The sequence below is a fragment of the Macaca mulatta genome, chromosome 14 (genome assembly GCF_049350105.2).
Source record: "Macaca mulatta isolate MMU2019108-1 chromosome 14, T2T-MMU8v2.0, whole genome shotgun sequence".
Classification (NCBI taxonomy): domain Eukaryota; kingdom Metazoa; phylum Chordata; class Mammalia; order Primates; family Cercopithecidae; genus Macaca; species Macaca mulatta.
The window spans coordinates 120,340,343-120,481,522 of NC_133419.1; the positions used below are offsets into that span (position 1 = coordinate 120,340,343).

General features: G+C 53.1%; 1 protein-coding gene, 2 long non-coding RNA genes and 1 other non-coding gene across 4 annotated transcripts; 2 read left to right on the plus strand and 2 right to left on the minus strand.

Annotated features, from left to right (window-relative positions):
* Window positions 1–872: 872 nt before the first annotated feature.
* On the plus strand, window positions 873–974 carry LOC114672481 (U6 spliceosomal RNA). Its single transcript, XR_003722896.1, has one exon. It is a non-coding gene; the product is annotated as a U6 spliceosomal RNA (small nuclear RNA).
* Window positions 975–5,555: 4,581 nt separating this feature from the next.
* Window positions 5,556–74,093, minus strand: NECTIN1 (nectin cell adhesion molecule 1). The gene is made up of 6 exons (XM_015115962.3): window positions 73,398–74,093; window positions 23,340–23,699; window positions 22,480–22,782; window positions 22,027–22,144; window positions 20,050–20,201; window positions 5,556–9,902 (listed from the first exon to the last, which is right to left on the minus strand). The coding sequence occupies exons 1-6, from the start codon at window positions 73,474–73,476 to the stop codon at window positions 9,355–9,357; spliced, it is 1,560 nt and encodes a 519-aa protein (XP_014971448.1). The 5' UTR covers window positions 73,477–74,093; the 3' UTR covers window positions 5,556–9,354.
* A 17,685-nt stretch (window positions 74,094–91,778) lies between these two features.
* On the minus strand, window positions 91,779–98,433 carry LOC114672423 (uncharacterized). The gene is made up of 2 exons (XR_013404342.1): window positions 98,178–98,433; window positions 91,779–92,292 (listed from the first exon to the last, which is right to left on the minus strand). It is a non-coding gene; the product is annotated as an uncharacterized LOC114672423 (long non-coding RNA).
* A 7,284-nt stretch (window positions 98,434–105,717) lies between these two features.
* On the plus strand, window positions 105,718–109,370 carry LOC144334476 (uncharacterized). The gene is made up of 2 exons (XR_013404343.1): window positions 105,718–108,275; window positions 108,871–109,370. It is a non-coding gene; the product is annotated as an uncharacterized LOC144334476 (long non-coding RNA).
* The last annotated feature ends 31,810 nt before the right edge of the window (window positions 109,371–141,180 follow it).

Sequence of the window (141,180 nt, forward strand, 5' to 3'; positions counted from 1 at the left end):
TCGATGTTGGTGTGAGGGCTTGCTCTGAGCTGGCCATTGTGACAATGCTTTCCCACAGCTACTGATCAATGGAGTCAAGACTTGAACCCAGGTTTGCCTGACTCTGAAGCCCAGGCTCCTAACAGCTGTGTTGCTAAGTGGCCTGATGACGATAGCATAGGTTTAAATATCTGAAAAAGTGGTTTGGTGAGGAGTAGCCGTCTTCCGGTATTTGAAGGACTATCCCAAGAAGGCTAGATGGAGTTATTCTGTGTAGCTTCCCAGGGAAATATCTAGATGACCAACGGGTGAAGCTTAGGGGAGGGAAATTTTGTCCGCATAGAAGGGTAGCCCTGTGGCATCAGGGCTTACTTTGAGAGGCAATGACTTGCCCAGCACCAGAGGCTGGGCACATTTGGAGGGAAACCCCTGTCTTGGGGAAGGTTGGGCTTCACCACCTGAAAGGTCTCTTTTATTTTGATTTATTTATTTTAAGCACAAGATCTCACTCTGTCGCTTATCCTGGGGTGCAATGGTACAATTAGAGCTCACTGCAGCCTCCAACTTCTGGGCTCAAGCGATCCTCCCACCTCAGCCTCCTAAGCAGCTGGGACCACAGGTGTGCGCCACACCTGTCTAATTTTTTAATTCTTTGTAGAGATGCAAGTCTTGCTGTGTCACTCAGGCTAGTTTCAAACTCCCGGCCTTAAGCGATCCTCCCACCTCAGGTCCCCAAAGGGTTGGGATTACAGGTAGGAGCCACCATGCCCAGCTAAAAGGCCTCTTTTGACTCTCATTTTGATCAGTTCAATTTGGTTCAGCCTCTGTTGAGCACCCACTCTGTGCTCGCTCTGGGCTGGGTACTGGGGATGAGTAAGCCATGATCCCAATGCTTGCTTTGGCAGCACATGTATTAAAATTGGAACGATACAGAGACAATTAGCATGGCCTTGTGCAAAGATGACATGCAAATTTGTGAAGCATCACATTAAAAAAGAAAAAGACAAGATCCCAGCCCTCAAGGGGCTGCCAGCCTACGTTGGAAGGCAGCTTGTGCCGTTCTGTTACTTGCTGTCCCTTTTTGCCCTGGAAGCCATAGGGGCTCTCAGAGATGAGGGTCCCAGGAGTGTTGCAAAATGAAAAGGAGCTGGCTACTGAGGGGATGGTGGGCATGAGCAGGATATCAGGCTGGGGAACCCTGGCCAGCTGGTCTCTGGTTCAGTCATCCCCAAGGAGGTCTTTACTCACTGTGGAATAGAAGAGGCCTTTGTTAGGGATCTTCGGGCCCGTCCTCAGGCAGAGAGCGGAGGACTCTTAAGAGCACAGGCCCTGCCACCCTCCCCTTCCGCCTCTCTCAGAGGGTCCTCCCTCATCTGCCTAAAAGGGATATGGGGGAACCGTCACCTTCCTTCATGAAGCACATTCACTTCTCCTAGGTTGACAGCATCATGGAGCAAGGAGCTCCATTCAGAGAGGGCCTATGGGACCTCCTGCCTGGGCTCTTTCATAATCCCTCTTCCCCTTCTGGAAGATGCCCAGGGACCAAGCGCCCATAGGTGATCTAAATCCCAAAAACCTGCTTCGTGAGGATTATGGGTGTGGCTCCACCCTGCCCCCTACTTGCCTCAGGTGGTGACCTCCATTACAGTCACTGTCATCTGGGATCCCAAGTCTCACAGGTGACGATAATGATGAACATGAAAGTGATGGATGACAACTAATGATGACAACAGTAAATAGCATTATTCAGCACTCAAACCCTATGTGTGCTAATTCACGGAATCACCCAACTCCCCACCCCTTCAGTCCCATTTTCCTATCTCAAGACCCACCTCTTCCTCAGGACTGACACCTGGGGCGGCCTCTGCCTCCACGCTGGCTATCCATTCGAATCTCCTGGGTAGCTTATTAAAAATATGCCTGTTAGGGCTGGGTGCAGTGGAGCACTTTGGGAGGCCGAAGCGGGTGGATCACAAGGTCAGGAGATGGAGACCATCCTGGCCAACATGGTGAAACCCTGTCTCTACTAAAAATACAAAAATTAGCTGGGTATGGTGGCGCATGCTTGTAGTCCCAGCTACTGGGGAGCCTGAGGCAGGAGAATCGCTTGAACCAGGGAGTCGGAGGTTGCAGTGAGATGAGATCCCACCACTGCACTCCAGCCTGGTGATAGAGCGAGACTCTGTCTAAAAAAAAAAAAAAAAAGCCTGTTACCAGGCACAGTGGCTCACGCCTATAATACCAGCACTTTGGGAGGATTGCTTGAGGCCAGGAGTTTGAGACTAGCCTGGGTAACATAGGGAGACCCCTGTCTCTACACAATAACAATAATTATAATAATAAAAATAAGACTAGCTGGGCATGGTGGCAAGTGCCTGTAGCCTACTTGGGAGGCTGAGGCAAGAGGATTGCTTGAGCCCAGGAGGTCGAGGCTGCAGTGAGTTGTGATTGTGCCACTGCACTCCAGCCTGGGTGACAAACCAAGACCCCATTTCAAAAAAAAAAAAAAAAAAAAGTCTGTCTAGGCCCCAATCCCAATCCCAGAGGCTTTGACCCTATTGGCGTGGGGCGAGGCCTGATTTTTAAAAATCCCCAGATGATTCTGGAGTGTAGCCTGAGTCAAGTTCTCTGCGCTCAATGGGGCCTGTGATGTATGTTGATGATTGATGCCCTACAGCTGGTTCTCAAGCCAGGCAGCCAGCCCTGTGCTTTTCTCCATGGAGCTCAAGATGAGCTTGGATGCCAAGTTGCCAGAAGGGCCAGATTAGATGAGGCCCCAGCTCCTGGAGTGTCTGTGTGTGCTATGTGTGTGCTGTGGGAGGCATGGTTGGCAGAGGGGAGGCTGGGGTGAGGACATTGCCTGCAGCGCCTCATCTGGGAGTTGTTCTGGGGATGGGGAGTGGAAACGCAGTCCCCCATAGAGAGAGACTTGGTCTGGCTCTGCCATCAAGCCTGTAAACCAGGGGAGAAAATAGGATCTGGGGTCCAAGAAGCCAACATCTGGGTAGAACCCAAGGACTGCTCTGCATAGTGCTGCTCTGCATGGTGTCTGGAGGATGTGGGGAAAGAGCCTCCAGCTGTGGGAACTGGTACAGAGTGCCGGTTTCAGAAGCAGGTCTAGCTGGAGCTCCCCTAGAGCGTTCAGAGGGCTTTCCTCCTCCAACTTTCTCACCCAATCCATGTCCTTCTCATTCTTCAAACCATGTCAGATAGAACCTTTTCCAGGAAGTCTTCCCTGATGAGCCCATCTGACTCTGACAGCTCCACTTAACACCAATAGGGATCCTGCAAACTCAGTTTATATCCCACTGGGGGTTCTTGCTGCTTTGTGAGGGAACAGAAGCTTATACTAGATCTCGCATCCTCCCAGGAGTCAGGCTGGTGCCATCCCTTCCCCTGGGTTCCTCCCCTCCTGCTGCTCTTGGGATGTGGCTGTGCCCTTGAGCATATTTGGCACACACTTGGGCCAAATCATAGTTTCCTCTCTAGATTTTAGTTCTCCATGTGCAGAATGAGTGTGTTGGAGTAGATGATCTCTTTTAGAACAACTAATGTAAGATGGTAAATTCTCAAGGCTGCCGGAAATACTCTTAACAGATCTCTGTCTGGAGAACTCCTACACATCCTTCAAGGTCCAGGTGAAATGTCACTCCAGACCCTCCCAAACACAATGACCCACTCCTGTCCTGTGCTACCCCAGCACTTTACACACAAGTCTGCGACAGCCTGTGGCAAGGATGGCACTGGCCATTTTGGAATCGGGGATACCCAGGGTTCTGAATTCTTTAGAGCCGGGATGCTGGGTGTGGCTCTCACAGGATTGCAGTCCCGGAGTGGCCAAAAACGTGTTGTAAATGAATAAATGAATTCCTGAATTCATCAAGTTTATCTCCTTAACCGTCTGCAACCAGGAGTGGGTAGGATAGGGGAATGGAGAGAAAGGCCTCTACGGTCTCCAGAGAGGAGCTTAGTCCTGGGCCCACCAGCCAAGATAGGGATATGGTGGACACATCCCAGGGGGACCTTAGACACTCAGACAGGTGCTGCTTCCGGGCCTTTGGTCCTCTGCTCTGCTGAGGGTGGTGGTGGAGGGATGGAGGCAAGGGTTGTGGTTTGGGCAGAAGGAGCCACAGCCTAGCAGAAAGTTCTTCCAAAGCCCAACTGGACTAGAAGACTAAGAGTATGGCCCTGGACTCCCAGTATCCTTTGGGCCGGGATGTCTGTAAGGGGACATCCTGGCACCGAGGCCTGGGGAAGGGACTGAGTCTGGCTTCTCCAGCCCAAAGCTCTGTCCACAGGGGTTGTGCCTGAGACTAACCGACTTGCCCTCCTTCCGCTGCTGGAGAGTCTTGGCTAATTTGCCAGAACACTCTAGTTAAATGCCAATTAGGACGTTCTGTCCGCTGCTCTCTTCCAATATATTAATAATGTAATTAAGCATTTATTGCCTGCACAAATTAAAAATTAACTTAAACGGACAGCCTGGAAAACTGAGGAAGTGACCGCTTAAACAACCAATTTGCATCTCATTCGAATATCAACATCTAAACACAGCCCCTTCTAGGATGCTGGGTTTGGCCTTCCAGAGGAGGCTCAGCCAGCTGCCAACAGCTGCTGGCTTCTCCTTCTGCACGCCTACTTCTGCCTGTCCAGCCCCAGTCCTGGGTGTGGAGGATGTGACCTTGCCCACAACGGGCAGGAGGGTTTTCTGCTAAGCAGCCATCTTGGCTCTATCATTCCTACCCCCTCCCTTTCCCAGGAGTCGTTGGTATGGATTTCAGTGAAAGAAGATGCTACTGGGTGCGGGGGGTGACGGAGGGATGGCTGGGAGGGGGCAGTCTCTGAAGCCCCTGCCACTTCCACCCCCAGGATCAATTTGTCCTGCATTCCAGCCCAGGAGATGGGAAGCAGATGGTGCTGGTGGGGAGAGTAGGGAGGTAACCAAGGAACAAGAAAATCTCTCCAAACAACCAGCCCCCTGGAGAGAAATGGGGGACACAGGAGGGGTGGGTCACAGGGAGAGCTTGCAGGGGCTGGGGCTGGGCAGTATCTTCGAAATAGAAGATGAAAGGATAAAGCTCTCAGCTCTTCTCCATCCCCAGGGACCTAACACAGCAGGTGTGACACTGCTGGTTTTCGTCTCCAAACAGCCACAGGAGGGGACATGGCAGGAACAGGACAGCAGGAGTGGGTGACAGGGGAACTGGAGTCTGGGGCAGGAGGCACCCATACCCCCAGGAAGGCGCCAGCCGGTGCAGGGCTCTCCCTCTCTGCTGTGTGCACCCCCAGCCCTCTTAGGCCTTACTTTCTTAAAGGCCTTCCTCTGTCTGTGGACGCCCACCCCTCCGTCTACGATGCTGCCGTCAAAGTCCACAGTCTTCTCACTTGCATGGAAGATGGTTCTGGGGCAGCCTGTGAGCAGTCTCCCTCAGGGCCCCTGCTCCTCTGGAACCCTGGAACCTGGGCACGGGGTGGGGGTCCCTTCCCCTCACCATCCCTCTGCACCACCCCGTCCAGCTCCACCCCTTCCCCGTCCCCACTGCCATCGAACAGGGCAGTGATGGGATGCAAACCAGTTTGTTTTAAACACTTTATTTATAAAAAAGTACATTTTTTTTCCTCAATACATTTTCAACCCATCATTTTTTTTTAATACAAGTAAAAGGGGGTGATGCAAACACCCCCAGGTCAGAACCAGGAGGATCTGCTGGGCTGTCCCTGGACCAAAGGCGGAAAGGGCGACAAGACGCCAAAGCAAGGTAGCGCATCACGCTTGGAGGGGAGGGTGGCAGCTTCTCCTGGATTCTTTTCATTTATACAAAAAAGGAAAACCAATTTTTTTCGACCAAGAATCCCATTCCTCACAGCAGGGGTCAGAAGAGCAGCAGCACCAAGTGGGACAGGGGCTCCTCCTGGCCTTGCAAGCTGGGCAGTGTTGGCAGCGGTGGCAGCAGCAGAGGCCTGGGCACCCTCACCACCTGGGCCGCAGCAGAGGGGCCTGCCTCCTGGCATCCCCGGCACTAGGCGGTGTGTGAAGCCTCCCTGTGGGTGTGGGGACCTGGGGTGCCCCCACCTGCCCCTCACTAGGAGAGGGTTTCTGTTGGCAGTCAGGCTTTGGCGGTCTCTGTCTGGACCCGAGGCCTGGGAGCACTCCCCTCCTCCCAGAGGAGGGGACACCCGTGTCTGCTTGGCTCAGCAGAGCTGCCTACACCCACCTAACACAATTCCCAATTTCTCTGCTCTGACGAAGGCAGTAAAGTTATTGCACCAGTGACTTGGGCACGTGGGGGTTGGCTGGCAGAGGGGGCACATGCCCAGGAAACAGGGCCCCTATGAGGCTCTCTTATAGCTCGGGCACTGGGAAATCTTTTTTTCTCCTTAAGGGCTTTCAGCAGGATCAGACCATTCCCTCTGCCACATCTGTGCTGAGTGGCCATCTGGCTGTGCACGCATGCGTGTGTACGTGTGTGTACACACACCTGTGCGTGGGTATGTTGGAGGTGTGAGTGTGTCCTCTGTGGGCACATGTGCTAGGTCCGAGGTGGTCGCACTTGCAGGCCTGTGTTCACCTACTCTATGCTGCTGCTTTTCAGACCCTTCTGATAAAAGGGGACTTGGATGGTTGTTACACATTAGAACAATATCAAAATCTGTAAGGAAACAGGGGCGTGGGTGTGGGGCGGGGGCAAGGACAGGGAGGGCAACAAGAGGCAGGATGACAACTTAGGAGGCCTTGGCACAATTAATACCAAGTTTATTTCATTTCCAGCAAAGCAGAAGCTCAGCTCATGCTGTGGGCATGAAGGAGAAGCCAAACGTCCTCATCTCTCTGCTGGGGTAGACCTCCCTTTTGCCAGCTGACTGTGTCTGTGGGTCCAGCAGCAGTGCCCACCTTCCCACAAACTTGGTGCACAGAAAACCTCACATCCCTAGGCCCAAGTGCTGACCCCTGCCTCATGCCCACGCTCAGCCCAGGCTGGCAGCTGCTCGGTGGGTATGATGAGGCTGGGCCCCTGGCAAGTCAGGAGCCTCCTACGTGGCCCATGCTACATGGACCCCCAAATTTGTGCTTTGCTTGTAGGGAGGGTGTGGAGGTGTCTTAAGGGGGAACTCAGTGCTTTGGCTGGGCTTGGGGCCTTCAAAGTCCATCACAGAATGGGGAATAGGGTGTGGCAGTGCAGGATAAAGGAGATGCAGGAGGAGACAGGGACAGGAAATGCCTCTATCAGGCAGGCCCCTGGGATTGCCTCTTGCCTGGGGGAAAAGGGGACCAAGCAGAGGGGCCAGAGTGGTGTAAGGTGGGATGGGGCAGTGATGTAATGTGGAAAAGGTCCCCTGCCCTGGGGGACACTAATACTGCAGGGAGAAGCAGCCCAGCTCCTCCACCTCCCTCTGCCCTGTGGCTGGAAAGACCCCATAATTTTCTCCCCTAACTTCGCCCCATCCAGTACCCCAAATGTGAGGAGGGGAGAGCCGCACCAGGGCTGGCATGGCTTCAGACTTCTGCTACGTGGCTACTGGGCAGCCTGGGCTGGGGCCAGGGCAGTGAGGGCCAGACAACGATGGCCCACCTGCTGGGCCCAGGGTTGCCAGGGCAGAAACGGAGCTGGCTGGGGGTTCAATAGCAGCACCAGGGAGGGGAGGGAGGGCCTGGGGGGCTCCCTCAGGAAGCCTATGGCAGGGTGGGTCAGTGCCCGTGGGGCAGAGTGGTCTGCCTCCCTCCTCCCCAACACTTGCCATCCTGCAGAGCCCCTGACACCCTGGGGTGAGTTAACTGGGATCCCAGTGGGCAGGCATGAAGGGCCGCGAAGCCTGCCTCTCCATCCCAGGGTCCTTCCCATGGGCATGCCTGTCTAAAGTCTAGAGTGCCGGGGAATCTGGGAGCAGATGGAGGAACTGAGGCACTTCGAGCTGGGGGACTGAGAGAGGGCTGGGAGGGGTCTTCCTCCATTACATACATGGGAAGACCCAGTCTGGGGTGGCTGATAGGAACTCAATGTCCCATTCAAAAAGGGAATCTGCACTCAAAGGGAGGGCTTTTCCCAGGCCCTCCCCTCATCCCAGAATGGGGACCAGGGTATGGCTGCGCAGGAGGTGGCCTAGCGGCCCCACCCCCCTCACTTTCTGCCAGGCCCCAGGCTTTGACAATGGCCTTTGTGTGTGAGGCATCCTATGGACTCCTCAGTCCCTCAGACTGTTTGCAGAGCTTCTGCCACGTGGGCTTCCTTCTCCACTGCCCTCCGTGTGGACGTTGCTTCACTTCTGACTCCTGCAGGTGGTTCCCCCCGGGATCCCAGCCCTGACTAGCCAACAGAACCAAGTGTTGCTAGATAAGGGAGAAATCAGAGAAACCTCCATGCTGTAAGAAGCAGTTTGGGGTGGGCCTGAGATCCTAGGGTGGAGGCACCGAGGGCCCAGTCTCAGCCGTCTCTGGAAGCTTCTATAGGCTGCCCCCATTCTCAGCTTAAAGGGGGAACCAGGTGGAAATAGATGGGTGGGCCTTGGGCAGTGTCAGGATGGGGCAGGGCATGGGACCCCAGGGGAGAGCAGGCAGAGAGGAGCAGTGTGTGCATGTGTGTGTGTGTGTGTGTGCATGTGTCAGCAGAGGCAGGAGCAAGTGTGGGCCAGAGCCCATCTGGAGCCCCTAATGGAGGGGGCACATTGGGGATAAAGACGGAACGCATCAGAGCTAGGCCAACTCCACTCTCTGTGGGCCAATGAGGAAAAAAAATGCAAAACCACCCTCAGCAGGAAAACACTGCCCAAGGCCCCGCTTCACAAACAAGACTCCCTGGGAACTGGGGAGAAGCCGCACCCCTCCCCCTACCTTTTGGGTACACCGGCTGTCCAGACCCAAGGTCCAAACTCCCGGATGCATCGGCTTTCACTGGTGGGTGTTGGGTTCCCTCTCCCCGGGAGGAGGAGCAGCATCTGGGGGTGTGGGGGGCTTTTCCCTCTTAGAGCCCCCTGAGCCCTCCACCCCCAGTGAAGAAACACAAATGAATTCCAGTGTTGGGGGGCGGGGGAGGCTGGCTCCCCAAACCCTGGAGGGATGCCCAGGTACACAAGACGAGAACAGGGCTCCCTACACAGAGGGCAGGCGGGTGGGGCCCGTGGGTGGGGCCCCTAAAAGGGAAGATACAGTAACACTAAAGCCACAGTCGAACACAACACCATGGGGAAGGGCGGAGGAGAGGGAGGAAATAAAACACAAAGCCAAGTCGTGGCTGCCCTGGGCTCCCCTGGCCCCCCAGGAGTTCGGGGCTGGTTTTGGGCAGCTGGGCAAGTCTCTGTTTAGCTCCTGGAGTGGGAGGTGGGGGGCGTGCGGGGAGGGCCTGGGAGGAGCGGGCACAGACAGAGGCTCTGGAAGGGGGGCTACACGTACCACTCCTTCTTGGAAATGAAAGACCCGTCATTCTGAGAAACCATGTTCTCAGCCAAGTCCAGCTGCTCAGGGTCGTACTGGTAGCCCAGAGTCCGGTCCCCGTAGCCGTCCTGACGGGCCTCGGCCTCATCCACGGTGAAGTAGGGCCGCTTGGCGTCCTCGTCATATTTGGGGTGGGGGCCGCCCACCTTGCGCTCGCCCCCTCCACCGCCCTCCTCCTCTTCCTCCTCCTCATAGCTGCTTCCACCCAGCGGGCCGGCCTTCTTCTCGTCGTCCGAGTCGTCGGGGTACTGCAGGTTCTGCGCCATCGGCGGGTGGTGCTGAGGGATGCCTGCCTTGCTGTAGCCGTTGCCATACACGTGCTTCTTGGTGCTGTAGTCACCCTTGAAGGTGTGCCGGCGCCGCCGCAGGGCGACCACGATCCCGCCGACCACAATCAGCACCAGCAGGACGCTCCCCGCCACGCCCCCAATGATGGCCGTGGGCACCGGCCCGGCGCGCCGCCCATGTTCGGGAGGAGACGGGGTGTAGGGGAATTCTGGGTGAGGAAAAGAGATGGAGGGGACAGCATCAGCGTGTGCTCCTGGGGTGTCGAAGGGGTGGGAGGGAGGCGGGGAGGCAGGGAAAGGAGAGGCCAGGAAGGACAGGCTGTCTGCACCCCAGGTTTGAGCAGCTCCAGTTCGAGGCCCCGCAGCACCCCACCCTTCCTGGAGCCCTAACATGCCGCAGCGTTGGTAGCTGGAGTGAGACAGGCAAGAGGAGAGGCAGAAGGCAGTACCCACAGCACCAGGGCCTTCCATCCCCACTGTCCTTGGTGTGGTGCTGGCCCAGCTGAATCCCCACTCATGGTGCAGTGAGACACATGTGCCACTGCCAGCTTCAGCACACTGTCCACTCGATGCCATTCACTGCCACAACCCTGAGGAGGTATGCCATTCATTCTCATTGGATATCCGAGGAGCAGAGGCTTGCAGAGGTTAAATAACTTGCCTGACGTCACCCAGCAATAATGCAACGTTGCTTTTCCTGCACATAGAACGTGTGCAAATGTCACCGATACCCCTCTGCCAGACACCTGGCAGTCACTGTGTCCCAACCCCATCGCCTTGGCTTCCAAGACCCAGAACCAGGAGCCACCTAGGTGTTCTGCACCTGATTTTGTCTGCCTGCAGGGCACAGGGAAAACAGGTTCCCAGGCACTGGCTCAGGAGATGCCCCGTGAGTGCCAATCAGCTGCCAAGGTGCCAGAAACCAGGGCTGTGGTTCTTGGCTGTGGTCTGGGCCTGCAGGGCAAGGTGGGGGCCTGGTAGTGCTGCCAGCCTGGGTTATAAGTGTAAGACACCGGCATGGCGGGGGACGAGCACAGCGCAAGGACGGCAGAAATGGGGGCGAAAGCACGTGCGTGTATGCGTGTGTAGCAATGTCGAGTACACGCAAGTGGGCACATGCACAGGCACACACCCTTGCCATCATAGCAAGCCTGTCACTCAGGGAGCACATGCCGGGAGGGCCCGCACACCTATGCTGACATGAACGTGAATGGGCAAATCTGTATGCTCAGTGGACACAGCCGAAACAAGGAGGCAGGAAAGGTGAAAAGAAGAGAAAGGAAGCAGGTGGGACGGGAGAGAAGGCTGGATGGGTGGCTTTCTGTGCCAGTGGGGCCGGGCCACAGTACCGTTATTTGGCTAACGCTGCCCCTTCCCTTGCCTTACAGGGCCTGGGAAGGTGGTTGAAACCAGGGCCATGCCACAGGCCAAAGAGGCCCTGAGGTGAGGCTAAGGGAAACGGTTCCTGGCACCACCACAGGGTGGCACCGGAGACCATAGCTGGCCTCAGTCAGAGGCACTAGGCTGCGGGTCTAGGGCAAGCCCAGAAGGCTGACCTCAGCCGCTCAGACCCTGCTCGCTCCAGGCCCACGTAAAGGGCCAGTTTGCTGGTATACTGCTGCCTGCTCACTCTCTGATTCAGTATCTCTCACTCCATGGGAATCATGCTCCTCCCGGGGCATGTGTGGGGTGCTGTCCCACTCGGCAGGCTGCAGCAGGGTGGAGATTCTAGGAAAGAGGAAAGGCCTTCCAGGAATTTGGGCTGGAAGGGCTGACGAAAACACAGGGCCCAAGGAAGGGAGGCCACTCACTCATCCAAGGTCACGCGGCTGAGCTGGGACTGCCCAGGGGCTCCTGTACATGTGAGCGCTGGCAAAGGAACACCGCCGTGGAGGACCCCACTCCCCACCCGCTACCACCATCCTTGGTGCAGGTAAGCCAGCAGCTGCCCAGTACATATTAATGGGATCTTTGTCCTGACCGCCTGTCTCTGCAGCAGCCTCCCTGGAACCTCAGGCGTCTCCCTGCTCACTAGGTCCCATCTGTTTACCACTCTCAAAAGGGCCCCACAACTGCTCCCCACAAGGTGGGAGCAGCCTCCACCAGGGGTACCCCAGAGGCAGCTGGGAAGAACCTAGCCTCCTCCGTACTCAGCCTGCCTGCCCCTCCTCAGTTCTCACTCAGATCTGAATGATCTCCCCTGTCTACACCTGCCTTCCTCTCTTCAACCATCCCTCCAATCAGCAAACATATTGAGCATCTATCCTGCTGGTCATGGGAGACGAGAAACTCACAGCCTTGCCGGGGAAGCAAAGGACACTCAGAGACAGCACGTGCAGATGATAAGGGAAGTGGCAGGGAAGTGCAGGGTGCAGGGGAACGAGGTGGTGTGTCTTGGCATTAGAGAAGGCTTCTTGGAGGAGGCCGGACTTGGAGAGGCCAGGAGGCTAAGGAAGCATCCAGATGGAGGGAGCTGCCATTTTTCTGAAACATGTCCCTTTCCTTCCAATACAAGATTCCGTGGTCCTCGGCTTTCCTCTCTGAGTGCTATCTCCGGCTGTGTTGCTCCTTCTCTCTGCTCCAGCTGTCTCGCTGGATGCTTTGTCCTGGGACCCTCAGCCCTGACTCTCTGCTTTCTTTCCTAGTGACAGACTAGTATCAGCTTCTGGAGTCACCCTTATCCTGCTGGCTCTCCAAATTATTTAGGGTACATAGTTCTCGCCCAATTCTGGGACTGTATCGCCATAGCATCTCCCGAACTGTGGCCCATGGAACCTCAAACCATTGGCTCAAAGGGTCAGCAAAAATACGGGGGTCGAAATGTTGGCTTAGACAAAGCATCAGAGCCTGTTACCTTCTCATGCACACTGTGAACTATTAGAGGGACACGTCAGATGCCATGTTTCCCAACATACTGGAGCATGAACCCCATACCTCCTGCCTCCAAGACAGTCTCACATCACTGACATCTAGGCAGACACATTAGAAAACTGACCTCTAGCACATCCTCGTTTGCAATTCTCAGCACCACGTCAAAACCCATCTGTACCAACCCGGTTTGCCGTCTTCCTTCCAAACCCTCTCCATTCGACACAACTCCCCGTCACCACTGCCACCACCATGCAACTTATGCCAGGTTTTACTGCCGTGGTCAATTCCTAAATCTCCCACTTTTGTTTTGCCTCTGCCTGCCTTGAGTCACCCCACCCACAGTCACCAGGTTAATCTTCACTGTGTAGACACAACCACTCCCTTTCTCAAAGATCAGCAATGGCTCCCCAGCTGCCTGTTGGGCTGTGCAGTCTGGCCTTCAAAGCTTCCATCATGCAACCTTACCTTGGGTTTGGTCAACTCACCTTCCTTGCTGTCCTTGTTATCCAAGTTGATTCCTTACTACAAGCCTTTATACATGCAGTCTGCCCCGCCAGGAATGCCTTTCCTCATCCTCGCTCCCTGCCTATTGCACTTCTCCAGCCCCTTCTTCAGGAGCCTTCTCTTCTCCAGTTTACCATGATCTTTTTCTCTTTCGAATTTGTATGTAGTAATGGTCTGCACCTCTCATTCTGGTTGCAACAATTGCTAAGGTCATTCCATTAATCACATACTGACATAGCATAGTAAAGCCTGTATAAATTGCAAATAAATGCAAATTAGAATTTACCATGCCTGCCTGTGGTCCTTCTGCCAGTTTTCAAATGGTTAAAGTTCTTCTCTTCTGCAGGAATGAGGACAGGGTTTGAGGAAGTGGCAGCCTCATGATCATTTGGGATTGACTCATTTCAGTGTGTTGCAGTAGTTTATAAGTTCACTATTGTTACTTTTGTGCTTTCTTCAACAGCAGAGACCCAATAAAAAATAAAGCTCTCCTACATTTTCCTCAACTAGTTTGAATTTTCTGGACCTCTCAAGTCACATCATTGCAGTATGGTAGAGTGTACGGTCTTATCTGTTTCACAAGAATGACTGGTATCCCAAGTAGTTTGTAAGTTATAATTGAAAATGCAGGCTGGGCACAGTGGCTCATGCCTGTAATTCCAGCACTTTGGGAGGCCTAGGTGGATGGATCACCTAAGGTCAGGAGTTCAAGACTAGCCTGATCAACATGGTGAAACCTCGTCTCTACTAAAAATACAAAAATTAGCCGGGTGTAGTGATGGGTGCCTGTAATCCCAGCTACTTGGGAGGCTGAGACAGGAGAATTGCTTGAGCCTGGGAGGTGGAGGTTGCAGTAAGCCCAGTTTGTGCCACTGCACTCCCGCCTGGACAACAGTGCAAGACTCTATCTCAAAAAAAAAAAAAAAAATGCACCTTGAACCTGACCTCTTCTCACCATCTCCATCACTACCACCCTGATCCAAGATACCCTCATCTCTCATCTGGATTATTGACTGCAATGGCTGCCTAACTGCTTTCCTGATTCCACCCTTTCCCTCTGTGGACTGTTTTCCACACAGCAGCCAGACAAATCCTGTTAAAGTGTAAGTCACATCTGCTCAGAGCCCTCCAATGAGTCTCCCTAGAGCCTTAACATGCTCTGCGTGCCCTACGCCCCGCCCCACCTCTGAAGTCATCTGTTCCTGCTTTCCTGCAGGCTTGCCCCACTCCTGGCACACACTGCATAGGCTGCCCTGCCCCCGGGAAGCCACTTCCCCAGGGGCCCCAGGTTCTCTCCTTTACCTCCTTTGGGACCCAGCTCAAACAGCCCCTTCTCATCAAGACCTTCCCCAACTACCCTATTTAAAACTGCAGCTCATAAGCCCATTCCACCTCTGTGGTCCACAGCACTTGGGATCCCCTTACCCTGCTCTTTTTTTTTCCTCCTCAATTTCACCTTCAAAATTACTACTTTTTTTTTTTTTTTTTTTTTGAGATGGAGTCTCACTCTGTCGCCCAGGCTGGAGTGCAGTGGCGCCATCTTGGCTCACTGCAACCTCCGCCTCCCGGGTTCAAGCGATTCTCCTGCCTCAGCCTCCCAAGTAGCTGGGATGACAGGCACGTGCCACACACCTGGCTAATGTTTGTATTTTTAGTAGAGACGGGGTTTCACCATGTTGGCCAGGCTGGTCTCAAACTCCTGACCTCAGATGATCTACCCGCCTCAGCCTCCCAAAGTGCTGGGATTACAGGCATGAGCCACCGCGCCCAGGCTACGTATTTTTTATTTTTTATTTATTTTTTATTTATTTATTTATTTTTTTTGAGACGGAGTCTTGCTCTGTCGCCCAAGCTGGAGTGCAGTGGCGCGATCCTGGCTCACTGCAAGCTCCGCCTCCTGGGTTCAGGCCATTCTCCTGCCCCAGCCTCCCGAGTAGCTGGGACTACAGGCGCCCGCCACCTCGCCCGGCTCATTTTTTGTATTTTTAGTAGAGACAGGGTTTCACCGTGGTCTCGATCTCCTGACCTTGTGATTCGCCCGCCTCGGCCTCCCAAAGTGCTGGGATTACAGGTGTGAGCCACCGCGCCCGGCCGTATTTTTTAAAAATGTATTTTATCTATTGTCTTTCCTCCTATGCAAAAACATAAGCTCCACCAGGATAGGGACTTCTTGTCTGTTTTGCTCATGGATTTATACCAAGCACCTAGATTGCCTGTCACGTGGCCGGTGTTCAAGAAATATTTGTTGAACGACAGAATGAATTCTACAATGGCAAGATTATGTCTTAGAGATGAGCCTTGTTCTAGGTGGAGCAAGTATTCAGGAGAGACTCAGATAAACCTGCACAGGGCCCACTAGGACCTTGTTTCTCTGGAGTGGGTGACAGGAGGAGTGGTGTGGTGGCTTGGGACCAGATTATACAAGGTTTTTTTCTCCTCCAGGACTTCTGCTTAATTTTTTTTCCTAAGTCCTTTTCTTCTTCTTTTTTTTTTTTTTTTTTGAGACAGAGTCTCGTTCCATCGCCTGGGCTGGAGTGCAGTAGAGCGATCTCGGCTCACTTCAACCTCTGCCTCCCAGGCTCAAGCAATTCTTGTGCCTCAGCCTCCTGAGTAGCTGGGACTACAGGCATGCACTGCCACACCCGGCTAATATTTTGTAGAGACGGGGCTTCACAATGTTGGCCAAGCTGGTCTCGAACTCCTGATCTCAAGTGATCTGCCCACCGCGGCCTCCCGAAGTGCTGGGATTACAGGTGTGAGCCACCGCACCTGGCCAGCTTTTTTCCCCAAGTTCTAAGGAGGTTTACTCTTTCCTGGGGATCTTTTGGGATCAAATAGAACCCTAGTTATTTTGGCTACTTTAGGGCTGGGCCTGTGTAGCAGCAGCAGAATGGCTGGGATGACCTTCTAGCATCAAAGACTTTTGAGTGAGGATACTGAGCGAGGGAGAGAAGAAAGGAGAAGCGTGGGGACCTAACTCATTTGCAAGCAGAAGGGGCTGTCTGGGGTGGAGTGGAGCGTCCTCCCCTCCCCCTCCACCTCTCCAGCTGTTACACTCAGCCAGTAGCTCCTGTCTCTGTGCCAGGAGCAGAGCTGCAAGGGCCGCAGCTGGGAGAAGAGAGAAGAGCCAGGCCGCGGGGTCATTTATGTTTGCTGGCAGGGGCCCAGCCAGCCTCCCTCACATCCTCTTACAAAGGGAGCAGCTTGTCCCCATTCCCGAAAGGTTGTAGCTTCTCTTCTGGGGTCCCTGGCTGGTCAGGACAGTGGGGAAGTGGGGGCTCTGCATGCCTTTGGGGTCCTGGTTCTCTGAGGTGGGTAGGCTGGTGCTGGGGGCTTTGGATAGATCTGAGGTACAGTGACGTGTTAGGGCTTACAGTCTGGATCTAGGATCTGGAGGTTTGGGGTCAAAGAGAATGTTTGGGTTTGCCTCCAAAACCAATGCCTGGTGCTTCCTCAGGCAGGAAATGCTCTGGCATCAGATTAGGCCCGGAAGCTGCAAGAACTACACTCCCAGCATGCAGTGCAGCCAGCCACAGGGAGAGTGGGGAGGCCTGGGGTCCACCTCTGGGAAGCCCTTTTGTCCATCTGCAGCTGCAGCAGCTGTGCCTCGTGTCAGACCATCAGGCAGAGCCTCAGCAAGCTGGGGGAGAACCGAATCCTCCCAGAGGCACGGATGCAGCTGCCTTCTCAGACCTCCCAACACACTGCCATTCGCCGGCTCAGAGAATGGCACGTTGCCACGGCACAGCCACAGGCTCCCATGTGCACACTCAGCATGCAGACGGAGCCTGCTCACACTGGTTCACATTTACACGCCCAGAGACACATGTCCATACCATGGCTGGACAAGCACACTTGCAGGCTCATACCTGCCTCCCTTCCAGGACACTGGCCTTCAAGGCCCACAACTCTGGGTCTGAAGAACTCCAGGCCTGACGGGCAGACTGTGATCCTCACCCGCAAGGGCTGAGCCCGGGGTTTCAGTGGAAATGTGAGTTGGGACAGACGCCCCGCACCCCGGGATGGGAGTAGGGACGGACATCCTACACCCTGGCAGCCTCCCTGCCCTGCTCTTGGGAGTGGCAAGAGGCTGGGTCCCAGCTGGAGAGGCCTGGCCCGTCTCCTCCTGACACACACAGGGATAGAGCCTGCCTCATTTGCTTTTTTCAGTCTGGTCGAGGCTGCACCCTGGGCCTCTCCCCATCTTGTCATTACCCCAGAGGGAGAAGGAAGGGAGCTTCATTTTGTCACCACTGGGCCCACCCTATGAAACTGCTCCTCTGTGTAAGAGCCGCTAAAAGGGGCTTCTCTGGGGCCTGAGCCCACAGAAGCACACACAGATTCTGTTGGGTCCATCTCCTCAGTGCCCCCATCACCACAGCCACAGCCTGGGCCTGTTGTTTCCCACTAGGGACTCACTCATGGTGGCAGCTCCTAACGGGTGTCCTGGTGCCATCCACGCAACCCCCTGAATGCTCAGTCTAACCCACACACCTCACCATGGTGCTTCCTGGCTGAGAGCCCTTCAGACTCCCTGTGGCCAACAGAGAGAAGGCCTTGCTTCTTCCTCCCTGCCCACTCTGCTCCAGCCATTTTCCTTCCCATGCTTCCCTGGCCTGGGCGCCCCGCCCTCCAGCCCAGCCTACTCACTCATCTCCCAGCAACCACTCAGTGCTCCCTCCGTGGGGGCCCAGGGCCCCAAGAAGCTGTGCCAAAGCGAGTCTGCGCAGGTGTGCAGTGGCCCAGCACACACGTGTTCTGCACACGCATGACCCTTCAGCACACCCCCTGCTGCCCACCTTCTGCCCTGCCCCAGTCACTCCTCATTTCCCTTTCCAGATGCGCCCAGGGCAAAGTTATTACCCGAACGAATGGCCAGAATGAAAAATTAAATTTCCACTTATCCGTCTCGCTCATGCATCCCCTCTGGACCAGTGGGGCTTAGAGCAAGGGCATGGCTGTGCCCTGCAGGGTGGGCTCCCCAGAGAATGTGGCAGGCACTGGCCGACGTGGGATGGAGGGTGGTGAGGTCAGCTGCTGCTTGGAAATTGCCTGAGAGCACAAGAACACACAGCCCTGAGAAGGCTCAGGCCACCTCCCTGAGTCCTCCGGAGGGGGCTGAGAGTCCCGTCCGAGGGAGGCCAGCCGCTCAGCTCCTGGGCCTATCAATGATTCAGTGAGTGCCATGCGTTCCTTGCTCCTGCCTAAAGGGGCTGTCAGCAAGAGCCATGTTGTGTCCCTCTTCCAGCTGGGACCCTAGGTGGCCCGGCCCCCCTGCCCCCAGCCCACACCCCTCACGTGTTGATAGCCCACCATCAGGGGAAGGTATCGCCGCGCAGTGAGTACTGCGTGATCGTAAGAGGCCTGAGACAAGTGTGAGTATCTCCGCATTAGAGGTTAGGAAGCCGAGGCTCAGAGAGGTGAAGAACTTGCTCAAGGCCACACAGCTAGGAAGAGCCAGTGTGTGAACACTCAGGCGAGGTCTGTGCTGTCCCCCGTGTGACAGTGCCTCCCTGAGGGGTGGTCATGTTCTCTATGGCCACTCCACATGGAACACAGGCCCTGCCCTTCCCACCTCCCCCTTGACTCCCCCAGTATTTCAGGGCTGGAGCTTGGGTAACCCTGAGGCTCCTCTACTCAGACTTTCCCCGCTGGGGAGAAGTGTGTGACACCAGCCCCTTCTGCCTGCCAACCCATGGGAACCCCCCAGCTTTCCCCAGGCTCCAACCCTGATGCTCCTCCTCATATGACCAGTCTCAGGGCCGAGGCCAGGGATTGCAGACAACAGCAAGTGGCTCCACATTGCCGCCCCTGGGTGAGAGGTGACAGAACAGCACTGAGGACAGGTAGGCGCAGACCCTGGACAACTTCACATGGCTCTTTCTGCAACTGTGCCCTAAATGTACCCACAAATGAGGTCTCCCACTCCAGAGACACTGGCTCAGAGCTCACGAATTGTCATGGCTTGCCCAAGCTTTGTGGCTGGAGCCCAGGAACTGCCGACCAGTCTTCTGTGTCCCTGAGCACGTTACTTCCTATATCTCAGTCACAGTGGGACACCACTTACTCTTTTAGACCCTCTGTCCCTTTGTCACCCTGCAGCTAGCTCAGGTCCACTGTAAAAGACACTCCCCATGTGAAGTTGTGCTGGCAGTTTACCCCTGTGTGGACCTGTTTTGATGCTTCCATTAATAATAATGCTAATGATGGAGGTCAGGGTAATAATCATGGAGCATTGGCCATTTATTGACAGACTGATCTGTGCTAGGTACTTGACCTACATCACGTAGAATTCTGACAACAGCCCTTCGAGGCACATCATACTGTCCCCGTTTTACAGATGAGGGTCTGTCCAGGGTCACAGCTGTCTGACATCAAGCCCAAGCTCCTTTCATGTCCCAGGTGAAGTCTCTCCTCAGAACATCCTAGCCCTTGTCCTCCCTTTGCCCGGATGGGTAAGTTGACAGAAAGCTGCAGGGAGAGCTCAGTTGCAGGGCACACAAAGCACTATGGCTTTGGGCTACATCTTCGCTTTCTCTCCAGTCTCCCTGCTTGAGGTAAGCCTCACTTTCTGGCTCACGAAGAGGTCCTCGACCACAGGTGCAGACCTTGGAGGAGATGAGCTCCACCTGCAAACCTATCCCCACCACGCCAGCATCCCACCGTGTGTGGTGCTGGCAGATCCACGGGCAGGCTCTGCTGGCCCCCAAAACAGCATTGCTGTAAACAGCGCTTCCTTCTTCCCTCCCGGAGCCTTCCTCCTGCCCCTCTCTGATTGGCGGTCACCGTGACTGTCTCATTTACGCCCTTAAATGAAAGAAAGAGAAAAGCAAAGCAAAACCAATGGCCAGAGCTCAAGGGAGAACTAGAGAAGCCGGAAAAGGAGATAATCTTCCTACAGTGGCACTGCCCAAAGTTGAGGGATGCAGGTGGCGAAGGAACCGTGGGTGCGGAGAGGCTGGGGAGGATGCAGCTTCCTACCTGTGATATTGACCTCCACCTGGCCTGAGCGTGTGCCGATGGGGTTGGTGGCCTCACAGATGTAGGTCCCTGCCAGGCTATAGCTGATGGGTCCCTTGAAGAAGAGGGTTCTGTTCTGGGCCTCCACACCCTTGGGGAGGGAGCCATTCAGCCTGTGGGAATTGGGAGACACGCGTAGGGTTATGACTCTCCAGCCTCAAGAAGAAGCTGTTCCTGGGTCACCCACTTAGCTCCAGGCCCTCTAGACCTTTTGCTGAGCTTGTGTGGTAGGATCTGTCTTGGAAGGAAGAAAAATAATACTAATAATCTCTTTCACTTAGTAGTTTTATATTATTCAGCTTTTCATATTTGATCATAATATGGGAATAGAGGCAGGCTAGGTAGGTGCTGGTCCCACTTAACAGATGAAACCTGAGGTTCAAGGCCAGGCAACCACAGCTGGCAGGCAGCAGCATGGGAGCTGCAGGCAGCAGCATGGGAGCTCCAGCCAAATCTCGGGACTCCTGGTAAAGTGCTCTTTCTAGCTTCCTATTCACGTCTCATGGTTGTTGGTCCTTGGTTTCCTGGGCAGCTGGTTAATAATACAGATGCCAGCCCGGCGTGGTGGTTCACGTCTGTAATCCCAGCACTTTGGAAGGCCGAGATGGTGGGTGGATCATGCGGTCAGGAGTTCGAGACCAGCCTGGCCAATATGGTGAAACCCCGTCTCTACTAAAAGTACAAAAATTAGCTGGGCGTGGTGGTGCACACCTGTAGTCCCAGCTACTTGGGAGGGTGAGGCAGAAGAATTGCTTGAACCTGGGAGGTGGAGGTTGCAGTGAGCCAAGATTGTGCCACCATATTCCAGCCTGGGTGACAGAGTGAAACTCCATCTCAAAATAATAATAATAATAATAATAATAATAATAATAATAATAATACAGATGCCTTGGTTCTAACCCCAGATCTCCTAAAGTAGAACCACTGGGGCAAAAGGCCTGGGCAGGCCACTTGGGTAATGAGATAGGAAGTATGTTCCATTCCACTACTTTGTGTTTTTGTTGGGAATGTCACAGGACTTTTTCACGGGGGAAGTGACTTGCAAATTTGCCAAAGACAAGGGATCTTCTTCCTTCCTCCTGACCCCTGTGGCCACAAAGCTATTCTGTTGAACCTACCAGTTCCTGGGTCCTCAGAGCTGAACCTGGCCAGCAGGCTCTGCCCACTCACACCTTCAGAAGCACTATTTACTCCAGGAAGTGGAGGATCACAGGTGGGGCATACCAGTGCCCTCTGCTCCCCAGAAAAAGGGGACAGGCTCCTTCTGGGCAGCTGTCTCCTGGCCACCCATATCAACCTTCTCCTTGGTTCCCCACGTTCCTGTCTTTGTGTGTGTTCCATCCAGCTCTTCTCTGGGAAGAGCCTTGGCCCCAGCTGTCTGAGCCGGCTGGAGGGGAGACAGGACCCTTCAAGGTCAAGGCGAAGACCGTGAGGCCAAGAAGGGGATGGCGGGCTGCAGGGCACGTGCTCCATGAGCACAGGCGTTCTGGGCTGGCTGCTGCCTCCTCCCCAAGAATCTGAGGGTGCCAGAGAGAAGGCATAGGAACAAAGAAAGAGCTGAGATGCTCCAGAACACCGGCCTCCCGAGGGACACCTCGATAAAAATAAATACTGGGGGGTTGGGGTTGGAGTGACTCAGGCTGAATCACCAAAGGAAAATGACAGAACTCTTTATTAGGAAGAGGGAGGGAAGCAGATCACAAGGGAAACCCCTCTGGCAGAATGGCTTGTTCCACTGACCCTGACACTGTCACACACGGACGTAATGTATATGTGTGTGTTGGCGGTGGGGGTTTCTCTCATGGCCCCGCTTCTCACTGAGCCCAGACCCTAATTTCTTCCCTGTCTAAGGCTCCTGGAGGTAGGGTGGTTGCCCCCCATCACCCGCGGTCCAGCCAGCCGTCTTCCAAGGTGACTGGCCAGCCCTGCAGCACTTACGTGGTCCAGTGGTACTCAGTGGCTGGGGGGTTAGCGTCAGCTTTGCAGGTGAGCTTCACATCCATCCGCTGCAGGTACCAGTTGCCATCAAACCCCTCAATGGTTACCTCGGGCTCATCTGTGGGGCAAGGGATGTTTGAAGAGGGTGAGGTCAGGAGAGGGGGACTTACAACAAGGGAGCTTCAGCCAGGAAGGGATGGAAGGAGCAGTGGCATGGAAACAGCCAGGAGAGAGGGAAGTGTGGGAGGGAGGGTGGCGATCAGAGAGCCCTGGAGTGGAAACAGGAAGGGGACACGGAAGGAGGAGAGAAAATGAACAAAGGGAGGAGATGGGGGAGACAGGAGGGGAGAAGAAAGTACTCCCAGAAAGAGAAAGGGAGGAGAAAGGAGAGGAAGAGGGAGGAGGGACAGTGGCGCCCACCCCAGGAGGCCCCTGGCAGCCAGCCCTGCTCACACTGCACATTGAGAGTGAGGCTTTCCTTGAAGCGGTCCATGTGGTAGTTGACGATGCAGGCCAAGGACTGCTGGTGGGCTTCCCTGCTGGGCACCAGGCGGTAGCGGCTAATGACCGTCACCGTGCCGTTGGGGTTCCGGATCTCTTGATACTCTGCCTCGCCTTTTAGCCGAGTTTCCCAAGATACCACACTGGGAGGCTTCCCATTGGCTGAGGTGCAGGTGGCCACCAGGACCTTGTCATCCTGCCCCTTCTTGGCTCGAAGCACTGCCTGGGTACCCTCTATCCAGTTGGTGGGTTTGGCTGTGAGGAAGCAGAGAGAGTGATGGGACTAGCTCTGTTGACTCGTCCAAGATGCACTGGCCAAAAGTGTGTGGTGTCCATCAGGCCTTGTCTTCAGGTCCCCTTGGCCATCCCTGCCTCTCAGCTGTGCTGCATCAAAGCCTGTCCCAGAACCTCTTGCAGGAAGTTCATCTTGTCTAATGTTATGTCCTCTCTGTCCTACTAGTCATATCCTCGTCATCGAGCTTAGGTCTCCTGGAGTCCCGGCATGTCTAAGGCAAGCAGTGCAGGTGGCTCCTTTCCTTACTGTGGTGTCTGATGGTGCTGCCTGCACAGTGCCTCGTGGGCTTCAACCTGAAGAACGACGTTCCCCACTGTCTAGAGCTAAGCCCCTGCCCCTAATCCCTAGTGAATCATGGGGTGGCCTGGCTAGAAGGGACTGGAAGCCTCATGCCTGGAATGATGGGAGCATGCCCACCCAAGGGGGATGTCTGGGGTCACTGAGGCATCCTGAGGATGGCCATGCCCCAAGGTAACAGGCCTCTGGATGAACAGCGAGGGGGCCCAGGGCAGCTTACCCATCACCGTGAGATTGAGCTGGCTTTCCCGATTGCCCGTAGGGAAGGTAGCAAACTCGCAGATGTAGACACCCTCATCCTCCAGCTCCAGGCGGGAGAGGCGGATGGTGCCATCGGTGAAGGAGGGCCGCAGGAATTCCACGCGCTCGCGGTAGGGAGCCAGCACGGACACGCCCATGGATGGGTTGTAGATGGCCACGTTCTGCTTGGAGCCGTTGGTGGCTTGGGTGATCTTCTGCCACGTGACCTGGGTGATCTTCACGCTTGGCAGCGGGTTGGCAAAGCTGCAGTGCAGAACCACGTCTGTGCCGATGAAGCCATACATGGAGTCGTTCACCTGGACCACCTGGGAGTGGGCGCCTGGCCAGGAGGACGGCAGAAAGTGGTCAGTGTCAGGCGTAGCCTCCCCCCACCCACACAGTTCCCTGTGCTCTGGTCTTGTCTTTTATAGCAGTCATTATTGTTTTTATTCTGATTGTAAAAATATTAATTACTTGTTATAAAAACACTCTAGGCAACACTGAAAAATCATGAGAAGAAAGTGACAACATCCCATGATCCTTCTGCTCAGGATAATCTTGAAGGATCTATCTTCTTTTACTTTATATTTGTGTATATCCACATAACCATCTATCTATTTTAAAAAGTCAGAATCATGCTGTACATATTATCCCATAAGCTGCTTTTTCCCTTAGTGATAGATTATAAACATCACTCTGTGTTAGTAAACATATGTCTGCACCTTCATTTTTGGTTGCTTTTCGAGCAGAGCCCCAGCCTGGGAGCCATGCACCGACTGCTTTGCCTTCCTGGGCCTTGGTCTCCTCCTCTGTTAAGTGGGGCGGAGAATCCAGTCCTCTCTACCTCACAAGGTTACTGGGGGAACCAAATGGCGTGATGGATGAGAAGGTGCGTCAGAAGCAGGAGGCTCTGGGTGAGCTTGAAGGCCCACGGTGACTGTCATCATGGCCACCCTGCTGTCTTCTCCCACACAGCTGAATCCTCATGCCCTGGTGTACTGGCTGGGCCCCCTTACCCAGCTCGGCAGAGGGAAGTGAGCACTGCATAAGGCAGCCTCCACTAGCTCCCCATGGCCTTCAGAGTGAAGTCTAAATGCCTTCTCCTAGCAAGACCTCCTTGCACATGCCTCTTGTCCACCTCTCTCCATCAGCCACACTTTCCCACCGTATCAGACTGGGCCCATCCTCAGAACATGCCACATTCCTGGTTTCCTTCCCTCTTCCTCCCATTTATTCAGCCGCGATTTGCCGAGTGACATATTCCAGGATCTAGTGTGAGCATTTGGGTCATATCAAGGAGCAATTCAGTCCCGGCCTCCATGGAGCACAGAGCCTATCCACTCAATACTCCTAGACTTTTACCCAGGCAGCTCCCTCCACCTAGACGGCCCTTCCCCTTCTCCACCTGTGGACTGCCCCCTGAGGCCACCTCAGGAGCTTCCCTGATCTTCCCCACCAGAGCTAACCTGGCCACCTCTAGCTCGGCTCTTTCCTGCCTTGGAAGGTGGTGGTTACACATCTGACTTCTCTACCAGACTGTGAACTCCTCCAAGGGCAGGGTCTGTCCTTTCCATCTCTGTATCCCCAGTGCCCAGCGCAGCACCTGGCACATGGTAGATGCTAGTAAATATTTGTTACTACACAAATCGCAATGGAAGTAAAAAGAGCAGACATTTGCAAGAAGGAGGGAGTGAAATTCCCTCCACTCTCCACATGGGTTATGTTATCCCCTTTAGAATGTCCTTTGTTTGGGCTTCCTTACCCCTGAACTTGGCTCAGCTCCATTAACGTGGGGCAGCTGTCCCCAGCACTAGGCTGTACCCTCCAGCTCTCTCCTGAGTCCTGCCAACTCCCCACAAGCCGTGTCCTTGCTGTCATTTGTATCCCTCATGTTTTTGTATCCTTACTTCACTCACTTTATTGAGCGTCATCAATAGCATCAATAACACCAGGCCCTGTACTAACCCAAGGCAGGGGGAGGGCCTAAATGACCAAAGGAGTCTGGGATCCAAGAGTGGAAATTTGGGGCTTATGCTCACTCGCCTCCTCGGCATGACGGGGACATTGTTGCAGCACAGGCTCCTCTGAGGGCCCCAAAACCCATGGTCAGTGCAGTAAGTTGCTCCCCTCTCTTCTGCTCGAGAGGCCACGGGCCAGGTCTCTAGGTCACTGCAATATCCCTGGTGCTCAGCATAGAGTAGCTACTCAAGAAATACTTGCTGCATAAGTCTATCTTTGGCTTCACCAAGTCAGGCCCTGCCATGTTCTGAAAGTTTCCCTGAGGTTCCCCCTTCTCTGTGCTGATGCACATCCACGCAGCCCTTCAAGGCCCATCAGGCCTATCCCCAGCCTCGCCCCTCCAGCTGTCCCCTCTGCCAGCCTGTGGGGTGCTTCAGAGCTGATGTTCCCTGGCAGAGGCCCCATGGGCTGGGAATACAATGGGAGAAGCATCCAGCCACGAGTTGGGAGGGCTAGGCTGTAGCCTGCCTCTGCCTTTAGCAGGCAGTGGGACCGTGGCCAGTCACTTCCCCTTTCTGAGCCCTATCTTCCTCCTCTGTAAGGCAGTAGGCTGGCCTCCCAAGTCCCAGTGGTCCTCCTGGCCTTAACTGTCTGATGGCAGCCCAGTGCAGCTGTGGCCCCACTCCAGAAACAGTCCCATGGTGAGGTCAGTGGGCCAGACGGCCCAGCACTCTTGCTGACGGGCTAGCTGGCAAGCAGCTAAGCCCTAGGCCCTCTCCAGCAGGATAATTGGGTGCTCCCCACCCCTCCCCCAGCCTGCTGGAGGCTGCCCAGCGGCTGAGATAATGTGGGCATAATTGGGGAACTTGCGCCACACAAAGCCAGGAACAGGAAAAGCCAGCTGGGAGGGCTTGGGCCCCAGGTGAGAGCACAGGGAAGGGGTGTGGGTTCCAGGAGCCATTTCAGGGTTGGTGCCATGCATGGTGGACCCACAAGGGGAAACAGCCCTCTGAGCCCCTGCAATCCTGTCTCCTCTCGTCCCCTGAAGGTGTGGAGGCAGGCAGGGCACAGTCCCTGGGGCACAGGCTGACATTCATTGGCTACATCTTCAGTGGTGACCTCACCGTCAGAGCTGTGTCAATGCCAGGAGTGGAGATGGCTGATAGCGGCCAGGCATGGGGTGGGGAGGGTGCTGAGAGGTGGCCGGGCACCCCAGAGGCCCCCTTACATCTACCAATCCCTCACCAGGCAGGGGCGGCCCTCCCCAAGCCCATGTCTATGTTGGGGTGGAGGTTGCTTTTTTCCCTCCACTGTGGCACTCCCAGAAGCAACCACATGGTGGGGAAGTAAAGGATGTCCCTAGCCTCTCTCTTACTGGGCACCAAGTAGGTGCCCCTAGCCCTGACCCTTTATGCCCTGGTGATGGGCAGGGTGGGGTGGAGAGGGGAGGATCTTTAAGGAGCAGGTACAGACTCACTTTGGCGTTTGCCTCTTTGCCACATCTGACTGTTAACAAGGCCAGGGGAGCGGGGGTGGTGAGCATAAGGCAGCTCTTGGAGTAAGGGGCTTGGGGTCATTAAGGGTGGGGATTGGATCCCAGAGTTCTGGAATTGGGAGGTGCTGGAAGATTTGAAAGGCCTAAAAACTCCACTTCCCCGCTCCAGACTTAGGGTCCGGGAACCTAAGCCTCTTATTAGGGGCTGCCTGCCTTGGTCCAAGGACTCAGGGTTGGGGAGAAGGACTCTCGTTCTTTAGATTGGGAGGTTTTCAGAGGGGAGCAGAGTCCAGGTGTCTCTAACAGGCGGGGTTAGAATGTCAGAGTCAACAGAGGAGCAGGGATCACCACCAGAAAGAAAGAGAAAGAGCTGGATGGGAGCAAGAATCCCGGAACAGGTGGGCCATGAGAAGGCAGGATTGATTAAAGGCAGCCTGCTCCAGGGACAGGCAGAAGAAACAGGGGGTTAAAGACTGCACAGCCCCTCTTCTTGCCTGTCCAAGCTTCTCCAGACACTGCAGCCCTGACAATCTGAAAGCTGAGCTGACGTCTCCCACCTTCTGAAGGCTGTTCCGTCACCACCCTTTCAGGCAGCATGGCGGGGCTGTTAAGAGCCAGGCAGTAGGGGTTTGCATCCACCTCTGCCATTGATGAACTGTGCAACCTTGGCCAAATGACTTAACCTCTCTGTAGCTCAGTTTGTACCAACGTTGCACATCTGCAAAATGGGGATTATAATAGTTAATACCTGCCCTATAAAACGGCTGTAAGGATTAAAAGAGGGAGTCCATGGGAAACTCAGAAAGCAGCACTTAGGACAAATGAAAGGCTCATTAGATGCTAGCTTCCATCATCATCATCACCATCATCTTTCATCTATGAAGCAATAGGGCCTCCCTCCCTGGAACTTCATTCAACAAATATTTGCTGAGCGCCTACTCCATGCTGGACACTGTAGGGAGTGCTACTAGGCACCCTCTTCCAGGACGCCCTTGTGACTGTCATCTCTTCCTACTCAGCTGACAGCTCTATTAATACCCCAATAACATGTAACACTGACCTGTACCCCTTTATCTTCTACTTCCTGGCATATGTGTCTAGCCTGTCTACTGTCTCCCAACCAATTGTAAGCCCCTGCAGGAGATGAAAGGAGCAGGCCTGGCCTTGGGTTGAGCTGACCATGTCACGCCTGACACTGGCAGGGTCAAGGGCTTGGGGAGTTCCCTGCTGACTTTCTCTGATTCCCTAAGCAGTCAGGACTGGTCCACAGAACACATCCTCTTTTCTTCCTTGCAGGTTCCCTCTTACATGAGAAGCAGAGGCTGGCCCAGATGCGGGAACTGGGACCACTAAAATGGTAGCATATTGGAGCTTAATGGACCATGCAATCCATCATTTACAACGATTGGAGGGATTAGGTCACCTGCCCAGGGACACAGAACAGTAGCACCCAGCCCAGTGCTTTCCCACCCTGCCACAAAAACAGACTCTGGCTCAATCTAACTCCCTGGGGCCTCTTTCTGGGTGGTGTCCCTCCTAGAATATAACCTCAGTGACTCCTTTGCCCCTTGTGAGAAATGGCACAAACACCAGCTACAATACTGGTATGGCCACTGCATCTGCAGGTCACCTGACTGGGTGTCAGGTGATAGATCAGAAACAGGGGCTTTGGGGATCCCAGGTGTGTGTGTGTGTGTGTGGTGGGGGGCACCTGCAGGAGGCTACAATGTGCTGAGCAATAAGAGCCAGAGAGGTGGGGAGTGAAGGGCAGAGGCATCCATAGAACCTGTGCCCTCAGTAGAGGGGCTCTTGTATCCCACAGATATCAAAAGAATCAGTCTTGTTTTTTTTTTTTTTTTTTTCTGACTTCAAGCACTGCCTATATTGTCCCTGACCACCCTATGAGCTCCAGGATCTGGGACCCATGCCCCTGGGGCTTGTTCTCAAGTGCCTCAGTTTCCCCACTAGAGCTCAGGTTGGGCAGTTCAGGCTGCCTCGCTTCCCAGAAGTGCTGAGCCAGCATGACGGGCCTCAGGCCGGCCCCCTGAGACGTCACAGACCTGCAAACGCCTGAGCTCAGCAACAAAACACAAAGGCTCCTCAGTTGTGGTGGACAAACCTGCTCCCCAAGGCCCTGCCTGCCGTGGAGCTCATCCGCAGGCCAGGGCCACAGGTTCCCACGCAGTGGGGTGTGGCGCACTCCGCTCCCCACATACCCGCTTCCAGCAGTTTCTCTTCCTGCCCTTTTAAATCCCAGACCCCTCTCTTCCTAGCAAAGCAGGCTGGAACTGGGCTCAGGGGTAGGTGAAAGTGGGTACCTAGGTGAGGCGAGGGGGATTCGGGGCTTCCTGGCATGAACCGCTTCTTTTGTACTGGCTGTGCCAGCCCACCCCAGCCCCTCCTTTCCTGAGACTCTGCCTGGGGGCCTTGAAGTGGCTGGGCAGAGGCGGCCGACCTGGCCTGGAGTAAAGTGGCGGCACATTGCAGAGAGGGAGTGGGTCTGTGTGCACGTGTGTGTCTAAGGTGGGTGCTGAGCTCCCCCATAAGGGCCTCTATGAAATCGATATTCTTCGGGATGCATTTCTAGGGCTTTCCAGGAATGCTCCCACCGCAGCCCAGGAACTGGCAGAAGGGGACAGGATGTCCGGTGAGAAACCGGCTAAGTGGTAAGTGGGAGTGACTCACCCACTGGGAGGGGCAGGGCCTCCATCTGAAACCCTGCTGAGGCAGCACAGTGACCTAAAGGGTATAGGCCCCCTCCTCCCCATGCAGCCGCTTCCCCGAATGTCAACTCCCAGGGCTGGCCAGCTCCATACCTTCTGAAGTCAAGGCCAGCTCCACCTCGGAGAGAGGCCGACGTGGAGGAGCGTGCGATCAGGACACCCACCCCCTTTCTGGGGTCCCCTCCTTTCACAGGTTTGCCAATCAGTGTCACCTAGACCCCGATCATTCTGTCAGCAAAACCCAGAAGGCAGAGCTCTCACTGAGCTTGTCCTGTCTCACTTCCCCATTAGTCCAGGAGATTCACGGGTGCCCAGTCCTGCCTCCAGACTCCCCTCTACACTCAGGATGGGGAGGAGGGCTCAGCAAGGAAGCAGAAGCAGACCCAGCAGACCCAGTTCTTGTCCTGGTGCTCTAGCCACCTTTCTCTGGGGCTGGGCACAGTCTGGACTTGAGTCCGGCCTGGCCTTGCACTGCTGTTAGTCTAGCATCTCTGTGTCCCCTGCCGCCTGCAGTGCAGAGACTTTGGCTGGTGGGAGGTGCTGATAACATCCCATGAGCCCACAGTCAGGGGCTAACTGCTACCATCCAAGTCAGTGCCTCCGCCTCTCCTTTGGGGTCACAAAAACTGCCGATGTTTTCCTCTTGCCTGATGATCCCCCAACTCCCCACATTGAGCTGTTTAATGATGGGCTGTGGGGCTGGAGCCCGGCACCTTGGGAGGGAGAGCACAGTGTGTGGGAGAGGAGGGGGCGCGGCAACCTGGGAAAAGCCCTGAGAGAAGGAGCCAGCGCAGGAGCCCAGGATCTTCCAGACAGGCCAAGCTGGCCAGGCTCTGCTTCCCTGGCAGTACAGAAGCCCGGGACGGCAGCAGTGATGGCGGTGCTCTGGCAAGTTCCGCCTCCCTCCAGCAGGACAGGCTGGGGGACAGAGATGAGTCAGGGAGCTGAGTTTTGCCTTCTCCCACCAGGTGGCTGAGGACACTCGGACTCTGTCCTGCAGGCCTGTTTCATGCTGGCTGCCCCATCCCCACCGCCCATCGTGGGGCTGGTCCTGAGCCAGCCTCTGACTCCATTGTGGCACCCCAGGAACACAGAGCCTCTCTCGGCCCTGCCCGCCTCTAGTCTTCAAGGCGTCCTCTTGGACCATTCTCCTGTACCTGCCACCTTTGCTCTGCTCACCTGGACGTTGGGAGAGGCGGGCTCTGGTCCCCACTACTTGGTCACTGTTTTTCTATATGGCCTTGCATAGGGTAGTTTCCTTTGCTGTAAAATGGGAGTATTGGCTCTGATTACCTTGGGGGACTGCACTTTGGACATGACCTGTCCAGCTCTCTTTGACCCAGCTGTGCCTTTGCCTTGGATCAACTTCTGGAGACCTATCTACCAAGTGGCTGCTCTGCCTCTGTACACTGCCCAGCTCTTTCAGGAAGACCTCCCAGGTTAAGTGGAATGCCAGGAAAATCCAGGCCACAGCGTGGCAAAGCTGGAGCACACAGGAGCTCTCCAACAGTCAAGTAATCACCAAGTCTTACTGATGCCAGCTCCTCAACAGCTTTTGAATTCTTCTTGATTTTCCAGGCCCACTGGTCTCAATTCAGACTTCCTAAGCCCCCTCCCGCTAGTGCATACCTCCCTCCACCTCACCTCCGGCAGTCTCCCTTTCTTATTTTTTCAATATTCCTGGGCTGAGTCTTTGCACTAGCCCTTCCCTTTGAACCTTAGCACCTGCCATCTCATGCCTCCCTCCATTTCCCCAAGGCTTGCCCCTTGTCCAGGCCAACATCATCCCTTCCCTAGTCCACTCTGCATCACGCTAAGTCTACAGTCTCCTGCCTCCAGCTGTGCCCTGTAAGTCCTTCACTCAGCTGCCAGAGCGATCTCTGTAAAATGCAAATCAGTTACTACTTCAGACCCTCCCATGGTATCCTGCAGCCCTCAGGATGAAGGTTTTCCGGGCTCTAGACCCTATCATGGGCATCCCCATCCTCCAGCCACTTCCTCTCCCAACTTTCTCTCTCTTCCTTGCCACACTGAACAATCCTGTTGGTTTAGGTTGCTGCCTCGGCTAAAACTGCACCACTCCCCCGTTACCTGCGCAAGTCCTTTTCATTCCTCCCTGAATCACCTTAGAGTTGACTTTCAAGGGGGAGGCTTCCCAGAGCCCTCCTCTTCCTACCATCATGGATTGGGTGTTCCTGCACCCCCAGGGTCCCAGTATCTCAGCGTGCACCTGTCACAGTGTTTCTCCTACTGAGTTTGGAAAAGGCCAGGACTTCAATCAACCCAGTGCCTGGCACATGGGAAATGCAGGGGGCTCAAGTGGCAGGTGGGAAAGGCTGTGAGCAGCTGGGGGCCCGAGCCAGGGTTAGCCATTTCTCAGGTCTGACTGCAGCTTCCTGGAAACTGTACATTATGCAAAAGGCAGGAATGGAGAGTGAAGCCTCACACCTGCATGGAAGGGAAGCAGGTCAGGGTCTGAATCTTCTCCTTCCTTGACTGAAAGCAGAAAGCCATGTCCCAACAGGGGGAAGGTTGGCCCGATCCCTTGCCCACCTCCAATCCCATGTCTTCTGCTTGCTTCCCTGAGACATTTCTCAATTCCTTTCCTCTCTCCTCTGCCCCAGTTCCCAGCACCTAGGCCCTCTTCCTTCCTCATGCCAGACCATAAGGTGACAAACATTTTTCTCACCCAAGCAAACTGCATCCCTGAAGCCCTGCTCTGGAGATCTTAGCCTTGTTTGTGTCTGCACTCCCCGGTTCATCGCCCCTCCCACCACTGCTGGGGCTTCTGCTGTCCCAGCCTTTCATGGTCTGGCCAACCTGGAACCCCCTGGCTCTGAGGCCAAGATTCAGGCAGGTTCCATTGTCTGTCGCGGATGCCAACCCTCTCCACCCCAGCTGCAGCAAACGACACTGTCTCGTAGCAGACACGGCAGCCTGGATTTCCCTCGGCAAGTGTGCATTTTTAATGACACATTTTGGGGAGTGTAGGCAGCAGCCTCTTTGGAAGGCTAGTGTGGGGGTGGGAAAGGCGGGGGGCTGCCGAGAAAGCAGAGGGAGAATTCCCTAGGCTTCCCCGGAGAATCTCTTAAAAGCTCAGTATTGACATCTGCATTGTCTCAGCCCTGCAGGCTTCATGCTGATGTTCAACACCTGTTTGGAAGCAGAGGGTTCTCGATCTGCCTCATCCCAGGAAGGGCCTGTGGAGCCACCCCAGTGCCCAACCCTCTCGATGCCCTGTCCAGCTATGGGCAGCTGCCTGCTCGGATGTCTGTGGGGGTGAGTGGAAGGCAGTGGGGGAAGGTATACAATGCCTACCTGCAGGGAACGTTCATTCTAATAGGGATGGGGTGGGAGCTCTAGGGATTGTGTAGAAGGCCCAACAGAGGAGAGATTAAGAGGAACACGGGTGGGGGTGTAGAAAGTAATCTGTGAGCTCTGACTTTGAATTCAGATAGACCTGGGTTTGTGTCTGCTGCATTTTAGCTGGTTGACTTCGAGAAAGGTGCATTAATCTCTCCATGCCTCAGTTTCCTCATGTATAAAATGGGGCCAATAATAGCACTATCTCCTAGGGCTGATTTGAGGATCCAATGAAATAATTCAGTTATGCTCTTGGCATAGTGCTTGGCCCATGCTACACAAGCAGTTGTATTATTCGCTAGGAGAAAGAACCTACCTAGAAATCACATGCACTGGTTCCCTGATTCCCATCCCAGCTCTAAGCCCACCCTGTGATCCTGAGCAGGCCCCTGCAGTGATGAGGCTACTCCCCCAGGGCACGAATGACCTCTGCACTAATGACATTTTGCAGGGGAGACTGTCCTGTTGTGGAGACTGTCCTGTGTGTTGCAGAAGCTTAGCAAGATCCCTGGCCTCTACCCAAGTGCACCCCCTCCACTTGTGATGACAAAATAACCACAGACACCGCATCTCCCATGGCAGGCAAAATCATCCCCAGGTAAGACCACTGGCCTAGAGGAAGGGAGTAAAGCTCAGGCAGGGATGGTGGAGCTCACGATGAACATGCAGGGCTGGCTGTGGCAAGCTGGTGCAGAGAGGAGTGGGAAACATAGTTGGGGGGCACTCTGGTGGGGAATTGCCTTTGTTTGTCCAGGGACAGAGGGTCCAGAGGTGGCTGAGAACAGGGGTGTAGGTCTTCCTGTCTGGAGAGCCTGGACTGTGTAGGAGGGGCAGCGAGTTGTGTTTGGGGGAGACAGGTAGAGAGAACAGGGCCCTCTGGGGAGCTGGCTGTCAGAATATGGGTTATAGAGTGGAATGCGTGTTCTCAGAGGATGCAAGAGGGTAGACAGGGGCAGCGAGGGGAGGGACACAGGGGACACGCAGTGGGTGTTGTGAGCACCTTTAGACGGGGAGGAGAGGGAGGCTACCAAGGTAGGGGCTGGGCTGGGTTTCTAAGAGCTGAAACAAAGTCAGGCAGCGTCTTCCTTCGGCTGGTAAAATGCTATCATTTTGGAAGGATTTTCACCTCATTTGGTTCCTGCTTAAGTGAAATCCACAACATGTGTTCTGTGCATTAGTGGAGTGTTTGTGCTTAATTAGTGGCAAATTCTTTCATATTAAAGTCATTAAGTTTTGCCGTTTGCGCTCCTCACCCTGGGCCTGGTTCTCCTGGCTTTTCTTTGAACACAGGAGGGCCTGATTGCAGACTTGCATGTGGTTCCAGCCTCGCAGCCTCAGGAGCAGCACACACATGTGCACGCACACCTTCCCTGTGGCATTCGGACCCTACAGCACCAGCCCTTGAGCCCGTCCCACCCAGGGCTGGCATCTGGCACTCCCAGCACTTCCATCCATGCCCCAGGCACCTCCTGCTCCCAGGCCAGGCTTTGGAGTCAGAATTCTGCCTGCCCAGAGGCACTCTGCTGTGGGAGGGAGCTGCAAAGTGAGGGACTACTGGTTCAGGCTTCAGGGTGTGGGGGGGCCCTGCTGCTGAAGGGGCAATGAGAAGGCAACCTGACTGTTCAGAAGGTTGGCCCCGCACATTCCAACCAGGCAGCAGGACTAGGAGCTCTGTGCACACTGCCAGAGCAGCAGGTGGGGGGCCACTGGAGTGACATTGGGACGGAGGGCTCTCGACCCCATCCCCTCAAGAAGGCCTTGGTCTCACCAATCCCCACTGCAGTGACCCCTGAGATAATACTTTGTAGCCACAGCACAGTGGTGACCTTGAACTCTTGGACAGTGAGTGGGGAATCAGTGACCAGAGCCCCAGAGCAATCTCTTCCCTCCACCTGCTTCCAAAGCCGCTTGAGAAGAAGGAAGGATCTGCATAGGCACCAAACCTGCTGTTTCATTTCTGGGCAGAACTCACCGGTCTGGACCCAATGAGGGATACTGTGCTCAGATTGCACACGAGGTCTGGGTTAGACGTAACATTCCCAGGTGGGGCTGGGCCTTCTGCTGAACCTTCCCTGTACGGATGATCCGAGAACTGCACCAGGCCTTGGCACAAGGTGCTCAGGGCCTCTTCTGTACCTGGACTTAGGCGGTGCCAGGAAAGGGAGCTGTGATGCTGGAGGAGACAGCGGGAGCTCCTCTCCTCACAGCCCCTCCTTGGTGAAACTTCACCCTGTAGGGTCTCAGGTGGCACAACCATGGACTGAGACCCCAGCAGGCCAGCCTCTCTTTCCATGTCTCCCAGCTCAGGGGTGTCTCCATCCAAAAAAAACCCAAAAAAACCCAACAAACCCTTCCTTGCTTCCTTGCCGCCCCACGAGCTCTGCTCCTGGATCAGGGATCTCAGAGCTAGGGGGTAGCAGTCTTTATCTGATGCACTTCAATGACCAGGGTCTGGGGCCAGAAAAAAAGGGGGGATGGGAAACAGAACTGAAAGGCTTAAAAAGTCGAGTTTTCTCTTGACTTCTTCAGCTAGTGTGTCCCCAGGAACCCCCACCAAAGGGTCTCCGGCAGGACTACTGGAGGTGGGCCAGAGGGCGGGTCCCCCAGGCACCAGCAGATCAGGGCCTCAGGACTGCTGGGGTAAAAGGAGGTAAAACTGCTGGCCCTGTGTTCCCTCGGCGGATGAGAGGACCCAAACCCCACAGAGGGGAGACCAGCCCACGCCCAGATGTTCAGGCTTATGTCTGAGTAGCATCTGGGTGGGGCCTGGGGTGGGGAGGGTCCACATCACAGGATGCAACAGAGGTGGGGGAACTCGGGGACCGGGGCAGGGACTCTGAGTGGCCCTTCCATCATTGCAGAAGCCACTCACTTTTCACGCCACTCCCCACCTCAACCTACGTTCCGGCTCAGCTACCACCCCAACCCCGATTCTCTCTCCTGGCCAAGGGTCCTGTGAAAATGAGCAGTTATCCTCCAAACATAAGCAATGACCTTTTGTTCAACTAGCACTGGGCCTCCCAAACTCATCCACCCTCTCTGAGGACACCAGCCTGAGCTGGAATACCCCAACTCAACGTACTTGCCCCAGTGTTAACCACTGAAAGCATTCCCCCCAACCACCGACAGAAATCCCAAGAGTAGCCCCCGCCCAGGTCTCAACATCAGTGCCAACCTAGACCACAACACAAACCCGGGTCATGACCCCAACCCGAGTGTTAACCTCTTCCCGGTTTAACCACGGAACGAAGCAAACTCCAAGCATGGCCCGCAGTGCAGCAGCCGGCCTGAGCGCAGCTCCTCTGGAGCTCCAGGTCTAAACTCAGCCCCAGCTTGGGGTCACCCCGGAGGGCAGGCAGCCACGGCCCACAGTTTTCTTTCCACCTGAGAGTCCCCCATCTTGGGTGGGCAGAGAAAGTGGGGTCTTCAAAAAGTCATGACATGGGGTTTTTGGGAGAGGCCAGCCGAGCTGAAGGCTGCCCTGTGGGTGTTCTGCCTGCAGGGGGCACGGTGCTGTCTGCTCTCTGCCTTGCTCTCACCCCGCCACAGCAGGGCCTGTGGGCACGTCCAGATCCCTGGGCTGTCCCTTTCCCCAGTGCCCAGAAGGCTGAATGGGCGGTGGGAAGGCAGAGGCTTCCTCGTTTTTCTTGGTGCTAATGTCAGCCTTGGCACTTAACTAGCAGTAGAAGCTATGAACAAGCCTCCTAACTTTCCCGAAACCCAGCCTTTGCACCTGTAAATGGCCCGAAGCACATCCACCCCATTCGGTTGGAGGGAGAACTCCTGTATAAAATGACCTCCCCAGTCCCAGGAGTCTTCTGGGAGCCCTCCTGCCTGGCCTGCCCCGCTCCCAGCTCCCGGCTGTCATCCTCCCTTCCTCCCTCTTTCTCGGCAGCACTGAAATCATCACTTGGCAAAATGCTGAGGGGAGCACATCCCTCTGCCGCCGCGGCCTGTCTTCTTCCTGCCCTGCCAGGCAGGGGCATGTGGGGTGAGGGGCCTGAGAGGCAGAAGGTAGAAGCTCTGAGCTTGGCCACATGTCCCCAGCTCCACCTGCTCCCTCCCAGCATCCCCCATGGTGTCAGAGTTTCGAGAGTGGGGTCTTTCCCATCCTTCCCCCGCCCGACCATCCCTCTGCCCAACACGAATCTATCAGGAGCCTCGCCCAGCCCCGCTTCCAGCTCAGACTTGTCGGGGTTTCAGGAGTCACTGGGTAGGGGCTGGCGTGCCAGGGCCTGCTCCGCATCCTGCCTCACGGAGGAGCCAGCACGTAGGCTTGGGGCTCGCGCCCAGCTGCAGATGCAGCTCAGCCTCGGTGGCCACCTGCTTCCCTTCCCTTCCCTCCTTCCATTCCCATGCCCTCTTGGCTCTGCGCAGAGAGGCCCCTGAAAGCCCAGGAGTGGCTTGTGGCAGTGATGTGTGTGTGTGTGTGTGTGTGTGTGTGTGTGTGGGGGTGACAGGGGTGGGAAGTGGACCCCATGTTTGCCACATCTGGGAAGAGTGCTGCCTGCCTCCTTCGGCCACCCCAAGGTTGGGCCCATCCCCCTTAGCAGCAGCAGAAGCTGGGGCTCAAGTGCTCCCCTTCTTCCCTCCCTGGGAGAAAAAGTACGAAAGGGTCAGGTTGCCTGCCAGGACCCTCCCAAAGGATGGCAAAAACAGTTAACACGTGCACTGCTGATCTGTGCCAGGCCGGGGGCTGGGTATTTACATACATTAATTCACTTACTCCTTACAACACCCCAGGAGCGAGATTGTCCCCGTCTTAGAGATGAGGAAACTCAGGGAGGTCAAGTCATCTGCCCACGGTCACGCAGTCTGCAAGGCTGATTCTGATCAGGGCAGTCTGTCTCCACAGGTGATGTTCTTCACCACACTCGTGGCTCCATGGCCTCCCTTTCTCCCCTTCCTGGGGAAAAGAGTGGCCAGCACCCTCTGAACCAGACCTGGGTGAGCAGCCCCTGTCTGCTGGCAGTGCTGGCCTAAGGCTGACGATGGGGCTGCTGGGAGCTCCTTGTAGAGAGGGCAGGCACCATCCCCCCGCCCCTGCCTGTCCTCCTTCACTCTGGGGGAGGCTGAGCTGACACCTCCACCTCCCCCAGGACTACAGGGGCTAGCAATCCCGGCAGCCCAGCACAAGGATATGACTGAAGACTCCAGACATGAAAAGCCCCCATTCTTCCCCTGTTCCCCTTCCCTCCTCGTCCCAGAGCTCAGACACTTGACTTCCAGTCCAAACCCTGCCACTCTCGGGGTGTGTGTCTCTCTGTCTGCCCCTCAGCTCCTCCACCTGTGAAACCTGGAGGTGGCACCTGTACCCATTGCCTCCTGGGGCTGTGGGGTGGTGAGGGCCAAGTGAAAAAGGAATGCTGAGCGCCTCTGAAAACTAAAGGGTGAACGACAGTCTGCAGGTATCAAGTACCTGTGATGTCATCCATTTACATGTAAAATCTCATTTAATCTTCACAACTACCCCAGGTGGGGAGTCCCCTCAGCCTCAGGCCAAGAGAGGAGAGTGACTGCCAAGCTCTGTCCTTTCCCAAGGCCCAGGAATGGAAGGTGCTGTTATTCTTTTCCTCGTTTTTTCACTCAGCCCCTCCCACTCTGGGCCATGACCACCATGAAGCCCAGGAAGTGGCAGCAGGTGCTTGTGAAGAGTCAGCAGAGGCTCCTCACACCCCTCCCTGAGTTGGGGCACTGGGGTCCTGGGAGGCCCAGCTCAGCCTCCAAGACAAGTGGGGGGCTCTGACACACCTCTAATGTTGGATGGTGAAGCCGGGTTTCCTCAGCCAAGGCTGCTGGGATAGCACACCAAATTAGCTTAATGAGTGAGGCCCAGCTTTAATAGGGGCCCTCCGTGTTGCAGCGCCGACTCCTGCTTTCATTTTTAATGCTGGGAAAGGGTGGGTTTTCTTTTTCTCTCTGCCCCGTGCATTTTCACCCTGGCTAATGACACTCAGAAAGGCCCCTACCACTGCTAATTAGATTTAATTACTGGGGTAATTAATGATCTGATTGGAAAACTAAAACATTGTGGGTGAATTTTGTGTATAAATAGGAAAGTCAAAGGGACAGGGAACTCAGGCTGAGACCAGTCTGGGGCGGGAGGAAAGACCAGGCTGAGCATCGGTCAGCTGGCAGCTCTGAGACAGGGACCGTCTGCTCTCGGCTCCCCATTCACAGAGGGGAAAATGGAGGAGCAGAGAAGGGGAACTCTTCCAAGGCTGCCAAGAAGTTGGTGGGAATCAGGGGAAGCAGGAGCTGGCAGGGTCAGACCCAGGGAGAAGAGGGGCGGGAAGGGGTGACTTGAGCCTGGATGGCTTGGCGCCATGGTTCGGCTGGCTCAGTAGTGTGATCATGGCCCAGGAGCACCTGGGCAAGAGTTATCAACCGAACACTAGCCCATAGAAATGTACTGTGGTGGCCTCTCTTGTTGTGGTTACAAAGACCCAGTCTCTGGGTCACCAGATAAGCAAATAGCTCAAGCCAGGAGGCAGCCAGGTTTGGCGAGAAAGAGCAGTTGGGAGGCCTGGGTCCCCTGGAAGCTCACTGCCTCTCACTGCAGAAGGTTCTGTCTCTTTCCTGCTTGGCTCACAGCCGCCTGCCTTGGCCTGAAGTGATGTGGGCTGGGGAGGGCAGGGTGGGCAAACACATTTGCTGATGGTGACACACCAGTTTTGTATTACTCTGGGGAGGGGAACCCTGGAGGAAGAAATAGCGGGGAGAAGGGGATGGGGATGCTGGTTTGGTCCATGGTCCACTCCAGGGCAGGCCCACAATGATACCTCTGTGCTGAGGGCCTGAACCCCGGTGTCCTGCTGCCCCCCAGGCATCTTGCCCTCCATGTGCACTGAACTCCTCTCTCCAGCTGCTCCTTCAGCCCTCCCCCTCCCAGGGCCCAACCATAGTCGCATCAATATAGCCCCTTGACTCTCCTTCTGAAGGTCCAGAATACAGCCCTTCAGCTCCCTCGGCTTCCTGCAACTCCACAGGGAGGTGAGGCTCCTACTGTTTCTTATCTGGAATCACAGTACTGAAAATATCACACCTTTACTGAGCACTCACTGTCTAATGGGTATTACGTTAGGTAATCCGTCTCCCTAGCATGCTGAGAAACTGAGGCTCAGGCTCCTGAAGGGATCTGTCCAAGCCACACTGCTAATAAGTGGATTTAAATACAAATCAGATCTTGTTACACAAGTCCCCAGTCGCTCTCCACTGCCTTGGGGTAAATCTAAACTACTTATCAGGCCTTCACAATCTGTCCCTGCCCATATTCCCATCTCCCTCTCCCACCCCTCCCAGTTCCCTACCCTCCCTACCAGTCCCCGCTGCCAGTGGAAAACTCCTACCCACCCTTCAACACTCAGGTCCCACGCTGCCACCAGCTCTGACCTCAGGTTCCCACAGCACCTGGCTCCTTGCTCAAACAGCTCTCCCTGGCACACAGTGTTGGCTGTGCCATGAAGACAGATGTGCTCACCCCCGACGTCCCAGCACACAGCCTGACGCCCTGGATCCAGGTCTGCTCGATGAACTGCGAGTCAGAGTCAAATCCCAGAGAACATACTCAGGGATGGGGGTGCCTGGTGGCTTCTCAGGTCACTGCAATCTTTTAATCAAGACTTCTTAGGAAGCTGAGTGATCAAAGAAGGACCAGAATCCCTGGTGAGGGCCATGCTTATTTACCAAAATGAGAGTCTCTGTAAGAGAAAGGCTGATGGGCTGCATATGTGGGGGCTGCATTCAATTCATACCTCCAGTGGGAAGTGGGAGAACCCTCCTTTACTTCCCAGGTCGGTTTGTAAGTGCTGATCCCATCACTCTCCTCCAGCCCCCTTTACCAGGAGGCTCCTGGATCCTGGAATAACCAAGAGGGAAGGCGCTACCCATTTTGTAGATGTTGAAATTAAGACCCAGAAAAGTGGGTGTCTTACATGAGGTTATATAATAAACTAATTGAAAAGCCAAAAAGAATCCAAGTCTCTTGACCCTTCTTCTACATTCTTGGTGCCAAAGGGGTGAGGAAGAGGCAACAAAGCAGAGGCAGCCTCACAGCCCTGGTGGGTGAAGGCATCTGAGTAAGTCTAGATATAGATTTTATTTTTTTAATTTTTGGTAGAGTTGGGGTCTTGCCTAGGCTGGTCTTGAACTCCTGGCCTCAAGTGATAACCACCTGCTTCAGTTTCCCAAAGTTGTTAGGATTACAGGCATGAGCCACTGCACCCAGCCCAAAGGTAAGGGTCTGTCTTTGGAGGGCAGGTTGGTGCCCCCTGCGCAGTGCTCAGCGACCCAGGCTGCCTAGAGTAAGGTGAAGATGGGCAGCACCCCACCCCCCAGCTAGACTTCAGCATAACAGAGAGGAGCGAGCCTCTTGTCAGTGCAATCAGAAGGTGTTCTGGAGTTCAACCCGCCCCTCCCCGCCCCGGGGTGGGGTTGGAGGAGGGAGGGAAGCTGAAGAAGCAGGTCAAAGCAAATCCTCCCCATCTGCCCCACCCCCACTGAGAACGGGCAGAGCCTGAGCCTGTAGGACCAGAACCAGGTGCCCTGTCCTGACATGTCTCAGAGACACAGCTTGAGTGGGAAGTGAGGGAGGTGAGTCAGGGCTGGGTGTTGGGGGCGAGAGAGAGGGGCATGAGGTCTGTCCCATTTCTGAGGACACAGGGACCAGGGCTGGCAGGAACCAGGCAAGGGTGGGTTCCCCTGGATGGGAGTTGCACAGGGTTGGCTCAGTGGGTCTTTGGTCCAAGGCCTCCGCCTCTCCTGGGTTACAGGCTCAGGCAGGCCCCGGAAAGCAGGACTGCTGGCGGCATAGGGGCGGGGCTGGAAGGCATCTTGCCACATTGTCTAGGGAAGAACCGGTGCTGAGGCCTGAGAATAGTGAGATAGCCATGCCATGTCACCCGCGCAATGCACACTAAGATCAACAGGAGGCCTGGCAGGGGAGGAAGGAGGGCATCCTGTCTCTCCAGCCCCCTCCCCACCTATCAGGCCTGCCCACTCTGTGTGCTGCCCACTGCAGCGGGCAGAAGCCGGGCCTGGGAGGGGCAGCGCTTGAGCAGTTCAGGGAAAGGCCCTCTCACCCACAATAGATGTGGGGGGCGGGGAGGTCGCGGTGAGGATTAGGGCGGGGAGACGCTTTGAACCCCAGAAAGACTGGTGGGAACTGGTTCTTGACTCACAGCCGAGAGAGGGGGGTAGGGAATGGCAAGGGCTTGCACTTTATTATTTTTTCTTTTATGAGATGTAAACTCAAGCAATTAAAAAATATGCATTTTATGTTTACACAATTGGCCCTGCTGTGTCTCTTCATCTTTCCTTCAGCCCTGGTCCCATCAGCACGGTTGGCATTTCACAGCAACTTTTCATCTTCAAAGTGATTAGAGAGATTATGTGCCCAAGCTTTTATAAGTCTCAGCCCCTCTCCTTCATAGGCTCCCTCAACCCTAAAAATAAATACTGGTGGTCAGTATCTGTGCTTCCTGCTTCCCAGAATTCTGGCAGCAAGTTATTTTATTTCTACCACTATTGGCTGAATACCTTCTATCTACCAGGCACTCGGAAGTGCTTCCCTTTTAGGATCTCCTATTTTCACTTCCACCTTCAGGAGCAAGGACTGATAGTCCCATTTTACGGAGGGAGAAACTGAGGCCCAGTGGTTGAGACATTTGCCCAGTTGTATAGCTAAAGGGTGGTGGATCCAGAACCTGAGTCTTCTGGTTGTGGTCCACCGTGATTCCTTTCAGACTGACACTGCCCTTTGGTTTTCTGCCTCGTCAATTAGAACCCTCTCTTAAGACCAGATTCCAGCTTTCTAGGCAGGCAGCGCCTAATCACTGGTGTGCACATTATAAGTTCTCAACAAATTTGCTGAAGACTGATTTCCCCAGAGGACAGGCAGGGTGGGCTGCAGAGGCTGAAGCCCTCAGTGTCCTGCCCAACCTGGGTCTTCTCCCAGCTCCATACCAGGGACAGGGAAGAGGAAAAGAAAGAGCAAAAACTGGGATTTTGGCATGGTAGAGCTCTCGGTGTGGATCCAACTGGTGCCCAGACAGGTAGCTGGGGACCACACCTGCCCAGGCCCAGGCCCTGCCCTGCCTGACATGCCGCCCCAGGCACTAGTTGGCAAAGGCTCCCAAGTGGACTTGGACAGGAAAGTTCTTGGAAAAGCAATTCCCATGCCTGACCCTTTTGGCAAGGTGGCAGCAGATAGAGATCATACCCCGCCAGAGTTGGGGGCCTGAGCCGCTAGACTTTCCCATCTGAAGGGTACTGTCATATACCACCCCCGACGCTGGCAAGGATTTACTCCAAAAACCCCCACCCAGGTGATCAAATCATCTCGTCCCCTTCTTTCACGGTCTTCAGCATATGAGATTCTACCATTTCCCCCTGGGAAACTGCTAAAATGTTCTATACCCTTGAGAAGTAGAGAAGTTCTTCCTAATATCTACCCTCAATTTCTCTTATTATAAGCGAAGCACACTTTGTCCCATGGTGTGCTTGGGCCTGTGGGATCAGGAACCAGGGCTGGGGATCAGGTAGCTCCTCCCCATAAGGAGAGAGCATGAGGAGTAGAGAGGGAGTTCACACGGTGGAGAGACCTGGGGCTGGGCTCTTCCACTCACTGGCAAGTTGCCTTACCCTGTGAGCCTCAGTTTCCTCATCTGCAACAGGAAACCCCAGTTTTTAATATTTTATCACAAAATGGCTATAAGGATTCAGTAAAATAATGTATGTACATGGTTAGCCAAGTGCCTGACACAGAATAATTGCTCTGGAGGTGGCGAACTGATATGTGGGTACCCTAGGATCATGGACAGGGCTGCAAGCTGAGACTATGCCTCAGGGTCAGAGCAAGACCCTTTCTAGCATCCCAAAGTGGGCTCCAGGCCCTCCCCAAAGGCCGCGGCTACTCCCATTTGTGTGGATTCTCTAAGCTGCCCTGTGCCAGCCTGCAGAAAAATGGGCAGCCTCAAAGTTCCACAAAGGGTGTCAGACAGCTCGACTGTTTCCTCGCAAGTCAGCATTCTCACGCTGGCCTGTGGTGCCTGCCCTGGTCCTGGAGTCCTACGGTTTTCGGGTAGGGGCCCAGGAGAGCTCTGCAAAGAGCTAGGATCATCCTCTCTGCAGAAGATAAGGGGAAATGCCATGTGTCTCTGCCAGCCGGCCCCCTGGTAGGTACCAGCACAGGCCTGTGATTATACTGTGGCATGTGATGAGCCCTAAGGATGCAGGAAAGCAAGGACCAGTGCTGGAGCTTTGACCTGAGCTGAGGGGACTTTTCCCAGTCTCTTTCCTGAGTTCCTGGAGTCTAAGAGTTCCGACTGTCCTCAAGGGAACTCTGGGACTCTTTCCCACGGCCGGCCAGCAGACGCCAACTAGCCCAGCTCCTCCCTCTCCCTGAGTTCCTTCTCCCCAGGCTGGCCACACCCAGCTCTGTCAATGCCCAGCCCCGAGTCCTGGAGAGCAGAGGCCCCCGTTCCAGCGGCCCACCCCACCCCTGCACTCTGGGCCCTCTGGCGGACAGGCGCGGCTGGGCCTTGAGGCCTGGCTGGAGTCACAGGATGACTGGAGGTTCCATCCCTGCCTGCTCCCTCATCACCCACAAACATGCAAGGGAGAGTGGCAGAAGCCTGGGGTAGGGCCTTTTGAAAGACGCTCGGATGCATTCCCTGGAGCGCTCATGAAGTCCTTAGCCTTCCAAGGCAGGTGTTAGAAGACAGCTGAAGACATCGAGACTAAGTGGCATTTGGGGTTGCCAAGGTCACGGTTAGTGGCAGAGCCAGGATTCAAACCCAGGTCTCCTGACTCCAAGTGTAGTGTGTACCCCACCAGCTCACCCTTTCTCTCCCAGGCCTGCCTCAGAGGACGGGGTTGCTTTCCAGGCCTAGCTCTGCCGAAAAATCACAACCTCTCTGGTCTCTGTTCCCCCTCTTAAAGTGGGAACCACCACCACCCCAGCCCCTGAGGTCTGGGGAGACCATCAGATGAAACAAACTCTGGAGAGGGAACTGTGTTACCGGAGAAGAGGCACTGTAGCTACACTGTGTTCATGATTCGAGACCCTGGAACAGGACCCTGCGTCTCCTGCTGGAATGAGGGCCCACCTGAGGGTTTTGCCAGGAGGCCTGAGGGAGAATCTGCCCTTGTGGTCACTGAGGCAGGGAGGGGGTGTGGTGTGACCTAGCCTTGGACACTGACCTTTGGTCTGACATCATTGGCATGCACCCCACCTTCCCTGGAAGGTTGCCCGTTCTTGGCTCTAAGAGTCCCTAATGGGATAAATTCATTTAGTTACAATGTCATTTGTCAAGTGCAGACACCTAGTTCATGAAAGGGGCCTGGCTTGGGAGTCAGGAGACCCAGGTACTAATACTGATGCCGCCAAGAGCCAGTGAACTGTGTGGCTTTCTCTTTCCAGGCCTCAGTTTCCTCATTTAAAACACAGGAAGGCTGCTCGGTTGATCCTTCCTTCAGGTTCCGTCTGGCTTGGCCAGCCTGGGGGTCTCTGCTCTGCAGCTACCCTCCAACAGGCTGCCGGTGTGGAAGGCAACAAGCTCTCAGGCCTGGGGGTGGGATGGTGGGTGAGGAGTGTTCACTTCCACGTTCCCAGGGTCCTGTAGCTCAGCGGAAATGAAACTTCTGGGACGTAATCACAGCACGGCGGGATATGAAACAGAATGGATTTTGCAACCCTTCAAGGCGTTGTACGCAAGGTGTGGCTCTGTCAAGGGCTTCTTGTGCCTGTTGAGAGGCGCTTCTTATTACTGGTGACTCTCTGAAACCAGGGCTGGGCCCCTTTCTGGGATAGGGGGTATATGAGAAAAGGCACCAACTCTGCGAAACAAATCCAAGCTCTTGCCCAAGTCAAAGAGCAGCCCACAGTAGCACTGGAGCTTCTGTGGCTTAGGGTGGCTCCTGGGCTGAGACCTTGAACTTACACCCAGGAAGTGAGGTGTCTGTTAGTAAGTGAGACTCCCAGCCGTGAGTCAGGTCTCTGCAGTGGAGCACATGTGGGGGTACGGGTGTGTGCTCAGGAGGGGAGGTGGGGGAGCAGGGCGCTTGCTCAGCTAAGCACTGATCCTGCCACTGCCAGCCATTTGCTGTGTGGCCTTGTAATGTATGCAACTGCTCTGTGCCTCAGCTGTGTCATCTGTGAAATGGGAACACAAATTATTGCTTCTTATAGCTCTTGGGATTATTGCTAGGGTCAAACCAAAGTGACCTCATGAGTATGAAAGAACTCTGAGAACCTTCCAGAGCTTTACTGGAGTTCTGTCTCTCAAAATAACAAGAGCTGTCTTTTCTCTGAGCAGTGCTTGGCGCAGGCCACCCTCCCACCAACTCTGAATGAGGTGGGCACTGACTCTGTTGCATTGAAGTGACACAAGCACAGAGAGGCAAAATACCAAGGGGTGTCTGGGGCTCAGAATCCTAGGCAAGCGGACAACGTGCATTGTGGGGGCCCTCTCAGCTTGCAGTCCCTAGAACGGGACCACAGGGCCCCCTTTGAGTGACACCTCTTCTGTCACTGCTCTGGGGTTGGTGTTGCAGGGAGAGGCCAGGGCTGGGATTCCAAAGCCCAAACCTGGCCTCTCCCAGACTCTTCCCTTCCTCCTGGCTCTGGGGGGCATCTGGAGAGGAGACAAACCTAGGGGAGATGTTAATTAGTTCTGACAAATTAATAAAGAAAGACTAATTTATTCTCCAGAACTCATTTCCTTCCCGGTGCTTTATTTTCCTGCGCAACAAGCTGCCGTTAGGGAAATGGAGGGGAAAGGTGGTGGTGGGGGGGTGGTCAATCTGAAGACAGGGGCAGCCCAAATCCACCTGCCTCCTCCTCACTGGCTCCTGCCCCATCCCTAGCCCTCCACTGCTCCAGGAAGCCAGCCCCAGACATTAAGCTGTCAAACCACTCCCAATTATCTCCCTCTATGCCCGCTGGCTCCAGGGGCGACAGTTGTAGCAAGCTGGCGTTGACTCATTCTGTCACCGGCCTGCCCTGCTCTGGGAAAATGCAGTTTAATGAAGTCCGATGGCAGGGCTGGGGCAGACAGGGTCCCAGGAAGAGGGTGGCACCAGCCTGGGGACAGCTGACAGTGCTCTCTTCCTGTGGGACAGTGTTTTTGATCTGTGTGATGCGATCTCATCTCTAGACCCTGGAGGGGTCATCCTGGACCTCCCCCTGCCTCACTCACCTCTCCAGCAGCTCTGAGCAACCAAGGCATTAACCTTTCCCACCAGGGCCTCCACCTCCCTCGGCTGCCTGTTTTAATAGCGTATGGTCGTGACAGCTGGGAAATTCGTCCTGCGGTTTCATCTCCATCCCTTCTGCTGAAGAGCAAGTCCATTTCCCCAAGTCTTTTGATACAGAGCCTGGGAGTGGGTCAGCCACCACCAGATGCCATCAAGGCCAGTCCAGGGCTGTGGCCGAGGCCATCTGTGTACTGCCAGGCTAACTCTGCTGCTGGGAAGAAGTGCATTGTTCATTCTGCTTCTGGTTGGGCCTAGCCTGGCCCTGCCACTTGCCCCGCTCGAGTCCTACCTCTCCAGGGGCATTTGCTGAAGATCCCCACTGTCTCTAGTTATACAGCAGAGAGGCCTCTGACTCCAGGCTCCTGGGTTCAAATCCCAGCTCTGCCACTTGCAAGCTCTGTGACATTTTTTCCTCATCTATAAAAATGGAGAGAGAATAATCACTCCCTCAAAGGCTGTAGGGAAGGTTAAATAAAGCTCTGTAAGCAAAGCCCTGAAAGCTGACCCTGGCACAGGGCTGCTCAGTAGATGGTGGCTTTTGGCGCTGTGGCCCCCACACCTTTGGCAGATGCAGGACCTTTCCACGGTCTCTTCCTTTTTTCCCCTCTTTCTCCATGGTCCATTCATTCTTCATGCCTTTAGTAACATCCCTTACCCTGGGAGGCATCCCTGTCCCCCAGAATGGGTTAAGCCCCACTTGCTCTATGTTTCCACCAGGCTCAGGCCTTTGCCACACTCAAAAAGCATATTCAGTGTCTGGCCCCCACCAGCCTGTGAGCTCCATGAGAACATGCATGGCACCTGTTTTGCTCCAACCTGATGCCCAGCACCTCCCAGGGTCTGCACATGGGAGGTGATCGATAATTAAGAGGTGACTGACACACGGCATGACCAGGAGGCCAAGGTGCCTCAAAGCTTCCCCAGCTCCAGTGGGAAGGGTTGGGAACCACGTGGGTTTGAGAAATGCTCCTGGCAGAGGATCTGACCATGAGTTTCTTCCGCCTGGCCCCACTCTGTGTCCCACGTGCTGGAGGCCCAGTAGTCAGGAAGGGCCTTCATGCTGGCACCAAAGGAACAGAAAAATGTCTTTCAGCAAGGGGCAGTCAGACATCTCCAGAGCTCACAGGCTGGCTGGCCCTCAGAAGTCATAACACCACACTCTCTTGTACCCTTCTCGGTGTTTGCCTTGGACTTGTCCAAGTGGCAGGAGTACAGTAGCTGGTCACACAGGTCCCCTGCGCACCCAGGATGGGCCAGGAGACTTCAAGAGCTCCCCAGGAGCAACTAGCCCAAACTACTTGCTGTACAGATAAGGAAATTGAGGCCAGGGAGTGTCTGAGGTGACCTGACCTGCAAGTGGCCGAGGCAGGACTTCCGACGCCGAGGCTGACGCTCTTTCGTGAAAGCACACCTGGCCCACGTTAGCAAAGAGCCTCCTGTCTGCCTCGTACCCTGGCTTTCCATCTCCCTGGATTATTGGTAAAGTCCCCCACCACCCACACTCTACAGGAGATCCCAAAAGGACTGACCATGGAAAATGCAAGGTAGCTTATTGCTAGGGTAATGAGATGCGTGGCTCAGCCCGTTCAGCCTGTCAACTCCACTGCATCCAGGGTGCTGGGCTCAGAGCTGGCGCACAGGTGCTCAGGAACAGTGCTCGCAGGGAGGGGGTGGCCTTTATCACGCCCGTCCTGTCACACTCGGAGTACGCCTTAGTGTGCCTTCTTGCCACCTATTCCCCAAGACAATGGTTCCTCCTGGCAAATCTCCCCAGCTTAGCGCCCAGGAACACGGTTCTCCGGGCAAGGAGCTGCCTCAGAAGGCTCACCCAAGGTCGCACAGCTGGGTGCACCCCTCACACCCCACCATCATTTTCCTGCACATGAAACTGCGGGCAGGGGCTGTCTCTTTCCTCCTTCTGGGTCTATATCCAGGACCACCCCAGAAAAAGGTGTTTCTTTTTTTTGTTTTTGAGATGGAGTCTCACTCTGTTGCCCAGACTAGAGTGCAGTGATGCAATCTCGGCTCACTGCAACCTCCACCTCCCAGGTGGGCAATTCTCCTGCCTCAGCCTCCCAAGTAGCTGGGATTACAGGCACCTACTACCACACCCAGCTAATTTTTGTATTTTTAGTAGAAATAGGGTTCATGTTGGCCAGGCTGGTCTAGAACTCCTGATCTCAAGTGATCCACCCGCCTCGGCCTCTCAAAGTGCTGGGATTACAGGTGTGACCCACTGTGCCCGGCCCATCCCCGTGTTTCTTGAGATGGAGAGCCCAGAGCTGGAGGAAAGGGCTTCCGGGTAAGAGGGTGTGGATTTCAGCCCTTCGCCTGAGGGTAGGAAGAGGTCCATTGGGTGCTCCCAGCTTCTGCCGCCCCATCTAGTAACTTGGTTTACTAAGTGTTGGGAGGGCTCAGAATGAGTCTCCCTCTCCTCCGTGGGGTATGAGGCAGGCCTTGGTGGCAGTGAGAATGCCCCACTCCACCCCAGGAGGCTCTTTCCAGGCAGGTGAGCAGATGCAGAAAAAGGGCTGAGAGCTCAGCCATGACTGGGCATGCCAGGGAGGGGGAGCCAGGTGTGCTGGGACCTTGGACAGCAAGGGGACAGCTCTGGCTAAGATCCGGTTTGAGTCCTGGCCCTGCCATTTACATGTGGTGTTATTTTCAAGCAAATTAGTCATTAACCTCTGAACTTTCTTTTCTCAAGTGTAAACCAGGGTGATAGTCCTGACCCCAGAGAGTGCTAGGAAGATAAGGTGAGAGAACTGTGTAGATGCCATAAAGCTCTGCAGGATGATAAGGCTCTGTGGGAGGCCAGCCCACATCACAGGCCAGGGTGGAACCATGAGGGAGCCGCAGTGTGTGCTGGCCAGGCAGGGCCCGAGATTAGGCCTTCATGAGCAGAAATTTCAGGGAGACTTCACGTGATTGCATGCAGAAACAGGGTGTGCAGGCGCAGGAGGCAGCAGCTCTCCATTAGGGTATTCATTTATTAAAATATTCCTGCTGTCACTCAGTACCTATTAGGTCCCAGACATACAGCATTGGACAAAGCGGAAAACATTCTCTGTCTTTATGGAACTTATGTTCTAGCAATGGCAACCAGACAATAAAGAAGATAAAATGTGTGTAGGATTAATTAATTTTAGATCAAAGATGCCCAGAGAAGATCTCACTGAGAAAGGAGACATCTGAGCAAAGAACAAAACAAGGTGAGCAAGCCAACCACGTGGCCACCTGGGAGGAGAACATTCCCGGCAGAGGCAGCAGACAGCAGGTGCAAAGGCCCTGCGGCGGGAGTGCATCTGGTAAGTGTGGCCGGTGTAGCTAGACGGAGGAGATTGATGCAAGGGCCAGGCCTCTCCCCTGAGCTGGACTGTGCCGTTGGAGGCCATGAGCGGAGGGATGAGATCTGTGACCCGGCTTTGTTTGAACAAGACCACTCACAACTGCTGAGAATGAACAGGAGGGATCGCACGCCAGGAGACTGGTGGAGGCGACTGCAATCATCTGGGGCATCTTGGCGGCCTCTGCAGAGCTGGGGAGGGAGCACCAGGGCCAGAGGCGGGGCAGGGGCTGCATCAAGGTCTACAGAGCCCTCCTCTCCCACCCCTCCAGGTGAGACAGCTGGCAGCCCACTCCCTCTCCCTGCAGACAAGCTGTCTTCCCATCCTGGGCCCAAGAGGGAGATGGGGAGGGGCAGGGGTGAAGAGGAAGCCCTGCACAAAACAATGGCCTTGAGCCAAGACAAGAGAGATGCTTGTTCCCCTTTATTTATGATTGTTATTGGGAGAAATAAAGCCCTCAGCTGCAGCCTCTCCTCAGCCGCCAGCCAGGCTCTCGCTTCTCTCTTCTTCCACCTTCCCCTTCCGTCCCCACCTCTTCCCTGGGCACAGGCTTTCCTCTGACACACAGAGATCAAATAACTTTTCACTCAAAGGGAAAGATACGATCTCCTCTTACTATTCAGCACCAACACCAGCGGACCGACAGCCCAAGATTAAAGGCAATTAGACAGGTTTGTTTTTGTAGGGGCAGAAGGTCTATTTGGCACCCTCCTTGGGAACTGGATCCCACCGTGGGGAGGGCCAGTTGCTCCTGTAACTCCCAGTGGAGAAAGCTTTGGGCCCGCCCCAACTCACCCCCGAGCACCAAGAAGGACCCATTTTCCTTTGCTCTGAGAACTGCTGGTTGCCTAGGAAGAGGGAGGGACCTGCTAGCCAGGCGCCACTGTATCTTCTCTCTGCACACATTGCACCCTTGGAGTAAGGGTGGAAGCTAAATTTGTGTTTTCCCCCAGAAAATATAGTATTGATTGCTTTCAAGTCGATTTCAAATAAACAGCATGATATTGCCCCCACCAGGGCTTCTAATCCCTTGGAAATGTCATCAAAGACAACGACACAAAAGAGGGCAGAGGCCTTGGTGATTCCTTCAAACCGGAGACCCTGGGCCTCTGCTTCCTTCCCTGTCACCTTGTCCTAACAGCACACAGGAGAATAAATGCTGGCACAGCCCTTTCAGAGCATTTGTATGCGCTATCTTATTTAATCCTCATGAACTCCCTCTAGGTTTATATCATTATCCCACTTTTGTCCTCAGTGGGTCAGTATACATGGAAACTGAAGACCAGAGTGTTCGTGTAGGGCGTCCAAGGGCACAAAGCTAGTACCCAGATTTGGCAGGGAACCCAAATCTGCCCCTGTCCCTCAATTCTCCCCATGGAGCTGGGTGAGGAAGGAGAGGGGTTAGAATCTATCACTTGCCTTCCGGTAGTTTCCATCTGGCAAGGGAAGTAGGCCCACTACCGCCCCTGCTGGCTGGGGTGGACAGCGAAAGGTCGTTCATCCTTAAGTGACCCTTGGAGGACAGGGAAGTTTTCATCAGACACATGTGTAAGGGCCACCACCCTCGCCTTGTCCTAAAGCTCTCTGCGGGACCAGGCTGCTGCTCACTCCACCAGCCCAACCTCACCGCTGCCCTCTCTCCCCGTCGCACGTTGGGCTCCACTCCTGGGTCTTTTAGGCACTGGCTCTCGCTTGCCTTGGGGCCTTTGCACAAGCAGTTCTGCCTGCTGGGATCACCCTCCCCTGTACCCACCACTCCCCTTTTCTTGCTAAAGGTCACCCCCATCTTCTCTTTTATAGCTGTTTCTCATTCTCCTCCCACCCCTGCCAAACCTTCCACCCCATCTCTCATGCTAGTGACCACCATGACACTCCACAAGGCTGTCGAACAGGGGAAATGACCCCTCCCCACCATCTCCCCACTCCAACTGCCCACGTAGGCAGTTCCCAGGTCCAGTCAGACCCCACTTTGTCCCTGCTACGCCAAGCTGCAGAATCTTCTCCTTCCTCCAGGTTCCTCTATAGGGTTGCCTCTCTCAGATTAAATCTACTGTCTCTGGTTCTTCCCCTTGCTTTTATTTTTTTGGATTTTTAATTAATATGTCATAGTTGTACATATTTTGGGGATACACGAGATCCCAGCCCTGATTTGATAATTACACATTGTAGGCAGGTATCAAAATATCAAATCAGGGCTGGGATATCCATCACCTCAACACTCTTCTCCCCCTGCTTTAATCCACGAAGGATTACCACACCCATACAATGTGCCAAGCGTGGTGCTGGCATCTTTTGGGTGAAAGTGATAGTGGTAGTGGCAAGAGGTAGGAGCGTAGAGGAATAAGAAAGACAAAGACATTTTCTTTTGCTTTAAAAGCTCTGTCTAGCAGGGGCCCCAGACATGAAAACAAACAATGACTGAGTGATAAACGCAGTTTTTGTTTGTTTCTTAAAAATACAAACCCAAAGCAATGGGAGCTCAAAAGGAGGAGTGATTCTGTCTGAAGGTGATGGAGGCACCACAGAAGATGTGAGATTTTTTAGCTGAGTCCTGCAGGATAAGCAGGAGTCCCTGAGACAGACAGAGACAGAGACAGAGACAGAGAGAGAGAGAGAGAGAGAGAGAGAGAGAGAGAGAGAGAGAGAGAGAGGAACAGGAGGGGAAGAGGAAAAGAGGAAAGAGTGTTTTTAAAAGCTTGGATGTGGCTAAAGCACTGGATATTTGGGGCAGAGGAGAGGGGAATATAGGGTGAATGGAAAGCAAGATAGGAGCCAATTGTAAAAGGGCTTTGTATTAGATGAGGGTCTGAACTTCACCTTGTAGGCAACTGGGAGCCACTGACGCCTTTTAAGCAAAGTGGTGACATGGTCACATCTGTGCTTTGGAAAGAGGCATGTGGAATGCTAAGTAGAAGATGTCAGTCACAAAAGGCCACATACTGTATGATTCCATTTATATGAAATGTCCAGGATAGGCAGATCCATAGACACAGAAAGTAGATGAGTGGTTGCCAGGGGCTGGGGGAGGGAACATGGGGAGTGACTGCTAATGAATACCGAGGTTCTTTTCGAGGTGATGAAAATGCTGTGGATTAGGAGGTGGTGATGGCTGCACAACCCTGTGAATATACTAAAGCCACTGATTCGTAGACTTTAGGAAGGCGAATCTTGTGGTTTGTGAATTATATCTCGACAAAGACAAAAGAAGAAAAGAGGCACATGAAGAAGGATGGATGATGGCGGGGCCAGGCTGGAAACAGGCAGGCTACCAGAAGAACTCTGCACACCTGCAGCACCCCCAGGCGTGGGGGCCCTGGGCTCCCGCGGCTCAGCGCGGCTGCGAAGAGCACCGGCCTTCTGAAGTTCCAGACTCAGCTTCCGTCCTCAGGACTGCCCAGGACTGAGTCTGCCCAGGACTGATTTTGCTGTCAGAGGGGGCAAAGAGAGATCCCGAGACACCCCACCCCGCAGGCCTGCCTGCATAGCCAACGTATCACACATATCCTGCACGAGATGCCCGGGACCAGAGCGACAGACGGTCACCTGACAAGCCACACCACCTATTTTTGAAGACAGGCGGGTCCCTTGGTAATAGAACAGGCACGAAGAGGCTTTGCCATAGATGGGGAAATTAGGGCAGAAAATAACACCATGAAAACAGAACTGTCTGTTCAGAAATAAGAGACCCCCTCACTCATACCCCCAGTGGACCAGGGCCTGTCTCAGCCCCTGAGAATCTGGGATCACCAGCTCCATGCCGGGTCCAGGGCGCCTCTGTCTGCCATGCACTTGCCTGGGCCACTCTGCTACCTGGGGCCGGGGGAGAGCCTGCAAGGGCAGGGGTGCAGAGGAAGCCGAAACTACCCTCTGAAGAGTCTTTTCTGTTGGGCCCTGAGCGTCTGTAACCAGGCTGTGAGGAAGCACTCACTTCCAGGGGTGGAGGGTCGGGGTGGGGGGAGAAGGGAAGGGCTAGCTCCTTAGTCTGCAAGGGCAGAAGGTGCTCTTGAATGGAAGCGGGAAGGGAGGGGAGCCCTGTGTGGGAAGCCTGAAAGGAGCCTGGGAAAGACTGGGGCTGGGGGCTGGGGGCTGGGGGCGGAGAGTGATGCTCGGGGACTCCCCAACTCTCAGGCAGGGAACAGCTTTATTTTCACTCTGGGTTTATGGAGAGAGGGCAGGGCGAGGCGGAGCGGGTTTGAGGGGGAGGACCTAGCTGGTTTTTCCCAGCATCCCCCAGGCCACTTCTCTCACCACAAACCTCAGTCTCAAGCCACTTGGTTGTCATGGAAACAGGCCGGAATAGAACAGATGGTCTCCACTAGCCAAATTCCAATTAAACAGGGCAGAGATGGATAGGGAAGGGAGTGTGATGTGATGAGGCCGCAGAGAGCTCAGCCCCCAGGATGGACGGGAAGCCCTGGGTCACCGTTCTGGGAGGGGGACATCAGGTGGGTAGAGAAATCTGCCTGGGGGAGGTCACCACCCAGTCACCCCTTCAATCCTCAAAGGTGGGAGTGTGGTGCTGAGGGAATGTCAGCGTGGGGAGGGGCAGCCACAGCTTTCCATTTACAGAAGTGCTGAACCAGAGCCACATGCACGCACACACGCACACCCAAGCACACGTGTGCAGCTGCACGCTGCAGTATGCACACAGGTCGACATGCTCAGGAACACGTGGGAGCAGCGCGGGAAGGTCAGGCAGAGCCATTGCACAGAGACACTCCTCTAACATAGTACAAAGAAAATGCTTTGGAAAACCAAGTAAGCAATTTACTCTCATTTATTTAATAAACATGTATTAAGAATCTACCAAGTGCCTGCCAGTAGGGCTATAAACACACACACACACACACACACACACACTGCATACGTGTGTATATGCATGTGAAGGATATCAAGGACACAGAATAAATTCACTCACATGATCACTGCTGCGGTAGGACTGGTCACAAAGTGCCTTGATGATACAGGGAAGAAATGATGAATGTGGGGAGGAGAATTAGAGAAACAAGAGGTGTCCCCCAGGAGGTAAGATTTCACTGGGCTTTGAAGGATGAGTAGGAGTTTGCCAGCTGGTAAAGTAGGCGTCCTCCAGGCAGAGGAGATAGGAACAGCAAAGGCATGGTGGACTAAAAGGTCAGAGCTTACAGAGGGCATAAGCCCAGTGTGAGAGGAGTTTGAAGTGTAGAGGAGTTCGTGGAAGAGAATACCCCATACAAGCCCTGGTGTGAAGAGTATAATTTCTGACTCAAACACGAACACCCCGCACAAAGAACCGTGACATCTCACAGCACCCGCCTGTCAAATCCACGCACAACTTCATACACACATAACCGCAGTTTCCTGGTGCTCATAAATGTTGAGCAAATGGAAAAAAGATGATTTTGTTTACTGCAAACAAAATAAGATGGGAGGGGAGGTGTCAAGTAAAAGGGAAGCATCAGAAGTTTTCCTTTCTTGGCATGGGGGTTAAATAGGGTTGCCAAAAACAAACAAACAAACAAAAAAACAGAAAGAAAGGGGCACGGGAGGCCAGGCACAGTGGATCACGCCTGTAATCCCAGCACTTTGGGAGGCCGAGGCAGGTGGATCACCTGAGATCAGGAGTTCAAGACCAGCCTGACTAACACGGTGAAACCCCATCTCTACTAAAACTACAAAAATTAGCCAGGCGTGGTGGCAAGTGCCTATAATCCCAGCTATTTGGGAGGCTGAGGCAGGAGAATCGCTTGAACCCAGGAGGCAGAGGTTGCAGTGAGCTGAGATTGCACCACTGCACTCCAGCCTGGGCAACAGAGTGAGACTCTGTCTCAAAAAAAAAAAAAAAAAAAAAAAAAAGAAAGGGGCATGGGAGAAGGAAACCTCATAGCTTATCGGGGTTGTGAAGCTAGCCAGCTCCCATCGGTTTACTGTACATTTATGGGACACCTACTGTGTGCAAGGCGCTGAGCTAGGGTCTGCAGAGATTTTAAGGCTGGGTCCTATCCTTCAAAGAGCTCAGGTACAGAGTGAGGGGAGGACAGAAAGTAAATACTAAACAATACAGAAGGGGTAGAGGGGCTGGTGTCTTCGAGCCTTGCATTTCACAGGTGGGTGTGTTGGGCCTCAGCCATCATCAGGAGCCAAGGCCGAAGAGTGCACTGGAGAAGCTGGGAGCAGTTTATTTTGACTGGAACTTAAAATAGGTCCGTGTAAAGTTGTGGGAGTGTAGAGCAGTCAGTGAAAAAGCAGTTTTAGGAGAGGAGGCTGGTTGCAGTGAAGGCCTAGACCAGTGTTTTCTCAACTGGGGTGCTCTTGTCCTCCAGGGAACATTCAATAAAGTCCGAGGACACTTTTTATTGTCACACTGCATAGGAATGGCGGGATGGGGGTGGTGGTGCCAGGACTGGGGAGGGGTCCTGCAGAAATGGGATAAGAACTCACAGCAAATCAGAGGCAGGGGTGAAGGAGGGAGCCACGGCTCCGGTGCACAGCAGATCTGGGCTTTCATCACAGAAATGGGAAGAGCCCAGGGAGGGCTGTGTCTTGGGAAAAAGAGGGAAAGGGTGGCTCTGGACGAGCTGGGCTTGGACTGCGCACAGGTCAGGCTGAAATCAGAGAGGACAGATTGGGGGGTTGTTCTTTTCAAGTCCCAGTCCACAGGCCGCGGAGGCACTAGTTTTCTTCCAGGCATGCTCGTGGCTGGGTCTCCCTTGGCTGTCCTGGTCACGTCCCAGCCCACTCCTTCTCAGCCTCCAGGTTTCAGAATCAAGGTCACGGTCCCAGAGAAGCCTCCCCTCCCCTCCCCTCTCCCAGTTCAGGCCCCCATGTCTCCACCATAGCCCCGGGCATAGTTTTATCACCTAAGTAAATCTCTGGGGGCTTTGTGCGAAGATTACTTGGGAGACAGGGCCTCACCTGTTTTGAGGCCAGTTAATCCGTCACTACTATACTCTCAGCCCCAGCACGTGCAAGGTTTAGGACGGGAGAGGGACCTCTCATTCTTTTGCCTCAACCCTTCAAAAAGAGGGAAACGTCAAAACCTTCAACGAAGGGGAAGCAGGCAACTTCTTTCCCCCTTTCCCCTTTCCTTCCTCCCTCCCTCTCCCTGACCACCACAAGCCTTACAAAAGCAGATCTCTGCCCTTGGTGCAATCTTGCAAAAGGGACAGAAATCCAGAAACCTGCCTGATTGTTGACGGAAGCATCCCAGAGTTAGAGATGCAAAACGCCCAGTGTCTGCTTTTCTCCTCACCCTAACTGCCAGTCCTGGAGTCACCTGGTCTTCAGGTCCCCGCTCACGTGCATCAGCCTTTAACCTCAATTCCAGTTGCTTAAAGTATCTTTTTCTTGACACATAGTGCCTGGCACATAGTAGATGCCCAAGGAACATCTGCTGACTGACCTCACCTGAGGCGTTTGGGCAGTGTTACCCACAGGGTGCCCCATGACACCTTCTGGCCAGCAGAAAGGGCCTGTAGCCAAGTTGGTCAATGGGTGGGGGGGGGTGGCACTGTCAAGGAGGGCACCTGGAGACGCTCTCTGGGTGGCCATGGTGGCCTGCCCTTCCAGCAGGGAATATTTAGGGGCATCCAAGCAGCCTGTGGGGGAGGGCGGCGAAAGCAGGTCACTAATCTCTCTTGGAGATTAAACACCACACTGGCTTTGGAGGCCAGAAACCAGCTGGGGGAGGGGGCAGAGGCCTAGGGAGGGCTGTGGAGGGACAGAGGGCGAATCTTGCCTGGGAGGTGACAGCCCAGGGCAGGGATGGGGGTGGGGGCTTCTTTTCTGAGGCCTGGGCAGAGCCCAGAAAGATCTCTAGGGTTGTGGGGTGGAAGCAGAAGCTGAAATTAGGAAAAAAAAAGTCCATGATTTATTAACCAGAGTCACTAATTATTAACCAGTTTGACTCCTGGACTTGAGGCCCCAATTCCTGGCCTCCCTCAGCTTCCTGAGTGTTAAGCTCCCCAATGTGCCACGCCTCCCCCTTCCCTCCCCACTCCCTACCCTTACCCCCGACTGGGACTGTCTCTGCCCAGCCTTGCCCCTATCTCCTCTTATCTCCAGGTGCCCTGGTGGCTGCTGCTACTGAACACTAACCCCTACTCCCAGCCTTGGGGGTGTCAGAAAAGAATGGGACTGCAGTGATTGAAACTTATTTGGGGCAGGCGAAGCTTGGCCTGGATGACCTGAGGGGCAGTCATGTCCTCTGGCCCACCTTGTCTTCATTTCTAACCTCCTCACCCCCCACCCTCCGGAGGGCAGTTCCCATCTCTCCCGGGTTAGCCTCAGAGTTTGGCGAGGGGAGGCACCTTTCGGGACCGCAGTCCTGGGCCTGGTGTTGCTTGCCAGTGAGACATCTGATGCCGGGGGGTGCCAAGGAGCAGCAAGCCTGGGGACCTGGGGAGAAACTCTAACCAGAGTCTTCTGGGCTTCGGGGGCAAGGGATGCTGCAGACCCTGAGTGGCCTCCGTTGGTATTCAGGATAGAGGCTTCTGAGTTGCTCTGAGGATACATCAAAGCTCAGACTCTCCAGGGGTGAGAGATTCCTTCAGCCATTGCTACAGGAACCCAAACTCAGTCAGTCCCACCAAAGAAGCAAAGAGGCAGGAGCAGCAGCCTCTGGGGTGGGCCTCTTTTGAGGGGCAGCCAGGACCTGCCGGGGGTTGCGTTAGTGCCTGGATGGCACTCATGAGCCACCTGTGGGTTGGTGGCCCCTGGACTTCCAACTGCAGAATGTGCCTCTGTATCCTAATGCCAAAAGCGGAGCGCCCCACCCTGCGACATGCCGTGGCTTGCCCTCCCAGGGCCATGACATGTCACAGAGCCACTGCACCATGGCATGAAGCACCAACAGGTGACACAGGAGGCTGCCAGATCACCCCACCTGCAGGATCCCTGTGATGCACCTCCTTCCATGAGTCACCACACCCATCCCCAAGCAGCCCCACATCCATCCCCCACGACGGTGCAGGCAGGTGGGGAGCACTGCCCAGCCCACCCCAGGGTGAACTGATGCAGGCAGAGGCGACTGCTCCACAGCCCCGCCGTCCCTGCCCTGTCCTGCCCTGCCCACGGTCCCTCTGTACCCTGACCCTCTGCATATGCTCCCTCTCCCTGTCCTCTCTCTCCCCATCGCCAACTTAATTCCTTAATTCCTACTGGAGATAAGCGGATCTTTCGCTGAAATTTATCATTAATCCAAAGGAAAACAGGGGTGGGAAGGGGTGGGGTTTGGGAAAGGGATAGAGGGAGGTAGGGAAGCTTGGAGGGCCCACCTACACTGCCTCCTCCTAGATCTGGGACAGCTGTGGTGGCTGGGAATCCTAGGCTGACATCCCTGGGCGGGGCAGCCCACATCTGGAGCTGTTACTGGGGATCCGAGGGGAGCACCTGAGATGGTGAGGTGTGTGAGACTCAGGAGAGGAGAGATGGGGGCCGGGGCTGTCTGTAAATGCCTGCAGGATCACATGTGCTCCAGGCGATTCCAACACTAATGGGAGGGAGCTGCAGGGGAAAGGGGGAGCTGGGGGCAGTCAGAGCTGTAAGTACCCTGTCAGTGGAGGGATTCAGCTGCAGCTGGAGGATGACCAACAGGCCAGAATGTGGTTAGGGGTTTTAGGAAGTGAATGGGGTGCTAGAGCATTTGATTTCCCTTCCAACGCTGAGGCTCCAGGATTCTCTGACATCCTCTCCACCTTCCCCTGCAGGGCAGGGGGGTACCTTCAGCTGCAGGCCCAGCTGGGAGGCTCTTTCCAGACCTGGGTCTGGGAGAAGAACAAGTGGGCTCAGGTTATCTTTTTATTTTTATTTTTATTGAGACAGAGTTTCACTCTTGTTGCCCAGGCTGGGGTGCAATGGCGTGATCTCGACTCAGTGCAACCTCCGCCTCCTGGGTTCAGGTGATTCTCCTGCCTCAGCCTCCTGAGGAGCTGGGATTACAGGCACCCACAACCACACCTAGCTAATTTTTGTATTTTCAGTAGAGACAGGGTTTTACCATATTGGCCAGGCTGGTCACGAACTGCTGACCTCAGGTTATCTACCCGCCTCGGCCTCCCAAAGTGCTAGGACTATAGGAGTGAGTCACTGTGCCTGGTGGGCTCAGGTGTTTAACACATCTTTGCAGAATGAAGGAGAATGCAGGCCCCTGCCTAGTGTCACTGTCCCTTCATGTCCAAGCAGGTTGGCTTAAGGAGAGTGAGGGGCTTATGCTGGCGTGACCCACAAGACCCCAGCTCCATCTCTCCACTATCCACCCAGGCCTCAACCCAACTTGCATTCCTGCCTGAAAGAGATGACACCCTCAGGGGGCACCTGCTGTGTGTGAGGTCAGAGGTCACACCATGGATGCCATGCAGTGCTGGACTGGATATTATGTTTGTTGCTGTCTACGGCTCCCACCTCTGTGCCTGGCACATATTGAGTGAATGCCGGGATGAACCTGTCTGCCTCTCCCACAACACTTCCAGGGCGGTGGGATTCATACAGGGACTGGCACTGGGCACTTGGGGCAACCAGAATTCTGCACCTTGAGTGAAACCCTTGCTTCCCTTTCAGAAGGGAGCACAGGAGGCACCTGCCTAGGTGATCACCTGGGGATGGGGGCGGATCTCCAGTAGCCCAGGGGCCTGAGACTAAGACACACCTGCTCACATTGACCACCCTGGAGAAGTCACGGGAGCCCAGCAGAGGGGCTCCCCACAGCGTTCTGGGGCACACACAGCCAGGACGGCTCCTAGGCCTGGCTTCCCCAGCCTCAGGGAACGAACCCTCCTTCTCCAGACTGGGAGTCCCTCTGAGTAGTAGCTCACAACAGCCAAGTGGTGCGAAGACTTTCTCTGGATCAAGCAAATTATTGCTTGTGCTAAGCACACCACATGTGTTATTCACTCCTTCTAGCCCCTTATCATCTCATCCCATTGTACAGCTAAGGGAACTTGTTTAGAGAAGACACAGATATACCCACTGACACAGGTAAGTCATAACAGGCTGAGATCATTTGACTCCAAAATAACCACTGGGTTCAGTCAATTTCTTGGGGAAAATAGTCAAACCAGTTGTTTGTGACCCTGTAGACAAAACAATGATCTAAGACTGACCTTCGCCGGTTCTCTAACTGGCAGCTGGGGGGCAGTGCAGACCCTGCCCGGACAGTCATCATCTTTGATTGGCTCCCCCTCCGTCTCTGCCCACCCTTAGTAGCCAGGGTGTGCCCCCAACCCCAGAAGTGGAGAGAGAGCCCCCCACCTGTGTGTGGGAGAAGATGGCGATCACAGTCTAATCAGAAGCAGGCGCGTGCACACGCGCACGCATGCACACACACGCACACAGCATGTGACCTCATACACGCACACACACCATAAACCTTCCTCATACACACACAGAGGACATAAAAACACTTGTAAAGAAACACATAAACCAGCACAGATTATCATTACAGCGCAAACTGTGTACACAAGTGCCGAGGGGCTAGCAGTAACAGGGTGATGGGAGATGAGAGAGGGTAATGGGGATATTTCCTGGGAAGGGTGTTTGTGAGCAGAGCTTGGGGAGGAGGCCAGAAAGACCCTGACGCAGTACTGAGAGGTGGGCGCCGAGGACTGACGCTGTCTCCCTCTTCCATTATTACCACCCCTTCAGGATTGGCCACGAGGCCCATCATCTGACCTCTGGGAGGGTGGGGAACGGAGCTGTGGTCAGGGCAGAGGCAGGCCGGGAGCAGGGGGCTGTCACATACGTTCCCCCAAAGGCCCATCCATCACGCCAGTGGAGATCATCAGAGTGCTCTGCCGGCCCAGGACACTGATGACTCTCCAGGCACCATAAAGACATGGAATAAATCTGGGGAGTTGCTGGGTAGGAGGGTGCCTCAATAGCAGGGCTGGCCACCCTGCCCGGGAAGGGAGAGGCACCCCTCCATCATTCTGAGAGATGCAGCAATCTAGGCCAATGAGATCAGGACAGTTCGGGGGCCGGGGAGGTGGACAATCATGATAAAATAATCCAGTGCAGTGTGGCTGTTACTTACACTCAGGGAGATGCCTGTCCCTGCCTCTGCTCCAATTTATGCCTAGGAGTTGCTGCAGAAAGCCTCCCCCACTGATCCAAAACCCTCAAAGGGGCATGGTCCCAGCAGGCAGAGGAGAGGGACATAAAAGTGGCTAAGCTCGGGGGCCTGGCATGCACCTGCAGACCCCGGGGCAGGGGCCTCTGGGCAATGCTGGTCCCCTCGTGCTGGCTGGGCAATGCTCGGGCTTGGATGGGAGTCAGGCAGGTCCTACGCCCTCCTAACTCCTGTTGCTTCCAAGCACTTCCTAGGTGCAGGGCAGATTCAGCCCCAGGAGCTGATCGCATAGCTCTGGCTTGTGTCTGGGCCACAGAGGCCGCGTGGTAATTCAAGCTAACGGAGCATGGATAATCTAGAACAGCGGAGGGTCTAGGAGGAATTTCGCTTTGGCGTCGGCACAGATCAGATGACTGTTTTGCAGCCGAATTACCTTCCTAATTAAGCAAGGGAGTCTGTGAGGCCTGAGCCTGCATGGTGACCTGCAGGGTCAGAGTGTGCTGGGAGGAGCATCGCCCTGGGTGACCCTCGAGAGGACAATCTGCACAGGGACTGTCTGGAGTCAACTCCTAGTCCTCAGCCACAACCCTGGGGAAGGGCTTTGATTTTTCTGCCCCCGTGATCTTCTTCCCTGGGATAGTTCTCTGCCCTTGCCTGTGAAGCTGAGGACGCCTGGACCCAGGATCAATGCCTCTCTCTCCAGCTTGCTGTCCTGATCCTGCCTGAGGCAGAGGAAGCACCAACCCTTTTATCCCAGGAGATCAAAGCAGGCGGCACAGGTGAACACCCTAAATCCTTTTCCCCATCCACACTCCCTGGTAGGGGCCCCTCCCTTGCCATCTTTTGGGATCTCTGGGTGAGGGCAAGAGGGCCTGAAACCTTCCAGAAGTTTAGGACAGGCTCTGGCATAGGATCAGCTTGCTGAGCCCTGGATCCACCCAGGATCTAGGGCTGGCCTGGGAACACCCACTGGGGGACCAGGCAGATTATCTCAGAGGAGCTACTATACCTGCCTCTGGTCTCACCATGAGACATGGTGTGTGTGGGGGTGCCCAAATGGTATCAGTGATGCCCAAAGACTCAGGAGATGCAACAGTGATAACATCAAGACATTCCACTCTGGCACAGCCACATGAATACTCCCAAGACACAACAGTATCTGTGGCAGGATATACCAGTAATACAGGTTGAATATCCCTTATCCCTAATGCTTGAGACCCAAAGTGTTTCAGACTTCAAATTTGTTCAGATTTTATAATATTTGTATATGTAAAATGTTATCTTGGGGATGGGACCCAAGTCTAAACACGAAATTTCATTTCTATTTCATATACACCTTATACACATAGCCTGAAGGTAATTTTATACAGTGGCTTTAATACTTTTGTGTATGAAATAATGTTTTGACTGCCTTTGGATTGCGCCCCTTCAGGAGGATAAGTGTGGAATTTTCCACTTGTGGCGTCATGTTGGCGCTCCAAAAGTTTTGGATTTTGGATTAGGGATGTTCAACCCGTGCCAAGACTCTCTGAAGATTCAGCACTAATAACTCCCCAAATGCATTGGGCATGTACAACTACAACACCAGGTTCTCGCTGCACCATGGAAGGACAGGAACGTGAATAAGAAGGTGCTATGTGGGGGTGGGAAGAGATTCTGGAAGCAAGGTCTTGTGAGGACTCAAAGCTTAGGAAACTGTCTTCCTCCGTCACCTGTCTGCCACCCCCCAGGAAGAGAGGCAGCTTAGCCACATGGTACAATCACAGACATGGGGCCTGATTTCTGGAATCAGAATCCTGACTCTGCCACTTACTAGCTGCGTGACCCTGGACAAGTTACCTAAGCTCTATCTGGGCCTCATTTTTCCACATATAAAACTGGGGAAAACAGAAGTACCTTCCATATGAGCTGTTATGAAGATTAAATAAGTAATTATATGTAAGATGTTTACAACAGTGCCTGGCATCCAGGAATTCTCAATATAAGTGTGTTATTATTATCCTCATCAATGGTTCAAACAAGCAACTGTCTATCCACCCAGAATGGACTACTGGTCCCCTATGCCAGACCCTGGAGAAACCAAGCCTCATCAGCAATGGAGCTCTCAGTCTTGTGATGAAGATAAATCCCAGGCCCAAGTGACTGGATAGCAGGATGGAGAGTAATTGGTGGCAGGGGTGGCATGGATGAGGCACTGGGGGATTTGAGATGACAGAAGTTATCCTTAGCTTGGGGGGCAGGGTCATGAAAGCTTCATGATAGAAGTGGCTCTTGACTTCAGTATTTAGATTTCGTATTTATGGGAAATAAGGGGGAATGTGGGGAACAGCATGTGCAAAGGCACTGAGGCGGGAAAATGCTGGGCATGAAAAGCATGGTGTTCAGGGAGGGCAGTGGGGGACCAGTTAGGGAGGCGCTGTGCCCCTCAGGTGTGCTTTAGGTGGATTCACCCAAGGAGCAGTGTGGGCAGACTGGAGCAGCAGACTGAGGACGTGCCACCGTCCTCCTCCGCAGTGGGACCCACGTGATGTGGTGGCAGAGCTGGCTAGGACCAGAGGCACCTCCTCCACTGCCCTTGTCCTAGCAGCTGACAGTATTTGTCCACAAGACACTGGGACAGAGGGAGAGGGTGCCTGGGGCACAGAGAACAGTCACAGCAGCTGCCTCCCCAGTCCCGCCCGGGGCATGTACCCCAGACCAGCTGCCGGCAGGGGCTGCCTCACAGGGGCGCTCCACGAGCCCACACAGCCCCTTCTTCCACAGCAGGGCAGACTCACATCTGCCCTAGCAGATTGGTGCTCCCATCTCCACTGACTCATTTGGCGGGTACCTGTGAAAGCGTGGGCTGACCCGTGTGATCCCCCACCATGGGAGCACCCCGAGTAAGCCTGTGTGTGCTAAAAGCCAGTTATTTGGGCGTGGTGCTCATTTTCCTTCACAAGCCTGAGGCATCGAGAAGGGACACGCTTGCCTTGGCTCCTGTCTTGTTTTTCATGGCCACATCCTTCAAGCCATGGTGGTTCTGATGACCAGCAGGTATGTGGGCTTGCAGGGGAGGAATGCAAAGCACAGGGGAAGGTACAGGCAGGGAGGAGGCTGCCGGCCAGCAGGCATCAGAATCTGCTAAGAAACAAATCCTCCTGTCTTTGGTGGGAAGAACCACAAGATGGAATCCAAGGCCCTAGCACAATGACTGAGGATAAGATTCTCAAGCCAGGGAGGGGTGGGACTAGGAAGCCCCTGCCAAGGCTACCTGCTGGCTCTCCACAGTGGCTGGCTCTTTTAGCCATGGATGAAACTCCATCTATAGGTGAGGGGAAATGCTTCCTCTCTAGGGTCCCCAACTCCCTACATTCACTTTTCAGACAGAAAGGCCAAGATTCAGGCCAAGACTGTTGCGAGGACTCCAGAGTCCATCTCTGGTGCCAGGGCGTATATCTCAGAGCACATCCAGATGTACTCAGTGTGGGAGGCTGTGCTGTCCCCTGTCCCCAAGGGCCCTCCTCCATGGAATGATGATTTGCTGAGCTTCCACCCAGCTCCTCCCAGAAAAGGCCAGCTCCTTAGCCCTGAAGGGAGCCGTGTCCTTCTCCTCTTCAGGCAGGGGGCAGAACTGAGCATCCAAGTGGGCAGGCAGGACACGCGTTTCTAGCTTTGAGAAGCAAGCGTTCCAGGACTTTGTGGGGAGGGACTCCATTTAAGCCCATAGCTTGAACTCAGACTCCCAATGGGACATTCTGGTGCCCATGGCCACTGGCCTGTTTTGCTGCCTGGGCCATGCCCGCAGCTATGTCCCAACTCCCACAGCTGTGTCCCAGTGGAGCCACCAGCCAGTGGAACTAATGTCCTCTAATGAGATCCGGGCCAGAGTGGCCTAGCGGGTTTTATTGTCTGTGGCTTGGTAATGAGACTCCTCATAAACGGAGAATGAAATTGGGGTTTGTGCTGACCAGAGTGGGTGGGGGATTGTCCAGGAGAGCGCCAGCCCCCGTGCCTCTCTGCTGCTCTGTCTAGTCCACAACGCTGTCTAGTCCACACCTGCTCTCTGCTCCGGGCCAGGCCCACACCCTGGCACTGTGCCTGCCTGTGCCCTGGGGCTCTATGCTCACACCTCAGGGGCCCTGCCCATGTCTCAGCCCAGATACCCAGAGAGAGATGCTCCAGGACATTGCTTCCCCTGCCCCCAGGAATGTTTCACTGTTAGGCATCCTCTATTCTACACCAACCTGGGCTCTGTGGTCAGCTCCGGCTGGGCCACCCTCCAACCTATATCCTCAACTTATTCCTCACTTCCCCAGGGAGCTGCCAGGCTCTGCCCTGCTGTTGGGGGAGTGTGAACTGGTCATGGCTGGTAAAGTAGAGGACCATCCCATGGACATTTTCGAACATCCTACTGGCCCGGTTCATCCTCTTCCGTCTGTCCATCCCCGATCTTTTCGTCCTTCTGGTTTACTGGATTTGCAGTTAGAAGACCCAGTGTCTAATCTGGCCACAACAGCATAAGATGGTCAGCAAGTTACTAAACCTAGGTCTCGCTTTCCTTGTCTCTAAAATGGAACTAATACAACACTAATGCCATTCACATGGGGCTCCTGAGAGGCTCAGCTGAAACTGTGGCTATAGAGTGCCACAGACAGTATTATGACAGTTTGCAAAAGGAATCAGTCTGTAACAGGAGGCTGAAAGGACTTTCTGTCGGTGAGAAGGAGGTGACCCCAGCAGGGATTCTCTACCCATCTGGCTGATACCATCTCACGGGGCAAATGGAGTCCTGGAGGGAGGGTGCTGTTGCCCAACTTCCCCTCAAAAGTGGAAGTGAAGGAAGGCAGGGGCTGAGTCCCAGTTCCTCTCTACGGCCGTGGCTGGCCTCCAGATAGGCAATGGTGCCCCAGCTGGGCCACAGCCAGGGAGCGAGGCAGGTGCCGGGAGAGCCCTCAGTGACATGTGGCAGAACAAAGGCCGCACAGCACCTGCTGCCTAGGTAGCCCTCAATCACCTCAGCTGGACCTGTACAGGTACCCACAGACAGCCAGGCTCCTGAGTGGGGGCAGGGACTCGCTTCCCAAGTAGCACCTGGCTGGGGACATGGGAAGTGAGGTCAGCAGTGTGCAGCAGCTGAGAGGCTCTCTCTCAAGGGAACATGAGTAGCAGATTCAGAGGGGCCAGGACCATTGAGAGGGAAGGCATAGGGGATAGAAGTTCACTTCACTGCATGTGCCCACATGCCTGGCAATGTGCTAAGCACTTTTCATACAACATTCTCAATCTCATCTTCACAAACCTCTTTGGGAATCTGTATTAACAAAAACCTATTTTAAAGATAGGAAAACTTTGGGAGGCCGAGGTGGGCGGATCATGAGATCAGGAGATTGAGACCATCCTGGCTAACACGGTGAAACCCTGTCTCTACTAAAAATACAAAAAAATTAGCCGGGTGTGGTGGCACATGCCTGTAGTCCCAGCTACTCAGGAGGATGAGGCAGAAGAATCTCTTGAATCCAGGAGGTGGAGGTTGCAGTGAGCCGAGATCTCACCACTGCACTCCAGCCTGGGGGACAGAGGGAGACTCTGTCTCAAAAAAAAAAAAAAAAAAAAAAAGGGGGGGAAACACAGGCCTATAAAGTGACTTGACCAAGGTCACTCAGCTAGTAATTGGTAGAGCTGGGATTCCAACCCAGGCCAGTGGGCACCACTTTGCTATCTCATTATGCTGGGTTGCCAAGACAGGGTGATCACCAGGTTGTAGGGAGAGGAACTGAGCTGCCTGCTGCTCTCCCTGCACCAGGGACCACTGCTGCTCTGCTCTCTCCTGGGAGGCTGTGAAAGGCAGACCTCCCACGAGCCCCCCACCCCCTGAGAATACATACCTATTGCCTCCCCGTCCCCCACCCAGGGCAAACCTGGGATAATTTAGTGCCCTGAAGATTCTACAATCTGCTGTCAGAAAGTCTTTCTTTGTGTCCGTCTCGGGTCTCTGCTGTTACACCGAGTTCATCTCTCCTTGTGGAATGGGCTGGGGTACAGATATTATGTTCCGTATGTTTTCTCGTATCTCTTCCCTTTCCGCATCTCCTAGCCCCCAACAGCATGAGAGAATCCAGAGCTTAAAGGGTTAACTGGACTAAAGGGTGTTATCTCCAGCTCAGGGCATTCCCTCTGCAAGGTGATCCCTGCTCAGATCTTAAGTTACCTCCTGCCCCAGCCAGCACATCTGCTGCTGGCTCTGCAGACCTGGTCTCTATGGACAGGGGTGGGCATCATGGGGAAACATTTTCCAGTTGGGCTTGGGCACAGGGTGCTGGGTTCCCAGGACCACCCTCTTCCCCACTCCTTGTCCCTTATTCCCACTTCTTTTTCCAATAAGGGGGCTCCTGCTTTCTGCTTCACGAACCCAAGATGCTTCCAGGCACATGTATGTTGCCCACTTGGGCACACACAGCTCTGCAGGGCCCTCATAGAGGACCAAAGCTCATGCTCACACCCTTTTTCAATGCCCAGAGTATGCTACCTCCCCTCCCCACACACACCATGATTCTTTTTCTTAAGTACCCATGTAGGAAGCAAAGATGCCAAATTAGGAGCTGAAAAACTGTCTCCCTTTGCCCCTCCCAGCCGTTCATGGATCATGAGAACTCGTCGGGCAGGCCAGGCCCCAGGTAATGCCAGGTTCCAGTGCTGCTCTGCCTGCCAGGGAAACAACAGAAGGCTGACAAGAGAGGAATCCCTCTCCCGGTGTGGTCAAGGTCTTCAGCATCTCCCTGTGAGGAGGCAGAGGCCCAGCCTAAAGCCAAGGGCAGAGCAGAAAAAGGAAGCGGCATAGAGGCTTCCCAGCTGCCAAAGGGGCCGGTAGTGTGTCCTAGAAGAGCGAACCAAGGGCAAATCTTGGGTGCCCTCCCAAAGTCACCCTCACTGACACTCTGACACATAAGAGATGCATTCTCAAGTCCGGACCACTCACAAAGTCCTAGTCAGAAAGTTCTAAGCAGTCAGTTACATGTGAATATACATTCGATGTTATATATTTATGGCCCTAGTCCCATAGCGACCCACAGACACAAGTACATACACCTCCTACTCCTAGTCCCCACAGATGCGCACATGCACAGTGAATGGCAGATCACCAACACAAACACACAAAGCCCTGGGTACGTGTGTGCACGTACACTCTATACTAAAGGTGAGACCCTAGGCAGACTGTCAGAAATGTCACAGCTTAAGTTCCACAACTGGCTCATGACCATTCTAGCCTGGCACACTGGCTAATGTTTAAAGTTGTTTTTTTTTTTTTAAAATCAGCAAAACAGGTGAATATGCTGACACCTCTCTATCTGTCCCTCTCTGAGGTAGGAGGCATTCAATTCACCAGGTTAGCCAGGAAAAGATACCATCGGAAAAATCGAAGATACATTCACACCTCCCTTGGGTGTTTTCTGTTCGTGCTGAACAATGAACATTAGTCAGCTGCTAAACAATGGCAGTATCATAGACACAGCAACTGGAACTGACCCTCTGCCCCCCGCCCAAGCCGGGCTCACTTGCTCAGACATCAGCACTAGGGTTCTGGCCAGCTCAACCATCCTGGCAACATACAACAGAGTCTGGTGGTCAAGCAGTAGCCAAGGTGGATTCATTGTACAAATGTGAGTGGCTGAGAAGGGAACTGATAACACTCTTAACCTCAGCCAGCCTCAGGCAACGAGGGCTACCTGTCCCATATGCTCACAAGTTCAGGTTAAAGAGATGCCTTCTGGGTCACTCAGCCAGGGCAACTGGGCCCAAGTTCTGCAGTATCTCCTCTTCCCCTCCAGTCTTGACTACGGAGTCCTAGAATCCAATTCCAAGGCACTCCACAGTGCTGCCTTATAAATGGGTAAGGAGATTCCCACTTATACATGCTGCAAACCCCAGGCCAGCAGAACTGGTCTTGCCATAATGCCTTGCCCAGCAAGCTGAAGCACACCACTGTATGTGAGAAATAGAGAGAGAGGAAGGAAAATAACCCAATAGCCCCGACACTTGGAATTTCAAAGACCACATGGCAGCAAGCTCTGCACAAGCTGCAGAGAGGCTGCAGAGAGGGGTGTGCTGTGACCCGACAGGTCTTCCGAGGGTGTGCATGACACCTGGGGTGTGTGTTCTCTTTCCAGACAAAAGGTGTAGGGAAGCCAATTAGGGAGGGTGTGGTGTAGGTGGGACACCAGCTCAACGCACCTGCTTCTCAGGCAGGTTCTCTGCCTCCTCCTCGGGCTCCCCCATCTCTTTTTGGGATGTAACCCACCTGCCCCACTGACCCTCTCCTCTAAGTTAACAGGAAGAAACCGTGGATTGTCATCTCAGGAAACAGAGGCCTGTGGGGCTTTACCACACTGCTCAGTGAAGTCTGTGTTGTTGAAAACATACTTCTGTGTTTACACTTCAGTAGCCAAATTGGGAGTGTTTTGAAGTTGGGGGCAATCGCATACACTCCAGGCCCCTCCCTCTTCCTCTCCTCAAACCCCTAGACCCAGGTTCCCTGTCACAGCCCAGGAAAACCCTGAAAAGAGCACCAGACTGGCAAGTCCCTAGAGAGATGCTATAGCGGGCAATGGGGAGGAAGCTGGCAGGTGATGCAAAGTAGGATGTGGACTTGCAACTTCTGGGCCAACCAGCCTCCATCCAAGTGTCAGACTGGGCACAACCGTATCCACCTGCCTCTCTGCACTCATGGACCCTAGAGCAAGCAAGCAGAGAAGGCCCCAGGAGCCCAGGCACTGGGCAGAGGAGCTGGGCGGTTTGGGAACTTGGGTGCATGGATGCTATCCATCAGTCAATTATAGTCGATGGAAGAGCATTTATTAAGTACCTCTCTCAACCCTGGTTCCTTTCTCTGCATCCCACCCTTTCATGTGGATTTTTGGCAGGGGTTGTATCCACCTTGAGCCAGGTGAGTTCACCTCCCTGCTCCCACTTCCTGAGTGGGTGGAGCACAGCAGGCCTCTAGTCCCCAATGAAGGAATTAACCATGAAGGGATCACAAAGCTGGGGAAAGAGAATAACAAAAGGAGGGGAGAATGGGGTGGGTTCCTTCCCCTTCTCCCAACCCTTCCCACCACCCTTTGTCCATCCCAGGATTACATTAACCCCTAGTGTGCTGGACCAACCAGAGCTCTGGGAAGCTCTCCTTTCTCTGGGTTCTGGATAAGGACATATGTAATTGAAGGGTTCCTGGAAGCTCAAATCCCAGTGGCCAGGCAAGTCCTAGAGCCGGAACTTCTGTATCTCAGGCTGGCTTCCTAGGCCATCCAGTGTGAGAAGACCTCTGGCTCTCACCAAGACCACCCTCTGGGGGGAGGGTGAGCAGTGACACCTGTGAGCACTGGATTTTCCCTACCCCCCCAAAATCCAGCAGGGCAGCACCCCAGGCTTCAGGGGTGGAGGCACCCCAGTACCCGCTTTCACAAACTGCTTCCCAGACATCCACCACTCAGGGAGATTGGTGGGGGCCTCCTAGTGAGCTGGCTGGCAGCAGAAGAGGCATAGAAGGGAATGAGGCCAGGCTTCTGCCTTCCAGGAGGGCACCCTAGCCCCGGAACTAGGCAGCCAGACTGGTCTCTCGATAACAAACTGCCTGGCCATTCTGCGGCATCGCACATTGTAGGAACTCGGGATCTAATATTCCTGCCCCACGAGGAGAGAGTCTCTGTACACTGACCCCCTAATCTGCCACCCCAAGGCGGGGACCATGTGCTCCAGTCAAGATCCTCCCCGCTCCTCAAAATCCCATCTTGCTAGAGCTGCAGGTCATCTCTGGTTTCTACCCAGGGAGCTGGAGGAACTCCCCACACCCCTTGACCCGCGCTTGGTGTCCAGCCAGCCGGCGAGCTCGGCAGCTTCTCCAGGGACACAAAGGGTTAAATCCAGGCGAGGGGACTCGGTCGGATTTGCCTCCTAAACGCATTTTCCAGTTCATTCCCCAGCACAATATGCCTGGGCCGGTCCCAGCCTCCGAGCCCACCCCACCCGTCAGAATGGGCCACCAGGGCCACCCCGGGGTCGGGCACGAGGTTAACCCCTCGGCTGCCGGCAGCCCGCACCTCGAGGAAGGACACGCGGGGCACCCTCGGGAAAGTGGGTCATGCAGCTACCTGGTTGGCACGAAGCCCGCGGCGTCTCCTCCAGGGAGAGCCCCCAGAGCTGGGAGCAGAGTTCCAAGGGGGAGCCCGGTCCCGCGCCAGGCCCGGAGGTTGCAATCCCAGGCTGCCCCGGCCTCACCCTCCAGGAAAGGAACCGCAGGTGAGCGAGGAGCTGCCTCTGCTGCAGCAGCCGGCTCTCCGCGCCCGCTGTGGGGCGGTGTGGGGCGGGAGGGGGCCCGAGCGTCCTGAGCCGTCTGGCAAAGGGGCCGCCGAAAGAAACGAAGCCCCCCCGCCCCCGCCATACTCCAAACCCGCAACCCCTCAGCTCCGAGACTGACGCCCTCTCCCTGGGGCTGTTGTCTCCCACCCCGAGACGGTGATTACGGTGATTATTTTGCATTTATGTAACACGCAGTGTTTCCAAACTGCTTTCCGAGCAGAGAGCTGGTTATTAAATAAATAGAACGCTATTACATATTATTATTTTTGTGAAGAACTGAGCGGAGAAAGTGCTTTCATGCTACATAGAGACGTGCATCCGACTGCTTCCCTGCAGGGCAGGCTATTCGGCTTCTTAACCTCTTTCTCCGCCGTGCCACCTCCCACCCCCTTTACCCAAGCCGTGACCCAACTTTTTTGGCTCCTTTCACTCCCCACAATCCAGTCGTGCCCGCCATCCGGCTCCCAGCCCCGGGGAGGCACTGGATGGGGGTGGGGACAGCAGAGGTGAGCGCGCTTACCTGGGAGGAAGAATGCGGTCAAGCCGAGAGCGAGTCCCCACCAGCGTCCAGCGGCGCCCGCAAGCCCCATCCGAGCCATCGGGGGCCGGGGGTCCGGCGAGAGGGACGGCGAGGGCAGCGCTCCTCGCGCTGCAGAAACCAGCCCGGAAGACGAAGGAAGATCGCTGGCGGCCGGCGGGCGCTCGGAGGATCCAGGTCAGCCGCAGCCGTCGGCCGGGGCGGGGTGGGCTGGGTGGGATCCGCGCGGCCGCAGTCCGGGCCCCGGGCCGTCGCCGGCTCAGAGGCTCGGCAGATACCCGCCGCAAGTTGCACGAGTCATGCCCCTTCTCCTCCTCCGTTCTCCTCCCGGCGCCGGTCCCCGCCCTCTTCTTCCACGCAGAGCGGGGCTGGGGAGAGGGACCCACCCCCGGCGCGCCCGGCTGCCCGGCTGCGCGGCGCGGGCTCCTGGCCCCGGCGCGCTCACACCCTCCCGCTCGGCTCCAACTTGCAAGCGTCCATGGCCGTCCGTCCTACGAGGGTGGCTGGACGCGCCCGGGCGGCGTGGAAGGCTCGGGGCCCAGGCGGCGGGCGCTGGGTTCGGCGGCCGGCGGCCCGGGTGGCTCTGGCTGCGCGGTTGGGCGCGAGGAGAACGGGTTCGAGGCGCCGTGCGTCCCAGCCGCCGCCGCTCTGCCGGGTGCCGGCGATCCGCAACAATGTGGAGCCGCGCTCGCTGCTCTCGCTCTCTTTCTCTCACTCGTCGAGCTCCAGCCTCTCACCCGCTCGCCCGTGATGTCAGCCAGAGGGGAGGGGTTAGCGTTAACCCCCTCCTGGCCTCGATGCGCGCCCACCAGGGCCCGGTCGGAGCCCGAGCGCACGCGCCTTCCCGACCGAAGCAGAGGCGGATCGCGAGCGCGGGCCGCGGGGTCCGGTTCAGGACCCTCGCTCGGGAGCTGCCCCTCGGCCGCCTTCCAGCTGGGGAGCCGGCTGGAGCGCGGGCTGCCCTCCTCCTCCGCTGACAAAGGCAGGCAGTGACCCCTAGCGGCCGGCGAAGCCGAGGCGCGGGGGGTGGGGGTGGGGGTGGAGTTAGGACCGGTCTGGGGACGGCTGTGGAGGAGAGGGCGGGATGGAGAATCTCCGCTAGCAGCGTCGGAGCTGGCAGGGCTTCTGTAAGTCCTCTGCTCCCACCCTGCTCCCATTTCACAGGAGAGGAAACAAAGGCCCAAAGAAGAGTTCCGCCCGGGGCGGAACGTGGCAGGGCTCGCAACAGAACCGTCTCCGGAGATCCCTCTCCTCTGCACCACTTGGAGGCTCCACGGAGAGGCAGCGGTGCGCGGGGCGACGGGGAGCTGCCAGAGAAGTCGGTGGTGGGCATGAGTGGGTGAGACGGGCCCACTGAGGTTTCTGGTAGAGTTTCTTTTCTAATCCCTGCTCCCTTCGGGGGTTCCTTTCCCAAAAATTGAAGCACCCCGCGCCCCGCACTTGCCCAAACAGAGCCTGAAACCGAGCTCTCCTCCAGTTTCCAGGACCTTAGTTTTGAGAGATTTGTGGGGTTCCCGCTAAAGTGGATCGTCCAGTCAGTGTCCCTGGCAGGGCAGGGACTCTCCGCCCCATCCCGTTCACCACCCACCACATCCGGGTGTGGTAGGATTTCTGCCAAGGCGACTGCGCCCTCCAGGCCTGCCCTGTTCCCCTTGCTCTGGTCCTTCTATCCCCATCCCCTCCCCCTGGGGGAGGAAGACAGACAGAGTTTGCCACTAAGGAGAGCTGAATTCTCCCCAGACCCTGGCGGGACCCTGCTCCCTCTACCCTTTGCCCAGCCCTCTAGGCGGGCAGGAGCAGAGGGGAAGTGGCTGTTTCTGATAACATGTAAATTCTGGTTCTTCACTGTAGAAGGGGCAAAGACAGCACCATATTCCCACTGTCTGGGTTCCAGCCCTGGAGTGTCTCGGTTTCTCGCTGAAGTAGTCAGATCTGGCATTCTCATGAACACTCACCCACTCACTGTATGGTCTTTTACATTTAACAAATGTAACCTGGGCTTTCTTTGTATCAAAACACAGTGCCTGGCTTGGGGATACAGAGACATTATCATTGCCCTAAAGAAACTCAATCTAGTTGAGGGGGAGGGGGAAGACAGACATAGAAACGGATGTTGTAAACAAATATTTGATATGGGATTGTGTGGGTTTGGTGGGTCACAGCGAAAGTACCCAGTTTAGCCCGGGGTGCGGTTGGTGTAAAGGCTTCAGGGAAGGGAACACAGGGTCTCTGTGAGTCATCTATCAGACCAAGGTAAGTGCTGGAGGGCAGAGACATAAAAGACACTGGATTTAAGGTAGAGGGTCAGCATGAGGAAAGGAATGAAGGTAAGCAATAGTCAGGGGAGTAGGGGGCCCACAACGGGGGCCCACAAAGGGTTGACTGGTGGTAGGCTGAGCCTAAGACTTGAGGAAAGGAGAGGCCTGCAGATTGGTGAATCATGCCCGGAGGGTTTTAAACTGGGGAACACGCTATGAAATTTAGTTTGTGGCAGCCAGGAATCTCCCATCTGGCTGCTGAGTGCTTTAAGGGCCAGGGTTGAATTGAATTCACTGTGGTGGCCTTCAGCTCTGTGCCAGGCACATTGAGGAGCTGAAGGCATGGGTTTGAAGGGGCAATCCCAGATGTACCAATGTCTTCTTGTTCCCTGCTCTTACCCTCCCATCCTCTCCATCTTTATTTTATTTTATTTTATTTGAGACAGTCTTGCTCTGTTGCCCAGGCTGAAGTGTAGTGGCATGATCTCAGCTCACTGCAACCTCTGTCTCCCAGGTTCAAGCGTTTCTCCTGTCTTAGCCTCCCGAGTAGCTGGAATTACAGGTGTGTACCACCATGCCCGGCTAATTTTTGTATTTTTAGTAGAGACAAGGTTTCGCCATGTTGGCCAGGCTGGTCTTGAACTCCTGACCTCAGGTGATCTGCCCTCCTTGGCCTCCCAAAGTGCTGGGATTATAGGCGTGAGCCACTGTGCCCGGCTGCACCCTCTCCATCTTTAGGTCAGGCTTCTTTGATCCTCTGATCTTAAATGAGCTTCCAAAGAGGGTGCGGCCAGCGGGGAAGATGTGGCTGCCCGGGGATTGGTTGGGTGGAGAAGATGGAAGCAAGTAAGTGATATAGTATAGTTGTTCACTCATCATCTTTAAACAAGCAGGGAATGTTGCTGGGGGAGGGGACATTTAACTGAGACCCTGAAAGGCAGATCAGATTTGGACCAAAGGAGGCAGGAGAGAGAATCTTAGGTGGAAGGAACAGCTTGTACAAAAACGTGGAGGTACGCGGAGGTGGAAGAGGTGTCACCTGTGTTAGGACAGCAGGCAGTCCAGTTTGTTTTGTGTTTTAGGGATGTCTAAGAGAAAGGGACAGGTAGGCACAAACAGAATGCAAAAGGACCAGAAGGTTTCCTTTAGTGACAAGAAGAAGCACAGGACCAAGCAGCAGGAAAGCAGGCTTTGGTTCCTGCTCTTAAGCTATAAGCCCAGGAGTCACTCTTGCTTCTTACCTCTTCCTAAACCACCATATTCCAATTCTGTTGATTCTTCCTCTTCTGCACTCATGGTCTTTACAATACTGACAGTATAGCCAGTCTGCACTGAGGTGGGGAGTAAAATGTAATGGTCCAGCACATGGAACTCTGGAGAGCTAATCTGCCTGGAATTCTTAAACTTCAGCTCTGACACCCAATAGCTGTGTGTCCTTGGGCAAGTGACTTAACTTCTCTGTGCTCAGGTTCTTTCTCTGTAAAACAGGGAGAAATAACAGCACCTACCTCTTGAAGTTGTGAGGATTAAATGAGCCAAACATGTGAAGTGCATGGAACACTGCCTGGTGTACAGGAAAAACTGTTTAAGTGTTAGTCATCATTATGATTGTCATCTGTCTCCCCACATCCAGTTTTCCCCTTTCTGAAAATGGTTTACATATATTTTACAAGCTTTGTTTTGAAATAATTTTGGATTTGCAATAGAGTTGCAAAAATGGTACAGAGTTCCATATGCCCGTCAATCATCTTCCCTGAATGTTAACATCTTATAGAACCATGGTACATCTATGAAAACCAAGAAATTAGTGTTAGTATAATACTATTAACTGAACTACAGAATTTATTCAGATTTCCCCAGGTTTTTTTTCCCACTAATGTCTATTTTTTTGTTCCACAATTTAATCCAGGATACATTACATTTAGTAGTGGATTATTTTCAAATGCCGATGGTCAAGTCGCAATGCCAGGAATGACTTCTCGGCCTGCCAGACTCTGAGACCAGTGTCAAGTCCTCAACAAGGCCTAAGGGCCCATGCCTGCTTCTGCAGCCTCATCTCACCCTGCTCCGAGGCTTTGATGAGGAGCCACTGGGATTTCCAGTCGTCCCCTGCTATAGGCTTTGAATACTTGGGACCACTTTAGTGATGGTTTATAGTGCCTGATTCACTCCCCATTAGACTGTCAGCTCCTCCAGGGCAGGGATCATGTTGCTCTTGTTCTCTGCTATATCTCTAGCACCTAGGACATGCCTGGTACCTGATAGGCTGTAATGAAAATGTGTTGATTAACTCACATCCTGTGGCCACTTTCTGCCAATCACTTCCCCTCTCTGGACCTCAGTTATCTCATCTGCAGACTGAGGAGTTTAATTTGTTCACTGGTTTTCCAATTGTGTTTTGGAAACCCTAGAATTTCCTGGGCTCAATAGGAGTCACATTTAAAGAGCATGTGTTTTCATGTGCTTGAAAATTGGGCTTCTGAGAAAGGTATCTCTTAATGGATTCTGAAGATTCTGCTGCTTAAAAAGATTTGAAAACCTGACAGATTATTGTATATTATGAATTACATATAGTTGCATGATTTTACAACTCCATTATTATTAATTAATTACTTTATTTATTTGTTTATTTATTTTTGCAGGCAGTGGTGAGCCATGGAAGGTTTCTGAACAGAGCACTTATTGGGAGCTGTCAGAGCTGTGCTTCAGGAGATGAATCTGGCAACAACGTGGGTAGGATGGACAGATGATGATTGGTCAGTGAAGGAGGAGGGGACTGAGGAGAGAGGGTTGTCATGGAAGCCAAGTGAGAAGAGGATTTAATAGAGGAGGAGGAGGAGGTTGCTAACAGTATCTGATGCCGCAGAAAGCAGGTGGGGATCAGAAGGGGACTTTGGAAGCAGTGGCAAAACCACCAGTGACCTTTAAGAGAGTGATGTTGGTGACCAGGCAGGGGCTGAACCCAGATCAAAGTGGGAGGAGGAGCAACTGGAAGGTGAAAAATCAGAGGCAGCAGGTGTCCTCTCTGCTTTTGAGAAGTTTGGTGGTGGATGGAATGAGCAAGGTAGATGAGAAGCTTGGAGAGGCTTAGCAAGACAGACCAAGAGGCTTATTTTCTCTTTCTTCATCAAAAGCTACTGAGCATTTTGTAGTCAGAAGGAAAAGAGCTAGTGGACAGTGAGGGAGTGGAGAAGCAAGTGTAAGAAGTGAAGTAGGTTGTCGTTTATGGAGCAAGCCTTGGGTTGGGGGGCACTGAGGGTGGGAAGGGGTCAGCCTTGGAAAGGAGAAGACCCATCTTTCTCTGAGCCTGGAGGGAAGGTGAAGAGAATAGTGAAGGTAGAAGTTTTGGTGGGGAGTAGTGAAGGTGGAAGTTTATAATAAGGTCATTACAGTACAGTGGGAGCTGAAGTTATCTGCAGAGAGAGGTTGGAAGCTGGCTTCAGATTTCACAATTGAGAAAGCCAAAGGGCGTGTTAAGGGGAGTATGACTACGAAGCTTCCAAAATCTACAGGGAGAAAGGAGCAAGCATCATCTATGTGTCTTCATAGGGAAAAGTCAGGACCAACAGTCATATTTTTGGAGGAGGTAGATTTCAGTTTGGTCTAGGCAAGACTGTTGAGGGATCTTAGTTGATTGACAATGGATTGACCTCCCAGTCACTTTTCAGACTCGGGCTGCAAGCCCATTCATCAGGCATGCTGTGCATGGGCTTCTTGCCCTGGCATGAAGCATGGATGCAGTGAGTCCACGCTCCCTCCTGGCCCTGAGACTTGATAACTACAGGAATGACAGCCCACTTGAAGAACAGGCCGTTGGGCTCACCTTTCTCACTGACCTCAGGGCTGGAGGCATGAGGGGGCAACTAGACAAAAGATCAGCCCTGGGGAAGGTGCCATCCCTAGGAAACTCTCCTCTGAGCCCTCCCTTGACTTCCACAGGTTCTTTCAGAGAGGCAGCTGTTGGGCTTGGAAAAGGCCCAAAGTCAATACAATAATGACTTCCCCTCCCAGCCATGTCCCAGGCCCCTCTGTGTCATTCAGAAATTGGCTAATAAAGTTCACTTTGATGTGAGAGGAGCCCCATTAAGAATTCCCCAAGATTCCCTGATCCCCTGAAATCTGTCAATAGGAGAAGATATATTGGAGTGGTATGCTGGATGGGGGTCACCCCCTTTTGTGTCCCCAGTGCTCACCCTGGTGTCAGTTGAGGCTGAGGGCAAGGGGAGAGGAAAGGAAGAGGAATCCCATGAAGAAAGTATAGCTAAAGCCTTAGCCAACCCCAAAGAGGACCCACCTGACATGGCTACCCTCTTGCCCTAACCTGAGGCCAACCTCACCTCAGGCAGTGCTCCCAGGGTGGATGGGAAGCCACAGCACCTAATTACTATGATCATCACGCTGGTGGCTGTGGTGATTATGATGGTGCCTCTGTATCCCACAGCGCTTAGCAACATTTAATTACTGTTATTCCTACGGAGATCACTGCAGAGCCTTGGCTGCCATTGCTCTTGGGGATGGAGCAACTACACACAGCTGCACCCACTCCCCAGTCCAACGATCCACTGTGTTGAAGTGCTGCCAAGACGGTTAGCAGACACCAGCCTCTCCCTTGTGGGCCATGGTGTCCCAGTGATCTGCATGGCATTTGGGGCTGAGCTCTGAGCAGTGGTAGGAAGGCCCCAGTTCCATCTGGAACCATCCAACTCTCCAGAAAGAAGGGAAATTGGTCTATGCCCTGTGTCTGGTCAGAAGGCCCTCAATATACTCCTGTGAATCACGACATCCCAAATCCTAAAGAATTCTGGATGTGAGTAGAGGCAGCATTCCTGATAAGGGATGGGAGCACTAAAAACTCAACAGTGATACTGAGAAGAGGGTTTCATCCAGGGTCCGCATAGACCAGAGAGCTTAGGTCATGAAGATGGGAAGGGACGGAGTGGAGCTTCTGTGTGGAGCATACCTTATGTAGAAAGACAAAAGGGAAAAGGGCTTTGAGAAAGGAAGATACTCAACCTCCCACCCACACTTTCCTCCCTTTGATGATGCTCTTATATCCAGGGATGGGTGTTATAGTCAGGATAATTATCAGGGTAGACTACTTGTCTAGAGGAACCAGATTTTTCTTGCAAGTTATGTGGAAACCAAGAAATAGAAGGTATTGTTAGGGAAGAGCAGAGTTCCTGGATCAGCCCAAGCCCGGCAAAAAAAGCTCATGGTGGACACCTGCCTGGGAGTGGGGACGTGAGGCTGGGGCTGTGGAGCTGTGGGTCTTGACTCTTTGGGTCTCAGACCTTTTCGGGATCCGATGAGCGCTGTGTCTCTCCCTGAAAACTGCACATACGCACATGGACAGTGTTTGCATGGCAACCTGCTGAAGCCCAGCTGGGGCCTTGAGTTAGGAATCCCTGCTGAAGAAGAAGTGCTTTGGGAAGGAGGCAGTCCTGAGCCCAGACTCCCTGTGATCTGGGCTAATGACTGATGCTAATGACATGGAGAATCCCAAATGAGGAAAATCCAACCCAGACTTCTATAATGTGAAGTGAAAAGAACAAGTATTATCCATAGATTGCATTATAATTCTGTAAAAATACACACTTACAAAGAGAAAATGTGAAGGCGACATGGAGAAATGAAAATAATTTGTGGGTAAAGAGTTTTTATCTTATTTAAAATTTACTTAAATATCATTATGAGGCTACTTTAATAATAGATTTAATTTTTTTTCTATATTATGTAAAGTGCTTTTCCTGAAGAAATGAGCTTTCGAATTATATTTGATTTAGGTTAATATTAATGCCCTGTATGTCCTGAGTACATGTTTCTAGAAAGAGGTGATCCAGGAGGCTGCCAAGTGGCCTGCAGGTGACATCCAGAGGGTAGAAAATGCCCATGCAGGTAACTGAATTCTGAGGAACATGAGACCACATGCTGCCCAGGAGGCAACCAAGGGAGAGGATGCTGGAGTTAGGTTTGAGTCCTGGACCTGCCATTTACTAACCATGAAACCTGGAGTTTACCTGGGGCCAAAGAGGGGGTGCTTCCCAGAACACGGGACTTTCAGTGCTAAAACTGGGAAGGTCCTGGGCAAAGTGGGACAAGTTGGTCACCCTGTTAATGAGCTATTAATACCTCTCTGAGCCTCAGTCTCCTCACTTGTAAGATGACACTGGCGACTCCCAGGATCTTTGTAAAAGCATTGTGTATGCCATCTTCACACCTGTTGGGGATGATGGTTATCACTGGTGGGGTGGGATGGAGGAGGGGAGTGGGGAAAGGGGTGTTTCTCCCCAGCCTTGAGATCTGAGAGACCAAGAGCCTGTCTGGATGGATACTATGATTTGTATATGGAGAGCTTAAGACAACTGGTCTCTCACAACTGGCTTTTAACAATAATTCATTCAAGAAATATGTATGGGCCACCTACAATCAGATCTGTGCCACGCATTTGGATATTCTGTGAACGGCTGCAACACGCTGCCTTCCTTCCTGGGACCCAAGTCTAATGGGGGAGGCAAGGATCCATAAGGAAGTGGACAGCAGGGAAAGCTAGGGACTTTGGGAATGTCAGGTGGGCAGGGACCCTTCCCTAGTCTAGGGGTCAGGAAGGGTCAGGACGTGTTCCTGCAGAGATGAGTAGAGCCCCCTTGAGGGGTGAGGACTGGCTGGCCAGGGATGTTATGTTGTAGAGAAATCGGGCACAGGAGAAGGCAGCAAGAAGGCCCAGAGGCTGGGTGCTCCGAAGGACTGAGAGTAGTTCGTTCAGTCTGGTGCGGTGCAAAAGGAGAGTGTGAGAGAGGGCCTGGGGAGTCACGTGCCCATGTCATGTGGGCTTTTGTGCTGCATTATGGAGTTTGGACTTTATCCTGAGGGTGGCAGGGAGCCGTGCATGGTAGGGCTGTAGCAGAGTGAGCGTGTTTTATACCTGGCCACTCAGCAGCCCCAACCTGTGTTGTGCTCAGATGGCATTCCTGGTCCAGGCACTGGTTTGCCTGTTAGGCCCAGGTCCTCTGGGCTCTGTCTGTCTTGCTATAAGGCTCTGAGCCTAGCCCATCTGTGGAATGCTTCTGCGGCTCCAAACCTGGTGTAGTCAATCTGGACATTCCCCTGGCAGGGGTCTGCTGCCTGGTACAGACTGTGACTCCAGAGAGCAGAGTGGCACTCCCTCCCAAACATGCTGCTATCACCACAGTGTGTCTGTGTGGGTTTGATGGCTGCGTGGCAATGGCGCTCAGGGCATGCCGGGGGCTCACACAACCCAGGCAGCTAATGATTAACAAACAATTATACTAATCGGCCTAGAAACAGGGAGGCCGGTGTGCGCCCCTATGCATGTGAATGCACACACATGCATGCGCACACACATTCAGATTCGCTGACATTTATGCCCATCCTTTCATTGAAACTCAGGTGAGCACGTGGAGAGATTCCCTGCTACCTAGATTAGATGAATAGGCATTGCATTACTTTACATGCCATTACCTTCATCAGAGACATGCCCCTCCACCACTGACACATGGATGTCACAAGTGCTCTATACACAGCCTCACATAGATGCCAGCACACCTATACTGGCCCAGACCCCTTCTCATGTCTTTACAAACACATTACAAGAGTTAAAAAGGAGCATCCATATCAAGTGTCTAGCACAATGCCTGGCACATAGGACTATTATATTCTATTTTAACATGCTATTATTACATTAAGACACTTTAATATGTGCACATATACTGACACACTCACAAGACACACACACATTGCCCCATACATTCTTTAAACCCAGGTGCACACACAAGAGCTCCACCTTTCCACAAACTGACACATACACTTCCGTGTACACAAACAAGCTCACTCACAAAGACATGCAGGTTGCCATAATGTGCTTTCCCATTTGCACCTACACACAATCACCACCACAATAATAATAATAGCAAAACCAAGGTGGATGATTGCTTCATATTTTTCAAAGGGTTTTCAGGCCTGTAATCTCATTTGATCCTCGCAGCAGCCCTGTGAGACGGGTGGGTGGAGCAGGCATTATTACTCCAGGTTTACGGTTGAAGCAACAGAAGCCAGAGGGGTGAAGTTCGCCATCTGGGAGGTGGCCTGAAACTCAGATCTGACTTCTCGGTAGTGAGCTTCCCATGCCTATTTGACAACTTCCAGCCCTTACTACAGAAAGCAGCAGCCAGGGCAGGGGCCTGCTAGATTCTTGATTCCTGGTCAAAACATTTCTCGGAGTCAACCCCAGCTGAGAAGTGGGAATTGGAGGCTGATAAAGGGAAACCGCCATCATTAGAAATCCCATAAAGTCTCATTTACAACTCCCTGTCAGATGAAAGGAGCAATTGACTGCGTTGGAGGGAAAAGCAAATACCGATTTCCTTTAGGACTGCCCAGCCTCAGACAGCTGGTCCTAGAAGGTCCTGAGGGTGGGGGGATCCTGTTCCATCAGGGCTGTCCTCAACTCTGTGCACTTTCTCTCCCCTCTGTGTATGTCCATGTGTGGGTCCTTAAGCTCTAATTTGAGAAAAAGGGAGGAGAAAAGGACAAAGAAGGCTCTCCCCTTCCCTTGGATCCCCTTCTGCTCCCACATGCCTAGTGGGAGCCTCCCTCTTCTGCTTGAGCCTTTAGGACAGGTTCAGGACCCTGTCTCCTACCTGTCTGGCCAGACAGACATGAGGAACAGGTTGCAAGCCCTCCACCACCTGACCTGCCAAGTCCATACAGGCCTTAGATCCAACAACTTAGAAAGGTAACGAGGGCAGCTTCCTTCGAAGGGCCATGTTCAGTGGGGAGGTGGCCTGATGATGAATGGAGAGGTGGAGTGATGGCCCCTTAATCTGCTTCTGATGCTGCTACTTCTTCACTCTGGTTTCATCATTATTGTGTGCCTTAGTTTCTCTATCTGCAAAATGGGAATAGTAACACCAAACTTACAGTGCTATTGTGAGGTGTGCAAAGTCCACGGCACAGTGCCTGGCACAATGCTGGGCCCCACAGGGTCAGGCCCTGTCGCCTGCCTGGGCAGCTTCTGGAGGAATGCCTCCACTGCCAGGGCTGGAGGGGTGGTGTGGCAAGAGATGCCTCCCCAGCCTCCTGGGTGTGCCAGCTCTGGCTGGGAGGGAGGGACAGGGAAGGGACATCTGTTTGACACTCTTATCAGCATCCATTACCTGGTGTGTATTTTCCCAGGAGCTGATTACATTACAGCATGTGTTGATAAACATTTGGAGTCGGATTACAGAGGAAACTGAGCAGAATGTTAAGCGGGTGGTGCTTGGGTCAGGAGATGCTGAGAAAGGGCTGGCTGTGATGAGCTGGGAGTGGTGACGAGGACCCCAATCTGGAGGCTTCTTCATTTGCCCAGCCCCTTTCTCTTTCTGATCTCCCTCCACCCTACTGCTCTGGCCCTAGCAGGGCATCTAGACATGGTCCCAGAGGCAGGCTGTTATAACAGAAGAGGTATGGGACTTGGGCCTGAGGCAGTTATAGGGTCCAGTTCCAGCTCTGTCATAAACTAGCTCTTGGCACTCTGGGCCAGTCTCTTACCTCCCTGGGCCTCAGTCTCCTCCTCTGTAAAGTAGGCTTAACACCCACTCCACAGAGTGGACCAAAGGTTAAAGAAGTAACCATGCACCATGCCCTGCACATAGAATTAAGTGCTTGGTCTCAAGGCTCTTTTCCTGTGGTCCCCAGTTTACCCCCGAAAAATGGTCACTCTTGCCTTGACTGTGCCTCAGATGTTGGACCGCTGCTCTTATTTCTATTTTGAACTAAGAGGAAGTGATTTGTGTTCTTCATAAGGCAAAGACCCCTACTTCCAACCCTAGTTAGGGCTGGAGCAGGCAACCCAGGGCGAGGGTTGACTCTTCCTCCCTTTTTCTATACCTGTGCATGTGCAAGACAGCTTTAGCTAGGGAATTATTTGTGTAGTTATCTGCCTGATTTCTTTCTCCCCCACTAGTCCATAAACTCCCCGAGGACAGGTCACAATTGAGTGTCCGAAGTCCAGCCCAGGGCCTGGCACTGGCGGGAATGAATGGCTCTCCCCCATCTGATTGGTCTGGCACAGAATGGTCAAGATAACCCATCTCAGGGTTCTGTGCTGTCGAATTCCACGGTTGTTTCTGAACTTAGTGCACTAGATATACCTCTTGCTTGGCCTTTGGCATGATTCACTTTTCCTGTGGGGTATCTCTCTAGTCTCTCTGAGGTTTGGGCATTTAGACCTTCAAGAGAAGGATGTGCACCTGTCCCTCTGTCCGACTGTCCAATTTAGTGGTCATGGACAAATGCACGAATGAATGAGACTGCGGGAATGCTGCTTCCACCTCCTCTCTGCCTCCCCAGCTCGCCTCCAGGTGCCCTCGGCGTCCGGGACCCTGCGGGGCCTCCTGGAGGCGGGACGGGCACGGCGCCACCTAGCGGTCGCGGGCCGGGGAGAGCGCGTCCCGGTGCTTTCCGGTGTGGGACCTGCGACCGCCCCATAGCGCAGAGTCCGGGAGGCTCTACCCACCGCCTCTGTCGGCCCCATTCTCTAGGTCCACAGAGGGTGGAGATCCTCGGGGGAGTGTACTCTTACTGGGGTACTGGGAGCCCTGCCCCACGGCTGTCAGCTTGGGTCGGGAGCGCCGGGTGCCCAGGAGGCGGCCTCCCACCCCTCCCCCGCACACGTCGTTCCAGTCCCTCCTCCACAAAGAGGCCATTGATTGGGAAGAGCGGCCGGGTTGTGGTAGGAAGGCTGGGGGGACACGCGCGCGCACACACACACGCACACACAGAGGCACACACACAGGCGCACACACCCAGAGGCACAAACACACATATACAGAGGCACGCACACACACACAGAGGCACACACACGCACACATAGAGGCGCACACAGGCGCACACACACACAGAGGCACACACACAGAGGCACACACAGGTACACACAGAGGCACAAGCACACATATACAGAGGCACACACAGGCACACCCCGCCTCCTGCAGCGCCTGTCACTCCGCAGGGCCCGGGGGTGGGTGAGCAGGGGTGCGAGGGGGCGTAGGGCTGGGCGCGCCAGCGTGGGGGAAAGCCCCGCCTCCCGGATGTCGTCTCTTCGCCCCCTCCTGGCTCTCGTCTCCTCCCTAACCCCTCGCCTCACCCTCTGCCTAATTTTTGCCAGTGGACCATCGGCCTTTGGATGAATCCGCAGCAAAAGGCTCATTCCGGGCGGGCCCGCCTCCCCATCCCCCTAGTGTGCGGTCTCCTCTCCCCAGCAAAGATGTTCGGTGGCACTTACGGCCCCTTTTTAATATCAGGCGAAGCCAATATTGTTAGGAAGGAAGAGCTGCTGTGGCAGCTGCTGCAAAGACAAATCAGATGCAGTAATGCATCGCGGGCTGAGGGAGGGTCTGAGTGTGCGGCGGCGCGAGCTTATCAGCGCGGAATGGCTAATGGGGGCGCGGCTCCCAGCGGAAGGAGGGCTGGAGACTGTGCGCGGTGCGGCGAGGAGAGGAGAAGGCCAGGGCAGGAGAGTTTAGGCAGTAAGGATTTCCGCAATCTCTCTTCTTATCCTACCCCTAAAGGAAGCTGCTTGGACCTGAAGGTGGAGCTGAATTTGAGCCTTTGCTGGAGGTGGGGTGCCCGGCCCCTCTACAAATGCCTGCTTGATTCCCTCCGTGATGGGCAAAGGCCTTCCCTCCCACAACACCTGAATTCTGGGCACCCTGATCTTTGGAGGCCAGGACTTTCCCAGGTTCCCTATCAGTCCACCCACATCAGAAGTAGAACGAACACCCTACTATCTAACCCGTTCCTGCCTCCTGCCCCCAGCCCTGCCTCATAACTGGGCTGTGGTGGTTGGGGTGTGGCTGGCAGTTGGTACCCGTTAAAAGAGAGCTAGGAGTGATAAATACTTGGTACCACCCTCAAAGCTTCCGCTCACCACCTGGATGCCTGTGTGCACACAGGAATTGGCTGGGGGCTAGGGAGAGCATAGGTGGGGGTGCTGGCTTGCTTGGTTTATAACACTTCTTCTTGCTCCTCAATGCCAGGGCAGAGAGTGTGCCCCTGTACGTGTGTCCTCATTTGCGGGCAAGGCTGTGCCCACGCAGGTGCCTGGAGATGTGGGTTTACTCACACATTCCCAGGCTCTCAGGAAGGAATTTTGCAAGAGGCCTTCCGCCTCCTTCCTCACCTGTTCTGCCATATCCATGTCAAATGCTCATCTGGATTCTGCTTGATCACTTCCAGTGACTGGAAGCTCACTTCTTCTCCAGGCAGCCCATCTCTGCTGACTGTTAGAATACTGAGCTGGAAACTGTGCCAGCAACCTGGACAATTCCCCACCCCCATCCCAAATGCATGAAAAAGGGGCCAGGACGAGATGCCAAAAACACAGCACCCTGAGATAGTTACAGCTTGTACTTACAGAATACCTCCTTAACCAGGCACTGTACTAAGTATTGCACGTATATTCACTCTCATAATCTTCATGAAACTCTATGAGGTCATGTTTGTTGTTATCTCCATTGTGTTGAAAAGAAAACTGAGGCACAGAGAAGTTAAGGCACTTGCCTGAAGTCCCACAGCGAGGAGGTGGTAACGCCTGATATACAGTCAGGAAGCCTGGCTCTGCCTGAGTTTAATCACCACATTATATTGCAGGCACTGCCCAGAGAGAGAGAGATGGAGACAGAGAGAAAAAACACAGAGAGAAGTAAGAATGCACAGGCGTGTGTGTGTATCTTCACCACCGTTTCTGGGAAGCAGAGCTCAGTGGTGTTAGAGGCAATGGGGAAGATTGGATATGAAATTAAGACATCAGGAATTGCCTTTCTTCTTCCTCCTCCCCACCTTTTCCTTCCCCTCCCACCCCCTTTCTTCTTCATCACTGTTGCCCTCACCTTCACCTGAATGAAAAGCCATCTTCTCAGCACTAGTGTGTTCAGGGGTTCCTTGCAAGCTGGAAACTCCATCTGGGTGCTTCCAGGCCAAGACAGATATATTGGCCTAGACAGACATAGGGGCCATACTCACAATGAAGTAGCATGAGATTAATGTGGTTGGTAGATGGGAAATAAATAGGGACGATCTGTATTTACGTTCCACACCAGCCAAGGGTTAGGTGGTACACGGTTCAGAAAGTTTTATGTTCAATTTTATGTCTAGACAGTGCTTGAGATGAGGTTATCACTTCTCTTCTAATTAGTGCAAGAAGGCTTCCCCAGGCGCTGCTTTCACAGCTTCTGCTCTCTTGGGTTTGCCATTTGTTCCCAAGAGTGAAATGTAGGTGGAGTGGGGAGACAGAATGAGCACTGGATTGGGAGTCATGACACCTGGATCTTCGACCTTGACTGTGCCACCAGCTTGCCTTGTTACCATGGATAAATTAGTCCACTCTCCTGGGTCTCCATGGCTGGGCTGTCTATCAAGGCCCTTCAATCGGTGTACTCCCTGCGTCTGTCAAACTGGGTTACTGTGTGCAGGTGGCTAGGTTGTGCACTGTGCAAGGACACCTGGCCAAGAAGGAGTTGGGGGCTGAAATCCAGCCTATGCTCTTCTCATCAGGCCTGCATCCACCTGGAGAAAGAGGCACTTTTTCTAATTTGCACAAAGTTATCACAGGGACTGGCAGTGGCCCTGTGATTAGAGTTGGAGTTGAGGGGAGATGGGAAAGGGGGTTTCTTTAGCAGAAAGTGAGATTGTGAGTTCGGAGGTGGAGGATAAAGGCTATGGAAGCAGGATCAGGGAGAAGTGCTGTGGTCCATGAACGTGGAGGTGGGGCAGAGAGCAGTGGGAATGCATCAAGGGAGGTTGGTGGGGAGAAGGGCGGGTCCATGGTGACAGTGGGCCCTTTGGCTGCATTCAAGGTACCCCTGGGAGTGGTGGTTCTCCTGCTCCCCAGCCTTGCTCACTCCTGTGGTCTCTTTAGAGTGGCTCTCTCTGCCAAGTTCCCCTCTTGGGGGAAATGGCAAGGGGTTGGGTTTTCTCCAGGGCCCTCTGTGAGAGGCTGCAGGCTCTGTAGTGGTTGTTCCCTTACTACTGTGGGCCTACTAGAGAGGCATGGAGGCTGCCCTCAGGGAACTTGCTGTCGAAGGGAGCTCTTGTGCACAGGTCTAATGCCAGTGGCCCTTGTCTCCTGGGTATTGCAGACAGTCTGGTTTCTGTGTTGGACTCAGTCTTGTCTGAGGTAAAGGCTCTTACCCTAGGACTAAGGACTATGAGGAGTCACCAAATTGGACCTCACTGGGCCTTCAGAGGTAGAAGATCTGTTGGGGACAGAGTTCTGAGGCCCCCCCGTAGCCAGGGAGGATGTGGGGGTCACTGAGGAGGAAAACTCGAGACGAAAGGCTTCTGCAAGGATGAAGGGGAGGTGGGCAGGCTGGGGGTTCTGTGGGGGCAAAGCCTCCCTTTCACTTGGTTGGGGGGTGACAGAGTGAGGGGACCGTGGGAGTGGGCATTGGGAGGGGCTTGCTCTGTGAGGGGGTCCCACAACCCATCAAGGACTGAGCCTCTGGAGACCGTTTTGTCTGCCTGGTCCCACTGCCAGCCCACCGCTGTTCAGAAGCAGCCCTTCCCATTCTCTTGGATCCTCTGAGGAATCCCACGTTCCTTCTGTTTGACTCAAAGTCCTTCCTACTGTAGGCCTTGCCCATCCCCCCATAGCCCAGCAGGTACGATGTTTGGATGGCAAACCATTTAAATGGCCACGCCTGCCCCAGCCACTCTGTCTCCTTGGCAGCCCCAGTTGTGTGAGGATAGGATAGGGTGCAATTAAGCCCCGGGGCTGTCCTCTCTGCACTGACAGCTATAGGAATGTCATCATGCCTGTGCCAGGCACTCCCACCCCTTTCTTCCAGGGTGCCCACACTCCTGTTCTTTAGAAGAAAGGGACGGAGTCTGATCATCTGTCTGATGCCCACGTAGTGGCTGTGCTGAGTGACGTGTTGTTTTGAGGATGTCCCTGCCCCCCTGGTCTTGCCTTTGGTCTCCAGTACCCAGTGAAGCAAGCTGTGGGCTCTGAGGAGTTCACACCAGAGAGAAACTGCCCTGGAGTGGAGCAACTGAATGTCCTCTCCCCTGTGTGACCGCAGTGCTATAATAATAATAACAGAGAGCTGGCATTTCTTGAGCTCTTACTGTGTGCCAGAGGCACCGCTCTAAGTGCTTACACATAGGTATTCGTTTTCTGTGGCTGCTGTAACAAATTATCACAAACTTTATACATTGAACTTATGGCATAAAGCAACACAAATGTATTATCGTGTAGCTCTGTGGTAGGTTAGGAGTCTGACACAAGTCTCACTGGGCTAATAATCCAGAACGTGAGGCCAGGCGCGGTGGCTCACGCCTGTAATCCCAGCACTTTGGGAGGCCAAGGCAAGTGGATCACAAGGTCAGGAGTTCGAGACCAGCCTGGCCAACATCGTGAAACCCCATCTCTACTAAAAATACAAAAAAATTAGCCGGGCGTGGTGGCGGGCACCTGTAATTCCAGCTACTTGGGAGACTGAGGCAGGAGAATCGCTTGAATGCAGGAGGCGGAGGTTGCAGTGAGCCAAGATCGTGCCATTGCACTCCAGCCTGGGCTACAAGAGTGAAACTCCATCTCAAAAACAAAAACAAACAAACAAACAAAAATCCAGATGTTGGAAGGGCTGTGTTCCTTTCAGGAGGCTCCAGGGGTGATTTCACTTCCTTGCCTTTTCTGGTTTCTGGAGGCCACCATCTTCCTTGGTTTGTGGCTCCCCTCCCCACTCCATTTTCAAAGCCAGCAAATGGTGCATCTCTTTCTCAGATGCTGCTTCTGTTATCGCCTGTCTCTCTAACCCAGCCAGATGGGGTCTTTGCTTTAAGGACTCATGTGATTAGGTCGGGGATACCTAGAGCATCCAGGATCCTCTCTGCATATCAAGGGCCATTCTCTAAGCACATCCACAAAGTCCCTTAGCCACTCAGGGCAACGTATTCACAGGTCCTGGGGATTAGGGTGCTGACAGCTTTGAGGTCCATTATTTTGCCTATCACAACATACTTGAACTTTTTCACACAAAGATGGATGTAAGGTGGGTAGTGTTATTACCCCCATTTTAAAGATAAACACACCGAGGCACAGAGAAGCTAAGTAACTTGCCCAAGTTTACTTTGACAGTCACGTATTCAGGATTCAAATAGGGGCAGCCTGACTCCACAGTTGTACCTCAGTCACTGTCACAAGGAGATATCCAAGTTTCACGTGGTATAAGGCCGAGTCCCCTGTAGGTCAGCAGTGCAGTGGAGGATCATTGTATTTATTGAGCACCTACTATGTGCCGGGCCCTAGGAGGGGCTCCCAGAGGTACATGACAGAGCTCCAACCTGAGCCCGGGTCCCAAGTGCATCATCTCTCCTCATCCTATTGTGTGAAGGGCCACGGGACCCTCCTGTAAAGGTGAAACGGGAAAGGATGGAGCTCCAGTGGGGGCTTGTGGCCCAGGGTTCTGGATTGGGCCCAGGTAGAGGAGGAGAAAGGTGGGTGCCCTATACCTTGCAGGACCTGGCTGGGCCACATCGGAGCCTGCAGGGGCTGACTCACCAGGCTGACTGTGCCTGCCCATCCATCACAATGGGGAATGAGCCCTCCGTGAGCCTGAGACCTGCAAATCATAGAAATTAAGAGCAATTAGAGAGGGAAGCAGCAGCCCCTGGCAGCACTTCCGGCCACAGAGGCAGCTTGGCAACTTTATGGGATGTTTCCTCCCATTTTGTGGTCCAGCTGGGAGACAGAAACAAGCCAGCTCAGCACAAGGCCCCCTCAAGGTGCTTCAGTGCAGCTTGAAGGTGGGACCTACAGCCCCTCCACAACCAGCCGTCTGCCCTGCCTTCCCATCCTGGGGCCTTTTCCCAGCCTCGCCCTGAGGGTTCCTTTCTGTCTGTGCACTCGCTCTGTCCTCTACACTAGACCTCTGGAGAGCTGTGTCTGGGGACCTGCAGGAGGGAGAGAAACAGCCAGGGTCACCTTGATGGGTTGTGGCAGGTGCTGCCTCCACTCCCGTGTTCTCTCCCTCCGCTCTACCTTGCCTAGCCCAGCTGGAGGGGTCTTTCCACTTCCCGGCCAGGGGCAGCTCTTGAACAAACCTTCTTCTTATTCCCCCTCCCTGCTAGGGAAGAGGTGGCTAAGCTCATAGAAAGCATGCAGGCCAAAGCGGCGGAGACCCCCATGGGTTTCAGGTGGCGGTGCCAGGATGGTGCCATTGGTTAAAAGACAAAAGCCAGAGGAATTCTCTAGTTTCCCAAGTACTTTGCTGCCTTGAATCCTTACCCCTTGCCCGTGTCCTTCACCCCACGCCCTTTCCTGAGCTGTGGTGAGAAGGACAGAGAAGGGCCTGGGAGAGGGACTGGCTCTGAGAAGGGCAGAGGTGTCTCTGGAGTTGGGGTGGGGGAGGGGGAGTGGTATCTGGGACAAGGGAGAGTCGTGGTCTGCACCCTTCTCTGGGTGGAAGCTATGATATTGCAAGGGTGCCCTTTGCCCCGCTCTGGGGCCCGGTATTTTAGGATAGGCCCACTGTGCCGGATCAAGGTCCCCTGGAGAGAGAGACCCGAGTGGAGTGGAGGGGCTTCTCTGCTGCTCTCCACCACCCTTCCTGAGGCCTCTGAGCTGGCCATGAGCCAACCCTTCTCCTTCTCCTCTTCCGCCACTGTAGGTGGGGCAGCCTTGGACTCTCAGCCAGACCTGAGTCTGCTGCAGAGGGCTGTCTCCTGATGGGGGCAACAGGGCTGGGTGAAGGGAGACGGAGTGGGACAAGGCTGTGCCCGTGCCCTCACTAGTGTGGGCAAACTGAAGGGGGAGGGGTTGGCAGACTCCAAGGGCAACCTAGACCCCTGTATCCTTGGAGATGGATGGTCAGTGAGGCAGCGCGTGGAGCAGCAGGCGCCACCGGGGGTGCAGGGTTGCTCCACCACAGGCTCGAGTCCGTCCTGTCCTCCCCTTGGGCCTCTGACTGAGGGCTGCTAAGGCCGTTCCCAGTGCCACCATTCTCTGACTCTCCTCATGGTGACTCTGCCTCACGTCTCATCTAACTGGCCTTGGGTAGGTGGCTTAGCCTCTCCGTGCCTCAGTTTCCTCAACTGTAAAATGAGAATAACAATAGCACCTACCTCATAGGGTTATTATGAGGATGAAATGATTTAAATATATAAAGTTTATAGACTGATATCTGTCACGTAGAAAGTGCTGTAGAAGGATTAGCTATTATTATAGTCACTCATGTTATTTCAAAGACCACAATCAAGCAGACGTGGGTTGGAGTCCTAGCTGTTCCACTTAAAAGCTCTGTGGCCTTGGGAAAGTGACTTATCCTTTCTGAGTCTGTTTTTTCACCTGTAAAATAGGTGTAGTAATAATCACAACACTGCATGAAGTTGTGGTGATAGAATGAGACACCTGGAAACATTTGCTGAACGAACTGTAAGGCACCTTGGACAATCCATTGCTTCATCTTCCTGGCTGGGGGTCAGATTGAGCACAGTCTCTACAGGAGGTAGTGGGACTCCTGAGGGGGAGCTGGGATCTTCAGGGTGGCCAGATTGTGCCAGGAAATCCCACAGGGACAGTGCCTGCTCTTGATTGGATAACGTGAGGACTTGGAGCAGGAATCCTGGTTCTGTTCCCAGGCCACCTTGGGACCCAGAGGTGGGGCAGTGGCAGGTGGCAGATAGCATGTAGGAGTGTTGGTGTTGCCTGGGCTTCTCACACTGAGGGTGTGAGCAGACACATGCTGTGGCCAGGCCTGTGAAGGGCACAGGCTGGGCTTTGTCCCCACTGGGTGCCTGCTGATGCTGATGGCACCCTCAGGATAGTCAGACCTGGCAGGGACATGCGTCACCCCCAAGAGCTCCTCCCTGACCTGCAAATCTCAGTTAGTGCCCTACAGGTCCTCAGGGCTCTGCATCCTGGTCTTTGTAGCTCTCGTCACAGTTTGTTATTTTTACACGATTAGTGAACGTTTGTCTCTCCCACGAAAATGTAAGCTCCATGAGAGCAGAGGCTGCATCTGGATGGTTCCTTATGGGATCTGGAGCCTGGAATTGACCCTGACATACGTGCTCAATACTTTCTTGATGACCGAGTATATGACAATAGCAGCTAGCACTTGCTTAGTTTTTGTTACATGTCAGCCATTGTTCTGAGCACTTGACATACACATATAAACCTCACAATACCCCTATGAGGTAGCTATTGATATTGTCGCTATTTTACAGATGAGGAAACTGAGCTACACAGAGGTTAAGTAAATTGCCCAAGGTAATACAGCCATCAGTTGGTGGAGCTGGGATTTAAGCCAGGCAGTTTGGCTCCAGAGTCCATGCTTTTAGCCGTTGTGCTCTACTGCCTCCTTGGAGGAATGAAGGAACGAATAAAACACTTTATTTATTTTGAGATGGAGTCTCGCTCTGTCACCCAGGCTGGAGTGCAGTGGGTAATCTCGGCTTACTGCAATTTTCACCTCCCGAGTTTAAGTGATCTTTCTGCCTCAGCCTCCTGAGTAGCTGGGATTACAGGTGCGTACCACCACACCTGGCTAATTTTTGTATTTTTAGTAGAGCCAGGGTTTCACCATGTTTGCCAGGCTGGTCTTGAACTCCTGACCTCAAGTGATCTACCCTCCTCAGCCTCCCAAAGTGCTGGGATTACAGGCGTGAGCCACCGCACCTGGCCCACATTATATATTTATCATGTATGCTGCTTTCGACAAATGAGTTTTGGGGAGGGAGCGAATGGTGTAGCTCCTCTGCATTAGACCACATGGTGCTGATGAGCAGGACACCCCTGGCTCCTGATTGTCTAAACAGGGAAAGGAAGCCCATGAGGAGCCCTTTGGAGAAAGTCTCCTTCCCATTCCCGTCTCCTCCCAGTCAGGTGCTGAGCAGTATGGGGTGATTGTGCACTCAGATATGTCTAATCTGGGGCTGGTTGTTGGCTCTCTCTTTTCGGAATTAAGGAAGTGCAAGGAGACGGGGCATGGGCACACCATCCCCTGAATTCCCTTCCTGACCTCTGCCTCCTGTGTCCCTGGAGGTGCTGCTGATAGGGCAGGGGCTTCTTTGTCACTGCAGGAGAAGACTGAGGAGGTGAGTCTACTCATCTGGTCCCTGGTTCCTGTCATGTCGGTCCCCAGCAGTGCCTGCTTCCCTCTCTGCTTGGTTCCTGGACCTTCAGGATTTCAAGAAATGCTGCTACCTGGGAAGCCCCTGGGAATTTTTAACAGAAACTTACCCTCTTGGAGCATGACTTAAAGAGACCAGAAAGGGAAGTACCTACTTTGTGGTTGGCACAATGCCAGGGGCTTCACATTTGTTAACTCATTAGCTCATTTGATCCTCACAAGAACCCTATTCTTCTTCTTCATTAACAGAAAAAAATGGGGGCTTGAGAAGGCCTAAGCAAGTTGCTCAAGGTCGTGTGGTATAAGAGGCAGAGATGAACCCTGATGTCAGGATTGTAGGACCCGAGGTCTGTACTGGATCCACTGCTTGGGGACAGAAACAGGTGAGGTGGGGGTGGGGGGCTAGGGTTGGAGCTGTACCAACTGGGATGCCATCCATTCTCCCCAAAGCAGAGATCATTGTCCCAGGGCTGGGACTGTCATATTCCGGTGACATTAACCCCTGGGGAGGAAGAAGGAAACTCCCTAGCAGAGGGGTAGGGTGGCAAGTGTGGGAGGCAAAGGCAGGAGAGGACCTGGGTAGTGGCTGGGGGTAGGGGGACTGTTAGAAAAGATCCCAAGGAAGGGACAGTGAGGAAGCCTTGTCCCAGAAGTGTAGGAACATGCTTCTGGGGGTGTCCAGTCCTGTGGGCTGTTGACTGCAGGGTGCCCATGGTCTTCTCACTCTCCAGATTACTGGGGCATGCACCCACACTGCACACATGCACAGACATGCTCCATCATCCTCTGTCATAGCCTGCCATCACAGACAAAAACAGGCCTGCACCGGGCTCACTCTGACAGCCCTTCACTTCCTGGTGCTCCCCTTGGCTCTTCTGTTCCCAGCCCTATCCACATCCGGCCTGTCTCTGTCTCTCACTCTCTCTCATTCTGTGTGTGTGTGTGTGTGTGTGTGTGTGTGTGTGTGTGTGTGTGTGCGCGCGCGCGCATGTGTCTTCTTCCTAAGCCTCCATAATTTTCTGCTGTCTGTTGGTCTCTCTTAGGTTTGCACAAACACAGGTACCCGATCTGATAATCACTCTGTTGTGTGTCACACACAGGCACCCAGGCATACATAGGCACACACAACCCTCAGTCTGTCCCTCCCTCTGCTCCTTAGCTGCTTGTCTTCTGGTCTTTCACTCCAATCCATGTACAGCTCTGGGGCCTGGAGAACCCCACTTATCTTTAAAGGGTCTGTGCTATTTCTTCTTTTGTTTCTCTCCCCACTGCCCAGTGCCCTCTGCCTGCCTGTGAGCTCTGACTGTTGAGGGGGCTCTAGCAGGCCTGCTACTGACCTCTCAGTCTGTGTAACCTTTTGGGTCCCCTTCCCAGCCTCCATGCAGGCTCTCCCAGCTGGGTACGGAGCTGTGCAGGCCCCCTCCTGGAAGTGGCAGCCGTGGGAGCAGCTGGCCAGGGAATGGCTATGTGGGTGGGGACAAGCAGGGCTGGAAAGGAGTTTGTTTGCCTTGGATTCTTTTCTGTGAAAATTTTTGTCCATTTGCCATGATCCATTGATTTCAGCTGATGTCATTCTGGTACATGGGAGAGACTTTGACATCCATCTAGATCAGGGGCCAGAGCCTGGACTCGGGAGTCAGAAACCTTGGTTCTTGCTCCAGAGGAACCTCAGTTTCTTCATCAGATATATCAGTTTGGAATTAAAGGTCTTTAGTTTAATTCTAAAATTCTGAGCATCTAGGAGACTTCTACTTTAGAGTCTAGCTGCACCCTGATCATCCCAATTAAAATCTCCCTCTCTGTGACTTATTTGTTTATACAGACAACATATGTGCAGACATGCAGACACACACATGCACATGCAAATGCGGCTTTAGCTACTCTGGGTTTTCCAGGAACTTCCTCAACTCAAGTGGGACGTAGCCTCCTTGTGTGTGCTGCAGTGTGTGCTCACTCCACTTCACTCCACGGCACATCACTGGGTTGAAATGTACCTACTGATGACAGTGACCTAGGACAATGACCCACCTCTCCATCTGTCCCCACACCCCCTCCCCTAAGATTAAAGACCCAAATCCTGAGTCTTGCTCTTGCTGCTCCCCCCTTGGCTGTGAGAAAGAAAAGGGAAGTAGGAACAGCCCAGGAGGGGTGTGGAGTGATCACGGGACCCTGGAATGTCAGGGCTCGAAGGGACCACCTGACTTCTAGCCTAGTCAACAGGTTTCCAAACATTTCACTTCATGTGTGGAACCTCGGCTCTGACCACGCTTACCTGCACATGCAAACAAACACAACTGATTAAAGCCAAAATGCGTGTGTTAAGGTGGGTGGGAGCTTGGCACAGCACGCTCACCCCCATGACCACTTCTACATACCTGTGAGTAAGCAAGCATCCTGCAGCCCTTTCTAACTCTGACAAATACAGCTTAAAATCCGGCCAGCCAGCCCACTGGTTCCTGGTGTAGTCCCCGAGACCAGAAGCATCAGCATCACCTGACGACATCTTCAAAATGCAGATTCTTAGGTTCTGCGGAGTCAGTAATCTGGGGGTAGGCCCAGTGACTCATGTTCAACAGGCTCTCTGGGTGACTCTGACGCACATCCCAGTTTGAGAACTGCTGGTCTAGTACAACCCCCTTGCCTTACAGATGAGGAGTTGAAGCCCAGAGAGAGGTGTGCCTTATCCAAGGTCACAGAAAGTACGTCACTGTCAGGTTATGACTCTGGGCCAGACTGCCTATCTGTGGATGTCTGTGTGGTGAAGCCATGGATTTTTTCACTTGTCCTTCCCCTTGGCTGGCGTAAATACTCAGGGATCAGGGATCCAGAAGCCAGAAGGTAAGAGAGCCTGGGAAATGCACAAAATAGGGCAGGGAACAGCAGGCAGTGGATCTGGGAGCCACAGCAGATGATCAGCCTTTCACTCCCTCACTCATTCATTACATTTCTGGAGCACCCAGGTGCTGGGGAGAAAATGACAAGAATTCTGGGTCCCATCCTCACCAAGCTTAAAGCCTAGCACTGCCCATCCCTTTGGCCAGGGGCACCTGCTCACTTCATCTGGGGGTAAGGGGGAAACCTTTTGCCTCAGGGAGGCTACACTGAGTGGTGACCAGAGAGGGGCTCCTGGGCCTGGACACAGGGGGAGGGATGTGGAGAAAAGCCAGGTTGAGGGCAGAGACCCAGGGTGTGGTTGGTCATCACTTGTGTGTTATGTCTGGGAGGTCTTCTTGGAAGAGGCAGATTCCAGGAGAAGACACAACTTGGGAAGCAGAGGTGTGTTTGAGCACAGGCCAGCATGAGGGAGGAGGGAGCTTCACGTAGAGGAGCAGCCTTCAGAGGTCCCCGGCCTGAGGTGAGACTGGTGTGAGGCAGGGTGAGCAGGAATGGAGGCACCCAGCTCGCTGGCCCTGCTACCAGTTCCCCAGAAGCCTGGGGACTTCTGCGAATTAGGGAGCGTTTAACATCTCCCGCTGATTATCCGTTGCCTGCTACGGTTGAGTGGGGAGAGGGGAGAGGGGAGATTGGAGCCCGGCAGCTTTGAAAGGCAATGCTGCTCCTTGACAAAGCCGGCCTGGGAAGGTTTCAAAGACAACTTCTGAGCAGCCCGCACGTTTTATGTTCACTAGATCCTCGCTTCCCAGGCTCCAAAGACAAACAGTGGGATTTAAGGGGTTTCTTCTCTTTTTGGAGACATTGTGTTCCGAGCTGAGCTTTCAGCTGAGGAGGAGGCAGAGCCAGCTGGGCTCCTTGCTCCACCACATCCACAGCCTAAGCAGAGCCCAGCTCCATCTTCTCTGTACACTGGGAGCTTCCCAGGGGCCCCCAGAAGCTTTGCAGCAGCCCTTGCCCCCAGGCTAGGTGACAGGGTGCCCCTGGCCAACAGGGGTGGGCAGTGAGGGGTACGGTCCAGGCACTGCTGGCCTTAAGCTTGGTGAGGACAGGACCCAGAATTCTTGTTTGTCATCATGTTCCCAGCACCTGGGTGCTCAACAAATGTTGACCGAACAAATGAGGAAGTGAAAGGATGAATGAGTGGGTTGATCACTTGCCGGTGGCTCCAGATCTGTCTCCTGTTCCCTGGCCTGTCTGGTGTTGCTGGGAGCTGCATTTCCCAGGCTTCCTTACCTTCTGGCTTTTACATTGGTTCAGCCAATCAGAGGAGGCACTGGAAGAAGGTGGATCGTGGGAGGAGGGGAAAAGCCAGGATATTTCTTCCCTCTGTCTGTTTCAGGCCATGTCCCTGCGGTTATCTGTGTCTCCTCTGGCTTCTGCTGATCAGCCCTGTCCTGCACCGCTCAGCTCCCTGTGGGGGGCCTGCAGTGGCTCCAGTTTCTGTCTGATGACCTCAGCATCGAGGCTCCTAGAGACATTGCCTCCTTCCACCCCCAGGAAGGGGACAACTCCCTGCTGTTGCTAATCTGGGTTGCTCTACCTCTTCTGTCACCTGTACAACCAAATCCCTTGTTTAAATCCCTCTGCTTGAAGGGCCTAGGGTGGTTTCTGTTTTCCCAGTGGACTCGGTGGAATGAAGAGTGAACATACTGCTTGCTCCCTTCAGAAAGAAGATTGTGTATGAGCAGCCTGGCCTGAGTGGGTTTGATCTGCCTGGGCCTGTGAATCTTATAGATGTGTGCAGCCTTGCCCTGGACAGGACACCCCATCCCGCTGCCAGGGCACATGCCTCTGCATGTGAGTGCTGCTCTAGCCCTGGGGACATTGCCCACCTATGCCAGTATTGTTCATTTCCTCTGAGCTTGGCTCTACTGCGTGATGCAAAAATATAAGACGTGGCCCGCCTCACACCCATTAGGATGGCTACTAGCAAAAAACCCCAAAATGACAAGTGTTGGTGAGGATGTAGAGAACTTGGAACCCCTGTGCGCTGTTGGTAGGGATGTGAAATGGTGCAGCTGCTGTGGAGAACAGTATGGCAGTTCCTCAAAAAATTAAACATAGAATCACCATGTGACCCAGCAATTTCACTTCTGGGCATATGCCCAGAAGAACTGAAAGCAGGGTCTTGAAGAGATATTTGTATACCCATGTTCGTAGCAGCATTATTCACAATAGTTAAAACACAGAAGCAACCCAGATGTCCATCAACAGATGAATGGGTAAGCAACATGTGGTCCCTACTACAATAGAATAGTCAGCCTTAAAAAGGAAGAAAATTCTGACTCACAACATAAATGAACCTTAGGACAGTATACCAAGCAAAAGCAGCCAGTCACAAAAGAACAAACACGGTATGATTCCACTTATATGAGGCAGCTAGAGTAGTGGAAATCATAGAGACAGAAAGTAGCGTAGTGGTTGCCCGGAGCTGGGAGGAGAGAGAATGGGGAATGATCATTGAATGGGTATAGAATTTCAGTTTTAAAAGATGAAAAGAGTTATGGAGCTGGAGAGTAATGATGGTTGCACATTATGTATTTAGTACACTTAATAATGGCTAAGATGGTAAATTTTATGTTATGTGTATTTTTGTGTTATACTGTATATACCACAATTTTTTAAAAGTGAAAAAAAAGCATAAGACATGGCATAAAGGCGCAGCAAGATACAAGGAGGAAAAGACCATCTGCCACCTGTCAGACCCTGGTCAGGCCTTTTAGCCTTTATCTCTGTGAATGACCACAATGACTCCGTTGGGCAGATCATCTTATCTGCATTTCATAGAGGCAGAGACTGAGACTCTGAGAGCTTAAATGACCTCTTTCCTCTCTCACAGCCAAATGGTCACTCAGTTCTGCCCATTCCATGTCACGCTTGTGTCTCTCCTCACCTGCATGCTATCCTCACTGCTCTGCCCACTGGAAGCACCTGAGTCCCTCGCCAGCCTCGGGACTGGTGTACCTGTCCCCAAGCTCATCTTCTCCCAACCCAACCTCCACACTCGTGCCAGGGCCATTTTCTAAAACACAAATTGAATACATACTCGATTGCTCAGCATCCTTCAGTAACCCCTGTTGCTTAAGGAACAAGGTCCAATCTCCCTGGCATGGCAGTCAGGGCCCCTGGGATCTGGGCCCAGCGCCTATCTCCAGCTGTGTCTCTTTGCCTCCCTCCACCTCACCTCCCCCACCCATAATTCAGCCCCACGAAGCCACGTGGAGTTTCTCCATTCACCCACATGCTAGAGGTATGCGTCCTAGCTTTGGGATGAGGTGTCCTGTCCTGGGCAAGGCTGCCACATCTGTAAGATTCCCAGGCCCAGGCAGATCAAACCCACTCAGACCTGGACGCTCATACAGTCTTCTTTCTTTCTCTTTTGTTTTCTCTTGAGATGAGGTCTCACTCTGTCACCCAGGTAGGAGTGCAGTGGTGCAATCATGGTTCACTGCAACCTTGACCTCCTGGGCTCAAGCGATCCTCCCACGTCAGCCTCCCAAGTAGCTGGGACTATAGGCACATGCCACCATGCCTGGATTTTTTTTTTTTTTTAGCTTTTGCAGAGATGGGGGTCTTGCTATGTTTCCCAGGTTGGTCTCAAACTCCTGGCCTCAAGCTATCCTCCTGCCTCAGCATCCCAAAGTGCTGAGATTACAGGTGTGAGCCACTGTGCCCAGCTCAGTCTTTTTTCTGAAAGGAACAAGCAGTATATCCACTTATTCATTCCACTAAGTCACATCTTGCCTTTGTGAGGGCTGTCTTCTTAGCCCCAAGGGCCCTTCATCCCCATATCCGTGGGAAGCTACTGTTTTTTCTTCAAGACCTGGCCTCAGCATCTTTCTCCCAGGATGCCTTGCACAGCTCCCTGGATGGAGGCTGTCTTCTCATTCCTGTTGCATTCATCACACCACGTTGCAATCATCTATTTATATCTTGATTTCCTTGCCTGGACAGCAAGTTCCACGAGGGCAGGAGCTATGTTTTATTCAGTCATTCATTTAAAAATATTTACTGAGCACTAATTTCATGCCAAATACTGTGCCATACCCTGAGATACTTGGCTCATGTCATGGAATATATGGTGTAGTGTGGAGTAATCACACCACAAATACATCTACTCTAGGTGATGAAGGAAAGGTAAAAGATGTGCCATCCCTGGTGTCTGGCACAGGTAGGAATGCAATGCATGCTACTTTTTGGCCTCTGCCCCATCCCTGGGCACCAGTGGATCCTAAAGGCCCAGCAGTTATAGTGCTGCTTCCCCACCGGCCTGTGAGTTTCCTATGGGAGAGACTTCGTCTCTTTGACTCGTGTCCCCAGAGTGTGACACATAGTAGGTGTATGATAAATGTAGGTTGAGATAAAGATGGAATTGCCCCCTTGTGTGTGAGTCAGGATGGGTCTTGCTATCACAAGGAGCCCAGGTCACCGGACAGTGGGGTCAGGGCTTTGGACAAAGCTGCCCTTCCTCGCTCTAAACACTCCCTTCCCCTTACTATGGAAAACAGGAAAACGGGAGTCCTTTCAACTCTGTTACTTACTAGTTGTGTGACCTTGGGTGAGTCATGTAACTTCTCTAAGCCTCAGTTTCCTCATTTGTAAAATGGACGTAATAGTAGTATTAGGTTGGTGCACATGTGATTGCGGTTTTTGCAATTAAAAGTAATACTATGTCATAAATTTGCTATGAGGAGGTTTGTCAATATACAGAAAGGATTAGCACAATGCCTGACACAGAGTACCTGCTCTATAAATATGAGCTATTGTTATTTTACTACCGGATTCCCAGTGAGTGCCCCGCTGTCATGCACATGCATCTCCCCGGATCCCATACCCGACCCAGCTCCCTCTGGATGGGCACGCCACCGGAGTCCCGTCTTTTCCTCTTGCTCAGAAGCTGTGGGTAACTGGGGCTTAATTAAGCACGCTTGACTGGGGTGTGATTAGCGGCTGCTGTATGAGTCAGCAAAGAGGGCTGGGGTGGGAGGAGGGTTGAGGGGGCTGGAGAGAAAACAGAGCGGTAAGAAGGCTTCTGGTGTCCGGGGCTGTATTTCCAGGCTCCACAAACATACTTTGTTCAACAACCAAGGGGGATAGAGTGAACAATCCCTCAGTCTCTTGAGTTCCTCTAATAGCTCTCACCAGACACCCCACCTTCGCACTGAGGGCTCTAGCTATTTCGTTGTACGACTCATTCGTTCTTTCCTTCGGCACATATTGCTTGCTTGCTATTGCTAGACATTGTCTGAGGTGCTGGGAACAGTGTAGTGGACAAATGGACACAGGTCATTGCCCTTATGTAACATACAGACTCGGGGAGGGCACAGATAAGTACACAGAGATTGTGATAGCCTTTGACCTGTGCCACCATTCATTGGAGGGAGCACACAGAAAACCCCAAAAGAGCTCGCTTTTCTTTCCTCTGGGTGTCCTGTCCTGCATAGCCTTCCACTATGCATTGAGGTGATATGATTTGCTTACCTGTCTCCCCCACCAAACTGCAGGCAGCTTGAGGGCATGGAGCATGTGATGTTTCCTTCCAGGTCTTGGCACAGCACTTGGAGCAAGTGCTCCAAATATTGGCTGGCTGATTGAATGAACCCCAGCTCAGGAAGCAACTGGCTACATGATTTCCTAGAACACAGTTTGGCAAACTGTAGCCTGGGGGCAGAACTCTGCCTGTAACCAGCCTATTTTGTGTAGCCCTTAAGCTAAGAATAGTTTCTACATTTTTAAAAGGTTGGATTATTTTAAAAAATCAAAGAATAATATGCTGTAGAGACGTATGTGCAGCCCGCAAAGCCTAAAATATTTACTTTCTGGCCTTTTGCAGAAAAAGTTTGCCTACCCTGCTCTAGAAGCCTGTCTGCACCTCGCTCGGTTTCCTCATCTATGAAACGCGAGGCCTGAGTTAGATGCCGCAAAGGGGCGAAGCGCTGTGAGTCTGCATCCCACAGTTCCCATCTTTGTCCTTGATTGTCCGTGTTGCACTCATCCCCATATTGCAGGCATCTTCTCTAACACCCCACGCACAGCAGGTGCCCAGGAGATGCCGGCTGGCAACGTGGGGGTGTGGTCACCTCCCTCCCTACGTCTCCCAGGAGGGGCAGAATTGCACAGCTCAGACAGGCAGAATGGAGCCCATGCTGGTCTCTGGAAGCTTCACCGCTTCCCAGTCCAGATCCTCTCTATTTAGGAGATGAAGCATCTGCAGGGCTCTGTGAGGAACCTCAGGGGCGTTAGCGATGCATACGGGGTTATGGTGGCTCCAGAGGGGTTCAGAGCCTGCCTCTGTTGCTGCACAGCTGTGTAAGCTTAGGCCAGTTACTTAGCTCTCTGAACCCCCCATTTCCTCAACTAAAAAATGGGGATCATAATTCACCACCTACCTTCTAGGGTTGCAGTGAGAATTAAGGGAGGCAATTAAACAGGCAGGTGCCTTGTAATTCTACAGGGCGTCCAAATGCTAGTAATGATTGTTACTGTTATCACAGGACATTATGGGGACTCAGCTTTGTTACTTGGTTCCACTTGATACAATGGAACACATCAAGTGGTTCTGTTAAGAAGGATGGTTTTATTCTTGAAGGTCAAAGTGGATTCTAAAGCTGCTCATCAGAAAGGCTCAGGATGAGTGGGGTCAGGGGTGGGGTGTTTGTGGCCCTGAGCTACCTCCTGCCTAATCTCTGCCTGCTCCTTCAGTTGTGAAGGCTGAGAAACACTATGGGAAGAGACTCGCCCAAAGTCTTGAGCCCCTGCAGACCTCAAGGTAGGGAATGGGGCTAGACCCACATGACAGTCTCAGCAAGCACCCCCCACCACCTCTGTCTGCTGGAGGGAGAGTTTGGTCCTGCTGCCTAGCCCCGCTGCCTCCAGCCACCACTCCCTGGTGGCTCATACTGTCACAGGCTACAGCTTCATCCCTTCACAACCTGGACTGACCTCTGTTTAGCATTTCCTTTTCGTTTCTTTGTTTCTTTTCTTTCTTTGTTTCTTTCTTTTTTTTTTCTTTCTTTCTTTCTCTCTCTCTCTCTCTCTCTCTCTCTCTCTTCTTTCTTTCTTTCTGGAGTTTTTTTTTTGTGCAGTGTTACTATCTCGGCTCACTGCAACCTCTGCCTCCCACCTCAGCCTCCCGAGTAGCTGGGATTACAGGCACGCACCACCACACCTGGCTAATTGTTTTGTGTTTTTAGTGGAGATGGAGTTTCGCCACGTTGGCCAGGCTGGTCTCAAACTCCTGACCTCAAGTGATCCTCCCGCCTCGGCCTCCCAAAGTGCTGAGATTACAGGTGTGAGCTACTGTGCCGGGCCAGCATTTCCTTTTCAATGAGCCTCTCCTGTATATCATCCTCTTTGTTTTCCACAAGAACCCTATGTGGTGGGAATATTATTTTCTCTATGGTATAGATGAAGATACTGAGGTTCAGGGAGGTTAGGTGATTTACCCCAAGGGAGTGTCCCAACTGGGATGAGACCTGGGCTCCTTTCTCTCAGGGCTTTTTCTATGGCACCAAACTGTCTTTCTTCACCTGCCTCGGTTGTCCTCACCCTGAAATCTGCCTTCTTGCCCCACCTGCACTCCTTCCCTTTGCCCCAGCTGACTCACAGACCTGGGAGAATCCCCTTCTCCGACCCACCTGTGCAGGTGTAGGTGCACGCCGGCCCCTGCAATGTAAACCTCCTGGACCATGGCGGGGCTTCAAGGCTATCCTTTGGCTGGCCCTGACCTTCTGGGATCCTGGGGTAGAGGAGGCTGGGAAGGTGCGAGCCGAGGGCACCAGGGAGATGTCAGAGTCAGTTACTATGTTGCGGACTATTCACGCTGCCTCGGGGGCTTGGGTGTCACACTGCATTAAGTGGGCACTCAGGGCTTACCCCCTCTAGCTAAGAGATTCAGCCCCACTTTCCCTTCCCCCTGCTTGAGACCACTCAGAAGCATTCTCTGTCCCTGGGGATGCAGTCAGGGCCTCCCGGATGCCCAGCCTTTGGGAGCTGCCACTCCAAAGGGATGAGTGTTCAATGTTGGGGGCGGGGATGGGATGCCTTTTCCCTCGACAGTTTCATCTGGCCTCCCCGGGGGACCAGGCTCCTATTTCATAGTTTAGTGGGGAAGAGTCCAAGCCTTAAGGACCCCTGTACGTGGGCTCAGCTCAAAGGTGGTGCTCAGCAGAAGCCCGGATGCAAGGGTGGGCTGCAATGGGGAGAACCTCAGACCTTGCTTCTGAAAGAAGACCCTCCTAGGCCTGCAGGGAGACCTGGCAGCCCATTCCTACCACAGTGGGCCCCACTCCACCTTGCTCATCTCCTGTTTTGTCTCTGCAACTTTTCCCATTTCCTCCGTACACAGCATCAAGTTGAGGCTGGAGGTTGGGGTGGCAAAGGTAGGGCAAAAAGGACCCATGTTCATACCCCTGAGGGAAGGGGTTTTGGGCTCTGTGGGGTGCCCAGCATGCAGAGTGAAGGATGGGAGCTGAGAGCATGAGCCGGGCACAAGCTGAGCCCCAGAGTGCAGGGGCCAGAGCTGCCCCACAGGGTCTGCCCAGCGCCCTCCCTTCTAGCTCTATTGCTCTGGACCTCACGGTTGCCCACCAGGACACAGGTCTCCCCAGTGCCCCCACCTCCCATCTTACACCCTGGCCCCCACAGCATCCACCAGGCTGCCGACACCCTAGAACGCTGTCCAGGTCTCCTCCTTGCTCCAGACCCTTCACTAGCTCCCTGTTGCTGACAGAACGACATCTGAACATTTGAGCACAGCACTCGCTGCCTGTCTGGCGTCATGTTCCCTGTGTTCCTGTACAGCCCGCCTCTCCCTCCTCCCCACACGAGGGCGGTTCTCTGGCCATGAACTTGTGCTGCCGCTGATGTACCATGCTCCCTTGGTTCTTGAGACCTTGGCCTGTGCTGACCCCTCTGCTGGGATTGGCTGTACCCCTTGGCCACTGAGAGAGATTCCACGCATTCTTTGTCTCTCCTCTGAGATCCACCTCCACTGAGAAGTCTCCCAGGCTTCTCCTCCACTGAGCTGGCCACACAGTTAGGCACATCTCTTTGTTTTAACAATTAACTGCTTGTGGTTTGGCTTTTTTTGTTGATGTTTCTCTCTGACCCTTGAGAGTGAGCCACTGAGAGTGGAAGCCATGTCCTAACCACCCCGGCACTCAGCAGTACAGCAGTAGCACTGTACTTGGCCTGCCCTGTGGATATTTAAATGTTTGGAAAATACATTTTTTAAAATTATTCTTTCTTTCTTCCTTCCTCCCTCCCTCCCTCCCTCCCTTCTTTCCTTCCTTCCTTCCTTCCTTCCTTCCTTCCTTCCTTCCTACCTTCCTTCCTTCCTTCCTTCCTTCCTTCCTTCCTTCCTTCCTTCCTTCCTTCCTTCCTTCCTTCTTTCCTTCTTTCTCTCTCCCTCTCTCTCTTTTTCTTTTGTAAAGACAGGGTCTTTTGATTTTGCCCAGGCAAGTCTTGAACTCCTGGCCTCAAGTGATCCTCCTTCCTCAGCCACTGTGTGAGCCACCACACCTGGCCAGAAAATGCTTGAATTCACAAACTCAATAATGACTGAAGTCATTGGAGAGGTACTTGAGGAGCTCTTCCCATCCCCCTGGTCCTTCCCCAATGTTCCTGACACCTCCCCATGGGACGTGGGAGACAGGTCTCACAGCGCACAATCCAGGCTGCCCTTAAAAGGGCTTGGAAACCAGATTCAGGTGCCCAGAAGAGAGCAGTATCTCCAAAGTGCTACTAGTTCTGCCCTTAGTCCTGTCTGCATCTTTCTCTGATATCCCTGTGGATAGCATGCTATCCAAATTTCTGACATTTAAGCTGAATCCAGCCTCAGAGCCAGCTCACTAAGCCCCAGTCTGAGGAGCTGCATTCTCTGTGACATCATCCTCCTCGACTGGCTCTTAAACTAGGTCAGGGCCTGCTGGCAGGAGCCGGCCAGCACTGATTGCCCAGCAGCCTGCCATGCGGTTGCAGCTTCTGGGTAGACAGAGCAGCGGGGCTGCTGAAGTTGACGGGGAGGTAACTGGGGGTGGGGCAGGGCAGGAGAAAGTCTAACACTGAGGCCAGAGCAGGTAGAAATGTCTTCCTTACCTCCCTTACTCCCATGAGTTAATTATTAATAGCTCATCAGTCATTCGTCCTTTCACTTGCTTATTCCACAAACAGGTGTTGGATGCGTGCCTTGCGTTAGGCACTGTACTAGGTGCTGCAGTAGGAAGAAGAGATCTTTGTCCAGAGAGGGAGAAAGACATGATGAATCACAAGTGGATGAGCCAGAGGATTCTCGGTATGTCCCAGGTTCCCTGGGCTGCCGGGGGGAGGAAACAATGGAGAGGATGTATGGAGGTCAGAAGGCAGCCACGTCCTGAAGACCAGGTGCACACACAGATGCAGGACCAGCCTCGAAGCCCACTTTTTCCGCCATGCCCCACTCACCAGTAAGAGACCTCCTCCCACCTCCACTGCCACCACTCTGGCCCCAGCCTCCTTCTTCTGTCTGGTGACTGCAGTAGCCTTTCCACAGAGCTTCCTGCTTCTACTCTCATGCATTTGCAGTGTATTCTCTGTATGACAGTGAGAATGATCTGGTTTTAAATATGTATTTTATTTTTAGTAGGTAATACATGCCTTTTATAGAAAATAAAATGGTTTTTTAAAACTCCAAATAATCAGAAACAGATCGTGTCACTCTTCTATTTAGGACCTACCCAGTGGTTTCTCACCTGCTTAGAACATAAACCAAATCTCCCGCCTGGTCTGCAAAGCCCCACTGTCCTGGGTTCATCCGCCTTTCTGACCTTGCCTTGCACCACTTGCCCCGCCCTGGCTATGAGCCTGTCTCTTCCTCAAACAGGCCAGTCTCCTTCTCATCTTCTGTGGCCTTGCATGTGCTGTTCCTGCTGCCCGGAATGCTCTTCCCCAGACCCCCGCTTGGCTGTTACTTCATGTCAATCAGAGCTCAGCTTAATGTCATCGCTTCAGGGAGGCCTTCCCTGATGAATAATCTAAAGTGGTCACCAGACACTCTATCCTATCACTGCATTTGTAAAAATAGCTTTATTGAGGTATAACTGACACACAGTAAACAGACGTATAACACTCCATTGGAGACATTTTGCAATATGCATATACCTGTGACCATCACCACGATCAAGATAGCAAGCATAGCCATCACCCCCACATGTTTCTTCATCCATCTTTGTAATCCCTCCCTTTCTCTCCACCCACCACCCCCCACAACCACTGATCTGCCTTCTGTCACTATAGATTAGTTTGCATTTAATAGAATTTCATATAAATGGAATTGTACAAGATGTCCTCTTTATTTTGGAGGGTCTGGCTTTTTTCACTCGGCACAGTAGAGATTTATCCATGCTGTATGTGTTGACGGTTTATTCCTTTACGTCTCTGAGTAGTGCTCCATTATATGGACATGCCACCGTTTTGTTTATCCACATTCACTAGCTGATGAACATTGGGGTTGTTTCCAGGTTTGGCTGTTATATGTAAGGCTGCATGAACATTTGTGTACAAGTTGGTTCTCTTTGGTAAATACCTAGGAGTGGAAGGGCTGTGTTATACTTAACTTTTTTAAAAATTGTGTTTTTTGAGACAGGGTCTCACTCTGTCTCCCAGGCTGGAGTGCAGTGGCGCCATCTCAGCTCACTACAGCCTCCGCCTCCCTGGCTCAAATGATTCTCCTGCCTCAGCCTCCTGAGGGACTATAGGCATGCCCCACCACATCCAGCTAATTTTTGTATTTTTGGTAGAGACAGGATTTCGCCATGTTGGCCAGGCTGGTCTCGAACTCCTGACCTCAAGTGATCTGCTTGCCTGGCCTCCCAAAGTTCTGGGATTACAGGTGTGAGTCACCACACCTGGCCCATACTTAACTTTTTAAGAAACTTGCCTGTAGTGTTTTCCAAAGTGGTTGTACTATTTTACTTTCCCTCCAGCATCCCTATATGTATGAGAATTCCCATTCCTCCACATGCTTGACAAGAATTGGTATGGTCAGTCTTTTTATCTTTAGCTATTCTAATGGCTGTGTAGTGATTGCTCATTGTGGTTTTAATTTGCATTTCCCTAATGACTGATAATGTTAAGGATCTTTTCATTTGCTTCTTTGCCATTTGTGTATCTTCTTTAGTGAAATGTCTCTTTAAATATCTTGCCTGCCTGTGTGAAACTGTTTGATTTCTTACTATTGAGTTGTAGGACATACTTTTAATATTCTAGGTACGAGTCTTTGATCAGATATGTGATTTGCAAATATTTTCTTTTTTTTTTTTTTTTTTTTTTTTTTTTGAGACGGAGTCTCGCTCTGTCGCCCAGGCTGGAGTGCAGTGGCGCGATCTCGGCTCACTGCAAGCTCCGCCTCCCGGGTTCACGCCATTCTCCTGCCTCAGCCTCCCGAGTAGCTGGGACTACAGGCGCCCACAACCGCGCCCAGCTAATTTTTTGTATTTTTTTTTTTAGTAGAGACGGGGTTTCACCGTGGTCTCGATCTCCTGACCTTGTGATCCGCCCGCCTCGGCCTCCCAAAGTGCTGGTATTACAGGCGTGATTTTCTTCAGTCTCTGGTGTGTCTTTTCATTCTCTTAATAGTGTCTTTCAAAGAAACGAAGTTCTTAATTTTCTTGAAGTCTAATTTATCAATTTCTTCCTTTATAGATTGTGCTTTGGTGTTGTATCTGAAAAATCTTTGCCTAACTCATGGTCATGAAGATTTTCTTCTAGAATTTATATAGTTTTAGTTTCAGGATTTACATTTACATATATGATCCATTTTGAATTAACTTTTGTATTTTGCATTTATTGCACAAAACAGTTTTGCATTATGAATATATGGTATGCTATATGGATAGTTCTTTTTTGCATATGATGGCCAATTATTCCAGCACCATTTGTTGAAAGGTTGTCCTTTCTTTACTACATTGCCTTTGTACCTTTGTAAACAGCAATTGACCAGACAGGTATGAGCCTATTTCTGGTCTTTCTATTCTGTTCCATGAACCTGTCTGTCTGTCTTGATGCCAATACCACAATACTGTAGTTACTGTAGCTTTCTAATAAGCCTTGAAGTCAGGTAGTATGAGTCCTCTAACTTTGTTCTTTTTCACAGTTGTTTTGGTACCTCTAGGTTTTTTGGATTTCCATATGAATTTTAGAATCAGACTGTCAATTTCAATTAAAAATCCTGCTGGGATTTTGCTTTGGGATTGCATTGAATTTGTAGATCAATTTGGATGAAATTGATGTTCTCACAATATTGAGTCTTTTGATCCATTAACACAGTATATCTCTGTTTTTATTTCGGTTTTCTTTAATTTCTGCAATATTTTGTAATTTTCAGTGTACCTGTTTTGCACATCTTTGGTCAGATTTATCCCTAAGTATTTCATACTTCATGATGCTATTGTAAAAGATATTTTTTAAAGTTTCAATTTTCAAGTGGTTGGTGATGAAATACAATTGATAGGTGTATTACCGGGCCTGTATCCTGCAACCTTGCTACACTTGCTTATTAGTTTTGTGGATTCTATTTGATTTTCTTTAGTTTCCTTTTTTTTTGTAGCCCCACTCCCACCCACTATTGGATTTTCTACACAGATTCTCCTGCCAACTGTCAATGAAGATAATTTTACTTCTTTCTTTCTAATCTGGATACCTTTGATTTCTTTTTATTGCCTTATTGCACTGGCTAAAATCTCTAGCACATTGTTAAATAGAAGTGGTGAGAGCAGATATCCTTGCCTTGTTCCTGATCTTAGGGGGAAAGCAGTCAGTCTTTCACCATTAGATATGATGTTAACTGTACTTTAAAAGGACATAGATGCTTTTTATTGGTTTAAGGAAATTTCTTTCTATTCCTAGTTTGCTCAGAGTTTTTTTTTTTTTAATCAGAAATAGATGTTGGATTTTGTCAAATGCTGTTTCTGCATCTATTGAGGTGATAATATGGTTTTTCTTTTGTAATCTATTAAAATGGCAAGTTATGTTATGGACTTTTTTAAAGAGATGGGTCTTACTGTGGTGCCTGGGCTGGAGTGCAGTGGCTATTCACAGGCACAGTCATAGTGCATTACAGCCCTAAACTCCTGGACTTGAGTGATCCTCCTGTCTCAGCCTGCTGAGCAGCTGGTATTACAGGCATGCAACACCACACCCAGTTAAATGATTGATTTTTGAATGTTAAATCAATTTTGCAGTCCTGAGATATACCCTATTTGGTTATGATGTATTATCTTTTTATATGTTGTTGAGTTGTATTTGATAAAATTTGGTTTAGAACTTTCGCATCTATGTTTATAAGGGATATCAGTCCATCATCTTCTTGCATCCTTTGTCTGGTTTTGTGTCAGAGTAATGTTGGTCTCATAAAATGAGTTTTTAAGTAGTTCCTCCTCTTTAATTTTCTAGAAGTGTTTGTGTAGATTTGGTATTATTTCTTCCTCAAATGTTTGTTAGAATTCACTAGTGAAACCATCTGAGTCTGAGGTTTTCTTCATGGGAAGATTTTAAGCTACAATTTCAATTTGTTTAATAGATATAGGACAATTCAGCTTATTTTTTTCTTCTTGAGTGAACTTTGGCAGTTTACCATCACACTATTATAAATTATTTGCACAGCCCTTTGTATTATCTGACAAATTCTTGTTTTCTTAATTAATTACTTTTTATGTGTTGCTCTCCTAAGATTGAATTCCAGAAGAACAGAGACTGTCAGGTTTATCTTTGCATCTAGCACAGAGTATGAGCTCAATGTATAATTGTGGAGTGAATAGAGGCTATTTTAATCTTTCTGAGAATACAGAAACGTGGATGTTCTCAGGTTATGCCTGTGAAAGCTGAGGCTTCGAGAGAGAGGTTAAGTAAATTGCCCAGTACCGGATGACCTATGAAGTGGGTCAAACCCATGATCTTGCTTGTACATGGTTTTCCCTCTTGTTAAGTATTTACTTGGTAGCAAAGTATGAGAGTGATGGCTGCAGAGAAACTAGACAGGGCTCTCAAGCTTTAGTGTGCATGAGGCTTACTTGGAGCATTTATTAAATGGGCCAGGAATCTGTATCTTTGACATGGCCCCTAGAAGAGTTTGATGTACATCATCAAGAGACCACACTTTAGGAAGCTCTGACCCAGCCTGTGCAAAATGCAGGGGAAGGGAAAATGCCCCTCTGTTCAGAGAGGGAATGGACATGGTATGGATGGGCCTAGGGTCACTGTAGGGGGTGGCTATGAATTCAGGACCTCAGCCTGAGGTGGGGCATTAGAAGACATGTGCAAACAAGCCCCAAGGGCACTAAATCAGCCCCAGGAAGTTCTTTTTCAGGGTCAGTGGCTTATGAACCAATTCCTTTCCCCTGTACCCCTGTTTCTCAAGTGGCTGGAGGTAACGCCAGTGCAGTTTCTCTGCTTTTAATAAAAGAATAAACTGTAGGGGTCTTTCAATCTGTCTTTGGTTAAGCTTTCAGAAACCTCACTGCCCCATCTAGTCCCATTCCTCACTTCTTATCTGACTCCATGGGGAGGTGGGACCAAGATTGAAAGAAGGAAGGCAGGGAAACAGAAAAGTCCTGGGCTACTTACTAGGGGAAGGTGTAATTAGTAGCTGTCTCTCTTAGGGGCTGGGGGACAGCAGCCCTCTTGCCATATTCAGTTGATGGGGGAGTGGGTAGATGAAGAGACTCTGGGCCCTGGGAACTGTGCATAGGTCTCCTCACCTCCAGAAGTTTGTCCTGCTCACCCTCAGCCTGTGTGAATCAGTGAAGGAGTTGGGCTCCACATAGGAGGAAGGGCAAGGGCTGGGGGAGATGCTTGGATAAGGGGATAGGTACACCACCCGCACACCCTCATGTGCTCCACCCACAGGAGGTTTCTTTTCTGGAAGCCTAACCAAAGAGAGCTCCCCAGGGCCTCCGTACAGGACATTCCAAAGCCTCCACCAGCTTTCTGCTCCCTGCCCTTCAGTGTCACATTGGCTGAGACTCCTGCTGCGCTAGGGCAGAAGTGGCAGGCAGAGGCAGAGAGGGCTTGTGTCCCAAAGGGCAAGCAGAGAGGGAGGGCAGGAGGGAGGACACAGAGGAGGAACAGCAGAGGGCAGGCCTCTGAACTGGGTGCTAAGGTGCTCCACTGTGGAAGGTGGGAGTGGGACACCCTCCTGGAGGCAGTTGACATAACGCCTGGCTTGGCTGTCAGTTGGCCTGGAAGCTAATAGAGTAATTTGCCTGCCATCACCACATTGGCCGGGAGAAGTGGAAGGGCACTTGTCCCCTGGGGTAGTCTCTGCCATCCTGTGTTGGCACTGGGCTGGACAGATGTCATCGCCTTCATGTGGGAAAAGGCAGCCCGCCCTGGGTAGAGGAGCCGCTGTCTTTGTGGCCTAGTCTCAGCAATTAGGGTTGGAGGGAGGGGTCCTGGTTAGCTCCCAAACAGCAGGGACGGCAGAGCACTTGTGCTTGGCGTCAGAGAGGATCTGGACAAAGTCCCATTAGAAGATGCTATTTGGGTGGTGTTTTGATTAGATATTTGTGTTTATTTTCTATGCCTGAGTAAGGAATGACCACAAACACAGCAGCTTAAAATGACATCCATTTTATCGCCTCACAGCTTCTGTGGGTCAGGAGTCCAAGCTCAGGTCACCAGGGTTCTTGCTCAGGATCTCCTAGAGCTGCTGTTCAGGTGTCGGCTGGTCTGTACTCCTCTCTGGAGCTTGGGATCCTCTTTCAAGCTCATGTGGTTGTTGGCAATATTCAGTTTCTTGTGGCTGTAGGAATGAGGTCCCATTCTCTTGCTGGCTGTCATCCCATCTCTCTTGGCTTCTAGAAGCTTCCTCAGAGTTTCCCACCATGTAGCTCTCGCAGGCTCTCTCGCCTGATGGCTCACTTCTTCAAGGCCGCCAGGAGACTCTGTCTCTCTCCATTCAGGAAGGGTCAGTTCCTCTTTTAAGAGCTTTCATCTGTTTAAGCCAGGCCCACCCAGGATAATCTTCCTTTTAAGTGACTCAAAATAAACTGATCTGAGACCTTAATTACCTCACCCCATCATACTCACAAGGCCCACCCACACAGCAAAAAAGAGGATTGTGGTAGAGCATCTACACAAGGAGGCAGGAATCCTGAAGCCATCTTAGAATTCTGCCTATCACAATATTCAACTTCATTCATTCACTCATTCATTCATTTATTTTGAAAGAGAAAAGGGGAGAGAGAGAAAATAGACTACTCTGGAGAGTATGAGAGAGAGAGAGATAGAAAGGAAGAGAGAGAGAGAGAGACAGAGAGAGAGAGAGAGAGAGAGAGAGAGAGAGAGAGAGAATGTGTTTGGGTGTTTAAAGATGAGAAGGAGTGGTAGGTACTTGCTCCTTGTTAGCAGAACAGAAGAGCTGTAAAGAGTCCACCTGCAATTCTGTGCCTCTCTGCTCTCCCCTTCCTTGCTTATAATGAAAACAGTTGATAATTCAGAAGTTTTATTATAAACTGTTGCATGGATAGGAGCCAAAAAGAGCATTTGCTGTATGTGCTCATTTCTTACAGGGAATTGATGGGAACCAACTCTACCAATGACTATTGCTGTTGGCCATCTGCTGGGACATGCAAATAGCTTATAGAACCAGAGAATCACAGACTCTTAGAACCAGAAAGGGCTCTGGGGATCTTGTAATCCAACCCAGTCATTGCACAGATGATGGAACTGAGGCCCAGAGAGGAGATGTGAGTTGTGCAAGGTCACACAGCTAGCGGGCAGCAAGTTTTACTGGAAACAAATCAATGCCTACTCATTCAGCAAGCAGGTCTTGGGTGAGGATTAGGAGGGGGCACATGTGTACTAGGCCAGCTCATGTACTTTCCACTATAACAGTTTGCCTCATTACACAGTCTCTGCTTCTCTAATGGGACTGGCTTCATAGAATTCTTAATGTGTAAAATATTAATCAGCATTTGCCTTCCTTGTCCTCTTGGCCATGGGGAGTAGACAGAGGGGGCTGCAGCCTGAGCACAGATGGGGTGGCAGAAGGAGGAGGGGGCTCTGCAGCCTGTGGAATGGCAATGTTTGTGCGTGCATGTGTGTGTGCGTGTGTGTGTGTATCCAACTGAGATTAAGCCCTGAAAGCAGGACTCAACATTGCCTCCTCCCCCATGCAATCACATCCTGCCTGTGACTGTGTCACCTCCATCCCTCCAGCAGCCTTTATCAGTATCACAGATGCTGATTCACAAGATGCAGGTTGTGATGGAAGGTGATTAATGATGGCAGCTGTAGTCCCTCTTACTCTCCCAGCCTCCCTGACCTTGTTCTTCCCCTCCTCTTTCCACTTCCCCTGTCTCCATCATCCTATAAGAAAAGAGATAAACATTCAAGACATGAGGGGAGTTGGGTCTTCCTGGAGCAGCTGCTATGAGCCAGGCACTGTGCCAGGCTCTTTTGTTTGTTCTCCTTTAACAATGGACATAGAGAGATGCTGTGGGATGTCATGGGATGGGAGGAAGGCAGTGTTCTTCCCGTGTCTCCATAGAGGGCAGTGGCAGGCTGATTTCCAGCAGACAGGTTTGCCATCCTTTGGCACACATGTTGTTCATGTTGGTTCTGATGTGTATGTTGTCAGAGTGCCAGGCTTCAGAGTTATACATGGACTTGCCCTCTGAAGCTGGGCATGCTGACAACGTGCAAATCAGAACCAACACGAACAGCATGTGCCAAAGGATGAGACTGTCAGGAACCCTAGCAATCATTCACTTTACTAGCAGGATGAGATGGAGGCCCAGAGGAAACTTGACTTGCTCAAGGTTGTGCAAAGCTGGCCTCTCCTGATTCCCATTCTAGAGGCCAGTCTCATATCCAGCTTCCATTTCTCCGGCTGCACTTTTACTCTACTCTGGAAGCAGGCCATGGTCACTGAGCATCTCAGAGATGTGGGGGTGATAAGGGCACAAATCTTTAGTGAAGGAGATTTAAGCCACAAGGACAGCCTCTCCCAATACCATCTCTGAGCAGCTTTGCCCAGTTTCCTCTCTAAGTGATGGGCCTTGTTGTTATCATGACTGGAATGGACTGCTGCCCTACTGACTGGGTCAGGGATGTGGCAGAGCCTCTGACACCGAGGCGACCTCTATATGATGGGCTATTTCCTCTGTCCCTTTCATTGTGTCCATGTGTGCCCATGTGTGTGCGGTGGGGTGGGCTGCAGAGTGTGTATGGCTGAATTACTAGTATACAGGCAGAACTCCAAGCCCAATTTCTGATTTGTAAGATATGACAGTGGGGTCTTCCCTTCCCCTTGTATTTTTGAGACGTCCAAGAAATCATGTAAATGAGTGACAGACTCTAACTCAGGAGGACCCACGGGTGCTTTTTCCTGCCTCTGTCGCTTCCTCTGGATCAAGCTGGAAAGCTGGGGAGAGGGCAGAGCCCAGCTTCTGTCATCCTGCCATCTGTTGCTTGGTCCTTCAGTGAGTTTGGTTGAAGGAGAAATTAGGTCAGAGGAGATAGGTCCGGGAACCCAGATCTGGCAGATGTGAGAATGTGGGCTATGGTCCGTGGGCTCTGTTTTCTTGAGGCATATTGGGTTGGGTAGCAGAGTCCAGCAGTATTGCTCTCCTTTGGAGAAACCAGTCAGCTCAGTGAATTCAGCACCCTGGACAGAGCCTAAGAAGGCAGGGAGGCTCTTCATGCCCTTTGGTGCCCCCACCAGGCTGCAGGCCTGGTGGTCATGGATGCCAAGGCCCAGAGTTCCCAGGTGTGGGCCCCCAGACTACAGAGAGTATTGGGCTTTCAAGACTAGACTCTCAGAAGACTTGGCTGGCTAGGACTGGTCTGCAGGCAGGAGGGGGTATTGGGGGTTGGTCTGTTCCTTTGAGGAAGACTCATGGACTTGATGCCAGGGCTGAAATGGCTGGTCCTGGGTCTGGGAAAGTCAGTGCACAAGCACAGAAGTCTTCTGCCTGTTTGACTATCCCCCTGGGAGCTCTTTGAGGACAGGAACCCAGTAGATCTCACTGCTGTTCCCCCCACAACTAGCAGATGGCCTGGCCGGGGGCAGGTGCTCTTCAATGACTAATTGCTGACTGAATGTTGAGGAAACAGGCCACAGAGAATGAAGTTTGGATGAAGCTGGTTGGGGACAAAGCCAGGCCCTTTGACGGGCCCCCATTGAGAGATATCCCCCCATTCCTTTTCTCCTGTCCTCACCAGCAAAGTCCTTCCCCACCCAGCCCAGTTTTCTCAGTGCACTTCACTCCCCCATGCCATGAATGGCCCCCTTTTGACATTTGCCTATCTCTGCCCTTGCCTTCAATGCTTTCTCCAAGGCCATCGCCCCACCCCTTCCTCACACTGCCGTGAGCCATCTGTCTCCTAAACATCCGGGTGCTGACTCTCTGACCCCTTAGAACTAATAGGGATTTTGTCTTTGTTCCACAATGGGGATGCCGTAGTTAAAATGGTCTTCTAAAAATTTAATAATATATTTGATTTAACCCAGTGTATCCACAATAGTGTCATTTCAATGTGTGTTCAATATGAAAAATGTATTAGTGAGCCAGTTTACATTATTCTTCTTAGAATCCATGGTGTATTTGCTACTTGCAGCCTATCTCATTTCACAGTGCTCCAGGAGCCCCAGGTAGGGTGGAGGGCATGTTTAAATAGCTTTTGGCTCTGAGAACTTGCCATCTGAGTGCGTGGCACACAAAGGGTCACCCCTGGCCTCTTTTCTGGGTATCAACAGGTTAGAAAGCCCCAAGAGGCAGAATCTTGGGTTCCTGCTTCATCTTTGCTGTTCCTCAGTCTGTAGCCATCCGCTGGGACTGGTCCTCATTGCTTCTATCACCTGCTCCTGAGAAGGGGATGGGGGATCATTTCTGCTTCCTCTCTGTAGCACCAGAAGGCTCTAACCTGCTATCTCAGGGTTCCCACAAATAGAAGGTGCTATATTTTCTTTTGCATAAAAGATTTTAGCCTATATGGCCCCCCCCTTCTACTTGCATCACCCTTTCCTCCTCCCATACCACCCCCCTCCACAAGCTGTCCTAGAATATCGAGATGCTCTCATTCTAATTGCAACTGTGCACCCACTGATGGAAAAGGTACCCTGAGTGGTACTGAGCTCTCCATTACTGGAGGTGACCAAAGTTAATACACTCTTGTAGCTGGCCTGACACAAAGAGGAATCCTGCATGGATGAGAAGTTGAGCATGAGAACTTGAGGAAGTCACTTCCCACCTTGAGATTCCATGAGTCCTTCAAGTACCTAGTGTGGAGGTAGACAATGGGAGAGATTTTGGAGAGAATTAAAGCACAGTCTCTGGCCTCAGAGTACATGCAGTTCAGTTGGGGAGATAAAACAAACGTGTAAGAGATCCCTAGAAAAATCTGGGGCTGGCACAATTGCCCCAGGACCCAAGGAGAAACCCGGACAGTGGGAGGGCATGGGAACCCTGGAAATAGCACAGAGTGGAGGCGAAAATGAGTCGTACCCCTCCTTCCTCATAGAGTTGAGTCTGGCCTCCCCAGACACTTCCCAGTGCCCAGGCTGCTGCCTTGGGTCACCCAGAACAGAATCTACACATTACATCTGCAATGGGCTGCCCCACTGCTTGCCACTGCCTCTTCCCACTGTAGGGTGAAGACTCCCCATTGTTTGCTAAGCTCTTCTTATGAGGCTGGCAGCACAGTGTGGGTTTTGGAGCATGTGTTCTGGAGCCAGATCTCCCAGATTTGAATCTTGACTGCACAACTTCCTAGCAGGATGACCTTGAGCAAGTTATTTCAGCTTGCTGTGCTTCAGCCTCTCATCCCCCCAAGTGGGCTGATAATGGTGCCTGCCTCACAAGGGTAGAGTGAGTTAATAGTTGTGCTGGGGACTTGAAAGAATGCTCAGGATACAGAGTCACATGTTTGTAAAATTAAATACAGGACATGACTTTAGCTTCTTCCCCCACATGCTTTCATTGTTCTGCAGAGGTGCTGGGGGTGTCAGTGCCTCCTTTATGGTGGGAGAGCCGGGACTGAGCGTGGAACTTCAGAGGCACGAGGCCTTGACCTCGCTCCTTCTGGCCAATATTCTAGCAGTGCAGCCACACCCAAGATTCCCATGTTTAGATGATAGTGGCCTCATCGTGTTCTTACCGCGTCTCAGGCTGGCTTTCAACCAAACCCTGAGTCTGTTTTCCACGTGCAGAGAAACGGGCTGTAGCCCTTCTTGTAACTTGTGCAGCCAAACTTTTTTTTCCCTGCTTTATTTTTATTTGTTAACCTTTATTTTAGGTTCAGGGTTATAACAAATGTGCAGATTTGTTGTAGAGGTAAATTTGTGTCATGGGGTTTGTTGTATGGATTATTTCATCACCCAGGTGATAAGCCTGGTACCCAATAGTTCTTTTTTTCTGCTCCTCTCCCTCCTCGCATCCTCCATCCTTAAGGAGACCCTAGTGTGTTTTGTTCCCCTCTATGTGTCCATAAGTTGTCATCATTTAGGAACATGCAGTATTTGCTTTTCTATTCCCATGTTAGTTTACTAAAGATAATGGCCTCCAGCTCCATCCATGTCCCCGCAAAAGACATGACCTCATTCTTTTTCATGGTGCAGCCGAACTTTGTAAGAATATAATTGTCCATTTCCCACTCTCTGCTACTGTGGGACATGTGAACTGCTACCCCAGCCTGTCAAGGTCTTTTTGGGATCCAAGTCCTCCTGTTGGCCATATGGATGGGGTCTTTGTGCCCAGGAGCATCTGAGAGTCTACAGACAGTGGGCCACTGTGCTATCCTGCTATGCTCACCATGGTCTTAGACAGGGAGAGGGCTCTGGACTGGGGCAGTGCTGAGAGAACAGACTCGGTTTTTGCAGGTCTTCTCTTTGGCCCTAGTGGTCTGGAAACTTCCTTTGCCTTTGCCAGAAAGCTTTACATCACTCACAGATCTTGTTCCAGTGGGGGACAGCCCTCAGAATGTTCTTGTGCCCTTGAGGTCTTTCTGGCAGATGATGACATGGCCCGTCTGCTTGCCACCTTCCCTGTTCCCAGCTGCTGGGCCTCGACTCTGGGCTGATACAAGTCTACCCTCTTCAGTCCCAACCAGCTCCTCTCTTGATCCTCCGGTAGCTTTTGGGGGGCTTTGAGCCCTTGGCAGAGAGCCTCCCCAAATTCAGAGGACCATGACCAATCTCATCACTGCCCAACAGGGCAGGCCAGGCATGGTGGGGGTAAAAAGCTCAGCTCTTCTCTTGCTGCTTCCAGGAGGTGGACATTACTGGATCTCCCAGGCTGAGCAGCATTGAGCATGCCCATTGCACCCCTATCTGCTCCTCCAGCCCTCACTTAGCCCAGCCATCTGCAGTGCTAGGTGTGCAACTCAGTCTTCCGCAGGCTGTGAGGCCCGAGGCTGTCAGACGGCAGATTCTCATCCCGCCTTCAGAGGTGTTGAGGAAACATGAGATGCACCACCCACCCACACCATGGTGACATATGTGGCTCTTCCACATGCCAGCCTTGGGATGCTCTAGTCTGGACACCCTGGGTGTGGGTACCGATATAGTGACTTCCCTACCTTCCAAGTGGAAGGATCTGGTGTCTGCAGGGTAGCCGGAAGATAAGCAGGGTGAACTGGAGTTTTTCTTCTGCTGCCAGCTCCAGGATCACAGGCTCAACTTGACCTCAGCAGGGAAGGCAATAGCGGGCTTCTCATGCTCAGCAGGGAGTCTTCCAGCTGCTGAACATCTGCAGGGCCCACCAGATACAGAGCACATTTGTGCACGGCATGTCCTTGAGAAGACCTGGACTTGGCATAGTTGTGGCCAGGGGTGTGAGGCTGAGGGATGAAAGGAATGACCTCTCAAGGCACCTCCTCACATGAGGTGCCCAGCTGGTGCCTGGGCAGATTCAGGCCTGAATCTGTCTTGCTGGGGAGTAGAAAGGTCCTGGACAGGCAGGGACACATGCTTCCCAAGATAGCACATCTGCCATCTGAACACTGTTCTGAGGCAGGTTGACACAGATTTATGCTGATACACAAATTCAATAAACACCACCAGACTCCTCCTTCCAGCAGGCAACCTGCCTGGGAGGCTGAGGGCTCCACTGGGGTGAACTGGGACCCTGAGGCCTCTGTGGAAAGGGCACTTGAAGGATCCAGGTTCCAAGGGTAGCATCAGAAATGCCGATGTGGCTCCTGCCTTCAGATGTCCTGTGCGTGCTTCCGAGCAGGCCCAGGTCTGGCTGGGTCACCTTTTGCCCTGTCTGCTTGACTGTAGCTCCAGTGTTTGCAAAATGAGGCTCGGCATTTACAGTCCCTTCCTCTGTGGTCACTCAGTGTCCTGGAGTGATCCCTACCCATTTTCTTGTCCTCTTTTCACCCCACAGAGCCCTCTCAGCTCCTGGATGGGCCAGATAGTGATGACAGAACCATCCCATCCTGTCCCTCTTCTAGAGATTGTCCAGGGGCTCCCGCTCTGGAGGGGTGCAGCGAGGGCAGACCCCCTTGCAGGCCCCAAGCTCTGCCCATCGCTGGACGTTCTCTGTTGTGGGCTGGAGGGGTGGGGTGTGAGCAGGCCTCGGAAGTATCTGTCACTCTGCACTCAGCTTGCTGTTGGCGCAGAGAATCTGTCATATCTGTGCTGCACTTCAGTCTTGTCATTTTACAGATAACGTGATGGAGTCCAGAGAGGGAAAGTGACTTGCCTGAGGCCCCAGAGCCGTCACAGAGTGGCAGAAATGGCTCAAAACCCAGGCCTCCTGGGTCTTAGCGTGATAAGCTTGCTGCTGTCCTGGGACGCTGACTGTGCCTTGCTGCGCCGGGAGGGACATAGTTCTGGCAGGGGCTCTCAGGGCAGCTCTGCTTCCCACGAGAACAGGGAAGCAGGCATCTCACTCTATCCAACCCCCTCCATGCTCCATCCTGACATCACTGGCCTGTGCTCCCTCCTCGTCTCACCCACGGCACCCGAGCTCTGGAGTTGAGCATCTCAGAGAGGTCTTCGGGGAAAGAATGGGCATGAATTGCGAGGGGTGGGAACTCTGGCACCGTGAAGGGCAGGGGTAGAAGCAGTGCCAGGGCATCGGGGCATGGAAGCCCAGCGTGCTCTGCAGAGGCTGCTCCCCCAATTCCCCTCCAGACTCCAGGGCCAAGAGCTTCAGATGCCACAGCTGCTGCCCTGCCGGGTGCCCCTCGCCTGCCACCACTGATTGCAGTATGTGCCGTTCCATTTTTAACAGTCCTGCCCGGCCCCGGCTGCCTGAGCCGATCCAGAGGCGGGCCCTGCTCTTGATTGCGGCACTAAAAATACCAGCGAGGCCTCTGATGAGAGCAGGGGCTTGGTCTCCCCTTTGCCTGCACATCAGCTCTTTGCTGCCTCCCTGCACAGTGGCATGGGGGGACCCTGGAGGAAGGGGCTAGGGGGCAAGGAAGCTCGATTACTCCTATGACCTTTGCAAGCATCTAGATAAAAGGCAGAATGACTATCCCAATATTTGGAGACATGGCATCTGGGGCCTTTCTGAATGTTGGGACTCCCAGGTGTTTTGTGCTGGGTAGACACAGTCTCATGGTGTTTTGAGACTCCATGTGTGTGGTTTCCTGAGTCTGTGCTGGGGAGAGAAAGCTGGAAACTTTTCCAGGCCTCCAAACTTTTTCCTCTTCCTCACTTCTCATTTCTGGTCAGTGGCCAAAACCTGAGGGTTCTATCTCCCGCATAATCCCTCCCACATACTGTCTCCTTTCCAGTCCTGCTGCCTCCACCTGGCTCTGACCTCTGCCTGAGCTTTCCCCTAGCTGCTAGGAGCCCCTCCCATCGCCCATACCTGTGCATGTCACCTGCTGCTGTCAGGATGATTTTCTAAAGCCCAGCTCCCATCAGCCACTGCTCCAGTCCAAAACCTAACTCCTTGGCCCAGCATATAAGACCCTCTATGATCTGACCTTGGCAGGTTGCTCTAGTCTGATTTTTTTTTCTTTTCTTTTCTTTTCTTCTCTTTTCTCTTCTCTTCTCTTCTCTTCTCTTCTCTTCTCTTCTCTTCTCTTCTCCTTCCTGCCTGCCTGCCTGCCTTCCTTCCTTCCTTCCTTCCTTCCTTCCTTCCTTCCTTCCTTCCTTCCTTCCTTCCTTCCTTCCTTCTTTCACAGGGTTTTTCTCTCTCTCTCTTTCTCTCTTCCTTTCTGACAGGGTCTCGCTCTGTCACCTCAGCTGGAGTGCATTAAAACCGATTGAGTGACCTCCCTGGGCCGGTTGGAAACAAGGTAGGGTGTCCAGGCCCTTGCCAAGGTATCTCAGGTTTCCCATCACTGGGCATGGGGGTGCTTCAAGGGAATGGCACCCAGGATCCACCCCTTGTTGGATTAACAACATGTTCACAGAAAGGGGGATGAGTGAATCTTACCAGATGGGGTTCCCTGGTCTGGGGGTAGTTGCTTGTCTGACCCAGGCAGGGTATTTGGGGAGCTGCTGGACAATATTCAACTATGTAAGCACTCCACTCCCCAGCCCTCCCCTCCCAAAGTATGAGCACGGACCCTAGAATGCCAGAGCTGCCAAGGCAGCTCCCTCTTGTTGACATATGAGAAAATGAGGCCCAGAGGGGAAAGGAAATCTTTCTTTTCTTTTCTTTCTTTTATTTCTCTCCTTCCTTCCTTCCTTCTTCCCTCCCTCCCTCCCTTCCCCTCCCTCCCTCCCTCTCTCTCTCTCTTTCTTTCTTTTTCTTTTCTTTCCCTTCCTTCCTTCCTTCCTTCCTTCCTTCCTTCCTTCCTTCCTTCCTTCCTTCCCTCCCTCCCTCCCTCCCTCCCTCCCTCCCTCCCTCCCTTCTTTCTTTCTTTCTTTCTTTCTTTCTTTCTTTCTTTCTTTCTTTCTTTCTTTCTTTCTTTCTTTCTTTCTTTTGTTCGTCTCGCTCTGTCACCTAGGTTAGAGTGCAGTGGCACAATCTCGGCTCACCGCGACCTCTGCCTCCCAGGTTCACGCGATTCTCCTTCCTCAGTCTCCCAAGTAGCTGGGATTACAGGCGTATGCTATCACACCTGGCTAATTTTTGTATTTTTAGTAGAGATGGGGTTTTGTCATGTTGTCCAGGCTGGTCTCGAACTCCTGACCTCAGGTGATCCGCCCCCCCCCCCTTAGCCTCCCAAAGTGCTGGGATTACAGGTGTGAGCTGGCTAGAAAGGGGATTTTCTGAGTCAAAGAACTAGAGCTACAGCACAGGCCTCCCAGGTGCTTGTCAAGTGGATCTCTCAGCCCCACCCCGCACCATGGCCTCCTGCCTCCTTCATTCCCTCATCCAGAATCTCCTCTCCCACTGAAATCCTGCCCATTCCTCAAGGGTTTGTCTGTCCCGTGAGCTACTAAAGCCCCTTTCTGTGTATCCTTTGGTAAGGGCTCTCCACTTCCCATCTCCCATGCTGGACTGTGAGATCTCGAAGACAGTGACTGCATTGGTTTCAAGCGTGTACCCAGTTCAGTGTCTCCATGCATGTTTCCAGGGCTGCGTGCATGTTTCTGGAAGGAATCAATGAATAATCCAAAAGTCTGTTCCACTGAACTTGCATTTGACGGCGGGTGTGGTTCCTCCTGTAGGAATTCAACCTGCTTTAAGAACAGATGATGCAATCGCAGGCAGTAAGAGCTGCAGATGCCTCCCGTCCCCTTCCACTGGCTGTTAGCATCACTGCCCGGACACTGCAAACACCAGCCCATAGAGGGCTGCCCTTTCTGTGAACGTGTTGTCTTTCCTGCTCACCTCTGCCCCGGAGGGACGGGGAGGGTAATTATCTGCCACGGTATGAAAACTTTTATTTCTTGCTGCTGCTGGGCTTCAGCCACAGGGAGCGTAAGACGGAGCAGAGATACCAGAAGAAAACATCAGCACAACAGTTAAGTGCCACATTTTGTTTCTTTGGATTCCCTGGGTGTAAAGAGTATGTGTATGAATATAGCACTTTTAGCAGAAGGTCCTCCCTGGTGGTGTTGAGAAGAGACCATGGTTCCCACCATCTCTTCCGCCTCCTTCAGGTCTTAGGCAGGGAGGGTCTCGCAGCCTGGAGAGAGCAGCAGAAGCCCTCTTAAGCTTGCTGAAGGCCTGGGGGATTTACCAGAAGGATGCAGGAGTGCCTCGTGGGACCCATGGCCAGAAAAACCTCCAGGTCTCAGGGCAGCTGGGAGGCTCCCGAACCCAGTGAGCTGCCTTCCCTCCCTATTCTTCCCCTGCCGAGGCCACATTGGGTCTCGTCCCTGCTGCTCCCTCTGCTCCATTTTCCTGCCGTGCTCTGCAGATCTGCTTTCTTTGCTTACTCATCAACATACGGTCCTAAAATAGCTGCCTGGGCCTCCCCCAGTCTGCCCTGGCTGCCTGACCTCAGCTTCAGGCCTAGCCACAGACTGACTCCCCAGCCCTGAGCCCCTTAGTTCTAAGATCTTAAGACAGAGTATCTGATTGGCTGTTGGTCACCAAGAGGCTGTCTCCTGCTGGGGCAGGTGTCCATTGGTCCAGTTGTCTGAAGCCAGCAGACAGGGGCAGGTGGCCCTGGGGCCGCCTCCTTGGGATGGAGTTTGTTGGAAGGAGAGGCTGGACAGGGAGGCCTCCCCTCTGCAGCCCTAGTGTTGCCCAAGCCCACTAAGATCTAGTGAAAGACAGCATCTTCGTCTCTTTTGTGCTGCTATAAGAGAATACCTGAGACTGGGTAGTTTATAATGAACAGAAATGTGTTTCTCACAGCTCTGGAGGCTGAGAAGTCCAGGATTGAGGGGCCGGCATCTGGTGAGGGCCTTCTTTCTGTATCATGCCATAGCAGAAGGGCAAGAGAAGGAACCCGTGCCCAAAGGCCCTTTTAGTAAGCCCTCCTATGGGGGTGGGGCCCTCATAGCCTAATTACCTCTTAAGGGCCCCAGCTAATAACACTGTTACCTGGAAATTAAATCCCAACATGAGTTTTGGAGGGGACAAGCATGTAAACCACAGAAGGCAGTTTCCTTTTCAGACCCAACAGTATTGGCAAGGGTATACCTCAACATGTTCCTACAACTCATACCCGGGTGGACATGGGGCCCTCCTCCCCCTGAGCTGCAGGCAGAGTGGCCCCAGGGCCAGAAGTGTGCAGTACCCCAATTCCTCCCCCACCCCATGCTCAGGCTCAAGTGAAAGCAGCCTCCTGGGATACTTGGCCCCTGATCCAAGGTAGCACAAGTGGCGTGATGATGAAGGCAGGAGTTGGGGACTCTAGCTGGGGTGAAGAGCCCTCCCGGGTGCTGTTGGAACGGCCTCTAACATGCTGGTCTTGACCTGCAGGCTGTCCCCTGGGTCTGCTCTGAGCTTACCTATCTGAGGGCGTTTAATCCTTTTGTGGTGATTTAAAATATGTATGTAAATTACTTGATGTTCCCTTTAAAAGACGGAGCCAATTCTCCTTCCTTGAGTGTGGGCTGGACTTCGAGGCTCAGTTTTCACAAATAGAATAAGGCAGAAGTTATGGCATGTGGCTTCTGAGACTAGGTCATAAAAGGTATTGTGGTTTTCTCCTGGCTCTGTGGGAAGCAGCTGCCCTGTTATGAAGACACTCACACAACCTCCTTATGAAACCTCCCCGTGGTGGGGAACTGAGGTGTCCTGCCCGCCGCCATGCGAGTGAGCCACCTTGGAGGTGGATCTTCCAACCCCTGTTCCGCCTTCAGATGCCTGAAGCTCTGGCCAATTTCTTGACTGTGGCCACATGAGAGGACATGAGCCAGAACCACCCAGCCAACATTCTCTCACAGCCTGTGACTCACACAAACTGAGATGACAAACATTTCTTTGTTTAAGCCAGTAAGTTTGGGGGTAATTTGTTACACAGCAATAAATAATGAATGTATCCCAAACCTGTTTGTTTTCCCCAGGTGTTTGGCCATTTGCAGGAAGGATTTTAACTCACTTTCCACTTTCTGCTAGGGGGAAACCAATGCCCGTGGTGGCTGGGGCCCACACACCATTCCCCTGTTTCATAAGGACCTGGGAGGCTGGGAGGGGGGCCGTGTTACCACTTCCCCCTCCAGTGGGTGTCATCCTCCACCCTTCTGGCCCTGCAAAGCAGGGGAAATTCTCTGTCCTAACCCTAATGCCAGCCACAGCCTCAGCCCTATCTCCTAGTCACGTGTGTTATCTGAAGGACTTCAGCTGTGTTCACCCCAAACCCTTTTCTTTAGTTGAAAGAAAAGGGCCTCAGCTCTTAAAGCCTCCACAGAGCCTCAGAGGTTCCTAGGACTGCTGGGTTGCAGTCCCGATGGATCCTAGCAGTACATGGCAGAGCGGAAGTCCAGTGGGGGAAAATATAGATAGAAGTCAGAGGGCTTTAGTTATGCTGCTCACGAGGTCCCATAGAAATTGCACAATTTCTTTTACCCTTTTGGGCCTCTGTTATCTCATCTGTAAAATGGGGCCAATGGTATTTGTCCTGTATACTTACAAGATTGCTGTAGGATCAAATGAGAAAATAAATGTAAAAGTGTTTCATAAACTATGAAGCACTTGACAAATGTGAGGATCAAAAACAAATGATTACAGAATGGAAGGTTTATTCATCATTTGATCTAGCATTTTGTGAATACTTGCTATGCACCAGGGCTTCACATGCATTGCCTTATTTAATCCTAACAAGCTATTGCTGACAACGTGCTATTATTTCCATCTCCCAGCTTCGGATTAGGAAACAGGGCTCAGTGAGGTGAACTGACTTGCTTGAAGCCCATGCACCCATTGCCACCATTCCTAACCTGGGCCCTGACATGAATGACTACTCCTTGAAGAATTTAGAGAAATGGTGAGGCCCGTGAATAGCCCTGGGCTCTGGCCCCTGAGTTCCTCTCCCTGCCTCCTCCATCTGCCTGGCAGCTCCTCACCTTCCTAAGCGTTTCCTTGGAGGCAAGACCCAGCCAAACATGCTTTATTTTGGGTGTGTCTTAGGGGAGCAGGAACAAGATGTCTGCATGGCAAGCAGCAAACTGGCTCTGATTCTCTCAGGAACCGTAAACCGAGCCCTGGTTTAGATGTGGTTTAGAACTACAGGAGGAGGCCAGGTGCGGTGGCTCACGCCTATAATCCCAGCACTTTGGGAGGCCAAGGCAGGTGGATCACCTAAGATTAGGAGTTCGAGACCAGCCTGGCCAACATGGTGAAACCCTGTTTCTACTAAAAATGCAAAAAAATTAGGCAGGCATGGTAGTGCACACCTGTAATCCCAGTTACTCGGGAAGCTGAGGCAGCCGAGATTACACCACTGCACTCCAGCCTGGGCGACAGAGCCAGATTCTGTCTCAAAAACAAACAAACAAACAAACAAACAATCAAACAAAACTACAAAAGGAGATCTGGTCAGTGAGAAGTTAAAAGCTCAATTTGTGGCAGATAAGTTCTGGGAGATGGTCCCAGAGAGAGGTCTGTATCCATTAGCACTTGTGGCTTTGCAAGGCCTTAAGACCATTTCCCTTTGAGGCTGAGAGCTTGCCTCTCCCCGCCAGGCTTTTTGTTTAGGGATAGGGGAGTTGCTTTACAAGTCAGGCCACACAGGAAGCAGTCCCAAGCCTCAGCTGGCCTCTTAGAGATGAGCGAGTCCTACCCTAAATGGGCCCTGTCCTGTGTACGGTCCGCTCCTGTGTGCCCCCACCCCCACCTTAGTGAGCTTAACTTGCATCAAAAAAGATTTCTGAGAATCTCCCCCCGACATGCTTTTCCCAGGTCCAAGGTGCCCTGCTTCTGGCCTCATCCTAGTGATTTGGGATGGGGTGGAAGAGCCCGTGTCCCCAGGATCATCCTGCCCCTTTGTGTTTTGCTTTTCCTTGTCTTCTGGGCCGGTGCCACCCTCTCTCTGGGCAGTTCTTTCTCGGCCTTGGAGCTGCACACAGCTGGGGTGGGGGTGGAGACAGCCACTGTTGCGGGGCTTGGGAATGAAGGGGTCTTTTTAACAATGATAAAGGCAGCGATGGGGCAGGGAGGGGGTTGGCGACATTCCTTCTCTCTGAGCCTGAGAAATGTTTCTGGTTTTTGCTTATAGCAATTCTCCCTGCCTCAGCATCCTGAGTAGCTGGGATTACAGGCACCCACCATCATGCCTGGCTAATCTTTGTATTTTTAGTAGAGACAGGGTTTCGCCATGTTGGTCAGGCTGATCTTGAACTCCTGACCTCAGGTGACCTGCCCGCCTTGGCCTCCCAAAGTGCTGGGATTACAGGCATGAGCCACGAGCCCGATCCCAGGCAAGTGTTTTTCCTTGGCTCTGGGAGTACCTAATTGCCTCCCTCTACTCACTGGGGGCTGGAACATTTGTCCCCCTCACGAAAGAAAGGTCAAGAAGCTACTGAATTGCCTTTTCCCCTCCTCTTGCCATGTGTCTCTGACGGTGAGTCATTCTCTTTCCTCTCCTTCTTCTCTGCTTCCCTCCCTCTCCCCAGACACTGGATCTGGGGTGGGATCCCTGTCCTGCCTGGCTGTCCGGGCCTCTCTCTGCAAGTTGTAGGCTCCCAGCTTCCTCAGCAGGACGTGGAAGCCCCATCCTGAGCCTTGGGGCTCAGCCTCCCTTGTTTAATCTCCTAAAATGTATACATGGCAGCGTCTCTGCGTCCGGTACTGTGCTAGATTCAGGAGATGAGGGGCATGATTCCTGCACTCACAGGGCCTACAGTTGAGAAGAAGGGAGTACTAGCAAACAGTAAATCTTACAAGCCACTCTGTAATTAACACCGTGACGTGTGTTATAAGGGAAAAAGCGCAGGGAACTTTAAGAAGGTGTGAGGAATACCACATGTAGACTGGGTGGGGGATGCTTAGGAAGTCCCCCAAAGAATGAATATTAAGATGACACCTGAAGAACGGAAGAGTGGGGAAAGCATTCCAGGGAGAGGAACCAGCACGTGCAGAGGCCCTGTGGTCAAAAAACTTGACACTTAAAAGGAATAGCAAGAAAGTGTGTGGCTGACGGGGGAAAGGGAGGGAAGATGAGGCTGAAAGGAGAGGAGGAGCCAGAGCATGCAGGGCTTCGAAGGTCAGGCCGGTGGAGCTCAGGATTGATCCTAAGGGCCAGCCTGGCAGTTTCATTTCTTATAGCATTAGACATGTACTCACCATATCCAGCCATTCTACTCCAAAGTATTTACCCAAAAGAAATAAAAATCTATGTACAAAAAGACTTCGGCACGAAGTTCAAAGCAGCTTTATTCATCAGGGGCTTCAAACTGGAAACAATTCAAACACTTATCAACTGGCGATGGACAAAGAAACTATGGTGCATCCACACTGAGGAATACTATAGAGCAAGAGGAAGGGACCCCCTTTCCATGCATGCGTGACACATGCAGCAACATGCAGGAAGTCCAAAATGTTATGCCGAGTGAAGGAAGCCAGACACAAGAGGGTACCTGCTGCATGATTCCATTTGTGTGAAATTCTAAAAAGGGCAAACCTAATTTATAGGGATAGAAATCAGTGGTTTCCTGGAGTGGGGGATGGGGAAGGATATAAGGGATCTCTCTGAGGTGACGGAAATATGATGGGATGGTGGTTACACAGGTGTACACGTTTGTCAGAATTCACTTTCTATACACTTAAAATGGGTACACTTTATTTTATGTAAAGTATATGTCAATAAAAGTAATTTTTGAAAAATGCACTTTTTCTCTTCTGCAATGAAGATTAGTTTCTATTACTCAAATAAAGAGACACATCATTTGAACACACACACACACAATAAGACAAAAATGGGTTGTGATTAGTATGTGTGTGTGTTTTCTTTTCTTTCCTTTCTTTCTTTCTTTTTTTTTTTTTTAAAGAAAAACACCCCTTGCCTCTGTCTGGAGACAAAATTGAATGGGAACAGGTGTGAAAGTGGGAAATTATCGCACAAGTCCAGGCAAGCCAGGATGCTGGTGTGGACTCCGGTGATGGTGTGGATGGAGAAAGGGAGACAGGAGGAACTGCTGGGACATGGAGCTTCCTTCCCTCTGGTCTAGGGACTGTCCTTGGCCTTCCTCTGGGCTCAAGGTTGGAGACTGGTCCCAAGTGAGAGCAGGGGCTGCAAGGGAAGGACTCACATCCTGCCAGGCGCACATCTGTGGGTAGACACGCTCCCAGGCCCCTGTCCTTGCACTCCTCGAGCCCAGGCAGCCAACAGGCACGTGGGCCTTGCCTTCCCTCCTGCTGCCACACTTGCTGGCTCCCTAGCCCAGTCACACCTCAGGCTTTTGCAGCCTGGAGGACTTGGGTTTGAATCTGACCCCCTCCCTTGTCAGCTGTGTGGCCTCAGTCAGTGGCAGTCCCTCGAGCCTCATTTTCCTCATCTGTAAAATGGCAACAACAGCCACAGTGCCTGCAGGGTGGCTGTGTAGATTGGCTGAGCCAAAGGGCAAAGGTAATTCATACCGTTCCCGCATGTCACAAATGCTAGGCCTGATGATTTGTATTTCACATTTACTCTCACTTTCACTTGCACTCCAAAATTAGCAGAAGGTGCAGCAGGAAAGGGTAATTCATTTCTCTATAGAATCAATCACTCACCCGAAGCACCCTCTTCCTGTCCTGGGGTCCCCACACCTGCTCTAGCCCCACCTCCCTTCTGGCCGGACCCTCCTGGGTTTGCCCAGGAGCCTCTCTCACCTTGCTCGAGTGGGCATCAGCCCACTCTTCATCCTGCGCTCGTGCAGGCGGACAGGGCTGGAGGCGCAGAGCACAGCCCACCCATGGAGGGCCTGGCTCCCTCGTCAGCCCATTCTGCAGGATTGCACCTGGTCCTCAGAAGCCAGGCCCGCTCCCAGCCCTCCTGGGAGGCCGAGGTAATTGGCTCAATTAATCAGCTCAATTAGCACCTTCTGGGTGAGCGAGCAGCTCAAAGCCTGCCCAGCCTCAGTCAAGGGTGCCCAGCCTGCCGTCAGCTGCCGTGTGCCAGAACCAGTGCTGGGCATGACAGTAGGGGCAGAGGGCTCCCTGCCCCTCCCTAGCTCCGACCAGCCACTGGGGTAGGGGTCAAGCTACCAACAAGAGAGCACCTCAGCTCTCTGTCCTTGCAGGGGGCTCCCCACCACTGCCTGTCCTCGTCCCCACCGCTCCCCTGCCAGTCCCTGCCAGCTCCTTTGTCCTGTTTGGGTCCAGCAGCCTCCTAGGCTGAGTTCCCAATCTCTGCTGGTCTCTGCTCTGGGACCCTTATTGTGCATTCAGAGGTCAGCTGTGGTGGGAAAGGTAAACCGCTCATCCCTGATTCCTGTTCCCTGCCCCATACCAGATGGATTTACAGATTTTTTTTTTTTTTTTTTTTTTTTTTTTTTTTTGAGACGGAGTTTCGCTCTTGTTGCCCAGGCTGGAGTCCAATGGCGAGATCTCGGCTCACTGCAAGCTCCACCTCCCTGGTTCAAGCAATTCTGCTGTCTCAGCCTTCCAAGTATCTGGGATTACAGGCGCATGCCACCATGTCCAGCTAATGTTTGTTTTTTCAGTAGAGATGGGGTTGCACCATGTTGGCCAGGCTGGTCTTGAACTCCTAACTTCAGGTGATCCACCTGCCTCAGCCTTTCAAAATGCTGGGATTATAGGCGTGAACCACCGTGCCTGGCCCCAGACCCTTTTTTTTTTTTTTCCAGCCTTTAACTTATTGGGTCCGCCCACAATCCTTTGAGGAAGGTGTTGTTGATATCATCATTAAGTGAGGTTCTGGAAGGTGGAATGACCTTTCTGAGGTCACACAACCACTCGAGCCTTGACAGGAGAAGCAGTGAGCTCAGCTCTGTGCCCTCTGTCTCTAGGGGTGAGGGAACTCCCTACCCCTCACACAGATACTACCAGGGACCCCCAATATCTGCTGCCCCCCAACATCTCACACCCACCTTTGCTAGCCATGTTTCTGTCACAGGCCCAGCCCTTCTGTGCCTGGACGTCACCCCTTCACAACTCCCCACACCCCCTGCTACCCTAGAAACAGAAGCCACAGTGTCTGGAATTCCAGCATGAGACAGGAAGCTCCCTCAGCTCTGGCGGAGAGGGGGCAGCGTGCAGGGAGTGGGTGCAGAGCGACTATGAGGTGGCCAGGGTTGGCTGGAGGCCCTGAGACTGCAGTGGGGAGCTTGATTCTGGCTCTCTGGGGGCATCTGGGAGCCTGTGTGGAGAGTGGGGCCACCTCCCGTGAGGCCCCTAGAAGCGGGGGTTCTCCACGATGCCAAGCACAGGGGCAGTGGAAGAGGGGACCTGGGTGTCTGACGTTTCCTTGGAGAGGCCCCGAGGTGGGAAAGGAGGAGGGGAGGGCAGGGGCTCGGGAGAGGGGAAGAGGCGGGGATAATGCTCCGGCTTTCACTCATTTCAAACTCCATTGCTTAGCACATTGAGCAACAGAACAGGGCTTTGACTAAGATTGTTGTAGTGGTTTGAACAGGTGGCCCCCCAAAAGGTGTATCCATATCCTAATCAAAGAACCTGTGAGTGATGCGGCCTTATTTGTAGAAAAGATCTTTGAGGATGCGATGAAGTCAAGGATCTGGAGATGGAATCAGCCTGGATTATCCGGGAGGACCCTAAACCCAATGACAACAGTCCTGTGAGAGACACATGGGGGAGAGGTGGGGAAGGCTGTGTGAAGATGGTTCTGCAGCCTGCAAGCCCAGCAACGCCTGCAGCCCCAGGAACAGGAACAGAAGAGGAAAGAGTCTCCCCTAGAGCCTTGGGAGGGGGTGCAGGCCTGCTGACACCCTGATTTTGGACTTCTGGCCCCAAGAACTCTGAAAGAATACTTTTCTATTGTTGCAAGTCACCTTGTTCGTGGTAATTTGTTATGGCTAAGAAATAGATGCAATCATCTTGGTTTAACAAAATAAGAGTTTCAATTCTATAAAGAAGTTTGAAAGTCACTTATTTGGTCCAACCTAAGAGCCAGAGGGGTGACTGGGCCACACCGGGAGGCAGTGGCAGAAGCAGAAGCAGAGCCCACCTCACACCAGGCTCCCTGGAGGTGTGCGGGGTGGGTCACAGCCATGCCTGAGTTTTGATGCCCTCAGCAGCCCCTTAAGGGGTGGGCTGGGGGCTTGGACCATTTCCCTCTGGGAGGGAGCATGGAGCTATTTTCTAGGGCCGCCCTGAAGAGTTTGGGTGGCCTGTTTGGGGTTCCTGACCCGACTTTGTCTGTAGCAGGGCCCTGCCCTATGACATGGGTGCCTCAGATGCTCCTCTGGGACTCCCCTCCTTTCTGGGGCAGTTGGGGAATGGGCCAGGGCTGGGAAAGGAAGATGCAGAGCCTTTCTGAAGATGGTGACACATGCCTGGCCTCTGAGGCCCTGCTGTGCTCTCAAGGTTTGCAGCCCCCCAGATTCTCGTGGTGAAACCCTAAGCTTCCATGTGAGACATCAGGAGGCAGCTCCTTTGTGGGGTGATCACGTCATGAGGGTGGAACCCATGGATGGGATTAGTGCCTTTGTAAAGGGACCCCGAAGGGATCCTTCCTTTTCTCTGCTGTGTGAGAATGCAGTGAAAAGACACCTGTCTATGAACCAAGAAATGCGCCCTTGCCAGACACTGCATCTGCTGCTGCCTCGGTTTTGGACTTCCCAGCCTGTAGGACTGTGAGAGATGCGTTTCTGTGGTTTATAAGTCACCTAGTTGGTGGTGTTTTTGTTCTAGTAGCCTAAATAGACTTGGACAGAGCTTTTCCATTTGTGGGTGCCTTCTCAGGGCGCCTGCCTCAGGGTTTGTGTTCTCCGCATCCCCTGCCCCCTCCCAGCGTAAGTACCTTACCCATCCTGGAGCCCCTGCCACTCACAGGGCATCTGCGGCCCCCGGGCTCCCCTGCCACCTTCACCCCCTGGTAATGGCTCCTGCGAGGGGTGAGCTGGGATCCCAGTTATGCTGTACTGGGGGTGGTTCTGGGGGATGGAGGAGGAGGAGCCCACCCCTACTGTGCCTCGTGGGTGGAGATGCCTGTGTCGTCTTGCTGTATATCCCCATTCACTCTGTCTTCTCCCAGAGGCACCTTTCCTAAACAGGCGGTCTTCTGGATTGGGAAAATCCAGGGTTCCCCAAGCAGTGAGTGAGGTGGTGACTGTGTGCCCTGGGCTGGGGTCAGGAGGGCCGCCAGCTCTGGGTAGTGGACAGAGCACTGGACCAGGAGCCAGGAGTTGTGGTCTCAGCCTGCCGGGTGACCCGGGACAAAACATTGTTCCTCTCTGGACCTCAGTTTCCTCCTCTGTCGAATGGGGAGGGTGGCATGGGACTGGGTGGCTTCTGGTTTCTGAGGTCCCTCTTGGCCTTGTGTTCCATGGCTTAGACCAGGAAGAATGGAAAGTACTCCTGGGGGCCAGCCCAGTTCTCACACTCTCCCCATCCCCACAGCCCAGAGCCAGGTAGATTTTCTGTGCTTCACGCCGGTCCTGGCTTGGGGAAATTGGGCAGAAGCACAGGCCCAGTGCTAATGGGAGCTGACTTGGAGTGAAGACTGCATCCCATGTGCTCTTAGGGGGTTTTATCCCTGCAGCCCTGGATCCCCACACATGTGACTCTCCCCACGCAGAGAGTTAGAACATTAACAACAATAGTAATAACCATGAAAGGCATGTCTGGATGTGCCAGGTTCTTCACAATCTCGAATTCTTATAATGATGGTCCCAAGAGATCATGGCATCTCCATTTCTCAGATAAGGAAACAGACTCACAGACATTTGACATCTCACATCACAGCACACATCAAATAGGGGGATGCTGGGAGGATGTGGGGGCCTACTGGGGCCTGGAGTGCCCCAGGGGAAGCTGCCTGGACCTCTGGTCAGCACCCTGCATAGAGCACTCCCCACCATCCTCACTGGGTGGGCTGAAGATAGACACAGAGAGGAGGAGCCAGGGCCTCTGCCTGGGGCGAGATGGGAGATGGGGAACAAAGGGCAGAAAGGGCAGCCGGGACCCTCCATGGCTTTTGCATCTGATGGCTCATGACTGGCTGCAGTGGTGACCCCTTAGCAAGGCCTTCTCTCCCCTCTGAGTGGGGCAAAGATCACAAGTCTGGCCACTCCTGTCTCTGATTCTGGTTTCCGCATCCAAAGAGGCCCAGATGGCCTCTCAGCCTCCTCTCCTGAATCACTAACATACAGCTGAGTCTTGGAGGTCTAGGTACACAGCCAGGGAGATGAGGTGGGCTGCCCCATGTGCTGGCCTTCATCCCCGACTCTCCCCACTCCTTGGCCATGTCTCCTTTATCCAGAAGAGGGACCCTGGACCCCAGACTGCAGAGAGACTGTGACCCCCAGATGCTGGCTGCCTGGGCAGGGTGGAGCCAGGGGCAGGCAGTCCCCAGGGAAGGAGCAGGCAGACCCTGCAGGGCGAGAGCCAACATGGGCAGGGGTGATGACATGGGCCCTGGAGGTGAGGTCCCCTGGGGTGCCCACAGAAATGGTGCCCATGTGTCCCTGCTCTGCCAGGTGTATTCTCCACCCTCAAACTGCTGCTTCTTCCCAAACTTCAGAGATCTGCCCCAGCATCAGGATGAGGAAGCAGAGTGGCGAGCTCTGCTTGGTTTCTTTTTTTTTTCCCTTCACTTGGGGGCTGGTTGGGTGAGTTATTTCTCATCTCCTTGTGTCCCCAGGGCTCCTGCACCTGGGGTCTGTGGGATGTTGACAGCTCCTTCAGTTGCCGAGGCGGCCTGGCTGAGCTCATGGCGGCATTGGGAGGGCACGCAGGAAGACTCACTTCCTGACTGACTGACAAACAGAGGCGATACCATCTCTCTCATCCCTTCCCCCGGGAGCCCGCGTACAGAGGAGTTCAGCCCGAGCCACCTCTGCCGTCAGACGCACCTCTCTGTCCCATGGAGATAAACTCATCACACTCGAAGGCAGGCAGGGAGGCCCCGGAGGGCTGTCGAGGCTGGCGTGTAGGGGGCACCACCGCCCACGCATCTGCCCGCCTCTTGGCCCTGCTCTGGGTGCCTGGCGGCTGGCAGGGTGGAGGTCTCACCAAGAGCACTTCTCTCCTCTCCTCTGTCCTTCGTGAAGGTCATGGGGCGATGGCTGATCAGGGAGCTTCTTGTCTGTACTGGAGGAGTGGAGGGGGCAGGTAGGAAGAGAAGGGGGTGAGCTGCCACCCCAGGGAGGGAGACAGAGGCAGATAGCAGCTCAGCGTGCACGGGTCCATGAGGCAGGCCCCTCTGGTCCTCTCTGGATCCCTAGCTGAGGGTCCAGGGCTCTCCCTGGGGAACTGGACTGAGAGGTGACCTTTCCGGGCCTCTACTTGCCTCAACCGAAACATGAACTTAAAATGTAGGACAGCAACTTTGAGCTTTTGGGGATCATGGATCCTTTTGCAATCTGATAAAGGCGACAGACCCCTCCCTATCCAGAGGCTTACAGTGCATGTGTGGACACGGGCGTGTGTGCACACAGGCACTTTGGCCTCCTATCTGTGGGTATGCACAGACCCCCAAAGGCCCGCCACGGTCTCCAGCTCAGTAGTCCTAGACTCCACAGCTTCCGGTCTTGTCACACATGTGGGTGCTGTGTGTGTGCAGCAAGACTGCTCAGGAACCCAGGAGGCTGGGGCTGGCTGGGAGTCTCAGGTTGGCCTGGCCCAGATTTGCTTTTGCTGATGGCAGCTGTGTGTGCACAGGCCGGGGTTGGCATGACTCTGTGGGGCACTGACACTTGCCATCAGGGCTGTCCCCTCTTTCTAGCCACAAATCCTTCCAGCCCCCTCATACTCATTCCCGGTGGCCACACTAAATGTCCCACAGGCCACAGGTGTGCATTTGGGAGGCTGAGGCAGCTGGGGGCCTGTTGGAACTGTGCGGAAGGAGGGGCTCTCTATGGGAGCTAGATAAGTAGTGTGGGGGCTGTTACCATCCTGGGTGTGTCCCCAGCCCCGGCAAGACAGAGTTTGCCTGGGCTCCCCCTGTCCTGCCCTGAATTAGAAGATGACATTGCCGGAGAGCCTGGACACTTTGAAAAAGCTCCTGGCTTTCTGAGCTGAAATCTGTCCTCATCTACATCATCTGTCTAATCTTTTATGAAGGGACAGTAATGGAAATGCTGTTAGAGAACGCCTGCTGGGTACCATGTTTTTGTTTAATTCTCACAGTGACACTGCAAGGGAAGCTGACCCGGAGCCCAGGCACAGAGGCAGGGAGGGGCTTGCCTGACACCATTTGGGGCAAGAGTCAAACCAGGTCCATCTGATCACAACACCAGTGTCCTTAGCCGTGCACTGTCCCAGGAGCTTCTGTGGGGACACCAGGAAATGACTGAGGGAGGCCACACTCGGTCACCCCATAAGCTAGTGCCATCACACAGATGCCGACAGGACAGCAGAATGATGGCATCAGACTGAAGCTGGAACATGAAGGCAGATGCCCAGCACTGTGTGTGCATGCAGTGGGGTTCGTGCACACATGCACAGAAACACAGACACAAGTGCATATCTGCATGTATTCTTGTGTTTGCATATGTGTGTATGGTGTGTGTTCAAATCTCACTTGAAGACTAAAGAAAATGTTAATACCCAATTCTACAACCATATATGGTGCTGCAGCTATGCCCTCTAAAGAGGATGGAGAGAGGGCTGCCTGGACGAACTCTGGGGAGGCTTCTGGGAGGAGGCGGTGCTTAGGCAGGGTGCCAGGAATTGGTGAGGATCAGGGCTGCAGTTAAGAGTCTTTTTGTGCACGACAGAAAGTGCATCCAGCAAAGCCCGGCTCAGGGCCCTTCTGGCTTTCATTTCAAGCTCCAGCTTTTTGTTTGGCTAATCCAGATCCTCCTCTTCCTGGGCCTTGTGTGTGTGCACATGCGGGCAGGGGCTGGGGTGAGGACAGGCATGCTTCCAAGTTGGATGGAAGCATCCCTTGGGGTGCTGCAGTGATTGAGGCTCCCTGTCTGGTCCTGTCCAGACCCTTCTGTCCTCTGACAGCCAGAGAGTCTGCACATCCCTCACTAGGCAGGATGGGTGGGGCGGGAGGGACGCGCGGAGCTCCCGCAGTGCAGGCTGCTGCCCCGACGCCTGCCCCACTCACTGTCTAGGCACCCTTGACCAGCTTCCTGCTGTGGGGACCCTGCTGCTCACTGTGTGTGAGGGTGAGTGTGAGTGAATGAGAGAGAGAAAGAAAGAAACGGAAACAGCTTGAGGGCATCTTGGTGTGGAGACCCTGGATGCGAGAAGTGGCTGACATGGAGGCTGGACGGGGGCCCCTGCCCTTTCCATCCCTTTCTCTGGTCTGGACTGAGTGAAGGTTGTGTGGGGACCCCCTTGCTTGGTTGTACCTCCAGAGCCAGGATGTACCCGAGAAGGTAGCTCATGCAACCCCAGTCACCAAGCAGGAGGGCCCTTTACCCAGCCTCCCGTGTCCCTGCTCCCCTCCGCTCCTACTAATACTCCATAACCTCTGCATACAGCCAACTGAGGGGACAGGAGGCCTCCTGTGGAGCTGAACTGAATCCCACACGCCACAGCCCAGGAAGGCTTTTCCCTCAGAAGGCACTGAGACCCCAGGACTAGGAGCAAGAGTGCGAGTCTCCTGTCTCCCCCATCT

What these genes read in the sequence shown, in the direction of transcription:
- NECTIN1 (XM_015115962.3), bottom strand. Translation starts at nt 73,476, where the DNA reads ATGGCTCGGATGGGGCTTGCGGGCGCCGCTGGACGCTGGTGGGGACTC. An exon ending in GCTCAATCTCACGGTGATGG is followed by an intron (nt 22,783 to 23,339) that starts GTAAGCTGCCCT and finishes GCTTCCTCACAG; the next exon opens with CCAAACCCACCAACTGGATA. An exon ending in GGTGGAGGTCAATATCACAG is followed by an intron (nt 9,903 to 20,049) that starts GTAGGAAGCTGC and finishes TTCCTCACCCAG; the next exon opens with AATTCCCCTACACCCCGTCT.